At 41.0% G+C, this 135,826-nt stretch overlaps 13 protein-coding genes and 2 pseudogenes across 13 annotated transcripts; 12 read left to right on the top strand and 3 right to left on the bottom strand.

Annotated features, from left to right (window-relative positions):
• Positions 1-3,713: 3,713 nt before the first annotated feature.
• LOC129429931 (trace amine-associated receptor 13c-like) lies at positions 3,714-4,923 on the bottom strand. Its single transcript, XM_055186933.2, has one exon. The coding sequence runs from the start codon at positions 4,883-4,885 to the stop codon at positions 3,860-3,862; it is 1,026 nt and encodes a 341-aa protein (XP_055042908.2). The 5' UTR covers positions 4,886-4,923; the 3' UTR covers positions 3,714-3,859.
• Positions 4,924-14,299: 9,376 nt separating this feature from the next.
• Positions 14,300-15,328, bottom strand: LOC129428907 (trace amine-associated receptor 13c-like). The gene has a single exon (XM_055185277.2). It carries the CDS (start codon positions 15,323-15,325, stop codon positions 14,300-14,302), a length of 1,026 nt encoding a protein of 341 aa, XP_055041252.2. The 5' UTR covers positions 15,326-15,328.
• A 4,937-nt stretch (positions 15,329-20,265) lies between these two features.
• On the top strand, positions 20,266-21,582 carry LOC129429978 (trace amine-associated receptor 1-like; annotated as a pseudogene).
• A 7,620-nt stretch (positions 21,583-29,202) lies between these two features.
• On the top strand, positions 29,203-30,259 carry LOC129429843 (trace amine-associated receptor 1-like). The gene is given in 2 exon segments (XM_073856379.1): positions 29,203-29,431; positions 29,434-30,259. Coding segments are annotated over 2 exon segments (1,008 nt in total). The 3' UTR covers positions 30,213-30,259.
• Positions 30,260-45,088: 14,829 nt separating this feature from the next.
• LOC129429828 (trace amine-associated receptor 1-like) lies at positions 45,089-46,349 on the top strand (annotated as a pseudogene).
• Positions 46,350-52,165: 5,816 nt separating this feature from the next.
• Positions 52,166-53,241, top strand: LOC129430007 (trace amine-associated receptor 1-like). The gene has a single exon (XM_073855434.1). The coding sequence runs from the start codon at positions 52,177-52,179 to the stop codon at positions 53,185-53,187; it is 1,011 nt and encodes a 336-aa protein (XP_073711535.1). The 5' UTR covers positions 52,166-52,176; the 3' UTR covers positions 53,188-53,241.
• Positions 53,242-55,530: 2,289 nt separating this feature from the next.
• On the top strand, positions 55,531-56,523 carry LOC129429770 (trace amine-associated receptor 1-like). The gene has a single exon (XM_055186674.2). It carries the CDS (start codon positions 55,531-55,533, stop codon positions 56,521-56,523), a length of 993 nt encoding a protein of 330 aa, XP_055042649.2.
• Positions 56,524-61,278: 4,755 nt separating this feature from the next.
• LOC141350359 (trace amine-associated receptor 1-like) lies at positions 61,279-62,309 on the top strand. The gene has a single exon (XM_073855433.1). It carries the CDS (start codon positions 61,282-61,284, stop codon positions 62,281-62,283), a length of 1,002 nt encoding a protein of 333 aa, XP_073711534.1. The 5' UTR covers positions 61,279-61,281; the 3' UTR covers positions 62,284-62,309.
• Positions 62,310-64,110: 1,801 nt separating this feature from the next.
• On the top strand, positions 64,111-65,122 carry taar10b (trace amine-associated receptor 10b). The gene has a single exon (XM_073855432.1). The coding sequence runs from the start codon at positions 64,112-64,114 to the stop codon at positions 65,120-65,122; it is 1,011 nt and encodes a 336-aa protein (XP_073711533.1). The 5' UTR covers position 64,111.
• Positions 65,123-69,447: 4,325 nt separating this feature from the next.
• Positions 69,448-70,443, bottom strand: taar11 (trace amine-associated receptor 11). Its single transcript, XM_055186567.2, has one exon. The coding sequence runs from the start codon at positions 70,426-70,428 to the stop codon at positions 69,448-69,450; it is 981 nt and encodes a 326-aa protein (XP_055042542.2). The 5' UTR covers positions 70,429-70,443.
• A 6,009-nt stretch (positions 70,444-76,452) lies between these two features.
• taar1b (trace amine associated receptor 1b) lies at positions 76,453-78,879 on the top strand. The gene has a single exon (XM_055186564.2). It carries the CDS (start codon positions 76,657-76,659, stop codon positions 77,686-77,688), a length of 1,032 nt encoding a protein of 343 aa, XP_055042539.2. The 5' UTR covers positions 76,453-76,656; the 3' UTR covers positions 77,689-78,879.
• Positions 78,880-82,598: 3,719 nt separating this feature from the next.
• On the top strand, positions 82,599-83,612 carry LOC141350358 (trace amine-associated receptor 4-like). The gene has a single exon (XM_073855431.1). It carries the CDS (start codon positions 82,599-82,601, stop codon positions 83,610-83,612), a length of 1,014 nt encoding a protein of 337 aa, XP_073711532.1.
• A 5,325-nt stretch (positions 83,613-88,937) lies between these two features.
• Positions 88,938-89,957, top strand: LOC129429982 (trace amine-associated receptor 4-like). The gene has a single exon (XM_055186995.2). It carries the CDS (start codon positions 88,938-88,940, stop codon positions 89,955-89,957), a length of 1,020 nt encoding a protein of 339 aa, XP_055042970.2.
• A 7,356-nt stretch (positions 89,958-97,313) lies between these two features.
• On the top strand, positions 97,314-98,345 carry LOC129428909 (trace amine-associated receptor 4-like). Its single transcript, XM_055185278.2, has one exon. It carries the CDS (start codon positions 97,314-97,316, stop codon positions 98,343-98,345), a length of 1,032 nt encoding a protein of 343 aa, XP_055041253.2.
• Positions 98,346-103,463: 5,118 nt separating this feature from the next.
• LOC129429388 (trace amine-associated receptor 4-like) lies at positions 103,464-104,483 on the top strand. Its single transcript, XM_055186039.2, has one exon. The coding sequence runs from the start codon at positions 103,464-103,466 to the stop codon at positions 104,481-104,483; it is 1,020 nt and encodes a 339-aa protein (XP_055042014.2).
• Positions 104,484-135,826: the final 31,343 nt, after the last annotated feature.

The following is a 135,826-nucleotide window of genomic DNA, read 5'->3' as shown; positions in this document are numbered from 1 at the left end:
GCATATTTTAAGGTATAGTTCACCCCAAATTGAAAATGACACTACTGAAAGGATCAGCCTAAGCTGGTTGGTGGGTTTTAGCTGGTCTCTCAACCTTGTGTAGTAGGCTGGTTTTAGAGGGGTTTTGGCCAAACTGGTCTTAGCTGGAAAACCAGACGACCCTCCAGCTTAAACAGGCTGGAAGAGCAGCTTGACCAACTTTGCCAGGCTGGAGGACCTGCTTAAAGCAGCTATTTCTATCTCAGCAAAAACCAAACCAAGTTTCCAGCCTGATCAAGCTAGTTTAAGCTGTTGGGTCAGCTAAGACCAACTAAAAGTTTTCAAAACCCCTCTTAAACCAGCCAACCAGCTTACAATGGTTTTAGCTAGTTGTTTCAGTAAGGTAGACTATATTTTAGACCATCTTAGGTGTAAGGTGGACTTAGGTATATCTTCTTTCAGCCAAATAGTGTTATATCACATGACTACAAGATCAATATTGTGTTTATACATCAGGTATGATAGCACAGGTGTGTAAATAAATCAAAAACAACAACGGAGTGTGTTTAAAAGCCTTGTTTGTGCGGAACTACTTCTTTCTGCCACAAATTCGAAGCTGGGCCCTATGCTCCGCTTTCTCAGCAATAATATAGCTGATTTGGTATTGTGCACCTGCTGCATATATACACACCTGGCGGGGCGGCACCAGCATTATGCAAATACCTGCATGCCAAGTTCATTGGCGTTTTGTTAGTTTCTCGAAGTAGATAGCACCCTGCGGAGTGGTTCCCAATTCGTAGGTTCCTTTAGGGAATGAGGGTTACATATGTAACCAAGACGTTGCTACTAATAAACCCATATTATACACAAATTCACAGATTACAGGTGAATGTAGTCTAAGAGATGCATTGCATTTTGTGCAATTGTCCCCCCTCTCTACTCCCGCAGAAGCACGCACTCCCACTGTACTTTGACCGATCCAAGCCCAGGCATGCTTTCGTCATTAGGATGCTACTGTTTTGAAGAAAACAGGAAGTAAAGCACTCTCTTAACACTGGAACGCATCGTAATGTTAGGTCTGTTTTTTTCTAAGTCGTTTGGTTCCGCTCTCCTCGGAACTCGGTCGTGAAGCAGTCTTATATGGAGAAGCCCGAGCTGTGTCATAGCTGCTGCTGCTGCCATATTCCCCAGGAGCTTCTGAAATTGTTTCAGCGGGACCACGCTCTTGCTCTTGAATGTATTCAGGCAAGGCTGGGAAGCTGTTTCCATGCCCCCAGATACCATGTGAGAGGGACTAAAGGGGGTCGCACACCGGACGCACAGCTCAGCGTCTCGCAGTGCCGCACAGCGTTGCTGTTCTAAAAAAAATTGAACACATCGTTTTCTATGAGTATATGCACACCGGCGCCGACAGGTTGCGCCTGTCTGCGACGCCCAGCTTTGACTCAGGAAGTTGCTCAAATCCCTGTCGCACCACAGAGCGCCATTCACATCATATTTGTCCCAAATCATTAACGATTAACATTGGCTCCTAACGTATATTTTGCAGTTTGAAGTAGACGCTATCTGATTAAGATCGCGCTATTTAACGTTCACTTCCAGTTTACGATACGTCCGCGGCGCAAAGCTGCGCTTCCGGTGTACGACGCCCACTTAAGGGCACAACTGGAGTACCCGCGGTGAGCGGAGGTGAACGTTTTGGCAACATCGACAACAGTGTAAGGTAACACTCACCTGAGTCCGCTGAGGGGAGGCTGACCAGGTGAGACTTTTTGAGGCTCTAAAGCTGATCAAAGCACTCGCTGGCGATGGAGGAATGGGAGAACGATGGGTTATGAGCCTGTTTGTAGCTCCGCGACACCTGACCACCAAGGTGGACATAACATGACCAACAACCCGGGCGGTGACCTTGGTTGCACGAAGCGCCAGGTCGGTAGCCGCACAGAGTTTGGTGAATGCCGCTCAATCGTGACCTCCCTCATGGAGATCCCTCAGAGCCTTGGCCTGGTGGACCTGCTGCAATGCCAAGGCATGCAAGGCTGAAGCTGCCTCCCCACAAGCTGGTAAGCTGCTCCGGTTAGACCAGAAGACAGCTTACAGCCCAGTGAGGTTTTCAGCCCCGCTCCGATGTTACGGTGGACATTGTCTTTGGTGGAGGCCTGGCAGAGATTGAGGACACTGTAGAACACAGGCTGCTCGTCTCTATCGGAATGTCCGCTGGCAATGGACCAGGGTGCTGAGGGTCGCTGGACGAACCAGCGGACTGGTTCAGCACCGTTATACGGAGATCATCCTTGGCAAGCTTCGCCACTGCGCCCTTAGCAGTGCTTGGCTTGGAAGGAGGGTGCAGTTCCCGGAGAAATTACACCCGTCTCCGCAGATCCACCATAGTCATGCCCTCGCAGTTGGAGCACGATCTATCACGAAACGCTGCCTCATCAGTTTAACTTTATTTTAGTGTGATATTACCTAAATAAATGAATGACCTCAAAATATGAACATTAATTGTGCCCACTGACCTGTATTAATATATTTTCAGAACAAATAGGCTCTACTGAATTTGCCATGTGGTTGATGTCCTTAGGACAAAATTATTTTGACCCTGGGACAACATTTCAATCAACCAATCAAATTTCAGAAATAAGTTTACAGTTTGTTTCAAGTTTAATCTTGTAACCAGGATTATTTGCTTCTAGACCAATGCTTTTCACTTATCATTTCCCTCTGATTTTAGGGTATAGTTATGGTTAGGGTTGGGGTGGGTTTAGGTTGTATTGTACAAAAATGTTGTCTCTTACTTGGCAAAATCAGGTCGAGCATGCCAGTTCAGATGTTTTAGTTAAGTTCTTCAGCATATTCAATCAAATACATGTAAACAAGCCAAAACTATACTAATATCACTCACAGTGCAGTGCAAAACTACCTGCGATCCTTACCTAAAATGCCAGAAAGTAATTCATCTTTTATGAATTGTTAAATAATTGTTATCTGGGACTTCATGAGCTTCACTACCAGTTTATGAAAAATATAGCTTAAATGTGTGATTGTTGAGATGGTAGTTTCATATGAAGCGAGTGGAGGCTTGGACCTGGAAATGGTACTCCTTTCATCACGACTTAACAAGCAGGTAGTATCCAAATACATTACATATAGGCAGTTTTTATTGTATGGTGACATTAATGTTAAGATTAATTAAGCCTGTGTCTTTGCTTCAAAACCAATTGCAAGTTAAGTTAAATTGATGAACACAATCAACTGAAAAGCGCAGCATTTGTTTATTTTGTCCAAGTCTTGTAACCCAGACTTGTGATATACATCACTTGCTGGACTGACAATGCTTTTTATCTTTAAACTGTTTTGTGGATTGTTTAAATAATAACTTTAGGCCAAAGATCACAAAATACAATCTGAATCTGTACAGTTACAAGAGCACAACATTTTCAGTAATCTGTAGAAACTAAATGTAGAAAAATACACTGTTCGCTGTATGCAATATTACATTGTGTGTGGAAACATGTGACCCCACCTGTGAAATAGACGCAGGTTAAAGTCTCATAATCTAATGATGAGATGAGGAGCATAAAAGTTTCAGAAATTTCAATCTTTAACATGACCTTACTCAGTCAATATTAAATATATCAAGGTTATATTTTCACAGACTGTACTTTTTATTACATTAAAATATTAAATCACAAAAATGGGTTTTCACAGATGCTGAAAATGCATTGCAGGATTACAGTTTTACAGTTTTTGTTAATGTGTAATTTGTACATTTTGTTTTATAAAAAATTATTAAGGAATAAGGAAACAACTGTAAGATAATCTGTTCAATTTGTTTAAAAGCCAAAGTGCTGTACAATGAAATCAAATTAAAATTAAATTAAACATTGAAGACACAGATATCAGAGGAGTTAGGTTCAAATATTCGCAGTGTTACAATAAGATAAAGCGTTTTTCTAAACCATGGATAGAAAAGTCCGTATATGATGGGGTTTAGAGTTGAATTCAAGTAACCAAGCCAGAGAAATATTTCAAAGAGAGCAGGTGGAGTAGAAAAGTGAATGTAGGGATCAATAAAAAAATTAACAAAAAATGGCAGCCAGCAAATAATAAAAGCTCCCACGACCACACCGAGAGTTTTTGCTGCTTTACTTTCAGATCGTCGTGAGCTCTTAAACCTGCTCTCGTGTTCCTGCTGGTGTGATTCACTGATTTCTTTTAAATGCTTTTGTGCAACAATAAAAATCCTCACATACAGTCCGATCATGACAGAACAGGGTAAGAAAAAAGTTATTAATGTGTCTAAAGCTGTCCACAAAACATTGAAATAAAGACTACATCCTCCCATACAGTATACAGATGCAAGAAATGTATCCAGTCCTTCTACATTAGCTTTTGAATACAGTAGACCGTAGGAATAAAAAGCAATTACACTCCAGCTGAACACCACCATGACCCATGCAACAGGTACGGTCACTCGTCTATGGTAGTGCAGTGGATGACACACAGCTTGATATCTGTCTATAGCAATACAAACAAGATGAAGAATAGACACAGATGTGAGAAACAGGTCAAAACAGGAGTGAAGCAGACAGACAGAATCTCCGTAGTACCAGCAGCCGTTCACAGAGCGAATGACACTCAACGGCATCACCATCACTCCAAGCTGCAGATCTGCCAGAGCCAGAGACATCACCAGTATGTTGGTGGGTGTTTGGAGCTGTTTGAAGTGAGCGATGGAGATGATGACCACCAAATTTCCTAGAATGGTGACAACCATCGCTGACACCAGTATAAAATACAACACGGTCTGTCTGATTACACTGTCTGTGCCTTTAACACAAGAGTTATTCACTGAAGGATAACAAAACTGTGAGGAGTCATATTCTTGCAGGGATAAATCCATCCAGCTTGTTGTGTTGTCTTTTTCTCTGCTGTTAAATCAAGAGTCTATGAAATCTAACAACAGTGTTAACTGTGAATGAATGAACAGGCTCTTAAATACTTTGCATTGTCTTTTCTGACCCTCCCCACATGGCAAAGCAGCAAATAGCAGTCAAGCCCTCATTAAAAATTAAAAACATGCAGACTGAAATCGCATCATTGTTTAGATTATTTTAATAATGCTTTATCTTGACGCTTTAGGTGAAAACATCAAATGTGCCAAACATCTTTGCATATTTTAATGGACAGTTCACCCCAAAATGAAAATTACTCTATTGACAAGAACAGCCTAAGCTGGTTTTAGCTGGTCTCCCAATCTGGTGTAGTAGGCTGGTTTTAGAGTGGTTTTGGCCACTGGTCAAGCTGGTCTTAGTTGGTCAGGCTGGACGACCAGCTTAAGGGCCAGATTTACTAACAGCTTGCGCCAGGGCAAACCATAATTTTGGCGTTAAATAACGACGGTCAGGATTTACTAAAGACGTGCAGTGGATTAGCGCTGAAAAGGTGTGGTTTAGTTATTTTTGCGACTGATCTTATTGCATATGCATTTGCAGGAGTTTTCTCTTTCAGACCCAAAATTTATGGAAGGAGATTTATTTAAATGATTTGTCACCGGGTGACTTAGGGCGGAACCGAAAATGGAGAGGAGAGGTTCCGCCCGGACAGATTTTTTTTAATGCACCGGTTTACTTCCTGGCTCTCCATAGCAACAAACGAGCCAAATTCGCTACAGGTGCAACGAATTAGAGAAACGAAGTGTGATTGGAGGTTGCGGGAAGATGAAGCATTTAAATAGCTCTGTGGGAACACAAAGAAAACAACGATGGACACGAGAGGCGATTGACACGGGGGAGCTCCTTTGCCAAAGGCATAACAAAGACACGCACCTTTTGAAGAGCCCGAAGGCTCTGTTGATCCGGGGATCGCTGAAGCGAGCGGAAAGAGGACAGAGCCACAGGAGGCGAAAGGAAGGTGAGCCGTGGATCTTATAAAAGGAGCACCCCGAAGGGTTCGTTGTTGGTGTGTATTGAAGTGCTGAGTTGTGCTCGCCTGATATGCTGATCGATCGCTATACTTGTCTCTCTCTCGTCTTGTGTATGGATGTATGTTGATGGAGATATGGAAAACCTTGTAGGTTGAAGAACGAACGAACGCCGACACCTGGAGAAGAGAAACAAAGGAAGAGGACACGTATTGCTGTGAGTAAACACCCGTGGGAAAAGTGTGTTTTTGGCAACTGAAAACCGCCCTGCCAGTGCATCTGAAGTGTTTACGACGTGGATTAACGTAAGGAAGCGTGGGACGAGGAAGTACGGCAGCCGTGAGTAACCAAAATCATTTGTTATTGGAACCAATTGTATATGTCTGACTTGTAAATCTTTCGAGTGCCTCCAAGAGAGGGAGTGCGGCCCTACCCCTGAGTCAGTGTGGTGGGTGAGCCGAAGGATCCTTTTATGAAGCAGCTACAGTGACGAAACGAACACTAGGCCGTGTTATCATCGCCGTATTCCGCCCAGAGCAAAGTGGAGGAAGACGGGCGTCCTATTTGTGTGCACTGAGCGTGGTGGGTGAGTCTTTGGATGTAGAAATTTTCACTTTGAAGTGGTGCCGTGTAATGCTGTGTATTGCAGTGAAATTGCTGTGTCTTGTCGGACGTATCCCCGCCTCCACTCACTCGTCAAGGGAAGACGAAGAGGCAAGCGGTCCTAGAGCAAACTTGTAAACAATTATGCTGTGAGTGTGCTTCGGTTTTGAATAACAGAGTGGCATCCTGGAGTGATTTCGCAGCCGGATGCTGGGCGGACTTTATTGAGTGGCGGTGAAGAACTGTAGAGTTGGCGGTGTGTGAGTATTACCAATAATATTGCTACCTTACCTGTGTAATTTCATCATCGCAGAGCTAGAGGCGAAGGAGATCCGCCGCCCCAAGGTCTCTACAAAAGGGCGCCCCTGTCCAGTGTTCGATCGCCCAACGGGTGCCGAGGAAAAGGGCAGCGCTCGACCCGGTGTGACAGTGTGACGTTCTCGCCCCTCTGTAGACCAACGAGCTCGCCGAGAGGGTTTGTCCCCGGCGTCACATGGGAACTAGTGTCCAGCTGACACACTGTGGACGCCAGCTGTCGTAAGTCCGCCACCCTGTAAAGTGTATACTAACCTGCCAAGTCTGTCGACCAACAGAGACGAAGAGTGTGCCGTGTATATCGACCTGAGAGGAGCCATTTGAGATCGATTCACTGTGTCCTTGTGTCCCAGCTGCCATCTGTGGAGAGAGAGAAAACAAGCGTGAGCGCTAAGGAAACGAACTGTGAAGGAACTTACACTTACCAAGAGCTGTAGCCAGCGAAGAGGTAAGAGCTATCCCGTCAGATTTAGCGTGTCCTCTGTGTCCCAGCCACTGCCTGTGGAGAGAGATGGAAAGGAGAGTGAGACGACGACAAAGGGTGTGCGAGTTCAAGCGGTGGAGTGCCGCGAGAGCAATACAGGTACGCAGACAGGAAACCAATACCAACACTCATTGTATTTTCGTTCTGCCTCCAGGAAGGAAGAGGAGGGCGCCACGGGCAGAAGGAACCAGAGGCGGGAGCCTGTTCCTCAACGTAGTCACGGAATTTTGTGCTCATTTTTCCGTGGCATTCTCACGGATCTCCGCATTTTTCCGTGGCCCTGCTACGGACTGTCTTTTTCCGTGGCATTCTCACGGATTGGTTACTCAACTGTTTTGTCCTATTTTCTTACCATTTTCGCTTCGGTTTAGGGTTAGATTTACATGAAATGACATCCCTACCCAAACCCAACTCTAACCCCAACGCCAGGCAACAATTGTTTAAAGTTTAAAGAAAAAATAGTATAAACCAATATTTAAAGTGACATACTAATGCAAACACCAAATCTAACCCTAAACCGAAGCAAAAATGGTTTGAAAATAGGAAAAAGCAGTTGAGTAATCAATCCGTGAGAATGCCACGGAAAAAGACAGTCCGTAGCAGGGCCACGGAAAAATGCAGAGATCCGTGAGAATGCCACGGAAAAATGAGCACAAAATTCCGTGACTATCCCACGGAACTTTGTGAGATCATGTTGAATCAGCTGTTGCACCTGTGTTATTTAATTTGAATTTTTTTTAGTAAATAACCTGCAGATATTACCACTGCCATCGGCTCTTTTTTAGAATTTGGCAAATCTGGTCCTAAACCAGCAGTTTCCATCTTAGACCAGCTAAGACCAAGCCAAGCTTCCAGCCAGGTCAAGCTAAGGCCAGCTTAAAGTGTCCAAAACCCCTCTAAAACCAGCCTGCTGCCCCACCTTGCCAGCCAAAACTAACAATGGAAAATTATCTGGTCGTTTCAGTAGGGTGGCCCAAATTTTAGTTGGCCTAAAACTATCCTACGTGTACATGACTCATTCAGCCAAATACAGTCATATCACTACGTCATATGACTACGAGATCGATATTGCGTTTATACAACAAGTACGATGGCACAAGTTTTTTAGATAAATTAAAAACAACAACAGAGTGTCTTTAATAGCCTTGTTTGTGCGGAACTACTTCCTTCTTCCATGGATTCGAAGCCCAGGCTGACAGGTAACCCTTTCAGCTGTTTGTTTTGAATATAAGGGCACGCTCACATGATCTCAACCAAACCGTGCCTGAGGGTGTTTGGCACGTAAAGCCTAGTGTGATCGCTCTGTACCATGCCCGGGTGTGCTTTACTTTGCAGAGGTGGGCTTGTGCGTTGTTTACTTGGGGTCATGTGCGGAATGCGCAGTGTGATCGCAAATTGCGCCAGAGCAACGTTCAAAAGAAGAGACGTCAATTGTGTGACCACTCACCATGACACATCAGGATGTTTGAATGACCATAAGAGCCCTATTAAGGCCAGAGTATAGTATCGTTTTTTCCGGGTGTATGTGAACATACGAGCCTTGCAAAGTTTAGTTTATTTGACTCGTACATGTACACAGACATTCAACGCATGGACATTGCAACAAAATGCAATGCGTCTCCTGGACTACATTCTACTATAGGCACATGCGCGACCTACGAGTACAATGTACACAGGGTTTCAAAAATCCGTACAGTACGCGTACTCTTCTAATGATGAAAATTGCGTCAAGCACACTGTACACGGACCCTTGCATACACGTTATATTATATTATCAGTGGTGAATAAAGACCTTAAAAAATTAACTGTATTTCTCTACATACACAGCTGTTCCCCTTACATAGAAGTTGGCATTTCTGCACCCGAGTCTGTACACAAAATGTCCGCCGCACCTCACCACTTCACAAGATGGCTGCCACACCCAACAGTTGATGTCAAGTCTACTGGATACCCAGATGATGTCTGTACGGGTGGCTAGGATTCCAAGTAAAGTTTTGTCCAGTTTAATGGTTCCTATGGCAACGGAGGTATGTTCTTTGAATTCTGTGTTTTGAATTATGTGCTTATATGGCCCTATGGTGTGCATGGTCTACTTTCTGCTCTTCTGTTTCCTGTGATGTTTCTCAAGCCCCTGAAACTGAATAATCCGAGTCATCTGATACACCTCCTGTCATGGCTAAAAGGTCAGAACCTGCACCTCATGCATGTTCTGTCACTAGTGAATTAAATGGTAAATGGTAAATGGACTGCATTTATATAGCGCTTTCATAGACCAATGGCCATCCAAAGCGCTTTACATATTGCCTCACATTCACCCATTCACGCACACATTCATACACCGACGGCGGTGTCAGCCATGCAAGGCGCCATCCAGCTCGTCGGGAGCAGCTGGGGTTAGGTGTCTTGCTCAAGGACACCTCGACACTTGGTCGGGTGGAGCCGGGGATTGAACCACCAACCTTCCGATTTGTAGACAACCTACATGAACCACTCGACCACTGCCGCCCCATTACCTGAATTGCCAGGCTTACCGGAATCGCCTGAATCGCCTGATTCACCTGAGTTGCCTGGTTCACCCGAGTCGCCTGGTTCACCCGAGTTGAGTGGTTTGCCTGGTTCACCAGAGTCACCTGGTTCACCCGAGTCACCTGGTTCGCCTGGTTCTCCTGGTGCACCCGAGTCGCCTGGTTCACCTAGTTCACCCGAGTTGCCTGGTTCGCCCGAGTCGCCTGCACTTCCTGTTTTGGTTAGAAAGTCTGAATCTGAGGCCCCTGAGCTTCTTGTCTCGACCAAGTCTGCTAAGCCTGTTTCCTGAATTTCCTGTCATGACCATGAGGCCTGTTTATAAGTCTTCTGAGTTTCTAGTTGAGGCCGAGATGGTTACCCCTGAGTTCCCTATATCCTGTAGGTCAGCTAATATGGTCACTCCCAAGCTCCATAAACTCTCTGCCTTTGCCAACATCACTCACATTGACTCTTTTCCCTATCTAAAATGTCCAACTCTGAACTCTCCGTCCTGTCCAAGATGGCCAATCCTGAACTCTCTGCCTTTTTCAAAATGGACAATTATAAACACTATGAACTCCCTGCCTGGCCCAAGATGGACATTAACAAACTCATTGAATTTACTGCATTTATATACCTGTTGTCTGCTAACCTGGCTATGCCAGGCTCACTCTCTGCTGTCTCTGTCTGCAGGTCTAGAGTACCACCAACGCCACCCTTGTTTCCAGTAGGGGTGTCAACAATAATTGATTTGGCGATGCATCGCAATGCGCGCATGCACGATTCAGCATTGATGCAGCAAAATGCCATAATCGATTATGTCACTGTTTATTTTCTGGCCTCGAGTGGACAATAAAGTTGTGAAGTTTCAAATACTTCCGGGGGCATAACAACAACAATCAAGATGGCTGAGGCAGAGAGAGATGACCGCGATTGACAGGTAAATAAAAACGCACCATTTTCCATGGAAAGCGGACATATGGGCACATTTCGGATTCTATGAAGTTAAAGGGAAACTAGACAAGACTTACGCTGTGTGTAAAATTCTCATCTCAGGTATATAATTGTCATTGTCTTAAAGCTGCTAAGCTTCTGTTTTGTTAAGAATAGTTGCACTTGACTTTAATACTTGACTGATGAAAAATTTGCCTTGTTGTGTACAGTAGAATTCTGATGCATCGCAATGCATCGTAGAATCGAATTGAATTGTTACCTGGTGAATCGTAATTGAAGCGAATTGTGAGAGCAGTGCCAATGCACACCCCTATTTTCCAGTGTCTCCAGTGGCCCCCTTAAGTATTTTTTTTGGGGGGTAGTACCCAGACGCATGGAGGAGGCAGAGGACACCAAGGACGTGGCCGAGGTGTGTAATCTTTCACATCTGCCCCATGAACATGGTCCACTCCTGCCTCATGATCCTGGTCCACTCGTGCCCCATGTTCCCACAGCTGCCCCATGACCCTGGCCCATGGCTGCCCCATGACCCTGGCCCACTGCTACCCCATGACCTTGGTCCATCCTGGCCCCACAACCCTAGTCCGTCCTGGCCTCATGACCCTTGTCCATCCTGGCCCCACAACCCAGGTCCGTCCTTGCCTCACGACCCAGTTCCGTCTTTGCCTCACAACCCAGTTCCGTCCTTGCCTCACAACCCAGGAACACCTGAGCTTCACGGTCGGGGACTGCCTCTGCCTTCTCTCCAAGTGCTGCCTCTACCTTAAGGTCTTGTTACAGAATCAAAATATGAACACTATTAATTGTGCCCACTGACCTGTATTAATGTATTTTCCAAGTGGTTGAACATTATGTTGACCCTTGGACAATATTTCAATCAACCAGTCAGATTTCAGAAATAAGTTTACAGTTTGTTTCAAGTTTAAGCTTATAACAAGGAGTATCTGCTTCTAGACCATTGCTTTTCACTTATCATTTCCCTCTGATTTTAGGGTTCAGTTATGGTTAGGGTGGGTTTAGGTTGTATTTACAAAAATGTTGTCCTTGGGACAACACAATATGTTGCCATGAGGACATCTCTCACTTGGCAAAATCAGGCTAGTTCAGATGTTTCAGTTCAATTCATCAGAACAAATTCAACCAAATACATGTAAACAGTAGCCTGACGTTGTCATACTCAATTCTAGTCAGAATTTGAGTCTGATACCGCTCCATTGAGCTATAATTATGAGGCGTGTCTCAACCGAAAAATGCCTCTGCACTCAATTGGATAGACCTACGACCAATCAGAGCAACGGAGTGTGTGACGTATGTTGAAATTACGTCTTTGCAGCCTGACCGAACTGCTAGTTATTTCGCTACAATGACACTAACATTGTGATTATACTGAGTTAGCGAATTTACATCAACACCTATTATGTTTACAACATTTAGTTTATATCACAACATGAAGTATTTACTAGGTCATAGAGTAAGACTATCTCTTACCATTTGTACGTTAGGTGAACTTCATCCACGACGATACCCATTACGTTGGCTTGAAAATTTTGGAGCATAGCATGTCCCTCCACTTATTCAGCAACCACGATTCCGGGCTTCCGAAAAGAAGCTGGCAACGACCGCTAATTATATCCATCTCGTCGTGCACGCTGAGTTGCATCGCCGTGATAACGTTAGCCATTTCAGTTGCGACCAACTTTTGCCGAATAGGAAGGACGGCAAAAACATCAACAAATGCCCTGCTCGCGTTTCTCTGTTCCTCTTTTAAAATCAATTCTCTGTCGATATCTTTTAGAACAGACTCAATGTCAGAATCCACACATCTGAACTCTACAGCGGCAGCCATTCAACACACGTGCTCTTTGGTGACGTGGTTCATTACGTTACTGTTGATTGTCTGTCCATCATCGTATAAAGCCCGCCCTGACAATTTGATTGGTTCGACCAGCATTTGTCCTAGCATAGTAGCTCCTCAACGCAGAAACCCCAGACCGATCTTCCCGTTTTCAAAATCTTGTGGGCGGGGCTAAGATCGGCTGGCACCCAGGCTATGTAAACAGGCCAAAACTATACTAATACCACTCACAGTGCAGTGCAAAACTACCTACGATCATTACCTAAAATCCCAGATGGACAGAATGTAGTTAAACTTTTATGAATTGTAAAAGGGACACTCCACTTTTTTTGACAATAGGCTCATTTTCCAGGTCTGGCGGTACCACTATTAGCATAGTTTAGTATAATCCATTGAATCTGATTAGACCATTAGCATCGCGCTAAAAAAAATAACCAAAGAGTTTTGATATTTTTCAAATTTAAAACTGGACTCTTCTGTAGTTACATCGTGTACTAAGATTAAAAGTTGTGATTTTCTAGGCCAATATGGCTAGGAACTATACTCTTATTTGGAGTAATAATCAAGGATTTTTCAAGGAATATTATGCAGCACCTGAAAATGTTCGCCTTGGTAACTTTCAATAGCAAGGGACTATTTTCGGGGACTGCGTAATATCATTACACAGTAACAGTTGCAAAGTCCTTGATTATTACACCAGAATGAGAGTATAGTTTATTTTTTTAAAAAGTAGACTGTCCCTTTAAAGTATTGTTATCTGGGACGTCATGAGCCTTGAGAATGTACTGTACACCCCAAGTTTATAAAAAATATAGCTTAAATGTGTGATTGTTGAGATGGTAGTTTCATATGAGACGAGTGAAGGCTTGGACCCGGAAATGGTACTCCTTTTATCACGACTTAACAAGCAGGTACTATCCAAATACATTACATATGGCCAGTTGTATTGGTGACATATAATAATATTAAGATTAATTAAGTTTGTTTGCTTTAAACCAAGTTGCAGGTCTTTCTTAAATTCATGAACACAATCAACTGAAAAGCACAGAATTTGATTATTTTGTCCAAGTCTTGTAACCCAGACTTGTGATATACATCACTTGCTGGACTGACAATGCTTTTTATCTTAAAGCTGTTTTGTGGATACATATTTTTTTACCTTTTAATATTGAATGGATTAAATAAACACTTTAGACCAAAGATCGCAAAATACCATCTGAATCTGTACAGTTACACAACATTTTCTGTAGAAACTAAATCTAGAAAAAATACACTGTTCGCTGTGTGCAATATTTTATTGTGTGTGGGAAACATGTGACCCCCACCCAAGTACATGCAGGTTAAAGTCTCATAATCTAATGATGAGATGAGGAGAATCAAAGTTTGATTTAACATTGAGGTCAATCTTTGACATGACCTTACTCAGTCAATATTAAAGATGTTAGGGTTTTATTTTTCACAGAATTTACATTACATTAAAACAGTAAATCGCAAAAAAAAAAGGATTTTCACAGACGGGGTCACATCATTTATGTAAATGCATTACAGTTTTACAGTTTTGTTCATTTTGTTTTATAAAAAATTATTTCAATAAGGAATTAACTGTAAGACGTGTAAAAATAATCTCTTCATTGTGTTCAAGTGCTGCACAATGAAATCATATTAAAATTAAATTAAATTAAACCGTGAAGACACAGATATCAGAGGAGTTAGGTTCAAATATTCGCAGTGTTACAATAAGATAAAGTGTTTTTCTAAACCATGGATAGAAAAGTCCATATATAATGGGGTTTAGAGTTGAATTCAAGTAACCAAGCCAGAGAAATGTTTCAAAAAGCGCAGGTGGAGTGGAAAAATTAATGTAGGGATCAATTAAAGAGTTAACAAAAAATGGCAGCCAGCAAATAATAAAAGCTCCCACGACCACACCGAGAGTTTTTGCTGCTTTACGTTCAGATCGTCGTGAGCTCTTAAACCTGCTCTCGTGTTCCTGCTGGTGTGATTCACCAATTTCTTTTAAATGCTTTTGTGCAACTATAAAAATCCTCACATACAGTCCAATCATGACAGAAGAGGGTAAGAAAAAAGTTATTAATGTGTCTAAAGCTGACCATAATGCATTGAAATACAGACTACAACCTCCCATACAGTATACAGATGCAAGAAAGTCATCCAGTCCTTCCACATTAGCTTTTGAATACAGTAGACCGTATGAATACAAAGCAATTACACTCCAGCTTAACAGCACCATGACCCATGCAACAGGTACGGTCACTCGTCTATGGTAGTGAAGTGGATGACACACAGCTTGATATCGGTCTATAGCAATACAAACGAGATGAAGAATAGACACAGATGTGAGAAACAGGTCAAAACAGGAGTGAAGCAGACAGACGGCATCTCCGTAGTACCAGCAGCCGTTCACAGAGCGAATGACACTCAACGGCATCACCATCACTCCCAGCAGCAGATCTGCCAGAGCCAGAGACATCACCAGTATGTTGGTGGGTGTTTGGAGCTGTTTGAAGTGAGCGATGGAAATGATGACCACCGAATTTCCTAGAATGGTGACAACCATCGCTGACAGCAGTGTAAGATACAACATGGTCTGAGTGATTACACTGTGTGTGCCTTTAACACAAGAGTTATTCAATGACGGATAACAAAACTGTGAGGAGTCATATTCTTGTAGTGATAAATCCATCCTGCTTGTTTTCTTATTCCCACAAAAACACAAAATTAGACTAACATGACACTAAGATCAACAATGACTGAACAAGACCTTAAATTATCTTGATTGTCTTCGCTGAACCTCCCACATGGCAAAGCAGCCAATAACAATTAGGATCTCATTATTATTAATTTAAATTATATAGAACCTCAACTATAGTTTAGCCATCCTAAAAGTTTTTAGTTTTTAGCAATCCTATCATAGCTAAGCTGAAATACTCATCCATTTCGTACATGTTTACAGTGTTCCTATTGCTCAATTGGTAGAGCATTGCATCTGCAGGGGAAAGGTCACAGGTTCCATCCCCATGCAAGGAATACACATACAAAATGAAGGCTATACCTTAAACACTGTTTGTTTCAGATTAAACTAAATCATCTACCAAATGCTTCAATGTAATGCACATTTTTCCTGTCACCCCAGATATATCTCAGCTTCACACTGTTCAACAATTGGTGAAAACATGTACCCAAGCTGTCACTGTGGCAGTAACCATTAAAAATGTCATAATACATACCAGTAGGTCCAGGGCTCCTTGGTGGTCTGTGGTTTAAATGCACTATATATACAGTATTATATATATATATAAATTTAATTATGCCTAATTACATTTTGTAACGCTTGACACTATTATCCAAAGAGACTTACAGTGCATTTCAAGGTATACTAAGTCTCTTTGGATAATAGCGTCAAGCTTTAAAAATGTAATTATGCATAAAACAAAAATTCATCAATTGGATGAAAATACAACTAAAAGGCCTGACAAAGGTTGAAGACCTCTGCTTTAGGTGCGAAGCTGTAATTTTTTAAAGGGTACCGCCCTAGTGACAGCTTGGCCAAAGTTTCACTTATATGCATATTTAGGCCTTGTGTAAAAACTTATCTTCTGTTCTGTTTTGGTTGCAGCTTTGTAAGTCAGCTGTCTATGTAGACAGAAATAGCAAGCCAGATCACTTGATTCAGAAACAGAGCAAAACTTTGTGACCTGTTATATAAATCTTAAGTAGGTTAAGTTTCTTATTGTGAACTCAATTTGCCATGACCATTTTGGATCTTTCTTTTAAATTATACCCACAAACATCACTTTTTATAGAAAATATACTCATGTATATTTTAAAGTAATAAAACTATAATACAATAAAACACTTTTTGAATATACAATATACAGTACAAAAAAACTTATTTTATGTTTTAAATGAAATAAATATTTAATGTAATGGTTTAAACACTGCAGGTGAAATCTTGACACTGTCAATTAACTTTTCAAAATCACACATTTGTTGTTTGTAAAGTCTAATGCTTTATTAGCACAATCGTATGATGCAACTTCAGATTTGCTTTGAGATGCTGGCAGGTAACACCTGTAGGGATCCATCAGTGATAAGTGTGATAGTTTAATGAGGACAGGTGTGAATGCATCCATAAAAACATTTCACACATGTAATTAATCCCTCTGCTTACAAAAAGGACATAAGCCCCACTGGGTGTACTGAAGTGTCCATGTCATAAACAGAAGTGAAAAGTATTATGTCTATATTAAGTATTATTTGGATAGGAGATAATAATTAAAAATATTAATTCACTCACTCTTCAGATTACTTTTCAGATTTGTTTTTATAAACATGGAAATTAAAAAGAATATGAAGTTTTGTAAAATCAGACCATACAATAACATTGCTACAAAGTCAAATGAATTCAATCTATAACCTCACAGATTTACAGTCGATATTTTACAATATTTAACTATTTGTGTGAACATACTAAAAGCATGACAACGTTTAAATGCATTTCAGTTTCAGTGTCAGATTTCATGTATCATTGAATATTATTTCCAGTTTTATATAACAGTTTTTTATATGTTGTCTTAAAGTATAAACATGTAAGCAATATTTTAAAAAAGGTCTTTTGAGAGTTAATAAGAGAATGCATTTTTAGAAATAATGGTGTTTCTTCACATCGATGTTAGAAGAATCATTTTTGGTTCCACAAAGAACCGCTTGAGTCAAAGGATTACGCCACTTTCATAAAAAAAGAAACCACGATAATTTACTCACCCCCATGTCATCTGTTGATGTTTTTCTTTGTTCAGTCGAGAAAAAATTTTGTTTTTTTGAGGAAAACATTCCAGGATTTTTCTCAATGGACTTTATTGGACCTCAAGAGTTTACAGTTTCAATGCAGTTTAAAATGGCAGTTATGCAGCTTCAGATGTCTCTAAACGACCCCAAACGAGGCATAAGGGCATAAGCAAAACAATAAAAAAAAGCAAAAAAAAAAACATTTTTAAACCACAACTTTTTGTCTTGCATCAGCCGTGTGACGCACCAGTGTGACCTTACGTAATTGCGTAAGCGTCAAAAGGTCATGCATGACATATGCGAAACTACGACCCCAGTGTTTACAAGTGTGGAGAAAGTTGACCGTTTTAACATTGTTTTATGTGGAATGTTACTAATTAATGTCTTTGTGTCAGTTTATTGTTTAAATTGTTCTGCAAAGGTGCATTTCACATATGTAACGCGTGACCTTTCGAGTGGGAAACAGTGCAGAACGCTGGCCAATTGTTGCTGACCTATGAAAATTTGAATTTTCTGTGCGGGGCCTCTGGAGCAGCCGGACTCCCACAAGCACAGCGTGGTCTGTCTGTAGTTGGCGCACACCGAGGTGGTCGAGCCCCTTGAGGGGCCCCCACCAACTTCTGATGGTCTTTGTCTAGTCTTATAGTCTTCACCTCTGTCATTTTCCTTTCAGATACCTTCTGCCCCCTTCCTGTGGCTGATGTTTCTGTCTCTTTCGGAGTGTCCAAGCACCCTGGATCTTTACAGAGAGCTAATGCCGGCGGCAAAGGAGCTCGACCTAAGCTGGACCTCACCTTACGAACCGAAAGTGCAAGCTATATTCCTGGTTTCTTCAATTGTGCTGGCAGCAGGTTGCTCTGAGAAGGAGGACCCCTTTATTTCTGGACGTATTTGACCAGGCGTCCAAGGTGTGGTTTGCGCCCCAATTTGTGTGCGGTTATATTTCAAACCTGTTCTCCCATGTTGGGGGGTGAAGCCCATGGCTACGTGTGCATTCCTCCTGTCGAGTTGACGTTACAACACATCTCTGTCCATCCTCTGGGGTGCTCTGAGCCAATCACAGCCTGCTGTCGAAGGCATGTCGGATGACTGCTTACCTGGCAGACAAGGCCTACGCATCATCTGGAGAGGCGTTCCATGCTATGGTTATCTTACAAGTGTTCCAGGCTGGGCTCCTGCAGTCACAGCAGAACTGTCGACAAAGAAAACAGTAAGCAACCTCTGCGCTGTCACAGACTTCACCCTCATGGCTACAAAGTTTTCTGCCCAGGCTATTGGCAGATCTATGGGCTTAATGGTTTTCCTTCACGAGGGCAATGAAAACTAACGCAAAGCCCTCCTTAACGCTCCAATCACTCCCGCTGGCCTCTTCGGTGTCACCGTAGAGTCAGCCATAGAGCGCTTGTCGGAAGCACTGAAACTCTCAGCTCCTGCCCACATGTATGTCTCAACAGCAGGCCAGGCCATGCTCTTTGTCATCCCCTCGTTCAGCGTAATGTCCAGCCAACCAGTCCCCGGCCAGGTACACAGAGTCAGACGATTTCATATCTCGGTGTTCTTTTAAATCCTACATCGATGTGCACTCACCTCTCACAACAACGTGTGGAAACATTAACACTGTACTTATGCCACTTTATAATGGCGAGAGACAGGAATGAGACATTGGGTTAAGTGCCAAGCCTGTTGCTCTCAATCCGTGCTTTTGTTTAGTTGAGATTCTGAGGTATGTCGCTCATGCACCGCATTTTATACACTTTCAGTGGTCATGCGATTCTACACTGGGGTTATTCAATAATATTTCAGGTGATTTGGGAGGAGTTAACCCATAGCATTAGTGGACACAATGTTACAATAGTAACATTTTCTCCAGTGTCCCGCCTCTGGAATAAGATCAGACCAGGGGAACCAGAACACGATCAGACCGGGGGAACACGATCAGATCTGGGAAACCAGGACACGATCATGTTTTGGAGGCGGCACACTGGGAAAACCTACCAGTGCTTCAGATGGCCAGTCTACTTACAGATACTTTTTTACATTTAACATGGTATGCTAGCGATTTTTTTTTGCAAAAGTTTCTTTAAATTACATAACTGTAAATAGGAACACAAGATTGAATGTAAAATAAAACCAATAATTATTTGTCATTAAAAACTTTATTAATTATACTCGCATGAGCAGCCATGGTGGAAAATTTCTTACCCCTTTGTTTGAAGCGAGGTCCTGAAAAATCGTGGTATGAAGGGCTATCTGGCCCTTTATCATTCCCCTACTGTTTGCATTTTCGTTTACGCAAACGTACAATGTATGCCACATTTCAAATGGAAAAGCAAAGTCCATTTGCAATTGAATTTTTATGTCTTTCTAGTTATGACCCTGCCATATTTTAATCTCAGTTGCAAATCCCCATTTGTCAAAGTTTTTACAGCCACAAGTAGAAAACACAATTGCAAATACAGTTTGCACTTTCTTTTAAATATAATAAAATATATATAATAAATGGTATTTCTGAATGGCCTGAGGTCAGGATTAAGCAGATTTAAAGTGAAAGTATTTGATGACCATATAATTATATGCCAAGAGGTTGGTCAATTTGTTTAATATCATTATCTCATTTTTGACAGAGGTGGCGTTTAGCAGCTTTTGCATCTGAGCTCCTAATATATTTTTATTTCAATGATGAGTCAGTGATAAAAAAAGAACATTAACAAAATTCAATATATAATGTCTAAACCTTTTTATTTTATATCACAACTGGACTTTATTATTAAGGATGTTTTACCTGATAAACAAGAACACACAATACAGATTATGAAACTTTTTTTCTTGCAGTGTACTCAGAGAGTCAGATCTCATGGGAAAAGTTACTGCAGTGTTTTCTATTCTTGTTGACTTATGATGGAGTACAAGACTGATGTAATGCCAAATGGTGAAACATAAACCTGTGCGTTCTTCTCCTCTGACCTCAGTGTGGACAGGTGAGGACTCTGCCATGAATGTGCAATGGTAAAATTATTTCTTAGTTTGAGTGAATAATGTTTTTATTAGACATGAAATATATAATAGCAATAAATGGTATATTGTTTGTGACAATAAATTTGTTTTTAATTTTTTTATTTTAGATGGAGACAAATATTTCAAGTGAACACGGGCCTGCGCTCTGCTTTGAATCTTTCAACAACTCATGTGAGAAGTTTGTCTACGCGTCTGAGACTCAGATTTTGCTTTATCTGTTCTTCAGTGCCATAGCGCTCATCACAGTATGTGGAAACCTCCTGGTCATCATTGCCATCATTCATTTCAAACAGCTACACACTCCAACCAACTATTTAATTTTGTCTCTGGCCGTAGCCGATTTGTTAATGGGGGGGTTTGTGATGCCACCCAGCATGCTGCGATCTGTTGAGACCTGCTGGTATCTGGGAGATCTGTTTTGTAAAATTCACAGCAGTGCTGATGTTATGTTATGTATCACATCTCTGCTACACATATCCTTTATCTCTATAGATCGATATTATGCTGTGTGTCAGCCACTTCAGTACCATAATAAAATCACACCTCCTATTTCCATGATAATGATTTTCTTATGCTGGAGTTTGGCAGCATTTGTAGGATTTGGTATGATATTTCTAGAACTGAACATTCTTGGTGCCGAAGAATTTTATTCAGAACATTTTGCTTGTAAGGGAGCGTGTATAATATTTCAAACGGCCGCTGCCAGCATTGTATCCTCATTTATTGCTTTTGGTCTTCCTGCTATGATTGCTGTCTGCATTTATCTAAAAATTCTCTTTGTTGCAAGAAAACAATCAAAATCTATACAGTATTCAGCGAAGATGAACCAGAAAAACAGCACATCTATAAGCAAAAGCGAAATGAAGGCCACAAAAACACTGGCTATCATCATGGGGGTATTTTTTGTATGTGTTTCACCCTTTTTTTCTCTGCAATCTAATAGATCCGTTTATTAATTACACAATACCACCGGCCTTATTTGATATTTTTTTGTGGATCGGATATATGAATTGCATGTGTAATCCCTTTGTGTATGCCTTCTTTTATAGATGGTTTAGGAAAGCTTTGAGAATCATTCTGCTGGCAAAAATATTTCAAGTTAATTCTTCAGAATTTGATTTAATGGTAAAAGAATGATGTCATAGATGAATGTAACCCTGTACATAATATGTATTGTACTGTGTATTGTATTGTAATTTGAAATCAAGGCACGGTTTAAATAATGTGATCGCTTAATATTTTTACATGCTCACATATTTTACTCATGAGATGATGTGTAACAATCCCAAAACTGTTAAATAAAAAAAATGTGACCACCTAATTGTGACAACATCTCCAAGGGGCCTAAAACAACCTACCTGAAAACATCTCCTTACATAATAGATTTGAGTTTAGTTTTTAGTCAAGTCAATATTTTGTTTTGAAAACAGCTTTGTCTTTGGTACACTATAGTTTTTAAACTTTTGCAGACAGCATGCTCCAAACATCTTGAGAGATGTTACCACAGTTCTTATGGATGTGAAAGAATTTAATCTCAGATGTTAAGAGATTAACAAACTAAAGCAAAACACATATCTAAAATCTTAAAAACTAAAATTTTAACAGTTAACGTTTGTTAATGAACTAATATGAACAATTGTATTGTAATTAACTAACATTAAAGGTGCAGTGTGTATTTTTTAGAAGGATCTCTTAACAGAAATGCAAAATAATATACAAAACTATATTATCAGGGGTGTATAAAGACATTTCACAATGAACCGTTATGTGTTTATTGCCTTAGAATTAAACGTTTTATCTACATACACAGAGGGTCCCCTTACATGGATGCCACCATTTTGTGCAGTCATGTTTCTACAGAAGCCCTTGACAGACAAACTTTTTTACTAAGATGTCTCTAACGATGACATGTTTGTCCAGTGGGGGCTACCGTAGCTTCTCTATGTGTTTCAAAAGCGAGAGGTGAGCAGTGGACTGAGCCATTGGTTGCAATTCACAACCTCACAACTAGATGCCGCTAAAATTTACACACTGCACCTTTAACAAAAGTAAATAAATGCTGAAAGCTATACTGTTAGTGCATGTTAAAGGTCACATTCTTTCTGATCCTATTTTTAAACCCTGGTTAGTGTGTAATGTTGCTATAATAGTAGAAATAATACCTGTAAAATGATCAATCTCAAAGTTCCCTGGCAGGCAAAATATTTAACAGAATTTGCATTTCAAAGCTTACAGTGAACGGTTGGTTTGAACTACAGCCTTCTACTTCCTGCTTTAATGACGTCAGTAAAACAGTTTTTTGACTAACCTCCGCCTACAGGAATACGTCAGTCACCAGCTAAGCTAACTGTCACAGGTGACGGTTTATGAGGGCGGAACCAAAAGTGTGGAAGACGGGTTCCGCCCGACGATGGTTCCGCCCGGACGTTTTACTCTGAACACCGGAATTTCCGGGGTTTCCCCGAAGACGAAATCAAGCTTGATTTCGCCCAGGTGAGGATAATTTACACAGCGGTTGCTGATAGGCTGATGAGGAGAAGAGGCTGAGGATATAAAGACCTTTGAAGACATCAAACTGTGTGCTTGTTGTGTACTTTGTGTACGCTGTGTGCTGCTCTGCAGACGGATTACGCTGGTCTGATCGTTCCCTTGGGGAAGAAAGAAAAGGAAAGTCAGCTGGGCGAAGGAATACTGGGTGATTTCACTCGTGAATGAGCGGATACAGAGCTATTGAGTTTGCAAATACAGGAAACTATTGACAACGAAGAGTGAGTAACAGCCGTAGTATTTTTCTGTGTAATATTTAGAAGAGGAGTTGCTTGGTGCCTGTCTTTTGTGTTTGAGGTCCCTGGCCCCACTGGAGAGGGAAGCGTGGGCGAGCCGCGGGTTGACCGGAAACACGGATGAGACATTTGGTAAGAAGCGCAGTTTACTAATAGAGCAGTGGCCCTGCGGGAAAAGGAAGCGTGGGTGAGCCAGAGGAGTGATAAACAACACGCCGGGGCTGTGAATAACATACATCTTACTCTCATCGGTGGCCTAACCATCGCCCAACTATCCTCTCGAGGGAGTCGAAGCCAGGTGGCTAGGTCGATTGAGAATCACGTGAAGTGTGTACAAGAGTGCTGTGGGTGAGTTTCACTTATTAATGGTGTTAACGCTATGCTTGCTGTGTGTATGCTGTGCTTGTAGCGACCAAACTGTCCAGCCTCGGACGAGTCGCGAGATGACGACATCTGTTGTGGCCTGAGTCCTACGGAGAGGGAGAAAACTAAGTCCTGGGCCCCGGGTGTGTCAACGAGAGCTTCACTCCTCTAAAGAGCAGACAGTGGTGAAACCCAGTGGTGAATAGGAGTGAGTATTGTAGAAAGTGCACCGTGCGGATTGAGGGTCATAGCTGTGTGTACTGACCTTTCCAACAGAAGCTCGTGGTGTGCGGAGCCTCGACGAAAGTTCGCCCCAACTCGTGACCCCGGTCGTGGAAACAGGAGGGGGAGTTCGGGAAGCGTTCGGCTCCGTGCCACTGGACCCATCAGTCCCTACGACGCCCGGAAGCTTGAGTGGACGGGTGAAGGAATACGGTGCACCAACGCTGTAGCGAAAGTCCACTGTCTCGAATGCTCTGAGTGAACGAAGATCCCCAGTGCTGTGAGTAATCTATCCTGTGTAGGGATATTTGACTTGTGCTTATAGCAATCACTTACCTGTGTCCCAGCGAATGCTCTGTGTGAACGAAGATCCCCAGTGCTGTGAGTAACTCATCCTGTGTAGTGATATTGACCTGTGCTTATAGCAATCACTTACCTGTGTCCCAGCGAATGCTCTGTGTGAACGAAGATCCCCAGTGCTGTGAGTAACTAATCCTGTGTAGTGATATTGACCTGTTCTTAAAAGCAATCACTTACCTGTGTACCAGCGAATGATCTGTGAGAACCAAGATCCCCAGTGCTGTGAGTAACTTATCCTGTGTAGTGACGTTGACCTGTGCTTAAAGAAATCACTTACCTGTGTTCCAGCGAATGCTCTGTGTGAGCGAAGATCCCCAGTGCTGTGAGTAACTCATCCTGTGTAGTGATATTGACCTGTGCTTAAAAGCTATCACTTACCTGTGTTCCAGCGAATGCTCTGTGTGAACTAAGATCCCCAGTGCTGTGAGTAACTTATCCTATGGAGTGAAATTGACCTGTGCTTAAAGAAATCACTTACCTGTGTTCCAGTGGATGCTCTGTGTGAACGAAGATCCCCAGTGCTGTGAGTAACTTATCCTGTGTAGTGACGTTGACCTGTGCTTAAAGAAATCACTTACCTGTGTTCCAGCGAATGCTCTGTGTGAGCGAAGATCCCCAGTGCTGTGAGTAACTCATCCTGTGTAGTGATATTGACCTGTGCTTAAAAGCTATCACTTACCTGTGTTCCAGCGAATGCTCTGTGTGAACTAAGATCCCCAGTGCTGTGAGTAACTTATCCTATGGAGTGATATTGACCTGTGCTCAAAGCAGTCACTTACATGTGTTCCAGCGAATGCTCTGTGTGAACCAAGATCCCCAGTACTGGAATGCCCTGTGAGAACCAAGACCCCCAGCGCTGTGAGTAACTTACCTTTGTGTGGTGACACTTACCTGTGTTCGCAGCAACCCCTATCTGTATTTCAGTGCACGCTCGGTGGGAACGAAGACCCCCAGTGCTGCGAGTAACTTACCTTGGCGTGGTGACATCTACCCGTGGTTGTGGAAATTGTCTACCTGGTGCCAGCGAGTGCTCTGTGGTGTACGAAGCCCCCAGTACTGTGAGTTGTCTCCCTGAACGTCTCGCTAACGATTCTCTGCTTCCAGGATCCGAAGAGCAACGTACCTAAGGCACAGGAGAGAGAGAGAGAAAACAGAGAGTTTGAGAAGTAGTGACCCGTAGCAAAGTACAGCTGGATAATTCTTGTTTGATTCTGCCTCCAGGAAGAAGCGGAGCGCGCCACGGGTTTTAGGATCGGAGCCCCAAAGAAGCCCCTGTCCCCCGTCCTTGTCATAAGTGGCCCTGGAGGCGAGAAGAAGCCACATTAGTTTTAATTTGCCTTTTTCCCTTTCCCCTTTTTCCTTTTTAAATATTTAAATAAAGTTTATTTTAACCGTAGTTTACTCGTCTGTCTGGTCATTGGGGTGGTCTTGGGAAACTCCTCGAGGTGGAAGAGTTGAGAGGGGCGTGACCTTTAGTATATTCGGGTCCGCCCCCGGCCGTGACAGATTGGCAAGCTAAGCTGCTGTCGAATCACAACACACTACACAATCAGAACTCGTTACATATTTCTGAAGGAGGGACTTCATAGAACAAGGACGACATCAGACCGTTTTGAGGACAGTGAAAACAGCGGTATACAGATAAGTAAATTGTGTGAAAAATACAGCGTTTTTTTACACGTGAAACATGAACGCATTATATTGTGCACTGTAAACACAACCAAAGCTTCAAAAACACAGAAAGAACGGGACCTTTAACAAATACAGCCTTATTGTAAAATGTTATCAATGTGCCCAAGAACTTTTATAAACACAATAAAGACACAGTATTGGTCAGAGGCATACATTTTTTTAGGACTTTTTAAAGCACAGATTGCTATAACTGACTGATATGTATAACTTATGAGATACATGATCCAGCTTGTCTGCATTGCTTCAATAAAGGACATTGTAATCTTGGATGACATCAATAATATGGACCACAGAGCACTGGTGATATAATGTGGACATGTCCTGCAACTTAACAAAGTTGAGAAAAGCTATATTGGTTCACTGCTGGATAGCAAAATGCATTGAATCATATTGGCATAATATCAAACTGCTATAACATGTGACATTCATGTCAACAGTAAAGAAACAGTTCTCATAATTGTCCTCTCTGACCCTCCCATATGACAAAGCAACCAATAACAATCAAGAACTCATTATTATTAATTAAAAAGATACAGAATCTCAATGATCTAGACTAGCCATGGCGTAATACATAAAGAAAAGGCATTTTTTAATCGCAAATTCCGAACAACTCGTCCATTCTTTACTATTGCTAGAAAAAAGATTTATGCATGAAATCCTTGTGTTGTTTTTGGTAATGTGTGTTACACTTAACATTACATCCTAGCAATGAGCTATAGCAAGCATACAGCTAGATGGCCTATAGCTACATATCAGAGAAACAGGCCGGCCTTTGGGGCATACTAAGGCCTTGTGTAAACATCACAACAACAACAAAAAATTCTCACACAACAGTCACTTTGGATAAAAGCATCTGGTAAATGCTTAAATGAATGGATTAGTTTCTGTCATGATACAGCCTTAAAATAAGCCAGTCTATTTAGACAGCGGCAGAAGGATAGGTCAGTTGATATTGAAACCAGACAAATGAGGAATTTAACCCAAAATTCTGAAACCTTACTTTTGTCCTGACCATCAGGGATCTTTCTTTTTTTCAATTCATCCACACCTAATAATTTAGGCTACATATAAAATAAATATACAAACACTGATTTCAGATGTCTTCACCAAGGCCCAATGATAATGAGAAGGTGGTTGGGTCAAATATGGACATTTTTGGGTTAATGTAATCCAGTGGTCGGGTTTATCCAACTATGGGTTACAAAATAACGCAACAGTTTTGTGTTTGGATATTTTACTCTGTTTACTTTATTAAGACCCTTGAGGTCAATTCTACCCCCACGCCACTTTTCTTTAGTTTAAAAACATGGTTCCCTTAATCTCAGTGGAATAAGATTTTGTGATTTTTCCAGATTATCTGTCAAGATTCATATAAAAAACTGGGCTTGATTCGGTCGTTCTAAAGAGGTGTGCATTTTTTTACTTAAATAGTCCCTTTGGGGGTAAAAATTGAAAACCCCAATTGAAAATGAATGGAAAATGCAAAATCAATGCATCCAGAATAAATCGGAAAATTTCAAGACAAAAAAGTAGGCCTGGTACTAGAGCACAAATGCAACTTAGAAAAGACATGCTCACACACGCACGCACGCACGCGCACACACGCACACACACACACACACACACACACACACACACACACACACACACACACACACACACACACACACACACACACACACACACACACACACACACACACACACACACAAACAAACATTTAAAAACAAATAAAGAAAATACAAACATTCATAAAAAAAGTTGCACATGTGAATCAACCCTTATACAGTATTTCTGGAAGTTGCACGCATTTAACTGTGTCTGACGACGACGAAGTCGCGCGTATATATTGTGGCGGATACACGTGTCAAGTTTTGCTTTTTAGTAAGTAAATAGATTCATAATATCCACGTCATACAGCACTGTTTATGTTCTGCCCTTTAGCATACATTATCCCCGTACATCCATTACAAGTTAAACGTGTGTTTAAACTAAACATGGGGAAACTCACTTGACTTGGTCGCTCCAGCCGAGAGTTGCAGGGCCACCGCCGCACCACACCAGACTCGCTGTGTTTGTGAGCTAGACTAGACTTGATGCGAACGCCGCTCGCATGTTTGAATCAGGGGCGTGGCTAAGTATTTGAAGGGAGGGGGGCTAAAATGTAATTGTTAACTTTTGGTAAATATATTGTTTAGTTCAATGTTTTGAGAAGCTTCTGGACATAGTGGCGGTTTGTTTGTTTTTACAAGTACAGTTTTTGGATCACCCAAGTTAGGGGGGCGGGTGGGGGGGCAAAGCTCTAGAGTGGGATGACACCTGCCCCCCGTGCCCCCCTGTAGATCCGCCCCTGCACCACATGTGGCTAACTTCTAACAAGATTTACTTTTAAGTTATTAACATTTACCAGATAAACATTATTTTGCTTAAAACATCTAAATAAATGTCTGTGGATGTTAATTTATGATTTATTTCCTCCACGAGCTGTCGCAGTTTGTTACAGTTAATGCGTGAGTAAAAAGCATAGATAAATAGCGCTTTGTCAACAGCCATTTCAGAAGCTATAACAACAAAATATGAATTATTCTGACATAAAATAAGAAATTCAATGACATATAAGCTGATTTGTTTTTTACTTTTCTGACAATGTATTAATCCAGTTATAACATTTATTAAATTAATATTATTCTTCACACTTTCAGACCCCTAACATTGTATGCAAAGAAGAAGTGATTGTTATTATTATAAGGGTTTGTTCAGTTCAGCGATGTAGTAATTGTGTCAAAAACAGTAGTATAACAGTAAATAAAAATAGATTCAGCATTATTGGTTATCAGGCACATAACGTCCAAATATTTGGTATCGGTGAAAATCAGTATTGGTCGATCTCTAGTCTAAAAAAGAAAATCAACTAAATTCAATATATATTGTCTAAAACCTCTTATTTTCTTAGACAATCTGACTTTATTCTTATTTAAGGATGTTTATATTTTTTATCTAAACAAGAACACACAATACAGATTATGAAACTTTTTTTCTTGCAGTGTACTCAGAGAGTCAGATCTCATGGGAAAAGTTACTGCAGTGTTTTCTATTCTTGTTGACTTATGATGGAGTACAAGACTGATGTAATGCCAAATGGTGAAACATAAACCTGTGCGTTCTTCTCCTCTGACCTCAGTGTGGACAGGTGAGGACTCTGCCATGAATGTGCAATGGTAAAATTATTATTTTTTAGTTTGAGTGAATAATGTTTTTATTAGACATGAAATATATAATAGCAATAAATGGTATATTGTTAGTGACAATAAATTTGTTTTTAATTTTTTTATTTTAGATGGAGACAAATATTTCAAGTGAACATGGGCCTGCGCTCTGCTTTGAATCGTTCAACAACTCCTGTGAGAAGTTTGTCTACGCGTCTGAGACTCAGATTTTGCTTTATTTGGTTTTGAGTGCCATATCGCTCATCACAGTATGTGGAAACCTCCTGGTCATCATTGCCATCATTCATTTCAAACAGCTACACACTCCAACCAACTATTTAATTTTGTCTCTGGCCGTAGCAGTTTGTTAATGGGGGGGTTTGTGATGCCACCCAGCATGATGCGATCTGTTGAGACCTGCTGGTATCTGGGAGATCTGTTTTGTAAAATTCACAGCAGTGCTGATGTTATGTTATGTATCACATCTCTCCTACACATATCCTTTATCTCTATAGATCGATATTATGCTGTATGTCAGCCACTTCAGTACCATAATAAAATCACACCTCCTGTTTCCACGATAATGATTTTCTTATGCTGGAGTTTGGCAGCATTCGTAGGATTTGGTATGATATTTCTAGAACTGAACATTCTTGGTGCTGAGAAATTGTATTCAGATTATTTTGCTTGTAAGGGAGCGTGTATAATCTTTCAATCAGCCGCTGCCGGCACTGTAATCTCATTTATTGCTTTTGGTCTTCCTGCTATGATTGCTGTCTGCATTTATCTAAAAATTCTCTTTGTTGCAAAAAAACATTCAGCACAGGTGAGCCAGAAAAACAGCACATCTATAAGCAAAAGCGAAATGAAGGCCACAAAAACACTGGCTATCATCATGGGGGTATTTTTTGTATGTGTTTCACCCTTTTTTCTCTGCAATCTAATAGATCCGTATATTAATTACACAATACCACCGGCCTTATTTGATATTTTTTTGTGGATCGGATATATGAATTGCATGTGTAATCCCTTTGTGTACGCCTTCTTTTATAGATGGTTTAGAAAAGCTTTGAGAATCATTCTGCTGGCCAAAATATTTCAAGCTAATTCTTCAGAATTTGATTTGATGGTAAAAGAATGATGTCATAAATCAATGAAACCCTGTACATAATATGTATTGTACTGTATGCCAAAACAAAATAAAGATGTACTGTTTCGTATCCTAAAATGACAAATAATTGGATTTGAAATGAAGGCCCTGTGTATATTTTAATTATGAGATGGTCTAATGCTCTGTAGCAATTCCAAAACCATTAATGAATATATCTGGTTTTATGGTCTTAGGAACAGATGCTTTACAAAAAAATGTGACCACCTAACTGTGACAACATCTCTAAGAGGCATGAAACAACCTACCTGAAAACATCTCCTTACATAATACATTTGAGTTTAGTTTTTAGTCAAGTCAATATTTTGTTTTGAAAACAGCTTTGTCTTTGGTTAACTATACAGTTTTTAAACTACTTTTTCAGACAGCCTGTTCCAAACATCTTGACAGATGTTAGGTCATGGTTGGGCCAAATATGGATATTTTTTGGGTTAACTTAATCCAGTGGTTGGGATTATCCTTTTTAAACACATTAACTTGAATATGTTTTATTAACCTATATTGTATTTTTATATATATATATATATACAGTAATTGAAAGACCCCTGCGTTGCCACCAGACCCCTGCTGTAAATTAATATTCTTAATTTTATAAGAAGTCATGTAAATGTTATGGTTTAGACACTGCAGGTCAATTACTTTTTAAAAAGCACACATCTATTTGTTGATTGCATATAATAATAAACAAAAATGATGTAACTCCAGGCTTGCCTCGAGATGTTGGCAGGTGACGCCTGTAGGGATCAATAAATGTGAAGTGTGAGTCCTTCACAGTTTAATGAGGACAGGTGTGAATGATTCCATAAACAACAGGACATCTTGCAAACACAGTTTACACGTTTAATTAATCCCTCTGCTTGCCATAACATTAACCATAACTCTAATCACTGGGTATTATTTTCTATATTACAAAAAAATTAACAGGTATTACGTTGTATCTCCACTGGAAAGGCCCAAATTATTTTATTCTTAGGATTTTGATAATATTGCAATTCATTCAGACTCAATCAGATTGATGTTCTCATAAACAGAACAACAGGCCAAGCAACAATATCCTTTAAAAGGAAAATGCCTGTTCCAATTTCAGCTATGACCTATAACTTACTATCTGAGTTTATTAGAAAACAGTGGCGGCCAGTGACTTCCTTTTTGAGGGGACACGATGCAAAGCTCGTCACAACATATATTTAGCCCTGCCTGATCTCACAAATTTTTCCGTGGCCCTGCTACGGACTGCCTTTTTCCGTGGCATTCTCACGCATTGGTTACTAAACTGTTTTGTCCTATTTTCTTACCATTTTCGCTTCAGTTAAGGGTTAGATTTACATGAAATTACACCCTTACCCAAACTCAACTCTAACCCCAACGCCAGGCGACAATTGTTTAAAGTTTAGAAAATATAAAAGAATAAATCAGAAAAAAATAGTATAAACCAATAGTTAAAGTGACATACTAACGCAAACACCAAATCTAACCCTAAACCGAAGCAAAGCGAAAATGGTTTGAAAATAGGAAAAAGCAGTTGAGTAACCAATCCGTGAGAATGCCACGGAAAATGAGCAAAAGATTATGTGACTATCCCACGGAAATTCGTGAGATCAGGTTGATTTAGCCTGTCATGTGTGTGGTTCGTGAACGTGAGCGTCTAAAACCCTTTCGCAGCGGGCACATATTTTGACAAGACTCATGATGCAAATGGTTTACAAGACGCAAGGAACACATACTTTGATATGACGAGCAACACACATGACACTCCGAACACATATTTTGAATTTGTGCCCCTCGGAAGAGAAGTCACCGGCCGGCGGCCGCCCTGTTAGAAAATATATCTTGAGTTTCATATATATATTGATCAACAATATATCAATTGATCAACAATATATCATAAGTTAATATGATGGTCTAACACCTTGACGAAAGCCTGTTTGGGCTGAAACGTGTTGTTGTTTAATATGTAGCCCTGTCTTATAATAAAGGCTTTTTACCTTTTGAACTATATGGGTACCAGGATGTGGAATTACTTGCCTCACATTAGGATCCACTTACCATTTTTGATATTTTGTTCCCCTTTTGGAGCATCCATAGTTATGATTTTGAATACCAGATGCTATTTGAGTTGTATTTATTTTATTTTATAATACATTTCATTTTCCTGCCCATATACAGTACGCATCTACTGAAAAACTGGGGAATTGGTTTTAGCTGGTCTTCCATCCTCGTTTTAGCTGTTTAGCAAGCTGGTCTGTGTTTTGTGACCTTTTTGTCAAGCTGGTTTTAGCTGTTTTTTTTCAGTACAGGGTTTAATCTTATGTTGGGTGATGGATTGTTGTCACAAGTCTTCAGTAGTCTAAATCTTAAGGTTTTAAATAGGTCACCATTATTGTGAGGCAGTCTTTCACTCTTAAAAATAAAGGTTCTTTACAGCGATGCCATATATGAACCATTTTGGTTCACTAAAGTATCAAAGTTTCTTAAAAAAATAATTTGTTATAAACTTTTTTTTTGTAGAATTCCTTTTTATAGTAAATAGAACCTTCTGCAATACATAACCATAAAACTTTATGCAACCGTAGAGCCAAAATGCTTTGTGTGGCCCTTTCATTTTTAGGAGTGTTGCTTGGTAATAAGAACACCTCAGATGAAGCGTTGAGGATGCAACAAAAGGGCACTGTGCTTAACCCGGGGTTATAATCCCGCATTTAACTTGCCTGGCTAACACCAGACCAGCCTCATTGAGAATGCTAATTTTCTCGTATTTGAGGCGTGGTTTACGAATCCCCAGAGACGTTTATTGGGGCGCTACGAATGTCTATCAAATGCGTCTGTACATAGCTCAAAGCCAAGCGTTTCAATTATACCAGATGACGTATGTAGAGCGACATCAGTTCAAACGTAAACAACTTTTTTCAGGTACGTGTGCAAACAGCTGAAAGCTATGCAACTAAACCTGTAGATGTAAATTAATATTGAAAAGCAACACAATTTAGTGGCACTGTGACAACCACAGTACAGGCATAATGACAATATGATATTAATAAATACCACTTACCATTTATAAGTTAATTGTACTTTGTCGATGACGATGCCTAGCAGGTTGGTGCTATAAAACTCCGTGGCTATCATGTCTTGCCATATCCAAACATCCTAAATTGTTTAACGCCAAAAGTTGCTCTTTTTTTATATAAACTTGCGTTCAAAACTACTTAGAACATTATCTAAGGTTGCATTGAAAAGTAACTTCGCATCTGCTCCCGCGTTGGATAAACAAAACTGCTTCGGTGTGTCACATAGACGTCGTCATCGTCTTGCTGCCCCCTGCCCTTTCTGTGATTGGTTCCCTGTTTCAGGGGCAAAATTGGTCCATAGTTTCCATGCTACTTGCAGCGTGGATAAATTTGCGCGCAAGGCAGCATGGGGAAACCCAGGTAGGCCTGTCACGATAACATATTTTGCTAGACGATAAATTTTCCCAGCCTTTACCGCGATAGACGATAATATTGGGGTTTACGGGACCATTATAATAATGCAGGTACACCTTTTCAAAGATCTATAAACTTTTATTTCTAAACAATATGTAATACTTGAACTGGAAGACATTTTAAATATCCACAAGAAATGAACAAAATAACCGGATGATTGCGTATTAGGTGCATATGCATGTTTGTCGTGTTGCCGCTTTTAAGTCCTACGGTTTTACCACAAATGCGACATACCGACTCATTCAGGTTTAGTGGTTCACCTCGGTTATTAGGTTTAAATCCGAAGTACTCCGACATTGCAGCTGTAGCGTTTGGTTTTGAAACTTGGCTGTTTACACTTGGTATTTAGATGTGTTTTTGTCACAGGGTGACTTTTATAGAGCGGAACCGAAATTGGCGAAACTTGGTTCCGCTCAAAGATGGTTTCCGCCAAGGCTACATTTAACGACGCACTCTCTCACTTCCTGGTTTTCAGGGCAACGTAATCAGGGCTTTACGAGCCACAGGTGAAAGACATTATGAAGCGGATGGTGATTGGAGGCTGTGGGAGGATGAAGCACTTAAATAGCTCTGCAGGAACACAAAGAAAGGGCGACTGACACGGGGAAAGCTCCTTTGCCAAGGGCAGATTAAAGACACGCACCTTTTGAAGAGCCCGAAGGCTCTGTTGATCCGGGGATCGCTGGAAGCGAGCGGAAAGAGGACAGAGCCATAGGAAGCGAAAAAAAGGAAAGCTGTGGATCTTTTAAAGGAGCACCATGAGGAAGCTTTTTGTGGAGAGTTGTTTCGGGCACGCGCTCCTTTACTGCCTAGGGCAGACCCAAACACATGCTCCATCCTTGGAGGAGCCGGAGGGCGCCGTTGATCCACGGAGCGCTTATAGCAAGAGGAAAGAGTGCGGCAGCCAAGAGAGGCGAAAAGGACGGAGCTGTGATATTTAAAGGGGCACTGCACCGGAGTGTGCTTCTCAAGGAAAGCTTTTTGGCTGGAGTTGCATGGTGGTGAAGACATCGTGAACCTTAAAGGTTGGAAAACGGAACACATTGTAAACTGAGACAAAGCGAAGAGGAGTTGAAAACGGCATTGATGTGAGTACCAAGAATAAATTGGAAACGTATTGTATACTGACCTGCCTTTATGTTAGATACCTCCAGGAGAAGGAGGGCGGCCCTACCCCTAAGATAGCGTGGTGGGTGAGCTGAAGGAGTACATACTGAAGCAGTCACAACGACGACACTACCAACTAGGCCGTAGTTTTCATCGCCCGGTCCGATCAAAACGAAGTGGAGGAAGACGGGCGTCCTTGGTGTACACTTGAGTGTGATGGGTGAGTCCTTGTGCTGTGGAAACTTTTATTTTTGACGTGGTGCTGTATATTGCTGTGTAGTGCTGTGTGTCTTGTCAGATAAACCCCCGCCTTCACACACTTCGTCGAGGGAGGACGAAGTGGCTGCCGGCCTTAGAATAATTCAGTACAGCATATGTTGTGAGTGTGCTTCAGGTCTAGAGCAACGGTACGGTGCCCCGGAACGATTTTCCCCCGTCCAGACATTGGGCGGATTGGAGAGTGGCGGTGAAGAGCAGAAGAAGTAGCAGATGTGTGAGTACGATCAGGGGCCATCATTGTTGATGTTTTCAACTGTATAATCATTGCTGTTGCAGAGAGAGAGGTGCAGGAATTCCACTGTCCCGAGGCCTCTACAAAGGGGCGCCCCTGTCCAGTGTTCCATCGCCTAACGGTAGTGAGGAGAGGGCAGCGCTCGGCCCGGTGAGACGGTGTGACGTTTCACCCCTCTGTAACCATCGAACTAGTCGAGAGGGTTCGCCCCCGACGCCACGTAGGAACTGCTTACCCCATCTGACACATCCCAAATTGTCGTAAGTCCGCCACCCTTGCTAAATTCAAATACCAACCTTTTCAAGCTGTTGATTGACAGAGACGGAGAACGCACTGTACCCGATCGATACGTGAGGAGCACCACGAGAAGGAACCGAGTGAAACCTGTACTTACGGTACGCTGTGTCCAGCAGAGAGGTGAGAGCCATACGAATCGAATTAACTGCGCCTTTGTGTCCCAGTCACTACCTGTGGAGAGAGAAAGAGAGAGAGTGAATAACACGAGAAGGAACTGAGTGAAACCTGTACTTACGGTACGCTGTGTCCAGCAGAGAGGTGAGAGCCATACGAATCGAATTAACTGTGCCTTTGTGTCCCAGTCACTACCTGTGGAGAGAGAAAGAGAGAGAGTGAATAACACGAGAAGGAACCGAGTGAAACCTGTACTTACGGTACGCTGTGTCCAGCAGAGAGGTGAGAGCCATACGAATCGAATTAACTGCGCCTTTGTGTCCCAGTCACCACCTGTGGAGAGAGAAAGAGAGAGAGTGAATAACACGAGAAGGAACCGAGTGAAACCTGTACTTACGGTACGCTGTGTCCAGCAGAGAGGGGAGAGCAAAACCAAGTTGGACTAACTGCGCCTTCGTGTCCCAGCTGTTGTCTGTGAAGAAAGAGAGAGATAAAGAGTGACACGAAAAGGAACTGTGTGAAATCCAGCCGGTGAAAATAACGAGAGCCTGAAGAGGCCGTTATTTTAAGTTCCCCTTCCTCCCTCCCCTATTTATTATTTTAAGTAATTTAAATAAAGTACATTTTAATTTTATGCTTACCTTGTGTGTCTGGTCATTGGGGTGGCTTTGGGAACCTCCTCGAGGTGGAAAAAGGGGCATGACCTTATTAACATCTGGGTCCACCCCTACCTGTGACATTTTCATTGATCGGATCACAAGTGGACGAGATATCACGTTTACACCTGGTATTTAAATCCGTCTCTTTTGTCAACTTTTGACCGCTTCTGTCCTGAATACTGTGAGGGTGTGGTCTGTCGAGAATGTCATTTAAACGCCAGCGGGAATAGTGATGAGTTTATATGGACTCCACTGGAGTCCACTGCTGGTTTTGTAAGTAAACATGCTGCACAGAGTTTTGTACGTGTATATCTTAGAGCTTTCTCTGAATATTCAGCGCAATTGATGAAATAGGATTGCGCAACTTTCACACACTTGCACAATGAAACTGCGGAGATCAGCAGCTTTAGTATTATCAATGAAAGGCTAAAAATAGCGCTTTACAATGTGTGTTCGCACCAGAAGTCAGAAAAGACATAAAACATTGTGTTCAGTACCTCAGATTAGATAAATGGGCGGAAAGAAGGTGGTCCCGTGTGGCTGTTCAAATACATTCAACCACATGTGTGTTTACACTACAAAAGCAACCGATCGAAACGGGTTTCAACTCTCTGAATGTGGTTGAAAGTGGACGAACGTTTTGAACACAGTTTACATCTGGCAATAACGTCGTCCAGTTGTGATCCGATCGATGAAAGCGCATGTTAATGCCAAGTGTAAACAGACTCTTAATAATAAATCCATCTTTTTCTCCAACTCTCGTCTCAACTAGTGTTTTCTCCTGGTACACTCCTACTCTGTGATAGGCTTCCCCGGAGGCCCCCCTCCCCACACAGACCATACGACTGACAAATGACTGACGAGGGTTCACTCCTCGTCACTCGGTGCACCAGAGTGGTCATCCAGTCTCTATGGTAGACAGAGAGAGACGAGGAAAACAAACAAGCATGCAAATGTTAATTATCGCAGCCCAAAAAATTATCGAGCTCATTTTATTTACCGTGCGATTTATTGATTTATCGTATATCGCGACAGGCCTAAACCCAGGCTAGCATTTAACACTTGTAATTAAGGGTAATCCCCAAAATTAACCTAGGGTTAAACCTGCATTGTACAGTGTACACAAAACTCACTGTTGGATCACATTATGGTTTTTGAGGCACGGATCATTTATCGGATCATTTTTCGGATCAGCAAAAAAAGGGTGGGAAAATCTAATAACAAATAAAGAAATTACAAACATTTATACAAAGGAACAAAGTTGCAAATTAAGTAAAGTCTAAAATACTTTCATTAGGTACAGAAAACTAATCAAATGAATAATAACACTGTCTTTATTTTATGAATTAAATATAATATTTTTTTTTTAGAGCAACAGAAGTGATTTTCTCTTTTTCTTGGGTTGTTTGAATAACGTCTCGGTTACGGATGTAACCCTCGTTCCCTGAAGGAGGGAACGGAGACGTCACGTCGTGACCGACGAATTGGGAACTCGCTTAGAGAGACCAATCTGCTTCGTATACTACTAAAACGCCAATGAACTTGGCATTGAGATATTTGCATAATGCTGGCGCCGCCCCGCCAGGTGCGTATATAAGGCGCACGTGCAAATAGGGAAATCAGCTTCTGTTCGCTGAGAAAGCCGGAAGGTGACCGGCCTAAACAGCAGGTGGCAGCACCTGTGGCGACGGGACGTGACGTCTCCGTTCCCTCCTTCAGGGAACGAGGGTTACATCCGTAACCGAGACGTTCCCTTTCAGTCGGTCACTACGACGTCACGTCGTGACCGACGAATTGGGAATCCCTACCAAAACGCCACTGAGGGCTGACCTCTTCCAGTGTCTGCGTAAAGCCCTCCGGTTCCACTTAAGGATAAGGAGAATTAGGTTTTAAGGCAGAAGGCCGGGCACTAGATGTTCCTTTAACCCACAGTAGTGCCAGCGACTGGGAAGCGCCCTATCTGAGCGGTATAGGGACGCTGCGGAAGCCACCGCCCCGTTAAGGGCTAATGGTGGGCGAAAGTCAACCGTAGTTGAGGTCTAAATGACAGCCGTGGCTGTGTAAGCAAAGCAGTGCTCTGCTAAGGGAAACGTGGGCTAGTAGGATTAACCCCACGGAATAATACTCACAAAGGAACCCGTTGGGACGCAATGTGGGGCCCAAGCCAAACACGTAGGTTCGTAAGAATACAGCTAGTGAAAGGCTGACAGCCAATGCTCCGCAACAAAGGCTGTCAAGGCAGTGGAGAGAGCAAATCAAACAATTACGCATTTTTGCTCTGTTAGCCTTCCATACTGAAAACTCAATTTGGAGCCTCAGTCGGAGGCTGCAAGCCGACTTGCGAGTCTGCTCTCCGTGCCCTCCCTGGTGAGGAAAAGAACACGAGAGGATACAGGCTCGATACGAACATTGTAAAATCTAATGAACGTATTAGGTGTCGCCCAACCAGCAGCTCTACAGATGTCTGTTAGCGAGGAACCACGAGCTAAAGCCCAAGATGAGGCAACACTCCGAGTGGAGTGCGCTCTCAAATTAAAGGGCAAGGAATGCCCTGCAAATTATAAACCAGGGCGATAGTATCAACTATCCAATGAGACATCCTCTGCTTAGTGACAGCTTTCCCTTTCTGCTGGCCACCATAACAAACAAAGAGCTGGTCTGAGGTCCTGAGGCTTTGCGTGCGGACCACGTAGAATCGCAGTGCGCGTACGGGGCACAACAAAGCCTCGGTTGGGTTTGCCTGCTCCAAAGGCAATGCTTGCAAGCTCACCACCTTATCTCTGAAGGGAGTGGTGGGAACTTTGGGCACGTAGCCTGGTCTGGGTCTCAATGTTACACTCGAGACAGCAGGGCCAAACTAAAAGCACGAATCGTCAACAGAGAATGCATGTAAATCCCCTACTCTCTTCATGGAGGCCAATGCTAGCAGGGTCAGATTTTCATTGATAAAAACTTCAGACTCGCAGACTGCAAAGGCTAAAACATGAGACCAGAAGGCTTCAGCACCATGGACAGGTCTCAGGAGGAAAGAGGGAGGGCGCGAGGGGTTTTGCCTGCGAGCGCCTCTTAAAATGTAATAATTAAATCATGCTGGCCAACTGATCTGCCGTAGATAAGTGAGTGATGAGCAGAAATAGCGGCGATATCAACTTTAATGGCGGAGGGACAGCCTACCATCTAATCCATGTTAAAGATATAAAGCATAATGTTAAAGGGCATTCTCTGGGTCCTCGCGTTGCGAAGAGCACCGGGTGACGAAAAGGTTTCATTCAGCGCGTAAGCCCGTCCTGTGGACGGTGCTCGAACCGCGTCGATGGTGTTAGATACCGCTTGCGATAAATCACCTAAACCTTGCGCGCGCTCAACGACCATACATGGATGGACAGGTCGGGGCGTGAGTGCCAAATGTGCCCCTTCCTAAGAAAGAAAGCCCTTCCTCAGGGGAATCCGCCAGGGAGGGCTGTCGCGAGGAGCATTAACTATGAAACCAATTCTTGGTCGTCCAGTACGGACGATTAATAAAAGGCTCTCCTCGTCCTGCCTGACTTTGCACAGTGTCTGCGCAATAAAGCTCACTGGAAGGAATGCGTATTTACGCACCCCCCGCGGCCAGCTGTGTGCCAACGCATCCACGCCGAGGCTGCCCTCGGTTGGTGAATAAAATAGGCGACAGTGGGTATCGTCCGGCGAGGCAAACAGATCTATCTACGCACAACCGAACTTCTTCCAAATTAGCTGGACCGTCTGGGGGTGGAGTCGCCATTCGCCGGGGGCGCAGCTCGGAAGCGCGTACCGCTGTATTGAGCGATCCCGGGATGAAAATGGCACGAAGGGACCTCAGATGCTTCTGACTCCAAAGGAGGAGATGACGAGCGAGATGCGACAGGTGACGAGAGCGCAAAACCGCCTTAACGGTAAATAACGCAACAGTCGCAATGTTATCGGTGTCGACAAATACATCCTTCCCTCGCATCTCCATAGCGGAGCGTACAAGTCCCAGATATACAGCGCACCGCTCGCGGCAGTTGGGGTGCTATGCACACCCCAGACTGCAGGCCCGTCATACGTGGCTGAACATCCCGTGCTTAGGGCATCGCATGCTACAGAATGCCAGGAGACCCCTCAGAGGCATATCTTGCTATCAGAAATGCTGGGTCTACTACGGGGAAATTTAAATGACACGCAGGTGTAGTGTTTACACAATGTATGCCGGTGCGCCACGCTCTCCTCGAGACTCGATCGTAAAGCCAACACTGAAGCGGTCTCATATGACGCAGCTCGAGCAGTGTCACGGCTGCAGCATGCTGTCATATGTCCAGGAGCTTCTGAAATTGTATCAGAGGGACCGCGTACTTCCCTCGAATTAAACCGAGGCAAGTCAGAACTGACTAGTTGCGCGCTCTTGTAAAACACGCCAATTAGTTGATCGAGTCTAATTCCATACTGAGAAAAAGGATCCTCTGCACGGGGCAAAGTTGCTCTTTCCCAGTCGACCTGATGACTTAAACGAGCGAGATGCCGAAGCATTAACTCTCTGTGTTCGCGCACGTCTGCCAAGAACGGGCTATTATAGGTCAATGTAAATAAAGCAGAATGCGAACAACGCTCTCTCTCTGATATTTTAATGCTGTGACTAGCACTTTCATGGAGACACGGAGAGAGAGAGACAGCTCGAATGGTGTACTTAATATTAATATGCCCACCCCACGACGCAGAGCGAAAAAAAAACGGTCTAAGGCGAGGGGAGATGGACACAAAAGTACACGTCTTACAGGTCTAAAGCTGCAACCGATCTGAATATTGAAATACGAGCCTCGGCGTTATCATCCAAAAAAAGACCACCTCCGTAGAGCCGGGCGTAAATCAAATCGATCGTAACCCACCGCATATTTTGGGTACTATGAGATAAAGGCTGGAAAACCCTATCATCATATCATCATCTCGGTAAGAGGGACCGGCTCGATAATCCTTCGCCAGCAGGACATCGACTTATGCACGCAGTACATGTGCATCGGATACTTTCACTATAGTGAAACGAAAGCCCGAGAATTTTGGGGTTGTGCCGGTAATTGTATTTCGTAACCGAGGCGGATCGTGCGTAAAACCCAACGAAACGGGGTGGGAACTGAAGCCAAGCACCCAAGCACCGTACGAGGAGTATTAACGACACTACCGGTGTACCCGCGGCGGGGCAGCGAGGCGGGACAGGCGGGACTGCCGGTGCGTCTGCCGTGACAGCATAAGCATCTACAGTATGTGTGTGTGTGACACTGACCTGAGCCCGCTGAGGGAAACGGTCGTCCGGTCTCCTCAGCTGAGGACGCAGACTCCGAAGGGGTTGCTGGTGGTCCGGTCTCCTGAGTGGAGGGCTCGGACTCCTCAGAACACCCGCTGGCGATAGAGGAGAGGTAGGGTGAGCTGGTGTGTGCCCGCTCACGGCTCTCTCGATCCTCTGGAGACCTGGAGAGGGAAGAGGAATGCACTCTGTGTGTGGTTAGTGGGCACCGGCTAAACAGCCGGTGGAACATATGCAAACCAAGAATTTTCCACCCGACCCTCTATCGGGGGAAGGAGCGAATCACCGTCTCCTGAAGAGTGATCCTCTGCCAATCCAGGTCGCCCGCTTACTGGCCACTTAAACTCCCGATTTCACGGGAAGCTGCTGACGACCGGTTCGCCTGCGCTGCCGAGGAGGGAAACGGAGGTGGTCGCCGCAGGACGCCGACGGCGAGAGGCAGACTGAGGAACCGCCGTGGTGGTTTTTACCAAGGGCAGCTCTCCTTCGCCGGGGCATGACCACAGAGATCGCCTCAGTCTGCGCAGCGGAGCTGTACGACTCCACGGCCTCGCCGAAGAGGCCGGTCTGTGAGACAGGAGCATTCAAGAAGTTGTTCTCGCCTGCGTCCGTCAGCCAGACACAGCCAAAGGTGGCGATCTTGAACCACTGTCGTGAACATCGCACGACTGAAGGTCGCGGCCTCCCTCGTAAATCCTTGGTGAACCCGTAGCAACGTTATTGCGTGCCTGGCTGAAGCCGCCTCTCCGCATGCCTGACGGACAGCGCCCGTAACCGGACGACTGTCTACAAACACGGGAGGGAAGGGTTGGGTGGTCCCTCCAGGAACGCAGCTGCATCGCAACCCCCCGCTCCACTGAAGGGTCCCTGCCCTTAGCGGCTCCGTTGGTGAGGGAGGTGAGGGGTGAAAGCTGAAGCTGAACGGCCTGATGGCCGCAAACCACGTCAGCTCTTCGTGCCGTCGGGAAGAAAGGCACAGGAGTAGAGGACCGAGAGGCCCGAGCAGCTCCGAAATACCAATCACGTGGGCGGTACGGTTCGGGCGGAGAGGGGTTAACCCCTCCAACTCTACCGTTACCGCCGCTCGAGCGGGCACGGCCGCCAACTCCGGAACGACTCCACTTCGGAGGAAAATTGGACACCCCTCTGATGCTGCAGAAGTGAACGGGACCAGAAGGAGGTCCAATGGATTCGGCAGACATCGTAGAACACGACTCTGCCGTCTCCACCGGAACCTCAACCGGCTGAGGATGAAAGGCCGGTAGGTGGAGGACGCATCCTCCGTCCTCCTCAGCGTAGTGATGCGAAGAGCGTCATGCGAGCGCTTGACAGTCGCACCATGGCGGTGTCAGCACTGCAAAGACGCGGACAGCATTCCCGTAGAAACGTCAGTCGTCTCCGCAATCCAAGAGGGTTATGCTCTCACAGAGAGAACAAAAACTCTCCACGAGCGCAACCTCAGAGTGCTTGATGCCCAAGCATGAAGACAGCGCTCGTGACCGTAACTGGAACCCTTATACCTCTCGCATCCAAGATCGCACGGACGAAAAGCAATCCTGAAAAGGATGCCGATCTCCGAATATACGAGAGAGTGGCTGTCTTTAAAAAGACACAGAGCTCTCACGTATCACTCTTTTAGGGAAATCACTCTTTAGGTGCTCAGCTGATGCGCACAGGGAAAGGCAACACACACACTAAACTCAAAACAAAAAATATGCAGAGCAGTGGAATACTGCGAGCGTCCGCTGTGTTAGTACTGCTTGTCAATCAACTTCAGCAACCGTTCCCAGAAGAGCAGATAGTAGCTTCTCAGTCAGATAAAGCCGGCTTTCGAAGCGAAAAAGCTGATTTCCCTATTTGCACGTGCGCCTTATATACGCACCTGGCGGGGCGGCGCCAGCATTATGCAAATATCTCAATGCCAAGTTCATTGGCGTTTTAGTAGTATACGAAGCAGATTGGTCTCTCTAAGCGAGTTCCCAATTTGTCGGTCACGACGTGACGTCGTAGTGACCGACTGAAAGGGAACAATAATGACATAGACTTAAGTAGGTTAATTAAGGTTACTGTCTCTTTAAGACCAAATAAGCACAGATTGGTAAATAAATAAATATTTTTATTGGAAAAAAATGTGGAGATCATTTTGTTTGTATGTGCCCTGTCAAGAATGTACGCTTGCTTTTTGAAACGCGTCTCTCCGTGTATGCACTTTTAAGTGCACTTAAACACAGATGGAGTTAACTTGAATGTTAACATTTGCAACCCTTTGAAACATGTGCAAATGATAAACTTTCCCTATTTAAATTTGCAAATTAATCCGCAAATCGCATGCGAGCCAAACCATGGGTCGAGATCCATACGGATAATGGATCAACTGCGATCCGTCACAGCACTAGTGGTAACCTTTTTTAGGGACTGGAAAGATTAATCACGATTATTACTATTAAAGAAATTGGTTCTGAATCGCAAAGGTAATGTTTGCACAGCTCTTTCATGTATTCTGGCTTTTTGATCAGTAGAAGTCCTTATCAATCCAAAATCAGTGAGTTTGATCCATTTAAAACATGCATTTCAAAAAGCAACACTCGTCAAATAAAATCAATATACATATTCTTTATTATCATGAAAATACCTGAAAAGGATTGATAAACAGCAATATAAATATGCTTATATGCATTTCGTGGAGCTGCATGTGAAATGGTTCTTTGTCTGCAGTGCATATTGAGTTTCTGCACGAGAGTGCCCTCTGGATTTTGGATGTAGCGGCATTTCACCATAATTCATCGAAGCATAGCAAGCAGAATCATAAGATTTATCGTCCCATGCAAATTAGAAGGTTAATCAAGGGGTTTGCAATGTACAGTGTGAAACGTTAAAGTATGAATACCCAGAGTTAACTATTTCAAGTGTGGAAAGCCTTAAAATTTATTTAATAAACGCTGCTCATTTTATTCTACATCACTTACACATACTTGCTTTTCTTCCCATTCACACGTTTAAAAATAAAGGTGGTAAATAATGCCATTTAAAGCACCTTTTACAGAATTTTGTTTTATTTCAGAGAGGGTCAGATATCGTGGGAAAAGCTAGTCCAGTAATCTCTGTAGGTTCTTCTTGACAGAAGATGAATAGATACAGTACTGACGTAATCCTGAAGAGGAGACGCTTATAAATCTGTGCGTTCTGCTTCTCTGATCTCAATGTTAACAGGTAAGGACTCTGCCATGAATTTGTAATGGTACAATTCTTGTTTAAGTTTGAAAGTGAATGGTTTTTATGTGTTACGGCTACTATGAAATATAACAACAATTACCTGTATATTTTTTATATGTGATGATAATAACTGTAAACCTGTTCTGTGTTCATAAAACCATTTTTAATTTCAGATGGACCCATTCAGTTCAACTCAGACTAGAAGTGAACACGGGCCTGTGCTGTGCTATGAATCATTCAACAACTCCTGTGAGAAGTTTGTCTACGCGTCTGAAACTCAGATTTTGCTTTATTTGTTCTTCAGTGCCATAGCGCTCATCACAGTATGTGGAAACCTCTTGGTCATCATTGCCATCATTCATTTCAAACAGCTACACACGCCAACCAACTATTTAATTTTGTCTCTGGCCGTAGCCGATCTCTTAATCGGGGGGTTTGTGATGCCACCCAGCATGATGCGATCTGTTGAGACCTGCTGGTATCTGGGAGATCTGTTTTGTAAAATTCACAGCAGTGCTGATGTTATGTTATGTATCACATCTCTGCTACACATATCCTTTATTTCTATAGATCGATATTATGCTGTATGTCACCCCCTTCAGTACCATAATAAAATCACACCTCCTGTTTCCATGATAATGATTTTCTTATGCTGGGGTTTGGCAGCATTCGTAGGATTTGGTATGATATTTCTAGAACTGAACATTCTTGGTGATAAGGACTTTTATTCAGATCAAATTGCTTGTAAGGGAGCGTGTATAATCTTTCAATCAGCCGCTGCCAGCACTGTATCCTCATTTATTGCTTTTGGTCTTCCTGCTATGATTACTGTCTGCATTTATCTAAAAATTCTCCTCGTTGCACGAAAACAATCAAAATCTATACAGCATTCAGTGCAGGTGAGCCAGAAAAACAGCACATCTATAAACAAAAGTGAAAGGAAGGCCACAAAAACACTGGCTATTATCATGGGGGTATTTTTTTGTGAGTATTTCACCCTTTTTTTTCTGCAATTTAATAGATCCGTTTATTAATTACACAACACCACCGGCATTGTTTGATATTTTTTTGTGGATCGGATATGTGAATTCTTTGTGTAATCCCTTCGTGTACGCCTTCTTTTATAGATGGTTTAGAAAAGCTTTGAGAATCATTCTGCTGGCCAAAATATTTCAAGCTAATTCTTCAGAATTTGACTTGATGATAAACGACCCTTAAGAAGGATGTCATAAATCCATGTAACTCTGTACATGTTAAAACCATATGTAACTGGGATGCCAAACCATGTATTGTTTCTGATCCTAAGCTGCCAAATAACTAAAATGAATGCACTATTTCTGTTAAATGGTAATGTGATAGCAGAGTTTGTTTTTGTTTTATAACTATACATTTACATCCTTTTGTTAAGCTATTTTATTATAGTTGACTGCTAGACTGTCACACACTTCAACATTAATCTAATTTATTATTCATATTCTGAATATATGTCTAAAAGTTTTTCATGTGTATTAATGTGCGGACTAATAAAACAAGAACAACACAAGATGATCTCATCTGTTTCAATGCATCACACAACTAATAACTCAATAAACTGTATGTATATATATATACAGTACTGTGGAAAAGACACATCAGAGACCCTACCAAAAAATCGAACTCTTGTGAATGCTTGGAAAAACCTGGAAACTATTGTACTGTAAAATTGTATGCACATGTGAACATATTTGTAAATTGAGGATGCTTATATACATAAGAGCCATGAACAGATTTAAATTGTCAATTAACTTCTATTAACTTAAAGTGTATGTTGCAGGTTAACCACCACTGTCGATTAATGGGTACATAAATCACTCAAGATATGTGTATAATTTTTAAAATGTCTCAAAAATGGTCTTAAAGACCACTTTTTTTACGTTATTGGTATTAACGGTTTTTTTAACGCAATTCTGCGATGACGTCACGTTGGGGAGAAGTGGAGAAAGACTCAGCCAGAGCCATAGAGATAGATGAGACATTTATTGCTGTTTAATACTTACGTATATAATTTGGAAATCATATATACATCGTAGGAAATATATCATGTGTTATACTGCAAAGTTACCTTGCTAATTATTATTTATGATATATGTGGAGATAAATAAAACTTCGCAAATCTGCTGATTTGATCCATTCATGTCCTGACCACCAGGCTAGAGATTTTTAAACATCCTTAATCCACACTTACTAGTCTATCAAATAATATCTCAAATATATTGTTTTGTGAAATAAAAGGATGCTTTGTTATATTGTTTATGCGATTATAACGAATCACACGATCATTTTATACGCAGCAGCAGTCAGCAGCTGCAGCACACTCGGATCCGACCGCATACATACTGTAATAAACAGGCGTTCGGCTGCTTTTTACATCACGACAGGCTAAGCCATTTGAGGAGGAACCGCTCATTGATCACCGTATTTTTATAAATCCTGTACATGTTTGGACCTGCCGAACAGGTTGAGCACTTTTATATACTTTATTGAGCAGAGAGGCTGCCTGCACAGTTTGACCAGCGGGCTGCGGGAACCGGCGCACATCACGCCGCCAGACGGTGTTGCTAATATAACTCGAAATGTATAACTATTATCAGATCGGCCCGGGAAAGTCCCGACTCTCTCGATTGCCATTCCGCTACTGGCTGTAAGAAAGTGAGTGCGTTTGGGTCGCTGGTCCCCGCGTACAGACGTGACGTGCTTCACTCACCTTCCAGGATTAGAGACATGCTTCCAAAACCGTTTGTGCTGAAGATCGCATAAAGTTACACCCATTTCAGGCAGGATCATGGACCCCCTCAAGCCAGCATGCACGAGTATGTTAATTGTTTGTTTACTTTCTACACGAAGATATGCTAACCTTATGCTATCTGGCTGTCTGCCTATCTCTCTATACTAGCCTATCCATCTGTCTGTCTGTCTATCTATCTGTCTATCTATCTTATCTATCTATGTATCTATCTATGTATCTATCTATCTATCTATGTATCTATCTATGTATCTATCTATGTATCTATGTATCTATCTATGTATGTATGTATGTATGTATGTATGTATGTATTTATCTATTATCTGCGCTATCAGAACTGTACTTTACTCGTCTTTCTATAGTCATTCTCAATGCTCTCAAGGCGGCTTTGGTCAATTCTCTCCCCAGCGTGACGTCATACAGTGCGTTGTGAGGGAAAGGAGAATCATTGCAAATTGCTGTACTTTTTCATACTTTTTCGGGTTTTGTGATACCCAACAACATAAAATACAATGGATAACAGTTTAAATGTTTATTATCAACAAGCAAATTGCACAAATTCGTTGAAAAATTTTACCTGCAAAACGCCCTTTAAACATATCAGTGTGTGTTGTCTTTTTGTCTTTGGTACCATACTATACCATACAGTTTTTAAAATAGACATGCAGGTTGTTTCAAGCATCTTGGAGATGTGGCAACAGTTTTTATGGATTTAGTCTCTCTCTCACTCGCATATTGCACTATAACGTTATTGCACATTGCATTTTTAAAATCATGCAGCCCTACTTGCCAACATTCCAGTGTACATTTGGGCTAAATTGGACACAGAAAAGAAACCGTCCAGTTGTGCAGTTTTTCAATAACATTACAGACACTTTCTGATGACCAAATAGTATAAAGGCCTGGCAATCCCAACAAATAAACACCTCAGGACTACATAAACAGGCATTATCATGGGGTCCAGTTTTGTATAGTTTTAGCTTTAAGAGCTGTTAACATCGTGAACAATAAAGATAACTACAACTGTAGTTGTAAAAATCATTCTAAATTTATAAGAATAACTGCGTTCACACCACAAATAACAAGACAAGGAACAATATTGTAGAGATTAGTTTCAGAGTGAATTTTCTTTCACATGATAAATGATGAAACATACCAAATATAATCTCTTTGGGGGGGGGGGGGGTCCTGAATGTTGTTTGACTATTGTTGATTGTGGTGCAGGTTTAAATGCATGAATTAAAGACCTAGCAGTAGGGAAGTGGAATACAATACGTACAGTATTGATGTAATACTTATATATTATATATTAAGTTTCAACAAACTGGCAAGATATATGCTTTGCATGCCAATAACGAGCAGACTTCAGCCATCAGAGAGATGCATCTAGCTTTTGCAGTCAAATTTTGGAGGAAAGATGTTCAGCATTGAAAATGCAACATTACAGCTCGTGATTTAGAATTAACTCATTCCCCGCATGCATTTTCGTGTGATTTTCACAAAAGTTTCACAAAATGCCTTCCAGGAAAATTTTCTTCTATAAATATATAAACATATAAATATATTAAATGAAAGAACAGACCCTCTGCTTTCAAACAAACAAACAAAACTGGAAAAAACGTAAAACCGTAAAACTTGTCAGGAAAGGATCATTGGCAGGGAAATGTTTTCTCTTAATTGACGAGATAACTCGTCAATGGCGGGGAACGAGTAAACATAAAGTTATTGTTCGTGTGATGATGCTAATATAGTTATTATCATAATATGAATGCCACACTAACCCTATAACACACATTAAGGCTGAAGTATGGTCCATTTTTTAATGCATATCGTCGCTGCCCGATGAAACTCACGTATATGTCCAAAACGGTTACTTTTCAGGAAGTGAAAAAAATACCTTATTTCAAAAGCAGTTGAATGTAGCGTTGTCATACTTGGTACGACATCTTTACATGTAACCATATTCTTGCCAGTGTAATGATATAATCCACATTTGACCAAAATTGAGTTTAAATGGACATAGGTGCATATTTTACAGTAACGGTGGTCTATACGTGTTCTTCCGATCATTAATTAGAATGGCCAAGTCGCGTTTTATATTGACAGATGAATATGCTCAGTTTATTAAATAGCCTACGTTTAGTTTATTAATTACGCTTAGTTTATTTAATATTAATTATAAATGTATTAAATGTCTCTTGCAAACTATGAAGGGACAATGAATCAATACACTGACATGGTAATGCTAGACAGATACTTTGTTTGCACAGTGCTACCATAATTTTGTCACTCCTAGATGTATGTCTGGCGTCAGGGGGGAAACGTTTACCTCGATGAAGGAAAGTCAGTAGGTACGTTACATGCAACCAAATAATCAGTTTGTGATCGTATTGATGGCTCAATCGTATTGAAAAGCCTTCATGTAAACACCTTAATCAATACGATTGAGGACGATCGGATGCAAATTTGGATAGTATTGAAGGGGGTGGTGTACTCCGATCTGTGATCCGATCAGCAGGAGAAAAGTACACATGTAAACGCGTGAATCGTCTCACCAGGCTATCCAGTGCTGAGCTTCGATGAAACTTCACAAGACCGGCGAGATGCTTCCAGAGGGCGGGAAATATGCGGTGTGATTGACAGCTTTGACACCAAATGGATATACGTGAAAATCAGATGACATGATTTCACAAACGTTTGTATGCGTAGCTTGCGTATGTGCGTACAGGAGTATGTAGCATGTAGGACAGATGACGTATTGCAAATTGATGCAACGTCAGTGCATGTGTATAAAGGGCTCGTTATAGTCGTGTGTAGGTCCTACGGCCTAGCCGCGATGGCGTAGGTTCCACGTTGGTTTTCATTTATACTTTTGCGTGTTCGTCCGCGTCAGCGTGCAAACACACGTGCAGACCGCTGGTAGGCAGTAACAACGCGTGTAACCACAGTAGCAGCACGAACGTCAAAGAAAAAGAAGCTTAGCAAGTTAACCTACAAACGAAGAAGAAACAGTAACTTGTTGTGTATAATTTGAGAAGACCAGTAATGATGGAAGTAAATCAACAGCGACTTTTGATGCAGTTTGAGTTAAATCACTCCTCAACTTGGCTCATCTTTGTTTTCACCGTCACAAACGGAAATACCTATGATGCAGTTTTTTACCTGACGGGAGGGGTTCTGGTGGACCAATCACAGCGCTTGCGGTTCGCGTAGATCTGATGCGCTGTTAAAATTTTTGTGAGGTGCGCGTCAGGCTACGCAGAGCTACGCACAGGCTACGGATAGCCTAGGCCGTAGCTACGGCGTAGAACCTACGCACGACTATAAATTGGGCTTAAGTCAGACTGTGTAAGACTGTGCGCGCTTTGCGTATACGTAATAGACATACTATACCCAGGTCATTAGACGTCACACTCACAGACCGATAGCTGAACATCTGATGCATATGGCCAATACATTCTCACTCCCAACTCATCACATATTGAAGTTTGGTCAGCGCGCATCAGCGTCACTTTTTAACGCACAGGGTACTTCATTGAATTAGTTCGTCTTAGGCATCAGATCAACACAAAGTTAATTATTTTGTAAAAGTACAAACCCTAATACCAACGCTATCTCAGGAAAATTCTTACATATTTTACGAGTTCGCTAATTTGTATTAATTCATACGACCACATTCGTAAATTTTTGTACGATGTGACGTTGGGGTTAGGTGCGGTGTTAGGGGTTCGGTTTCATTGTTGTTTTTTCATGAGAATCGTACGATTTTGCACAATTAATGAACTTCATATGAATTCCTATGCATTAGCCAACTCGTAAAATATGTACGAGTTCTCGTGAGATCAGGCTGGATGCACGCACGTTGTGGTTATGCTTTTGACCCGAAGTTACTTTCCAGTCTCTGTTTGTTTAATGATCTGGCTAGTAAAGAGCTCAGGCTTCAACTTTGGTAAGTAAAAAAAGGCAACCACCAATTTAACAAATCCTGTATTTTGAAAATTTTATTAATAAAGACATTTTAAATAAATGTTACGCTATATAGTTTCAAAAGAACAAAAACAAACCAAAGTTCACCTGAATTTTTACGATATTCAATGAAGGTAAATGAGGCAAAAACAATGTTTTTCAGCCATTCTCCATCAGGCGAAAAAGGTCACCTGACTGTGAAAGAAATTAAAAAGGGAGGTTGTACTGGGGATTCGCTATCTATAAAAATGAGCTCTCAGCTCCATAGGATGACTTCACCACTTTGAGAAAAAGAGGTAAGTACCTGAGTAGTAAAATCGTTTTACATTTCAGCTTAAAATAATTGTAAAAAAATAAAAAATAAATTTACAGATACTGCATTATTTTAATACTTACATTATGGTCAACTACAATAATATTAGCAATTTATAGATTAAATAAAACCTGACCTTGTTTGTAAATGTCAACAATAAACCCATTTTATCTTTTGCGTTACAGAGTGACGAATTATAAATGGACATCAAAATCAACATCAGCCAAAATGTCAAGTTGGAAAAGTCTATTCTTTGTTTTGAGTTCAGTAACAACTCTTGCCAGAAGCTTTTTTACCCGTTGGAAACCCGAATATTACTCTACATACTTTTCAGCGTCTCCTCAATCATCACTATTATAGGAAACCTATTGGTGATTATCACTGTTATTCATTTTAAGCAGCTTCACACACCAACCAACTACCTCATCTTATCTCTGGCCGTATCGGATCTGCTGGTAGGGGGAGTCGTGATGCCTCCCAGTATGCTGCGCTCGGTTGAGACCTGCTGGTATCTGGGAGATTTATTCTGTAAAATACACAGCAGTCTGGATGTGACCCTGTGCACCGCTTCAATTCTGAATCTCTGTATTATCGCTTTAGACAGATATTATGCCATATGTCATCCCTTACAATATCACAGTAAAATGTCCTCACTCACTACTCTAGTTATGATTATAATTTGCTGGACTCTTTCGGTGGCTTTGGGTTTCGGGATGATATTCCTGGAGCTTAACATTCTTGGCATTGAAGATTTTTACTATGAGAACATTGACTGTGATGGGGCTTGTATGGTATTTCAAAGTAAAGCTGGAGCGAGTGTATTCTCATTGTTTTGTTTTTACATCCCTGCTTTTGTCATGCTCTGTGTGTACTTGAAAATCTTACATGCAGCACAAAAACAAGTGCTGGCAATCCAGACCGTTAACAGTCAATTAAAAACAGAAAGAAAAGCCACAAAGACTTTAGCCATCATTATGGGTGTGTTTTTGACTTTTTGGATTCCCTTTTTTCTTTGCAATATTATTGATCCCTTCATTGGATACTCTGTACCACCACTGTTGTTTGATTTGTTCCTTTGGGTTGGGTACTATAACTCCACCTGTAATCCTATAGTATACGCTTTCTTTTACAGCTGGTTCAGACATGCTTTCAAAATTATTTTATCCAAAGGAGTATTTCAAACTGATTCATCAAGAATAATACTGCTGTGATACAGTTTTTTAATTTAATGATTGCCTCGGGTGCAGCATTGACTTTATACTTGACAACTATTAAACTGTTTATGTGCTTTCTTAGGTCTCTTATACAATAGAGCAAAATAAAACTGTGTGTAAATAATCTTGTACTGTATGTGATTTTGTGCATGTATAAATAAGTGCTGTGCGTTTTTTTATTCAGTGCCCCTTGAACTCAGTGTTGATCGTTTTGTCTACCACTAATATTCGTATGAATTCAGTTTGACTTTATGATCCATGCAAAATATTTCTACCCTTCAAAATCAGCCATATTTACACTTTTTAAAAGAAAACCTGAAATGACAAACCAAAACACAACACTTCTGTCATATTATGTTACTGTACCCATAAAACATGCACTTAAACTGATAAAACTCCAAGGAATGGTTTCACATACATGGCACTTAAACCAGGACTAGGCTTTCGTTACCCTGCAAAAAATGACTTTCTTACTTAGTATTTTTGTCTTGTTTTCAGTAGAAATATCTAAAAATTCTTAAATTAAGATGCTTTTTCTTGATGAGCAAAATGACCTAAGTAAATAAGTCTAGTTTTAAGACAGATAATACACAATTTAAGTGAAATTGTCCTTAAACCAAGCTAAATTATCTGCCAATGGGGTGAGAAAAAAAATTGTGAAATAAGATTTCTTTTTTCTTAAACACTTAATTAAAGTAAAATTTTCTCACTCCATTGGCAGATATTTTTGCTTGTTTTAAGCACAAATTCACTTAAATTGAATATTTTTTGTCTAAAAACTAGTATTATTTTCTTAGGTCATTTTGCTCATCAAGAAAATACATCTTGATTTAAGAATTTTTTGATATTTCTACTGAAAACATGACAAAAATACTAAGTAAGAAAGTCATTTTTTGCAGTGTAAATTAAGATGTTTAAGCATTTTTTATAAACATATCTCAGAAAAAGACGATACTGGTGTGTATCTTGAGACAAGCCAATCATACAAGCTTCAAAAGACACGTGACTAATCACTCTAAAGTCCCAAAAAAATTACATCATGAATTATCTGATTGGCTGATGGCATCAGAAGAATGTGTGGAACATTTAGCTGATTCAAAACTGTGACCCAAGACCATATTTTGCTTTATTTGCTCTTTAAAAATGAAACGATTAAAAAACCAATACATCTACTGTAATGTAATACTTGTGATCTATATGCTGATTGCAAAATAAATGCATTTTGTCAGAATAGCTAGTTTTGAATCATCACTAATAGAGGAACTTATTTAACATTTACACATTTGTCAGAAACCTTTATCCAAATCAACTTACTGTGCATTAAAGCTATACATTATTATCAGTATCAGTGTATCCATATGGGATCAAACCCATGACCTTTGCATTGCTAACACAATACACCACCAGGTGAGCTACACAATCCCTATATTTGGTCCCAGAATGATATAATGCCATCTACTGTACCAAGTAAGGCTAACCTGCTCATGCTAACCAGCCAAACCCTGACCCCTTTTCTGAACCATAGCTCTGTGTATGCCTGATTATCTAAAAAAATGAATTGTCAAATAAATACATTGTCATAAATCTAAATGCCATTTCTAGTATTTATCAGAATACAAAACCTATTTTAGTTGAAGTTAAAGTATCATAGTTCTTCCTTTTTTCTGGTATACGTACATAGATGTTAAGTCGGTTACCATGGTTGCTATAAACCTTTGGGGCTATAAATGTGACCGCTCTACTCCATAAAGTAACTTTGCTTCTTTGTGGAAGGAAAGGTAAGAGGTAGGTGAGAGAGATGGTAAATGCATCAATACGGCAGAAATGTTCATGTTGATAAATATATAAACTCCATTTGGTTATTATAACAAATTACATTTTGGTAACACTTTACAATAATGTTGTATTTGTTAACATTAGTTAATGAACTATAAATGTGCAATACTTCTACAGCATTTATTCATCTTAGTTCATGTCAATTCCAGCACTTACAAATACATTGAAACGGTTAACATGAGTTAATGCACAATGAACTAACATGAATAACTGTATTGACATTAAAAAAGATTAATAAATGCTGAAACAATATTGTTCATTGTTTGTTCATGTTAGTTCCTAATGTTAACTAATGCAACCTACCTTGTTTTAAAGTGTTACCTACATTTTAAGGTAGATTTCATTTCCTAATTGGCCACATAATTAAAATAAAGTTTGTACATTTGTTTAAAGATAAACTGTATGGAGTGCAATTAAAATTTATACTTGCTATTTAAATTGTTAAATGTTGACTGCATTTAACTTTGTGACTTTGTCCAAACAGGATATCTCTGAAACCTTTAAATGGAAATCCGAATCAACATCAGCCAAAATGAAAAGAGTTTTCTTTGTTTTGAGTTCAGTAACAACTCTTGCCAGAAGCTTTTCTACCCTTTGGAAACCCGAATATTACTCTACATACTTTTCAGCGTCTCCTCAATTATCACTATTATAGGAAACCTATTGGTGATCATAACAGTCATTCATTTTAAGCAGCTCCAAACACCAACCAACTACCTCATCTTATCTCTGGCCGTAGCCGATCTGCTGGTAGGGGGAGTTGTGATGCCTCCCAGTATGCTGCGCTCGGTTGAGACCTGCTGGTATCTGGGAGATTTATTCTGTAAAATACACAGCAGTCTGGATGTGACCCTGTGCACCGCTTCAATTCTGAATCTCTGTATTATTGCTTTAGACAGATATTACGCCATATGTCATCCCTTACAATATCACAGTAAAATGACCTCACTCACTACTCTAGTACTGATTATAATTTGCTGGACTCTTTCAGTGACTTTCGGTTTCTGCATGATATTCCTGAATCCAAACATTCCTGGCACTAAAGATTTTTACTTGGACTGTGATGGAAGATGCATGATATTTCAAAGTAAAGAAATAATCACAGTAATGTCATTGATCTGTTTTTACATCCCTGCTTTTGTAATGCTCTGTGTGTACCTGAAAATATTACATGTAGCACAAAGACAAGCGCAGGCCATTCAGAGCATTAACAGTCAATTAAAAACAGAAAGAAAAGCTACGAAGACTTTAGCCATCATCATGGGTGTGTTTCTGACTTTCTGGATTCCCTTTTTTCTTTGTAATATTATTGATCCATTTATTGGATACTCTGTACCACCAATGTTGTTTGATTTGTTCATGTGGATTGCGTACTATAACTCCACCTGTAATCCTATGATATATGCTTTCTTTTACAGCTGGTTCAGACATGCTTTCAAAATAATTTTATCTGGAAGAATATTTCAGACTAATTCTTCAAGAACAATACTGCTGTAAAAGTAAAAATAAAAGCACGGAAGCCAAGCACTTTGTTTAATGTGATGCTTGACAGCACTAATCTCATGTTTACCCACAGAAATAAAGTCCTGCCATGGTCACATTCTATTTTTATTATGCTGACTTAAAGAGAGACTTACAATGCATTCAGGCAGGGGCCCCGTATTCTTTTAGGGGGCACAATACCCTTTATTTTCAAGATTATTTATTTTTTCATGTTAATTTATTTGACAACAAATTATATAGTCAAAATTACAATTATAACAATTTTGCATATATGCACATGGGCCTCTTTTTCATATGTAAACTAATGCATATATGAATGTAAAACAACCCACAAATAACATAATAACTCTCAAAAAAGTTAATTTATGAGCTAGGGTTGTGCCGATAGAGGATATACACTGAAAAAAATGATTCATTGAATTTAATCAATTTTTTTAAGGTAAGTGGTTGCAATCAATTTATTTAAGCTACATTTAAACAAAAAAGATTAGTAACGTAAAATAAAATATAAAACTTTTGTTTAAATGTAGCTTAAATAAATTGATTGCAACCACTTACCTTTAAAAAATTGATTAAATTCAATGAATCATTTTTTTCAGTGTAGTGTATTGACGATCATCAGACATATCGCCAATAGCATGCTTTCATGACAATAGTTGGCGATGGTTATTATTATTATCATCATAGGTTCAGATTAACACAGATTAACATGTGCCTTGCGTGCTTTCCTAGCACGAGAGGGTTTGTGGGTTTCACTTTGCGCACGGATTCCTTCTTGCGCACGTCTTGGACTCTTCCTCGAACCTGACTGCACGCGCATTGGACTCCTCCTAACTGTGCATTCACACCACAACGGGCGAGAGCGTCAATAAAAGCTCTGGCTGCCCTGCCAACGGCGCTATAGAAAAGGTGTAGTGGACGTTCTGACGCTCAAATGCATTCTCTTAACTCCTCTCAATTGGAGGTTTCCGCCTTCCGATAATGTTGACATTTGAAATCACCTAAACAAACACACCCCTACCCCAATAAAGCCTGAACCTTCTTTTGATAGACCTGCCCCACATATATGCAACCCAGTCAACGATTAGGTTAGTAGACATGCCCCTTACTGCTGATTGGATATAAGTGTGTTTGGTACTCAGCCTGACTCCCTTTTCCAAAGCTTTTTTCAAAAATCATGCACCCCGCCTTTAAAAAAATCCAAATAAATGCCATATTAGCATTTTAAAAGCAAAAAATCTGCTTATAGGCTATAGGTGAAGCACTTCTGCCAGCTGATATCAACTTTACTCCTTCTAAAGTCCTGTAAACTGTCCTCATTTATGTCCAAGAGACTCAATTATAATCATTCACATTTTAATGTCGTCCCGTTTATAGGCACATATTACTAACACGCTCTTTAACTGCCAGCTCAACCAAACGGTTGACCACATTTTGAGTCCCTATATTTTATTGAGAGGAGTACCTAACTTAACTCAAGCTGATTGAGCCATCTCTACTATTTGTGTAAGATATGTTTTGCCAAAAAAATCCACTAGATATCAATGTGTCAATCAACAGCACTTGTCACAACACATCTTGTTATGTAGATTTTAGAAAGAAAAAAAATCACTTCTGTTGTATGAACTGTTCTTTTTGAAATTTTGCAAGGAAAACATATTTTTTTGACATATTACACTGTAAGAGCCCTAACTTTACAAAATTATGTTACTTGGTGCCATGAAAAAACTTTCGTATGTTTTGAATAATTTTTCAAAAACATGCTCAACCAAACGGTTGATTTGTCACTTAATGGTAAAAGTAAAAAAGCTAGGGTAATGTTTTCAGATCATCCATTTCTGCAGTCAGAGTGAACTATTTGCTATGAAATATACATTTCTGATCATTCACAGCTATGAATATGACACAGCTATTGTTATTTCTTATTTAATATATTGAGATCATTTCTTAAGTATGTATTTTTGCCACTTCTGGATATTTTTTTGAAATAACTATAATGAATTCATATAATTAATGTATGGAAATCATAATTACTCATTAATTAATCAATAATTACTTCTTAAATGATGTTTTAAATTGTTTGAAGGATTGTTTGCAACATTGGCTTACTCTACACAGCATTGCTGGTTTACAAAGAAATGTTAAAGGGGCCATGTCACCAGACTTTTTTAAGATGTCAAATAAATCTTTGGTTTCCCCAAAGCACATATGTGATGTTTTAGCTCAAAATATCATATAAATAATTTATTATAGCATGTTAAAATTGCCACTTTGTAGGTGTGAGCAAAAATGTGCAGTTTTGGGTGTGTCCTTTAAAATGCAATTGAGGGGATGAAGTGCAAACACCCATCACAATGATGGTGGTTTGTTGAAATTGAAACTTAGTAGTGCTGTGAATTATTTTCTCTGTCTCTCCCCCTCTGGATTAAAACACTGGAAATGGCAATGATGTGGATGGAAAGTGCAAATTACGGGGTGGTATTATTATAATAAGGGCTCCTTCTGACATCACAAGGGGAGCCAAATTTCAATTACCTATTTTTTCACATGCTTCCAGAGAATGGTTTACCAAAACTAAGTTACTGGGTTGATCTTTCTCACATTTTCTTGGTTGATAGAAGCACTGGGGACCCAATCATAGCACGTAAACATGGAAAATCTCAGATTTTCATGCCATGACCCCTTTAATTTATCTAAAAAAAGACAAAAAAAAAATGATGTTGCACTACCAAACTTGACAGTGTGTTTCTTAAATCATAAAATACCAAAAAAAAACCATTGTATTACTATATTTGGCCTTCTTTTATTTTAGGTTTTAAATGCAGAAAGTCCTTATTTTTGTTACTTTTGGTAATTTGTTACTTTTGGTAACCGTAACACATTTCATGTCCTGCGTTAAAATGAAAACCTGAAATATTTTAATATGTTATACTTCAATAAATAAAGAAGATTTAATATACAAAACCATTTTATTTTGATTATGTTTGTAAAAAATTAGAATTATAGTTCATATTTTCCATAGTATGTGTTTGAATTCCTTTAAGTGACATATCAACCGTTTGGTAGAGGCCGATTTTTCAAAAATGATGGGATGTGTTGAAAAAAAATACATTGATTGTGTTAAGTGGGGACATAAGGAGATAAGAAATGCAAACAATTTTTTTTTCAAATGCCTTTTTCTTGGTGTGGCAGTTAAAGGGTTAACAAAAACAATATTGTGCCATTAACTTTAGACCAGGTTTAAGTTGGTCAATGGCGTAGGCGATTTCAGTTGCCTCAAAATAGCCAAGCGCCAACAATGCGCCTAAACACACCTCGTTTTCAAGTCAGCATGCCTATGGGCGCACAAATGGGTGCAAATGCATTTCATATTTAAACAACTTGACACTGAACGGGAAAATGATAACTGCGTTGGCCTGAAACTAGCAAAGAACACTTGCGGCGCACAATGCTATGATAGTGCCCAATGTGTTTATAATTAACACATTGTTTATGAAAGTGTAAATGAAAAGGGGTTCATGTAAACACAACACAAATACTTAATATATAGTATAGAATAAGTTGCATTGATTACTTTAATTGTCCTTAATTACATCCTTGAATATGACATACCATTTACTTTAACTATAAGGCAAAATTAGTATATATTATCAGTATGTGATCCTTTGGGATCAAACCCATGACCTTTGCCTTGCTAATGCAATACTCTACCAGGTGAGCTACAGGATCCCCATTTTTGCAAACAGAATGATTAAATGTCATCTACTGTACAAGCAGAGACTTATGGCTCATGCTAACCAGCCAAATCTTGACCCCTTTTCTGAGCCATAGCTCTTTGAATGCCTGTTTGTCTGAAACTTCTCAATTGTCAAATAAATACATAATAAAAATCTAAATGCCCTTTCTAGTATTTATCAGAAAATAAAACCTATTTTAGGTGAAGTTAAATGATCATAGTTGTTCCTTTTTTTCTGGTCTACGTTCGAGATGTTGAATTGGTTACCATGGTTGCTGTAAACCTTTGGGGCTATAAGTGTGAGTGCTTTACTCCATAAAGTAACTTTGCTTCTTTGTGGAAGGAAAGGTAAGAACGTAGGTAAGAAAGATGGTAAAATGCATAAGGCAGAAATGTCCATGTTGATACATAAATAAACTCCATTTGGTTATTATAACAATAAAAATTTTGCTTACACTTTACAATAAGTTTGTATTTGTTTACATTAGTTAATAATACTTCTACAGCATTTATTAATCTTGATTTATATTAATTTCAGCATTTACTAATAGATTTTTAAACTTAAACATTGAAACTGTTAACATGAGTTAATGCACAATGAACTAACACGAATAACTGTATTGACATTAACAAAGATTAATAAATGCTGACAACAATATTGTTCATTGTTCGTTCATGTTAGTTAATGCATTTAATGTTAACTAATGCAACCTTATTGTAAAGTGTTACCTACATTTTAATGTAGATTTAATTTCCTATTTGGCCACACAAAAAAAGTTTGTACAGTTGTTTAAAGATGTTTTGTGTTGCTTTACAAAAATATAGACATTATTGATATTCTGAAAGTGTATGGAGTGCAAATACTAAAATTTATACTTTCTATTTAATATCATTACACCTTACACATGCAGTTCTGTAATTTGCTGACATTTACTAAATCAGATAATGTTTGTTAAAGACTGCATTTAACATTGTGTGCAACTTTGTTCCAAACAGGACATCTCTGAATTATTTAAATGGAATTCCAAATCAACATCAGCCAAAATGACAAGTTGGAAAAGACTTTTCTTTGTTTTGAGTTCAGTAACAACTCTTGCCAGAAGCTTTTCTACCCTTTGGAAACTCGGATATTACTCTACATACTTTTCAGCATCTCCTCAATCATCACTATTATAGGAAACCTATTGGTGATTATCACTGTTATTCATTTTAAGCAGCTCCAAACCCCAACCAACTACCTCATCTTATCTCTGGCCGTAGCCGATCTGCTGGTAGGGGGAGTCGTGATGCCTCCCAGTATGCTGCGCTCGGTTGAGACCTGCTGGTATCTGGGAGATTTATTCTGTAAAATACACAGCAGTCTGGATGTGACCCTGTGCACCGCTTCAATTCTGAATCTCTGTATTATTGCTTTAGACAGATATTACGCCATATGTCATCCCTTACAATATCACAGTAAAATGACCTCACTCACTACTCTAGTACTGATTATAATTTGCTGGACTCTTTCAGTGACTTTCGGTTTTGGCATGATATTCCTGAATCCAAACATTCCTGGCACTAAAGATTTTTACTTGGACTGTGATGGAGGATGCATGATATTTCAAAGTAAAGAAATAATCACAGTAATGGCACTGATCTGTTTTTATATCCCTGCTTTTGTCATGCTCTGTGTGTACCTGAAAATCTTACATGTTGCACAAAGACAAGTGCAGGCCATTCAGAGCATTAACATTCAATTAAAAACAGAAAGAAAAGCTACGAAGACTTTAGTCATCATCATGGGTGTGTTTCTGACTTTCTGGATTCCCTATTTTATTTGTACTACAATTGATCCTTTTATTGGATACTCTGTACCACCAATGTTGTATGATTTGTTCATTTGGGTTGCGTACTATAACTCCACCTGTAATCCTATGATATATGCTTTCTTTTACAGCTGGTTCAGACATGCGTTCAAAATTATTTTATCTGGAAGAATATTTCAGACGAATTCTTCAAGAACAATACTGCTGTAAAAGCAAAAATAAAAGCATGGAAGCCAAGCCAAGTACTTCAATGTTTAATGTGATGCTTAACAGATCCCAGGTTTACCCACAGATATAAAGCCCTGCCATGGTCACGTCCTATTTTTATTATTACTCTGAATTAAAGAGAGACTTACAATGCATTTAGGCATGTGTCACTTATGCTTTTAGGGGCACACTATCCTTTTTTTTCAGGATTATTTATTCTATTTTATTTTTCATGTTCATTTATTTGAAAAAAAAATTCGGCATCTGTAAACTGAATAATGCATATGTAAAACAACCCCAAATAACATACACTCTCAAAAAAGTTTATTTATTGTGTTATGCTATTTAACACAACAGTATGCTTCATTTTTTGTTAAATAAATAAAACGGATGACACAAGTCGTGTTCAGTGTAACACAAACTGTGTTGTTTCAATAATAAATTAACACATTTTGTTAATTTTAACACAAAATGACACAATGGGGCGGTTTCCCGGAGAGGGATCAGACTAGTCCTAGACTAAAATAAATGTAAGAGCAGTCCAAACTGAAAACAACTTGCACTGACATATTTTAAAATACATGAGTGCCCTTTGTTTTTCCTCAAAATACACACAGGTAATGTTTTTAGTAAGGCATGTTTGTAAAAACTAGTTATATTTCCTAATTAAACTATGGCCTAGTTCTGGCTTAAGCTAAACCCTGTCCGGGAAGCCACCCCATAATGTGTTAAATATGATAACACAAACAATGTGTTAAAAAGGAGCACATCGTTTTTGAGAGTGTGAACAAAAAGGGGTTCACTAAAACAGAACACAAATAAAAATAAGTTGTATTGATTCTTGTTTGCATCCTTGAGCATGACACCATATACTTTAATTATAAGGCAAAAATCTCTATCCGTATGTGATTCTCGGATCAAACCCATGAACTTTGTCTTGCTAATGCAACGCTCTACCAGGCGAGCTACAGGATCCCATGTGTATGCCTGTTTTTCTGAAACTTCTTAATAGTCAAAGAAATAAATAATACAAATCTATTATGCCTCTATCTAATATACATTATGCAATAACAACACAGCCACCTACACTATTAGTGGGTACAATTCTGAGTAAATGCCCTTTCTAGTATTTATCAGAATACAAAACCTATTTTAGTAGAAGTTAAAGGATCATAGCTGTTACTTTTTTCTGGTATACGTACATAGATGTTGAGTCGGTTACCATGGTTGCTATAAACCTTTGGAGCTATAAATGTGACCGCTCTACTCCATAAACTAACTTTGCTTCTTTGTGGAAGGAAAGGTAAGAGCGCAGGTGAGAGAGATGGTAAAATACATCAATAGGGCAGAAGTTTTCATGTAGATAAAAATATAAACTCCATTTGGTTATTATAACAAATACAAATTTTGCTAACACTTTACAATAAGGTTGTATTTGTTAACATTAGTTAATCTATTAATGTGCAATACTTCTACAGCATTTTTTAATCTTCATGTTAATTTCAGCATTTATAAATACATTTTTTAAAATCAAACATTGAAACTGTTAATATGAGTTTATGCACAATCAACTAACATGAATTACTGTTTTGACATTGACAAAGATATACTTTTATTGTTTGTTCATGTTAGTTACTAATTAACTAATACAATATTATTGTAAAGTGTTACCTACATTTTAGTGTAAATCAAATTTTCTATTCCCAAATATTATAATGTATACTTGCTATTTAAATCCATTACACCTTAACACATTCAGTTGACATTGACTAAACTGGAAACTGTTTTGTGTGAAACTTTGTTCCAAACAGGACATCTCTGAAGTCTTTAAATGGAAATCCAAATCAACATCAGCCAAAATGACAAGTTGGAAAAGACTTTTCTTTGTTTTGAGTTCAGTAACAACTCTTGCCAGAAGCTTCTATATCCTTTGGAAACTCGAATATTACTCTACATACTTTTCACGTTGTGCTCAATCATCACTATTATAGGAAACATATTGGTGATCATAACAGTCATTCATTTTAAGCAGCTCCACACACCAACCAACTACCTCATCTTATCTCTGGCCGTATCGGATCTGCTGGTAGGGGGAGTCGTGATGCCTCCCAGTATGCTGCGCTCGGTTGAGACCTGCTGGTATCTGGGAGATTTATTCTGTAAAATACACAGCAGTCTGGATGTGACCCTGTGCACCGCTTCAATTCTGAATCTCTGTATTATTGCTTTAGACAGATATTATGCCATATGTCATCCCTTACAATATCACAGTAAAATGACCTCACTCACTACTCTAGTTATGATTATAATTTGCTGGACTCTTTCAGTGGCTTTGGGTTTCGGGATAATATTCCTGGAGCTTAACATTCTTGGCATTGAAGATTTTTACTATGAGCACATTGACTGTGATGGAAGATGCATGGTGTTTCAAAGTAAAGTAATAGCTACAGTAATGTCATTAATCTGTTTTTACATCCCTGCTTTTGTAATGCTCTGTGTGTACCTGAAAATATTACATGTAGCACAAAGACAAGTGCAGGCCATTCAGACCCTTAACAGTCAATTAAAAACAGAAAGAAAAGCTACGAAGACTTTAGCCATCATCATGGGTGTGTTTCTGACTTTCTGGATTCCCTTTTTTCTTTGTAATCTTATTGATCCTTTTATTGGATACTCTGTACCACCACTGTTGTTTGATTTGTTCCTTTGGGTTGGGTACTATAACTCCACCTGTAATCCTATAGTATACGCTTTCTTTTACAGCTGGTTCAGACATGCATTCAGAATTATTTTATCTGGAAGAATATTTCAGATGAATTCTTCAAAAACAATACTGTTGTAAAAGCAAAAATAAAAGCATGGAAGCCAAGCCAAGTACTTTATTTAATGTGATGCTTGACAGCTCTGAACCTGAGTTTGCCCTTCATTGTATTGTCTCCAAAACACAGAAATAAAGTCTTGCCATGGTCACATCCTATTTTTAAGATAATGTCTAACTGACTTACAATGCAAGGTAGGCTATGGCTATTTTTGACTTACAGGGACGTATTTGAAACGGTGATGTTTGAGAGATCAACGTCATTATCATTATGAAAGGTAACGTTACATCACGAGTTCCCTTTATATGGTAACTTACCTAACACAGTTAGATATCTTCAAATGAAACATTTGCTGTCCATGCATTCATTACTAAAAAATATTTCGGAATTGATATATAAATCTATAAATGTCATTAACCTGCTTTGTTCAATTGGTTACGTCTAAAAAATTAGGACGCTTACTTTGAGAAATGTCTTTTTTCTGCATAAACGCGCTAATCTACAGGGGATCATGGATTATGAAGTGTTTAAAGTGCAGCGCTGCGCAGACAGTCTGGCCTATGACATCAAAGTACCGCGAGGGCGATTCGAGAGCATGCTCCTTCTTATGCTCTTGAATAAAATCTCGCGATACTTTAATGCCAATCCGTTAGCGCAGATGTGGGTTAAATTGTTGACGCATATAAATAAAAAAACGGTTGCTTACCTTCGCGATAAAGTTGAGACGAGTATGTCGAAGTTCATTAACAGACGTCACAACCTCCTCAGGCGAATTTCAGTCGGAAATAAGCATCTGTATGTCCTGCATTACGAAGAGCAGAACCGTTGATGTACAAACTCTGGAGAAATTAGCACCAAGTGTCCGTTTGTAATAAACTTGGCGAAGGGAACAATGAAAACCGAGCCATCTTCACCCTCGCTCGCTGGGGCGACTGTCCTGTAAGCGTGCATTTTCACGCACTCCGACCGTTATCAATCCCAAAATCCACCTCGAGTGAAAATGCTCAGTCAGAAAATGTCAGAACATACGAGAATGCGTTTACGGTTATTTTTCTCTAACATTAAATGTGAACACGCATGGACTCGAAGCCCTGGACCATTTAGTTTGAAAGAAGCACACCGATGAAGTTTACTGGAGTGGATACGTTTGAGGTATGATGGATATAACGTTAATATTTTAATTATGTGAATTATGCAACTGGTATTGTGACACAACTTGGGATATTACTTTTGATGAAAGATTTATATCAAATAAATAAGAAAATAACGAGTTTGCCTTTAGAAAATAGCTGAAATATAGCTTTATAATAAAAACAGTTTGTAAATAATTAAGTTACTATTTATTGGGAGTCCATATCGTATACAGTAAATCAAATGTAAACAAACAGACCTCAGAGCAGTGCATAGTTAATATGCTTCAGGTGTGTAAGTTACAACTTTTTAAAAAACAACCTTGTGTGCCGTTCACTACTAGAAGGCAAGATAAATATGGATAACATTACATAAGGGTCTGGCTAGGCTCCAGTGAGCAAACAAAGGTTGTGTCTCAATCAACTCCCTAGCATGTGTGGATCAGTAAATCGTGGATGCAGGTTCGGGCACTGGTAAGGACCCTAGCTCATTTCATACCATAGGGACAGTTCACTTATTTTCCTGTGACATGACTGAGGCGCAACCTTATGCTGCATTCCAGAGCCCATCCAAACCAGTGGGATGTAGGACTTATCCTACCTCCAACTAGGAAAAGTGCACTGGAATGCCTGTCGAAGTGGAACCTCCTACCGGCGAACTCGGGGGAAATCGACCTACCCCGACTTCAGAAAAATAAGTCGGAGGACAATGGCGGCGCCCATAGATTGTGTCGTGGTGAGAGGAAATCTTCAAGGAATAGACTATAAATTGTACTTCTCTGCTTGTAGGGTGGTTTTAGACACTGTAATTTTAACACAACTTGTTTTTTTATATTATGTCGTGAAATTATGTCAATATCTGTTAGCATGAAGATACGGTAAAAGTATACCAAGTTACTTAGCGACATGCAGCGCTTTTATATAATGGCTCGAGAACACTTTGTAAAGATGTTTAACTTGATGTTTTAGTGTAGTGTGAACTGCACAGTTCGGACCGACGTTTAAAAGTAATGTAGACTGTACGAGCCTTAAGAAGACCGGTCGGTCGTCCATGTTTTCTGTTTACGTTCCATTTCAAATGCCTGGAACGCTTTGAAGTAGGAGCTAGGACACTTCAAGAAGGATATGTCTCACGTCCCACTGGTTTGGATAGGCTCTGGAACGCAGCATTGATCTCTCTGGCTGCGTTCCACTCCAGTTTTAGACACGCACTTGCAAACTTCCCTAAACACTTCCCCTCAGGGGAATCCCTGTCGCCAATTTTGAAGTGCGTTCCACTTAGTCAAGTGGAAGAGGGAAGTTTATATTGACCGACCCTCGCTCCCTTGATTTTGACCATTTGACCAGGCTTATTTGCATATTTTCTGTTCATTTAACATTGCTTGTTTTTACACTTTTATTCCACACATTCTTTTCATTTCATATTGCTTTTCTTTTACAGTTTTTCTTTTCATTTCACATTACTTTTTCTTAACTCTTTTGTTATTGTTCAAATTTGTCAGTTTGAACTGCCTCTGCTGTAACTAGAATCGAGCTAGGCGGGTGTGGTTTCAGCAACCAACCAGCTTCACCCATGTCACGCCTCTTTACCGATTTTCGGTTATCTGCGAGTGATGCGCGGTAACGCGCGGCCAAGATGGCGACGACAGGCACCACCTAGTTTAAGCATCAAACAAAAACAATTCACAAACCTGTGGGCGATGTCACGTACACCATGTTCATATTTTTAGGAAAAGAATGTTCACGTTCACTGGAGGGTTTTTGCGATTAAGACAGCCCTTAAAATGGCTTGACTGACTACTGAACAAGGGAGTTGATTGAAACACAGCCAAAGGCCTTCAGAAATCAGAGCCCTTTAGATTACAGACAGGTGTTTTGGATCAGGCATGAAACTAAATGGTTTTTGTACCAGGATAATAATGCCCCTATTCACACAGCCAGATCTGTCAGATGATATATTGGTGTGAAAAAACTGGCTTGCCTAGCAATGTAAGTTATTGTTGTTAGGCATGAGCTATGTGGCAAAAAGTGACACATTAATGACACGTTAAAAGTGAAACATACACAAGACATTACAGCTAGTCTAGTGTATTTTTATTGGATGTATGAAGTCAGATCATGCAGTTCTTGAGGCAGTGCAGTCGCCCTTATACTTTTGTGCATTCTGGGAAATGCAGCTTTGGAAACAGACAGTAGCCAGAAAGGTCGCGAAACAGTTTCATATACTGTAAGTTTTAATACAGTTGCATACAGTATGTGGTCTTATATCTTAGACTTAAAGAATAGTGAGAGGATTCTTTTAGGGGGAGAAAGCAAAATTTCATGTTTTCATGTGCCATTATGATGGGAGCATAGAAGCATATGCAGTGTAAACAGGATGTTGTCTTTGTTTATAAATATCTTTTTATTTGTTTTTGTTTGACATGAGGGCAATGATTGTTGTTGTGATGCTGTTATGATCAAATTTTAAGAAATAATTTGAAGTATGTAGTTAACAACATTAAAATACAAAAAGGATGTAATAAAACAACATTAAAAAGCTTTAGGTGTTATTACATGTTGTATATACACATAATAGAAAGTAATCTTATGGTGAAAATACATTATGTATAACTAGTAGAAGGCTGACATGCAATAAATATGGCGTAGTCCTTTTTTCCTTACAGTGTTTCCTTTTCATTTTTTTACTTAAAGCGTAACTAAACCCCTGGTCAGAGCCTGACTCCACCCACTGGCAATATTTGAAAAATGCAAGAAAAGTGGGCAGATCCCAACAGAGAGAGAGGGGACGACCTAAGCTCGTACCAAGTGTGTGATGAGATCGTAACAAGGGCGTGGTAAGCTTGAACCTGCTTACGTCACCAGTCATTTTTTGGACCCAACATCCAATAGGAAAATTCAACTGCAGTAGCCACCGTTCAACCTGAAGAGGGCAGCACTCAGACGTTTTTACACCATATATTGTAGTATTGAAACACTTTATATCCAAATGTCAAAAAACTTACTAAAATCAATGAACAGCACTAATAAACCATCATTCTTACAGATCAGTAACTAAAAAAAGTTGGATTAGGGTTTAGTTACTCTTTAAACATATAACAGCTTGACTAAGATTGTTTTTTTTTTTTTACAAAAAACATGCAGAGTAAATGAAATAATCAAAGACTATTTAGACTCAAATCATAAAAAACACCCCTATTTAGTAGTTAATCGACCTTTTAACAAAGCTTGTATAGTTTTTCATACAGAAGTTTAGATTTTTCTCTGAACCAGCTGTAAAACAAAGCATAAATCATGGGGTTAAACACTGCATTTAAATAAGCCAACCACATTAACACCTCATATAATAGCGGTGGTATCGAATGGCCTACCATAGGATCTATTATGTTACACATGAAATAAGGCGTCCAACAGCACATAAAAACTCCAATGACAATAGCCAGCGTCTTAGTGGCCTTCAGATCCATCTTATTAACCGATGAGCTTGTGGGGTAGTTATGAATGGCGCGGGCATGTTTCTGTGCTATAAAGAAAATCTTGCTATAAATGCTGACAATTATAAACATGGGAATGAAGTAGAAAACGATTGAATATGTGAAGCCAATTTCTCTGCCGTGCATCGCTAAACATCCTCCCTTGCAATTAACATGCAGCTCCTTTGTTCTTTCGCGTTCAACTTTCAGCTCTGAGAAAGTGATACCGAAGCCAACAAAAGCAGAAAAGCCCCAGCTGGCCAGGATCATGGCTACGCTCACACGCGTGGTTATTCTGCGGTGATATTGGAGCGGCTGACACACTGCGTAGTAGCGATCGATCGAAATGAAAGTGAGGTGCATCACAGAGGCATTACACAGAGTAAAATCAGTGCTAGAGTGAAATTTGCAGAGGAAGTCTCCGAAGTACCAGCACGTCTCCAAAGATCGCACCATGCTGGGTGGCATGACAAGGACGCCCAGGAGAAGGTCGGCTACGGCCATTGAGACAATCAGGTAGTTGGTGGGTGTGTGCAGCTGCTGGAAACTTGAAATGGTGCAGATGACCAGCAGGTTGCCGTACACGATCAGTATGATGGTTATAGCAAAGAGCAGGTAGAGAGGAGCTCTCAAAACAGGAGAGTACACAATCTTTACACAGGAGCCATTCAGTGATTCGAAACAGAGACCAACAGACTCTACTGTCCATGGATGACTTAGGTTCATTGTGCAGGCCTGGTAATACCTAGGATGTAAAAAAACCAATTTTTGTTAATTTACGTCAATTTGTCCATAAGCGTGCAATAATCATTATCTCAAAAAACCCTTGTACAGTATAAGCCCCACAATGCTTATATAATATATCTGAAAATTGCCATATTAATTTTGTTTAAGCATAAATCTAACACAATTTTATAAGGTTTTGAACAATGAAAAAACATATTAGGTCCTACTGTGCACAAATATATAAAATATGCAGTTTATATAGAACATTGAAGTTTACTGAGGCATTTTATCAGAAAAATATGTGTCATTTAAAATAAATAATATCTTATATATCATCTTACCACAGTAGAATGTCCAGAGCACTGTGCTGAACTGTTCAAACATCAGTATTTTCTTTGAGTTTAAATACTTTCACAAGGAAAGTATGGTTCTGCTAACCAATCAAACTTGGCTTCTTGTTGTCATGTGTCACCACAAGAATTTCTTGATTGGTTTTAATCTCTTAAGATGTTCATGAACTGCATGTGTATCAAGGTTTGGCTGGTTATCCCCTGCAGGTCAATCTTGTGATTACACAGTGTTTAGTTTATTATTTATCATTTATTTTCAGGTTTTGGCTTTAAAATTGTATAAAATTTTCACTGACAGAGTCTGTGTTTGGACTGCTATATAGTCTGTTTAAACGCATTTGCTTACTGGGGAGGAATTCTAATGAAATCAGTGGTGTGAATCTTCACTGGTTCCTCGATTCGATTCCGATTATTAAGTTAACAATTCGATCCAATTCGATGTTACGATGCATCATGATGCATCACGATGCATTGCATCCTTTTTTTTATTACTGCACATTGCTACATTTATATTGATGAATGTAAGAAGTCAGATACAGTATGTGAACTCCATTTTATTTTGTTTTCTTCATGCAGTATACTAAAGTATACTACTTAATAGGAAACAAGACAAACTTGGTCTGACAAACAACAGCAGCATTTAAAACTAAAACATTAGGAAAAACTAAAAGTGCATAAAACTGTCAATTAAAGCATTATCAACACTTGCATCCTTTAGCAGCTCGGGGTGAAAACGGTTAACGTGGTTTCTTAATTAGTTGTATTGCCTAAATTTTTTATTTGTGCATGGCAGGCTTTACACACAGCGTGTGTCTTGTCCAGTTCGTGCTTACCAGCATGTTCATAGAAGCCGAAATGAGCCCAGACATTGGCTTTTAAGATACCTAGTGCATTTTTTATCACTAGTGTCTCACAACCCTCCGCCATTTTTTCTACCGCCACATACCTGTACGTGACGAATGACGTCAGCAGGCTGTAATCGATTATGGGTTATTACTGCATCGATGCAGAATCGTCCACCCCTGCATCGCGATGCATCGCACAATCGATTAATTGTGACACCTGTCACACCACGGGGGCGGACCCAACTATGCTAAGGGTCACACCCCTCTCAACTCTTCCACCTCGAGGAGTTTCCCAAGACCACCCCAATGACCAGACAGACGAGTAAACTACAGTTAAAATAAACTTTATTAAATATTTAAAAGGAAGGGGAAAAGGGGAAGGGGGTAATTTAAAACTAATGGGTCTTTTCTTCGCCTTCAGGGCCACTTGGGATAAGGACTGGGGACAGGGGCTCCTTTGGGGCTCTAGTCCAACAATCCGTGGCGCGCTCCGCTTCTCCTGGAGGCAGAATCAAATAAAAGTTAGACGATGGTAAGGTACTTTGTTATAGATCGCTGTTCTTCTCACCCTTCTTCCTGTCCCTCTCTTTCTCCCGTGTCGCGGGGCTCTTCGGACCAACACTGGGGTTCCTCACTCCCCAGGGGTCTTCAAATACTGGTAAGTAATCGCTATAAGCACCAGTTGATTTCGACTTCACAGAATACGTTACTCACAGCACTGGGGGCCTTCGTTCACACGGGACCTTCGTTGGAACACAGGTAAGTGATGGTTAAGTTTACTCCACAGGTTACGTTACTCACAGTACTGGGGATCTTCGTTCACACGGAGCTTCATTCGAACACAGGTAAGTAATTGCTATAAGCACAGAACAGTTTCACTTCACAGGTTATGTTACTCACAGCACTGGGGATCTTCGTTCACACAGAGCTTCATTCGAACACAGGTAAGTAATTGCTATAAGCACAGAACAGTTTCACTTCACAGGTTATGTTACTCACAGCACCGGGGATCTTCGTTCGCACAGAGCTTCACTTGCACAGGTAAGTAATTGCTATAAGCACAGAACAGTTTCACTTCACAGGTTATGTTACTCACAGCACTGGGGATCTTCGTTCACACAGAGCTTCACTTGCACAGGTAAGTAATTGCTATAAGCACAGAACAGTTTCACTTCACAGGTTATGTTACTCACAGCACCGGGGATCTTCGTTCGCACAGAGCTTCACTTGCACAGGTAAGTAATTGCTATAAGCACAGAACAGTTTCACTTCACAGGTTATGTTACTCACAGCACTGGGGATCTTCGTTCACACAGAGCTTCACTTGCACAGGTAAGTAATTGCTATAAGCACAGAACAGTTTCACTTCACAGGTTATGTTACTCACAGCACTGGGGATCTTCGTTCACACAGAGCTTCACTTGCAGACAGTGGATTTTCGCTACAGTGTTGGTGCACCGTATTCCTTCGCCCATCCACTCGAGCTGTCCGGGCGTCGTAGGGACTGGTGGGTCCGATGGCGCGGAGCCGAACGCTTCCCGAACTCCCCCTCCTACTTCCACGACTGGGGCCACGAGTTGGGGCGAACTTTCGTCGGGGCTCCGCTCACCACGAGCTTCTGTTGGAGAGGTCAGTACACACACAGCTACAACCCTCAGTCCGCACGGTACACTCTTTGTAATACTCACTGGGTTTCACCACTGTCTGCTCTATGGAAGAACGAAGCTCTCGTTGACACACCCCGGCCACAGGGCTCAATTTTCTCGCTCTCCTTAGGACCCAGGCCACAACGGATGTCGTCGTCTCGCGACTCGTCTGAGGCTAGGCGGTTTGAACGCTACAAGCACAGCATACACACAGCAAGTAAAGCGTAAACACCATCAATCAGTGAAACTCACCCACAGCACTCTTATACAACTTCACGTGGTTTTTAGACCGCCCTTGGCACCTGGCTACGACTACCTCGAGAGGATAGTTGGGCGATAGCTGGACCACCGATGAGAGTAAGATGTGTGTTATTCACAGGCCCGGCGTGTTGTTTATCACTCCCCTGGCTCACCTGCGCTTCCTTTTTTCCACAGGGCCACGGTTCTATTGGTGAACGGTGCTTCCTACCAATTGCTTCGTCCGTGCTTCCGGTCAACCCGCGGCTCACCCACGCTTTCCTCTCCAGTGGGGCCAGGGACCTCAAAAACACAAAGGAACACACCAAACCACTCTTCGTACAAGTATTGCACAGATAAGTACCACAGCTGTTACTCACGCTTGGTTGTCAACAACTGCTATTGGCTGCACTCTTGATGGCTCTGTGTCCGCTCTTTCTCTACTGAACCCCTCAATATTCCTTCGTCAGCTGACTATCCCTTTTTCTCTTCCCCAGGAGAACGATCCAGCCAGCGTAGTCCGTCTGCAAAGCAGCAACACAACGTATACAAAGTACACCACAAGCACCCCGTTTGATGTCTTCAAAGGTCTTTTTATGCACTGACTCTTCTCCTTGTCAGCATATTAGCAACCGCTGTGTAAATCATTCCCACCTGAGCGTGATCAGGCTTAATTTTGGTTTCGGGGAAACCCCGGAAATTCCGGTGTTCTAAGTGAAGCGTCCGGGCGGAACCATCGTCGGGCGGAACCCGTCTTCCACACTTTTGGTTCCGCCCTCACAAAACGTCACCTGTGACACACCCCTAAATGAAATGTTTGCAAGCAACACATATTTTTATTTATTTTTATAGTGCATATTTGGCCTTGTTTTTATTGAGGGTTCTTTAAAGCATGAAAGTGACAGATTTTTCCCATCTGCTGTATTTCAGGTCATAGGTCTTAACAGTCACCAATGAAGGCTTGAGCTCTCAGCTTTGTCATAACATACAGCCAAGTGATTTTCTGATGTAAATCTGGTAAGTCATACTGTACTTCTGCTGTTGAAGCATTTAAAGAACTATCACTGTCTTTAACCTATGCAGTTTATGGTCATATTTATGCATTTCGGGCTACAATAAAGGAAAACTAGTTCAGAGCTTATGTTTTATAATTAAAAGGGCAGGTGTTCACCAAAAAATGAATATTCTGTCATCGCTTGCTCCAGCTTGTGGGTCACAGAGTGAGATAAAATGGGTTGCGAAAAGTCACTTGCCTGTTGCGATGAATGACACAAAAACATTTCAGTCCAATTAATGAATAGCAATAACAAAGATTTTGATATGATTTACCGTTGTTTTGGTATTGCAATTACTTGTATTTCATTTATAAAATGACATATTATAAAAGAAGAAACAACTCTTTTCAAAAGGAGAATAAATGTGCGTTTTCTCTATTATTGCATTTAGAGATGTTGTAGTGGGTCTGTGGGTGGTGTGTGTTTAAATATTAATGGCATTTAGTGGTGAGATTGCGAATTGCAACCAACAGCTCACCCCTCAATTTCGAAATGCATATGGTAGCCGCCACTGGTCAACGTCATCGTCTAAGACAACGTAGTGACAAAACACGCTCTATAAAACAATGTGTCCATTAAGGGCTACTGTGGAAACATGACAGCGACTTCCATGTAATTGGGTGTACACATCAAACGCGAATTCAATGATTTGCGCTAGTAGATTACATACAAAGTCATTGCAAAGACTTGAATAGATGTGAACTCGCACAGGGGCAATGCGATTAACGCGAACTCGCTCGGGGGGCGATGCAAACTCGGTTGGGGGCAATGTAAATGACGCAAACTCGTTTGGGGGGCGATGCGGATGACGCGAACTTGCTCGGGGGCGATGCCAATGACGCGAACTCGCTCGAGGGCGATGCCAATGACGCAAACTCACTCGGGGGCGATGCTGTAATCTAGCCCTGACATCAAAGTAAATATCTGGTTGTAAGTGGGTCATAAACTGAAAAGTTTGGGAACCCCTGGTTTACTCAACCTTAAGTTGTTACAGACCTGTATAAATGTCTTTGTTCTGATGTACAGAAAGGAAAAAATATTTTGAATACTGTTTCTACCCAAACAGTTTTTGAGCTTCATTGACTTTCATAGTATTTTTTCCTACAATGAAAGTCAATGGTGCTCCAGCTTCCTTCTTGATTACAAATATCTTCCCTCGTGTTATTCAGAACAAAGAAATCTAAGGGTAAGGGTAAATAAATTGACTATCCCTTTAACTGTGTAGATTTCTTTGGGTGCCCCATAAAAACAAGACTATCTGTGCTTGTTATTAGGATGGATTTCCGACTTTGAGTGGAGCACTTTTCCAGGTAGGTGTTTGGAAATTCAAACTTTCTGAGTTAAATAGAGATAACCACAATGCCAATGATGGTCTCTGTAAAATAATTTTCTCTTATTTCTTCTTCCTGCAAATCAAAATCACATAATAGGCCTAAGTGGTGTTCACTAAGACACAGACATTAGCCTTCCATCTATTGTTCTCATGCTGTGGGATTTCTTATCTTTTGAAATTGTCAATATTGGGCATGTATTGATAATATTGTCTTTTCATTGAAACTTGGAATGCAAGACCCTTTTTTAATGAATCATTAATATTGTGGGACTATTTGCTGTGGTTCACCATATGATGTACACACAAACTATTCATTAAAATCACACAAACTTCGATTTGCTTTGTTAACTTTGACACATAGATAAAGACAGATATATTCTATACAGTTGGTGGCACTTTGTCTTTTTGGTTTGTTTAAAGCTGGTGAAATGAATCAGCATCTGTTTTCAGTTGGTCAGAAATTATAGAGGCTCGGTGGTGTGGTCTGCAGAATTAGCATGTTTTTATGAGAAAGGGACTTACAGTAGCTTCTCACATACAAATTCCTTAAAAGGCCAGTTCTAGACAGAGGATGACACCCTTGGGAAAAAATTCCAACATCTTTGTTTATAGCTGTTTTACAGTGCAGAGATTATACAAATGTCTTCTTCAGAAAGATATACATTTAATTGACTTTAACCGGGTATGTCCAACACTCTGCTAAACTATTTTGTTATGAGTACTGGATTTTCTGTCTTTGGGGTGATCATCAGCAGTGACTAAATGGATTATCAAGATCTTCTCAACGACACCGAAGTGGATCTCTGTTATGAGACTTTAAATGGATCCTGTAAGAAGTACGCGCGCCCCTCTGCCGTCTACATTCCAATGTTTATCACCATGATGTTGACTACCTTCATGACTGTCATGGGAAATCTGCTGGTCATCATCTCCATAGGACACTTTAAGCAGCTCCAGACGCCAACAAACCAGCTCATCCTGTCTCTAGCCGTGTGCGACTTTCTGCTCGGGCTGTTTGTCATGCCGTTGAGCGCCGTCCGGTCTACGCAGGGTTGTTGGTATTTTGGTGACATCATGTGTAAGATACACACCTGCTTTGACATCACTCTCAGCACAACTTCCATTTTCCACCTAGTGTGCGTGTCTGCAGAGCGTTACTGCGCCGTGTGCAGCCCGTTGACGTATCGTAACCGTGTCAGGTTTTCATCTGTACTCTTTATGATAGCCGTCAGCTGGCTGGTTCCTGTCATATTTGCGACCACGATGGTCTTCGGCGAGCTCAACCTCCAGGGCAGCAGGGGCTTCTACGAAACTCACGTGGAGTGCACGGGAGGGTGCCACGTTTTCTTTGGCCATGGTTCAGCTGTGTTCTCCTCTATGGTTTCTTTCTACATTCCTGGCCTGATCCTAATTGGGATATATTATAGAATCTACACGGTTGCTTTATACCAGGCAAGATCCATTAGTCTACTATTAAGTCAGATAAAGAGAGATTATCCGTTGGGTGAACCACGACTTCGAATGCAAAAGGCTACGATAACCACCACTATCGTGGTTGGAGTTTTCCTTTTTTGCTGGACTCCATTTTTTGTCTGTAACATAATGAATCCTTTTGTTGGCTACACCATTCATCCAGTCCTGATCGATGCACTTGTTTGGTTTGGCTATGTCAATTCCACCTTAAATCCATTCATTTATGCATTCATGTATTCTTGGTTTAGAAAGGCTGTGAGAATCATAGCGACTGGAAAAATATTTCAAAATAACAGTAGTAGAAAACAGCTGAACACGTAACTGAGTTTCGGCTCTAAAAATCTTATGGACATTTCAGTCTAAGACATTTTAAAATAGACAATAAATGTACGCATCCATTTGCAATGATTTTCTTTTACTCTAAAAAGTGAAGGTGCCATAGAAGAACCATTTTTGGCCAAATGGTTACACAAAGGAACAGTGCGAGCCTGAGGTCATCCTTCACCTGGACACAACTTTGATACATTTTTTCAATTTTGGAATATGAAAGACATCTTTTTATGGCTATCTTACAGGATATTCAGTCATCACACTTTTTAGGGGTTGGCACATGTGATGACTTATTAATTTCTTGTCACTGATGTCCTGCGCCTCACTGTTTGAGAACCACTGTACTAGAGACATCCTCTGCCCCCTTTTTTCAAATTAATGCAATAAAATCATATAGAGGTATGTGGGCCGAAATCGACTAGTTTGCATGGTGGGATTCAAAGTATACATTGTTTATAATTATGTGTGTTCCTTGGGAATGAACCCATGACTTTTGCTGTTGGCGCAAAGCTCTTCTAGTTGCTTTTCCCCACTTGATAAACTCAAGTGAATGGCATTCTTATTTATCTTTAGTAAACAATTTCTGTGATGGTTTAATTCTTTGGTACACATTCACCTTAAAATGATGTCCAGCATCATTATAATGCTTAGAATTTACTTTCAAACTCACTGAAGTGCATTTATAGTAATGTTGAGTGCATGCTCTGTTGTACTGTATTAAGGTGCTTTTTGACTTACAAGGGCCAAAGGTTTGAATCAAAGCTGTGTGCTGTGCACCTCTTGACATGCATTTCATCATATTGTATGTCTGTAACTAATGTCTGGAGGCATGTTATGGGTAAACAGGCTGATGTCACGATGCACCTGATGGATTATTAGTATTGAAGGAACTTTTTGTTTTCATTTTAATGACTGATAGTGTTAAAAGTGGGAATTCTGATTTTCACACATATGATAACCACTTCATTAAAACTGAGATACTGTAAGAGGACTCAAGGGGCTTTTTTGTTCATGACAAAAATATTGCATCATTATGTTTGTATGCATACTTGTTATTTAGGGGTCATATCATTTAAATGTTAAATTGTATTCATTTAATTATACATCAATTTAATCATATGCAAATTTGGTTCTCAGGATAGTGAATTATTTTGTGTTTATATTATGTCTCCATAAGGCAGTGAAACTCATCTCTCTGATGAGTTTTTATTTGAGATCCATATGGATGTTTGGGTGCAAAATGATTAATGGCTTATACGTTACTTATAATTCAATGGCAGCCATACCTTTAAAGGGATACCCCAGCCAAATATCAAAATTATACATAAAATATAAAAAAATACACAAAATATTAAAACAATACATATATACTGGGAGGGAAAATAAAGGCCTGAGACTGAGGTTAAAGCAATACTCCAGACAAACATTAAAATAACCCCATAATTTACTCACCCTTAAGCAACTCAAGAGACACATGACCACAATCTATCAGATGAACACATTTGGAGTTATTTCAGTAAATGTCCTTGAACAATAGCATCTCTTGCATATCCTGGAAGTTATTTAAATATTATTTAATGTCCTAAAAGATCCAGCAAAACATATATAAAAAACACATGTAGAGTGAATTTATAGTAGGGTTGTCAAAAGAACCGGGTCTTCGGTACCAAGCTGGTACTAAAAAATAAAAAAGTCATCTGTACCAGTTTTATTAAGTACTGGAATCACTGCGGAACCGGGTCCACCCGGAACTAATGCGCCGTTTGACAGGTTATCAGTCAGAAACTTTTCATAGATGCAACAAGAAGAGCTAATGCAGGGTCACTGAACTACACAAGATCATTTAAAGATGCATAGTCGCGTTACTCGCGTTCAGAACTACTTCAGATTTAAAGCAGATCACAGAGAGAACAAGCAAAGTGTCGGGATGAAAGGAGGAAAAACACTTAAGGCGTCAGCTGATTTTTTACTTAAAAGTAAGTACAGTACTAGCGGGGCCAATGCTCATTCTGTCAGGTGTTCTTATTAACCTTTTAAAGGTCCCATATTTCAAGGCTTTTTAGGGTTCTATGTTAGGTTATGATGTCCTTAAGGGGCTGGACAAACCAAAACTTTTAAATGCGGCTGAAAACGCCTTGAAGACGCCGAATGCCAGCTGTTTTTCAGCTCAGTGCCAGCTTTCTTCAGCTGAGCGCTTTGGTAGCTGTGATACTTCAGCTGCAAGCCGGTTGGTTGCTGTGGTAATGTCCCGCCCCTCCTCCACTGTGATTGGGCGGGCGTGTGAGAACTGACATTGACGAGCGGAGCTTTTTACCCAAAGTTGAATCTCTTTCAACTCTCGACGCTCAGCGCCGGGCGCGGAAAAACTGCCGAGCGCCGTTTTTCAGCGCAGAAAAAAGCCGCTAGCTGCTGGCTTATTTGAAAAACGCAGAGCTTCCATTGGAAACAATTGAAAACATGCGCCGGCCGCGGGCGTAAAAGCGTTGGTGTGCACGCCCCCTAAGAATATATATCTGCAGTTTAAGTGCCAAAAACATTCTCTATATTTTTTACAGCTCCTCTTTTAGGAGCTCTGCTAAAAACAAGTCGTTTTGCCTGTAATAAGTTATATTCATGAGCCTCTCTTCTGATAGGCCTGTTGTTTTATGAGTAAAATACGCAGTTGAAATAACATTACCCAATGAAGTACAGTAAGTGTTAGTTTCTGTACACTAAATGTTAGGTTAGTAAACCACAGAGACTAAGAGATTTTAACCTCACCATGTTTAACTTAATATACAAATAGAGGGCCGGTGTCTGTAACTTAAGAAAACAAACAAGGTCTGATTTCCTACAGATATACTATCAAAACCGGTGGGTACCAAAGCCTTTAACGTTACAAAACAACACGTACGCATCTAGTTAGCAACACGTTAGCATCATGTTAGCGTGCATAACTGTTTACAATATATAATTTCAGTTTTCTCTGGCTCCATAATATAGGTATGTGAGTAAAATTTTAAACATGGTTAATTGCTAAAACTAGTTGTTCAGATAAAAAAGTTCCAGAAAAATCCTTTAAAATAACATCAAGACCATGTTTATGGTTTTAAGAATAACAAAATACTAAATACTGGCCATTTGAAACTCGAAGGTCACCACTTTATTTTGTCTCTTGTTTTCCATTAAAATTGAACAAAAGCTGTGACCGAATCATATTTTTTTTTGCTGTAACTTTTTACATTTTAAGATATTGACCTGAATTTATCAGGATAAGCTGTTTCCATATTCTACGTCTACTACAGTATCTGCGATGAGAATAGCTTCATCTAACAATAGCTTTACTATTTGAGATGAGATAAATTTCTCACACATTCTGCTAACGTTACATGGCTAGTATGACTGCTTCACATTCTTTGTCTATTCAAGCAGATTTTGTGGTGGTAAAACTCCTGTGGGCAAATTCATTGAAATTTCGTTCACTTGTAGTAGCAATTAAACTAAATGTCTTATAACATTTTCGAGAATGTTTTTACTCACCTTGAGAAAAATGACGATTTTACGAGCAACACACTTTGATGAGCTCACATGGCCAGTATTTAAACAGGAAAGAAGGTGACTGAAAACGAGAAGGTATCTATAGTTCATCCAGTGGTGTTATCAATAAAAAAACAGAAATTCCGCCATCAACAAACCAACAGAAGCATTTTTCCCGTAACACCAGTATAGGGGTTTCTTCGGTAAAGACTGCACATAAAGCAACACATCACACCAATACCTGACTTTCACGAGTTCACACTTACAAATAAGTTAAAAGAATTAAATTAGTAAACGTATTTGGCGTGCTGTCCGGGGAGAGGGCTCTGAGCAGGGAATGAGCCTGAAACACAGAGTACCCCCCCCCCAAGGAAATAACTTAGTAAGTGAGAGGAGACGGGGTGGAGGAGGGATTCTGAAAGATGCGAAGGATTTTCAGTGAGTTCAACTGTGATTTATATGTGGCTTGCTTTCGAGCTGATTGGGTGTATTGTTGATTACCGATTGAAAGCGGCTGGTGCCATTGACTACTGATTGAAAACAGCTGAAGTCACTTAGGTATTTTATTTGACATGTTCCTCCCGAACTTTGTTAATAAAACATCATTTAAAACATGTAATCATCAATTTATAGATGCATGCTTTTACTGGTAACTTGACTGACATGCTCCCTTCTTGTCGAATATTTCTGATTTTGCAGCATATCGCTGCGCCTGTAACCAGGGGTCTTCTTTTATTTCCTCGCTTTCTCTCTCTGCTTCTCCTTTGCGTTTGCGGTACATATTTGTCAGATTGAGCCAAAGAGGCAGTCATGTGGTGGCATTTTCGCATTGCAATTGTCTGATTCGTAGACTTTTATAGGTTCGTCATTCATTCATATCAGCCTATTACATGTCAACCTGAGCTGACTGCACGGCAGGCCAGCACGAATGATCCGCAGGCCACCGGAAAATCTCACGGTGCTCCAGATGGCCAGTCTGCCCCTGAGGGGAACCATGGTGATGATCGTGACACATACCTTACAAAAAACATTACTGGTGTGCATCTTGAGACAAAACATTGGCACTAGTATGTTATCTATATCCCCTCCATTGACCTTTAATTCAGGACACACATTCAGTTTTTTATTGTAATCTCATGAGCCACAATGTTTGTGTATCAGTTAGTTACGTATACAGCTGGGGAGGTTGAGACATGACCTTATCTGTATATATGAACACATCTAAGCTATATCACATTCATTTAGGAAATTAGATTGAATAAGCATGTACTGTATTTATGTTCATGATTCTTTAGATATTTCTCTAAAATGATTTTGTTTAAACTTTGTGTTATAATTGTCTGTCTGTTTAGAATTACAGTACAAAGTAAGTCCTCTCAGACGCTATGTCTTCTAATGAGACTATTCTCCTCTGTTATCGTTTACATTCAGACTCTTGTCCTCGAGCTCATCGTTTCACTGTTGTTAAAGTGGCAATGTACGCTTTCATTTCACTCATGATCCTCATGACAGTTTTGGGGAATCTGCTGATCATCATCTCCATCTCTCACTTCAAACAGCTTCAGTCTCCAACTCATCTGATTGTTCAGTCATTGGCTGTGTGTGACTGTCTGCTGGGTTTACTGGTGATGCCCTACAGTATGGTGCGATCTGTCGAGGGCTGCTGGTTTTTGGGAGATGTTATTTGTAAAGTGCATTCTAGCTTGGACATCACCCTCTGTATCTGTTCTTTAATACATCTTAGTTTAATATCTATTGATAGATACTGGGCCATCTGTGACCCTCTGAAGTACAAAATGAGGATCACAAACAACACTGTGACTGTATTAATCACCCTTACATGGATCTTTTCATTTGTGTACTGCTTTAGCATTGTGTTTTCAGGGGTGAATGCTGTTGGTATGGAAGCTCTAATATTACAGATGTATTGTTTTGGTGGCTGTGTTGTGTTTTTTAACAAAGAATGGAGACTAACTTGTGTAATCTTGTTATTTATTATTCCAGGAACTATAATGAGCTCTCTGTATATCATCATATTCAATGTTGTGAAAAAACACGCAAAGGTTTTGTCAGTGAAAGTGTCTGTGATCACCACAGGTGTAAACAGTCAAAGCTCTGCACACAGAGAAAGAAAAGCAGCTAAAACTCTGGCTCTTGTTATGGGCGTTTTCTTTCTCTGCTGGCTGCCTTTATCTATTACTGCTGCTATTGATCCTTTCCTTAATTTTGTGACACCAGCTGATGTTTTTGAGGCTTTACTTTGGCTTTCATATTTTAACTCAACTTGTAATCCTTTGATCTATGGATTTTTCTATCCTTGCTTTCAGAAGGCCTTTAAGACTCTCATATCCACTTATATTTGTGGATTCAATCATTCACATACTCTGAGATTTGAATAAATACAGTTTCTGAAGATTAATAATAACCAATGACTAAATAAATGTTGTGTAGCTGGTAGTTTTGAATTCAGAGATTTTTAATACCTTCATCATTCCCTTAATGTAGTTCACATGCTATAGTTTGCGTGTGTGTTTGTGTGTGTGTGTGTGTTGTTAACATACAATAAAATTTTGAGTCCTAAAAACTCCAGGCCTATAATGATCTCAATGGGAACATCATACATATTAGGGTATTCATTATAATAAACAGCAAAGGGTCTAACAACCCATTCAACAAAAAGTGCCAGACATTTTTAGATCTGAGATGTATATTGCAAATGCTTTTAACTTGTCTTTTAATGTCTTAATCTCAACGCTTAAAGTATTGAAGGATGTAAAGCACTCATCCTGAATGCGGACGCGACTAAGGCCCAATCCCAATTCTACCCCTTCCCCTTACCCTTTGTTTTGCATGTTCACGTGAAGTGGTAGGGGTGTCTCAATTCTCTATTGGCTAGAGGGGAAGGAGTAGGGAGAATTAAGATTTTTCGGGACCACACTTCAGACGAAGGGGTATGATAAATTTCCAATATGGCCCATAAATTTAAGTATATTTTTGACATTAAAAAGTATTTTAATAACAAATAATCACTTGTTTTATGTTGCCTTTAATCTTGTTTTCATGTATACGGTAGTGTTCTCTGAAAAAAAGATTTGTAAAAATCCCTATGAAAAAATTTCGCTAATGTTATTGACTTTGTGATAGTTCCACAACATATTTTTTCATATTTTATTGTATTATTACATTTTATTTGTATTATTACATCGACGCATCTATGAGGTGGGATCTAGCAACGACTTATGATGACGTGTAAAAGTCTAGTAGTGCTGTCCCATTCCTTAGGGGAATATATTCAGCCCTACCCCTTGACACTCTGTTTCAAGGGGCAAGGGGAAGGGGTAGGCATAGGGGTAAGGGCAATGGGGAGGGGTATAAAATAGAATTGGGATTGGGCTTAAGATGGCGGCGCTACCGGAAGGTAGTTATTTACGTTAATAAAGTTTTAAATATAGATATTTCGACAACAACACCGCACGGATTACCCTCAGAAGATTTCTGTTTATCATCCTGGAGCCGTTTGGATTTATTTTGTGAAGGATGGACGCACTTTTTTTGGACTTGAGGGTCGTGGACCCCGTAACTTCACATTTAATCAACTTGAAGATCTAAAACATTTTCTAAAATATCCGAAAATGTGTTTGTCTGAAAAACAAGGGATATATGCAACTCGGACAGCTTGGGGGTGAGTAAATCATGGGTTTAATATCATTTTTGTCAGAACTATCCCTTTAACACAGCTTCATCTAAGTCTTTAGAGAGGGACTTAGTAAGGGCCATACCCATAGTTGTGCCATACACATGTCCCCGGCCCTCTCCACTTGGGAGAGGAGATCGTCTCTCTTCGGTAACTGCCAAGGGAGACCTTGGATCAGACATACAAGGGTCAGAAACCAATGTTTCTTTGGCCACCACGGAGCCACAAGTAAAATTTTGTGATGGCCCAATGCTATCCTCCTGTGAACCAGTGAAATCAACAGTACAACAAGGAAAGCGTACAACAACCCTTCCGGTCATTCTTGATATAGAGCATCTATCCTCAAGGGATCCCTCTGGTTGTTCAAGGAGTACCACAGCTTGCAATGAGTTGTCTCGGTAGTCGCAAACAGGTCGACCTTCGGCACACCGAACTGACCCCATATGAGTCTCACCACTTCGGGATGGAGACACCATTCCCCCGGGAGAGGTCCGGTTCGAGACAACAAGTCTGCAGCTTTGTTTGGTACTCCCAGAATGTATACTGCCGTGAGTGATAAGAGTTTCAAAAAAGCAAAGGAAAACATGTTCCTTTGCCAACTGGAGGCACTGTGCTCATCTTGTGCCGTCTTGGTGATTGATGTGGTCCATTGCAGGCATGTTGTCTGTTTTTATCAAGACATGTTTGTTCTGCAACAACTGGAAAAAGGCTTTCAGGGAGAGATACACTGCCCTGAGTTCCAACACATTGATGTGCTCTAGGGTCCAAGGAGATTCCCAGAGACCGCTGATGGACCTGCCTTCCCACTAGTGCTGCACAATTAATCGCATTGCGATGTCAGCCTGTGCGATTATGACAGCAAAATGTTGCAATTATATTAAATAAATAAATGTGTGGACTTGTTAACACAAACTTTCTGATAACAGTTTGATGATTTCCTTGCCGTTTAAAAAAAGAAAGAAAAACGAACAAAAAAGGCAGTGCACGTGTGGCATGCACGTGTGTGGTGTGCGTCGTCATTTATACCAGAGCGAAGATGGATGCAGAGGAGGTTGAAAGTGATCTGGTAGCTAAAAAAAACTCTATGTCGGTTGTATGGCGGTATTTTGGATTTAGGATTACTGACACTGAGCAGTTGCTACATCTAAACTGTGTGTGGATTTTCCTTAAAACCCATCAAGTTGACTCATGATACCATTTAGTATAATCGCAACCGCACATCCCAATATTAGCATCAATAACCGCAATGGGAAAAATTACCCAAATCGTGCAGCCCTACTTCCCACACTGCTCCACACCGCTTTAAAGAGTCGTCTGGCGTTATCACAGGCCGCCTTGCTGGGATGTTGCCTAAGGGAACCACTTGTGATAGCAACGTATTGCTGTTCCAAGGGCGTAACATTTGGATACAACTTTGTGTAACCTTAATCCTTATGTGTCTGTGTAATTTGGGTAGTAATTGAATTTGTGGTCTTTATCTGTACAATAGTTTTCTTCTGCAGCAAGACCGTGATCTCATTAGTCAGAATTTGTGCCTGGACTGGGTCTCTGACTATAGTCATATGAACCCCTGAAAAAGTAGGAGGATTTCACTGGAACTGTATCCTTTCTTGATGGTATCTAGAACCCAAGGATCTGATGTTACTTTTCCCAACTGTACAGGCATAGTTGGGAGCATTCTCCAGCGACTACGGGACCACTATACATGGCCTCCTCTGGGTTTAAAACTCTTGGTAGGGCGCCTTTTAAGAGGTCCTCCCCTACCTGGAGTGTGGGACTGGTCCGTTTTGATAAAAATGTCTGGTGCCCCGGTCATGGGATTGGTAACCCCTAGTAAGGACTGGGAATCAGTGTGAAATACCCATCCTGGAATCACTGGCATACTAGTCAGTTCTCTCCTAATAGTCTCAGGCAAAGATGTTTGAGCTAACCAAATTTGTCTTCTGGCTAAAACTGCTGACGAGACTATTTAGCTTGGTTAAATAGTCTGGATAATTAGCAAACAGGAAACAGGTGTGGTGCTGATCAGACTAGTGCAAGGGATTCTGGGTGATGGAGTCCAGAGGGAGATGTGAGGAAGAAGCCTCTAAAGGCTAGCAGAGGGAGCCATGATGGCTCTCATTACAGTAGGCTATTCATATAAAGACAATGAACATCTCATGGCAATAAATATCCACACATAACTTAACAGCATAATGAAATGAATAAACAGACAAGGAAGCAGGATTGACATGTAAATTGTATTATTATTACCGGAAAAACAGCAATATTAATGGAATGAACTCTGAGGTAAATGCGGCAAACAAGCTTTTAAGTCTAAAAAAGCCAAACAGTGGAAAAACATTATTAACTCTCAAAACGTTATATGACAAAAATTATATTTAAAAGAAATATTCTTACACAGATGCACAGATTATTCCATTTATTAAAATAAAGCCTTTAAAGCTTACATCATAAAGCTTAAAACTTTAACATTGCAGTTCTTGCAGTTGCTAGTTATTCTCTGTGGTTGGCGACAGCCCTTAATCATGTGGCTAAAAACTAAGTTGCCATCTGTAGGAATGATTGACAGCTGTTCATACTCAGTCACATATCCAGATGCGTGATCGAATCACGGAGGTGATATGTTAATGCAAAGTGTAAATCCAGCTGAGCAGAGCAAGGGATTACGGGCTGATGTGTAGTAAAGCCTCTGGTGGCCAGTGAGGGAACTAGGGGCGGACTGGGACAATAATTCAGGCGGGAAGTTTGACTCCATCCCAGGCTACCTTCATTGCTGCCGTCACCATGTTCATGTAATTCACCAAACTTGCTAATTTTATAGGTTAATATTATTAGTTGATATAACAGGTAGACTACCAGATGAATTATAAACTCAGCCCCTGTATTCATCTGACTGGTAACAAATATATGCAGATTTAAAATATAGAAAAGTGGACTGACCAACAAGTGATCTACCTTAATAATGAGTTGTCAAGATGCAGTATGTCTATACTGCAGGTGAACCCTCAAAAACTTACTAGGAATACACAATGTATACTACCACACCAAGGACAAATACAGTTGGCTTACACTTTTTAAAAGTGATGAGACACAGTTCAAATATTTATATTTTAACCTCCTAAGACCCAAGCTTTGACTTGTCTTTTTTCAGATTTCTGCCAGCTATTTTGGAGTTAGGAAGAACCAACAAATATAAAAACCAAACATGAAGCAGTGTAATTATCCATGTTTGTGTACAACAGTCCAGTTACACAGAATTAAATATTATGGAGCAAACAAAAAATGGTTGTCCAAGTATGTGAAACATATTTAATAATCTATACTTATAATATATTTTTTAAATACATTTTTAGGAGCTACAAATTAAAAGGTGAAATGACCGTAAAAAATGATGATTTGCACTTTTGATACAGTTTTTCACAAAAACAAAGCTTTCTAAAATGATAAACTTCAAATATTACCTTTGGTGTTTTGCTGTGGTTGCATCAAAACAGCAGGACTTTGTTGTGCCATTTTCGAATAGCTCCAGATGGCCAGTCCGCCCCTGGGGGAACCATGGTGATGATCGTAACACATACCTTACATCTTGTAATCGTGTGCATCTTGAGACAAAACATTGGCACTAGTATATTTTTTGCCCGCACACCCCTTGCCCTACACTTTTATGTACTTCCTAATATGTAATTAGCCACCATTATTATCTATAATCCCTCCATTGACCTTTAATTCAGAACACAGAGTTTAGTTTTTTTTTATTCTAATCTCAAGAGTCACAATGTTTGTGTATCAGTTAGTTACGTATACAGCTGGGGGGTTGAGACCTGACCTGATCTTTATATATGAACACATCCAAGCTTTATCACATTCATTTAGGAAGTTGGATTGAATAGACATGTACTGTATTTATGTTTATGTTTCTTTAGATGTTTGCCTTAACTATGTTGTAATTTCTAAAATGATTTTGTTTAAACTTTGTGTTACAATTGTCTCTCTGCTTACAATTCCTAAGGAAGTCCTCTCAGACGCGATGTCTTTCAATGAGACTGAGAATATTCTCCTGTGTTATCCTTTACATCCAGACTCTTGTCCTAGAACTTCTCGTCTCACTGTAATTAAAGTGGCAATGTACGCTTTCATTTCACTCATGATCCTCATGACAGTTTTTGGGAATCTGCTGATCATCATCTCCATCTCTCACTTCAAACAGCTTCAGTCTCCAACTCATCTGCTCGTTCAGTCATTGGCTGTATGTGACTGTCTGCTGGGTTTACTGGTGATGCCCTACAGTATGATGCGATCTGTCGAGGGCTGCTGGTTTTTGGGAGATGTTATTTGTAAAGTTCATTCTAGTTTGGACATCACCCTCTGTATCTCTTCTTTAATACATCTTAGTTTAATATCTATTGATAGATACTGGGCCATCTGTGACCCTCTGAAGTACAAAATGAGGATCACAAACAACACAGTGACTGTATGTATCACCTTTACATGGATCTGTTCATTTGTGTACAGCTTTTCTGTTGTGTTTTCAGGGGTGAATGTTGTTGGTCTGGAAGCTCTTATATTACAGATGTCTTGTTTTGGTGGCTGTGGTATGTTTATTAACAAAGAATGGGGACTAACTTGTTTAATTTTATTATTTATTATTCCAGGAACTATAATGAGCTCTCTGTATATCATCATATTCAATGTTGTGAAAAAACACGCAAAGGTTTTGTCAGAGAAAGTGTCTGTGACCACCACAGGTGTTAACATTCAAAGCTCTGCACACAGAGAAAGAAAAGCAGCTAAAACTCTGGCTCTTGTTATGGGTGTTTTCTTTCTCTGCTGGCTGCCTTTATCAATTGCTGCTGCTGTCGACCCTTTTCTTAATTTTGTGACCCCAGCTGATGTTTTTGAGGCTTTAGTTTGGCTTTCATATTTTAACTCAACTTTTAATCCTTTGATCTATGGATTTTTCTATCCTTGCTTTCAGAAGGCCTTTAAGACTCTTATATCCACTTATATCTGTGGATTCAATCATTTAGATACTCTGACATTTAAATAAATACAGTTTTTGAAAATAAATAATAACCAGTGACCAGTTTTGATTTCAGAGATATTTAATTCCTTCATCATTCTCTTTATGTAGTTTGACATGCTATAGTATATAAGTATGATAAATATTATGCACATTTGACGTTATTGTTAACATACAGTAAAATTGAGTCCTAAAAACTCCAGGCCTATAATAATCTCAATGGGAACATATGATCTCAATGGGAATATTAGGTCATTATAGTAAACAGCAGAGGTTAAACAACACATTGAACAAAAGAGATCTGAGATGTATATTGCAAATGCTTTAAACTTGTCTTTTAATGTACTAATCTCAATAGTCTTTGTGTTTTGTGATATGAGACATTTAATCCCAAGATGATGTTTAATACAAAATTATTTAGAGAAAATGACAACTGTTTAATCATACATGAATTCATGATTCAAATAACATATGTGTAGTAAAGGTAAGAAAGTTTTTCTAGACTGTTAAAGGGTAAACAATACAGAATAAGACCAGATGAAGCTTAACGTAAATGAGGAAGTAAATCATCCTGTATAGTTCAGTGGTAGAGCATTGTGTTTGCGGTGCAAAATGTCATGGGTTCGAACAAGTGTTGGGGTAATGAGTAATAAGGTAAGGATTACAGTAACTATATTGCTTTTTTGGGTAACAAAGTTAAGTAACGCATAACACTAATAATATTAATAACTACACTACTTTAATAGACTATGGACCCCTTCACGGTTCACGTCACAGGCGGTTCCCACTGCGCATGTCGGGGTCAGAAAAGTCATTACAGCAGATTGAGTTGCGTATTATTCGTTATCGTCAAAAATGCCTACTTGCGTCGTGGGCTGTGAAAATCGCACCAGGTCTTCCGTTAAGTTTTCGCGATTCATGCAGAATCTCAAAAACAAAAAAATACAACATCTGTGGCTGCAAGCAATTAACGTGCAGACTGGGACAATGCAAATATCAAAGAGGCTTGTGTTTGTAGTGCTCATTTCATTTGAGGTAAGTCTTCATTTTTCAGCCCTGTTAGATTAAATAATAAAGCCTTAATGGTATGAACAGTTTGACCCCATGCTGCACGCGCACCCAATAGTCATTCAATGTTTACAAACCTTGAAGGGGTCTATAGGAACTCAATTTTCTGCGTTACCCAAGCCATCTTCGTCTGTGTGTAAAGTTCTGTCTAAGTGGTGCTTGAATGCGTGTGCCTGTACGTTTGCCGTTTCCATAGAGATCGATTTGACGTAGCTGCTGGTGTGAAGAGGAGCGGGAAAATGGGGACCGAAGCTGTGTCCGACACAGCTCCCTATCCACTATATAGTGCCCAACTTCATTCCCTACATTCGTTCACTACTTTTCACCCATAATGCACTCTGATTTTGAGGGTACATTCGATGTACACTCGCTCACTCATATTTTCCATGATACAACGGGAGATGAACGCATAAGTGGAATCAGCTAAAGGATACTGACAGTAAACACCACAAATTTACGTTCATACACAATTTCTTAAGTGTTTGTTGTTAGTTTTTTTTCTAAATTTTTAAAATAAACAAATTAAAAATTTTAAACAATAAAAAACTACAGTAAATAAATATGCCAAGCAGTTGTTTTGTTTTCTTTATTATTAACTAATACTATAAACATGACAAATGTGACAAACAGTAAGAACTCTACTGTGGCTTAAGACCAGTGCTAAAAAGAAAGCTCATCATACCCTCTGCTACACCCTCTTTAAGATAATGTTTTAAAACGTGGTTAAACTAACATTTAATGCAGCAATATAAAAACACACAATTTCGATGCTGCTGTGCCTAAAAAAACATAGAATATACATTTTTATTTAGAGAAATAACACTGACCGCGTAGGCTTTCAATGTCATAAAACTTCAGAAGTAACGATTCATTTCATACACATATCCTAAAAATTAATATTGTGTGACTGATACACTGTAAATGGGGTGAATTTAGATCCTGATTTTGAAAAAAAGTCAATGACGCCCTCTGCCATTTGGGCTTACCAAGATGGCAGCTCGAACTCTGTGACAGCTTCACCTATTGCTGATACGTTGATCATTAATATAGATCAGTGACTGTAGCCCAAATTTACGAGGCTGTAAAACCTGTTAATTGGTATACTAGGGAGCTGCAGCTACAGAAGAGAATAGGACGTGTCCTGGAATGGCATTTCAAGGACTTAGGGCTTTGTGGTCAAAAGCTAGCCTTCCGGGAACACCAGAAGGCCTACAGCAATTCACTCAGTGAAACATGGTCCCGTTTCTATTCTTACATTATTAACAATAGCCCTGGAAACTCCAAGCAACTGTTCTCAACAATAAATCATCTCCTCAAACCTCAAACCTCACTACACTTAGATAACACGCAGGAGCGGTGCAAAATTTTTTCACCAGGGGTCTCATTTATAAAACTGTGCATAGGATCCTTACTAAAAGTCTATGTACGCACAAAAGCCGAAAATGGCACACCCCCCAAAATATTAGGATTTATACAAAGCAATGTTCCCTTTATAAATCACAGATCACCTGCAAGTGTGCATACATGAATTATCCTCAGATTCCACCCTGCAAACCCATTCTCCCGTCAAATTCGTTTTTTATGGATCACAACCTTTGCATGGGAACTGGCGTACGCATGTTTCCAGCCCCGTTTGTGCGTATGCAAGCTTTATAAATAAGGCCCCAGGTGTTTTCAACTTTAAGAATGAACCTCTGGTTGTCCATTTCCGGCCTCCTGCCAAAGATACAGTGATGAAGAAAGAGTCCAATATTTACCCAGCCTTGGGTTAAAACTACCCAGCATTTTTTAGAGTGATGGTTCGTTTAGGAACCAAGAAGGCTCTAAATGGTTTTTCTATGGCATCGCTGTAAGAAACCAGTCCTAGCATCTCTTGCAGAAACAACCTTGCTGTGGATGTGTGCCAACCATGCAAAGATATTTGTCTGCAAAATAAACATGAACTATTTCAGGAGATATTTTTATTGGTGACATTTCTACAGCTGTTTGATAAAACCTAATCCAGTTCAACACACCGATTTCATTTTTAAAATGTATTGTTAAAAGCTCATCCGGTATTCTGTTAATGTTGGTTAAGCTTTAGCCAAAGTTTGTTAGGGCTTTGTTAGAAACTTTGCTTGGTCTCCCTAATGATGTAAACTGTTGAGACCTGTATGTGACAGAAAACAACTAAAGAGATGTAATTAAGCACTTGAGCGCAATAATACAAAGAATGTGACTGTTGATATTAACACCTTTGATTGGTCAGACTCCTTTGAGAGTCACTGCAATAAAACGGAGAAATAAGAAGTCTCATGGGTGAATAATATTTACTTGTGCGCCTTTGTGATTGACACCTGTGGTTAAAATATATCGGGTTTTGTTTGTTTAATTACTGAATGTGTCTGTCAGAGATATTGACTGACACAAGTTCAAACTTTGAATGTTGTTGTTTTAATATATTAATGACAGGAGATTATTTATATTATGTAGCTTAATCTTTTCACAGTAATTTGCTGAACAGTTTAGGGAGAGTGGGACTACTTTTTTAAGTGGAGGTATGCCTAGAACGTCCAGTTAATTTTTCTCAGTAAGCTTTGATACAAAACAAACTAAAGTGGATTTAGTCCAGAGACATTGTCCCAGGCCCTTTAAATGTCTTTTTACACTCCTGGGTGTATTAAAGTGATAGTTCACCCAAAAATGAAAATTGTCTCATTTCTCACTCTCATGTTGTTACAAACCTCTATAAATTTCTTTGTTCAGATAAACACAGATGAAGATATTTTGAGGAATGTTTGTAATCAAACCGTTCAAGAGCCCTATTCACTTCAATAGTATTCTTTTTTTCTACTATAGAAGTAATAGGGCTCATGATCGGTTTGGTTACAAACATTACTCAAAATATCTTCCTTCATGTTAATGAAATTTATAAAGCTTTGTAACAACATGAGGGTGAGAAAATGATGAGAGAATTTCATTTTTGGGTGAACTATCCCTTTAACTCTTTCCGCGCCATTGACGAGATATCTCGCGATATCTCGTCAATCAAGAGAAAACGCTTCCCCGCCAATGACGAGTATTGAAGTATTGCCATATGGCAAGCTGCTGCATGTCCGTGTCTGTTTTAAAGATCGCTCTGAATGGGATCTCTATGAAAAGTCCGTCACAAAAATGGAATTATCTCTGCTTTTTGCTCAAAATGTGGTGTTTTTGCTTCAGCCCCCCTAAAATTCAGCCCAGCCCCCCTAAAAATTATTTGATTCATTAATTTGTGATCGCGTCAGTCACCTATAAAAACTATTTAGAAAAGGCAGCTTGCTGCGTCAAGTTTCGGCTCCTCCCCTGATCTGAGTCAGCATGGATTTAGCGCGTTTTTCAATCCGCAGGGGGGCCGAGCAGAGCGAACACATCAGTAGTACAAGGTGTGTGCAAGGCGGACTGGCGGCTGTTCTGGCCCGCCGTGTAGTCAGCGTAGGTTGACATGTGAAAATAATATGACATGAATGAATGACGGACCTCTTAGATTATGGAGATGTTTTTTATAGAAACACCACTAAGGCTCTTTTGCATTCACTGGACTCTGTTTATCACTCTGTTTTAAGATTTATAACTCGTAGCAATAATTACACTCATCATTGTGCACTTTATGAAATGGTAGGTTGGCCTTCGCTTCATTTAAGAAGATACAAGCACTGGCTTATATTTGTGTATAAGGCCATACTTGGACAGCTTCCTTTTTATATGAATAGTATACTAACTGTCAGTAGTCAAGGGCATAATCTGCGTTCAAGTAGATATATTCTTTTAAATGTTCCTTTAATGAAGACAGAGTTTGGGAAAACTGCTTTTACCTATAGTGCATCAACTGCTTGGAATGAGATTCAAAGATCATTGAAATTGAGTGTATTTATGTCAATGACTGAGTTTAAACTGTACCTCAACCAAACATTCCAAACTGTCTGCACTTGTTCTTAATTTTATTTTATTGTTGAGATTATTGTTCGATGTATTTAAGTTGTTTTTATGTTGTCTATTGTGTGCTGCTACCTTGGCCAGGGCTCACTTGTAAATGAGATATCTATCTCAATGTGATTTTCTTCCCTGGTTAAATAAAGGTATAATAAAAAAATAAAAATAAAATCTACGAATCAGGCAATCGCGGTGCGAAAATGCCAGCACATGAACTAACGGCGGCAACCCACTGCCTGTTTGGCTTTATCTAACAAATATGCAGCGCAAAGGAGAAGCAGAGAGAGACAGACGCAGCGAGATGCTGCAAAATCACAGAAATATTCGCCAAGAAGGGAGCAGGTCAGTCAAGTTACCAGTAAACGCACGCATCTATATATTATTATTGCTGATTAACGTTACATGTTTTAAAGTCAGGTGCTGGCGTGATGCATTGCTTTATGTACAGTTGCTCTTAACGCATCAAGCAGATAATTTCATGCAGCAAAACAAACACCAGGTGATTGTGAAGTTTATCATTTTATAAAACTTGTTTTTTTGTGGAAAAACTGGATCAAAAGTGCAAATCAAGCTATTTATGGCAATTTCACCTTATATTTGCAGTTCTTTAAAATAACTTTTTTAAATCTAATAATATAAGTAAAGTATAGATTATTAAATATGATATGAATTTTTGATATGAATTTTATTGAGAGGATAGCCCCTTGAGATGTGGCATCTCATTTTCAAGGGGGTCCCAAAAACATAAACAAATAATACAACACAAAACACAACATATATAACACAAATTTGCTTGTTTCATTTAAAATATTAATATTTCAACATTTGAACTCCTTCCTTTTAAAAAGTGTATGCCACATGTGTATTTGTCTGTGGTATGGTAGACTACATTGTGTATTACTAGTAAGTTTTTGAGGGTTCACCTACTAGACATAGGGGGTATTTCCCAGACAGGGCTTAAGTCTAGTTCAAGACTAAAATGCCTGTTTAAGTTTTAGTTCTTAACTAAAAGTAACTTGCACTAACATATCTTAAAATACATCAGTCACATTGTTTTGTCTCAAGATGCACACCTGTAATATTTTTGTAAGATATGCTTGTAAAAACTACATAAACATCATAATATAACTAAGGCCTAGTCCTGGCTTAATCTAAACCCTGTCCTGAAAACCACATCATACTGCATCTTGACAACTCAGTATTAAGGTAGATCACTTGTTGGTCAGTCCCCTTTTCTATATTTTAGATCTGTATAAATTTGTTCCCAGATTAACACAGTGTCTATATCAACAATTAATATTAACCTTTAAGATAAATTACAATAAAACAGTAAAAACAGTAAAATGATGTGTTTGTACTGGAAACGTGTGTTGTGTATTTGCACAGTGAATAATGAATCAGGAAGTCATTGTAAAAAATTCACCATTCCCAACTGAAAATGTTCTTGTCCCATTTATGAAAAAGGGAATACAATGGAATAGTGGATTGCAATAAGGTTGGTAGTATACAACCCTACCATAATAGTAAAATAATATTTTTTTAAATAATACCCTTACTGGGGGCTGAGCCCCCCTAAAAGGAAAATCCTAGAATCGCCCCTGCCTACCCATATTCAAAAGCTGATTACAAAAGAACTACTGAAGGTAGGATGAAACAGATTTTTTTTGTTTGAAAGCAGAGGGTCTGTTCTTTCATTTGGTATATTGTATGTTTATATATTTGAAGAAGAACATTTTCTGGAAGGCATTTAACTTTTGTGAAAATCATGAAAAACGCTGGCGCTAGCTGGCAACTTTTTTAAAAAACGCTGGCGGTGAAAGAGTTAAAGCTGATATAGTACTCATAACAATTGTGTAAGATATTAGTTACACCACAAACATTGTAACAGTTCACAAATATTCAAATAAAATAATAATAATAATGTAAATATTTTTCACTGTGTTTTACATTTGTCACACGGACAATATTTTTATGTGTAATTGTTTTTTCTTGTTTTTACGAATGCAATAAACATAAATGACTTTTACGTATGTTATTTATCCGATTGCTGTTTCAAGGCAAATTAGAATGACAGTGTTCAGTTTGTGTCATGAAAATTAGACCTTATACTTCAAACTTGAAACCATGGGTTACAGACGAGCAATTGTGGGAGGGAAGGGCATGAATCTAAGAGTATATATGGTCAAAACGTAGGAACGATGACTTCATTTATGGCATTAAATTGGATAGTGGTGAACTATATGCTTGCTCATCTTTCTTCGAGTATTGATCTGTACCAAACTTTAATTTGTGAAATTATTTTGGTTATGCTTTGGATTCTAATTGTCTGCAAAGGAAGTCCTTCCAGCGACTCGGACAGACGCAATGATTTGGAATGAGACTGATATTTACTCTGAGAATATTCTCCTGTGTTATCCTTTACATCCAGACTCTTGTCCTAGAGCTCATCGTCTTACTGTTGTTAAAGTGGCAATGTACGCTGTAATGTTAGTTATGATCTTCACAACAGTTTTTGGGAATCTGCTGATCATCATCTCCATCTCTCACTTCAAACAGCTTCAGTCTCCAACTCATCTGATCGTTCGGTCTCTTGCTGCCAGTGACTGTCTGCTGGGTTCACTGGTGATGCCCTACAGTATGGTGCGATCTGTCGAGGGCTGCTGGTTTTTGGGAGATGTTATTTGTAAAGTGCATTCTAGTTTGGACATGACCTTCTGTATCTCCTCAATACTGCATCTTAGTTTAATATCTATTGATAGGTACTTGGCTATTTGTGACCCTCTGAGGTACAGAATGAAGGTCACAAACAGCACTGTGACTGTATTTACCACTTTCACGTGGATCTTTTCATTTGCGTACAGTTTTAGCATTGTGTTTTCAGGGGTGAATGCTGTTGGATTGGAAACACTCATGCAACTTTATTGTGTGGGAAGTTGTGCTCTGCTTTTTAACAAACAATGGGGTCTTACTTGTCCAATTCTCACATTCTTTCTTCCCGGGACTATCATGAGCTGTCTGTATATGAAGATTTTTCATGTTGCAAGAAAACATGCAAGAGTTATGTCAGAAAGAGTGACTGTGGGGACTACAGGGGGACTGAAAAATCAAAGCGCTGCTCATAGAGAAGGAAAAGCAGCTAAAACTTTGGCCATTGTCATGGGAGTGTTTTTGCTCTGCTGGTTGCCTATTTTTATGGCTTCTATTGTCGATTCTGTTCTCAATTTTGTGACCCCAGTTGAAGTTTTTGATGCTTTGATTTGGTTTGGCTATTTTAATTCAACATGTAATCCTTTGATTTATGGTTTCTTCTACTCTCACTTTCAGAAAGCCTTTAAGATTCTTGTTTTCACTTATATCTGCAAAGTAAGTGATTTAAGCAATTTGGCATTTGAATGAATATGACAATCAATTGCTGTATAGCACAGTATCATTTTGGTTTAACAAATATTTTCTTCATATAATTAAGAATAAATGGCCTTTTTTGCCACTTTATTATTTTTTTGTTTCTTTTTAGTGTTATTATATAAATGAGGAGGGATTTGATTGTGTTTAAATGCATATCCTAGAAGTTATTTTAATATTATCTAATGTCCTTAAATGGTAACGAAAAAGAGCTGGCAAAGCATTGTGTATATAAAAACAGTTCACATATGTAGAGTGAATTCAGAGATTGCTTTTGAGAGAATTAGCTGATTCATTGTATTTGAACCATGTTTAGGCAAGGATAGATAAATAAATGCATGTGTGTGTTAAAGATGCAGACATAATGATCTGATTTGCATGGTTTTAAAGTTCCATTGGATTAAGAACTCTGTGATTCCAAGGAAATAAGACATTCAAAAATAATGTCAGGTAACAAAACATCTGTTGATGCCAAAGCATATCGCAGAGAATGAAAATAAATTTTGTTATGTCTGTTGTCCAGTTTAAGCCATATTCACACCAGATTAGTACTTGATTTGTAATAATTGCAGGGGTTGTATGTCATCTTAATCTCATGCGAATAGGGTTTACACTGTGCACTAAAAGTATGCACTTTGACACATAAGCAAATGTTGTCACCTTAATACACATTGTAATTGTTAACAATCACATACATCAAAACACAATTACTTGCATTTCATCTTTTCTTTACTCTTTATTTCTTGTGAAATTGTACTATATAAGAACATTTTAATTGGTGTAGCATCAATGTGGCGTGGGGTAGAGTGGCTGGAAAGGAGCCCCTAAGAGCCCTTCCAGTGTGTTCACCAGTGTGTTCACCTCAACCTGTGAGCGCCAAGAAGAAAACGAACCATCAGTTTCTACTCACTAGCTACGTTTACATGGACACATTTTGCCTCCATTGTATTAAAATCCTTCCGATTAATAAATCCTATCATAGGGTTTACATGAACACTTAATAATGTGATCGGATTGATGTGCATGTTTATATGACACAAGATTTACATCAGATTTGATCATTTGATATGCGCACATTGCACAAATATAGTGTCACGCTGTTTCAAGATTTGCTTTGTGCCTCACTGATTATAAAGCAGCAGCAAAAACACCCATTCACGTGTGCCCAAAAAGCGTATTTTACTTCACGCGGTGCTGCAGAGACCGTTCGCGAGAGCGAGTCCAAACACACGCGTTTGTGGATCAAAGAATAAATCATGGACTGACCGGACAACGCTGTCTTGTATCACTTTATGGGGAATTGGAAGGATAATAGGAACAAGATTAACAAGACAATCACTTCTTGTGACTTCCTTCAACAAAACAAACTCGAGTTATTTGCGTCACATGTCATTACGGCAATTCTACGTCATTGCACGTGTGAATATGCTCCACACTCCCGTCCTGTAGGTGGCGGAAATGCACCTTTCAGTGGGTTTGCCAACCGCCATTAAAAAAAGAAAAGATGGCAGATGCGCAGAGCATCCCAGTTTCAGTTATCCATCCGATCAAGTGTATACATGTCATTTTGAGCGGATTACAAACGGTATAAACCACCCCTAACAAGCGGATTAGATTTTTAATCAGACTGGCACTTTTTAGTCCGATTGAGGTGTTTACATGGAGCATTTTTATTCCGATTGATCATTTAAACGGATTACAAATGTCCATGTAAACGCAGCTACTGATGATCCTTCCAAAGGAGTATGATAGGCAGAAACTGCTGCCACATAAACCTTAAGGGAGGAAAGAGTTAAGCCAGCAAAGAATTGCTAATGCAGAAACCTCAGCACCACATCAACAGGGTAGTTGACTGGGTCTGTCAGTTATGCTGAACACCAAGAGATGAAGATTCTCCACTTAAGGGCATAAAGCTCTCAGAGGCCAGACCCACAGCTTTCATATCTCTGTTAAGGGGTGAATGACTGCACCTCCTGTCTGAGAATATTCCACAAGAAGATACATGAGGGCTGGTAGTATTAACTCCACAGAAAATACTCACAAAGGAACCCCTAGGGGATGCAATTTGCAGGCCTGGGCCTAGCACAGGTTTACAGATAATGCATTTAGTGAGAAGCTGACAGCCGATGCTCTGCAAAATTTGGTAAGCCAAGGCGATGGTGTCCACAATCCAATGGTACATCCTCTGCTTGGTGAGAGCTTTCCCTTTCTGCTGACCACCGTATTAGACAAAGAACTGGTCTGAGGTCCTGAAGATTTGCGATCTGTCCACGTACAACCTCAGTGCGTATATGGGACATGCCACAACAAAGCCATAGCTGGGTGTGTCTCTTCCAGCGGCAGCGCTTTCAAGTTCACCACCTGACCTCTGAAAGGAGTGGTGGGAACCTTGGGCACATAGCCTGCCCTGGGTCTTAGCAATACACTAGAGACAGCAGGTCCAAACTGAAGGCACGATTCATCGACCGAAAATGCATGGAGGTCCCCTATCCTCTTCACGGAGGCCAATGCAACGAGAATCAGAGTCTTCCTATTAGAGAGAAACTTGACACTTACAGACTGCAGAGGCTCAAAGGGACCCTCCTGAAGGGCTTTCAGCACCATGTACAGGTACCAATAAGGGGGGCACGAGGGATTTTGCGCACCCCTTTAAAAACTTAATAAACAAGTAATAACGGTGGAGGGTGACAGCCTACCATCCAACATATGCCGAAGGTACTAAAGCACAATGCTAATGGGGCATTCTCAGTGGGTCTTCTGATTGAGAAGAGCACCAAATGAAGAAGGTTCCACTTAAACGAATAAGTGTCTCATAGATGGGACTCACGCTGCAGTGATGATGTTAGATACCGCTTGCGGTAAATCACTCAGAACCTCCGCGTCCTGTCCAGAGACCACACGTGGAGGTTCCACAGGTCGGGACGTGGGTGCCATAACATGCCCCCTCCATGAGAAAGATAGTCCTTCCTTTAGGGAAATCAGCCAGGAAGGGGCTGTCGCGAGGGGATGCGTTTGGGGAACCTGTTCCTGGTGGAAGAGGAGGATGCAGAAACAAACAGAAACAAAATATAACAAAATATTCTCCAGGGGAGGATCTCCCAAAGAGCGACCCCCTCCATCTCCAGGTCAACCCTTCTCAGGGCAGCTTTGAATTTATTTTTCTTCCACGAGAAGCAGGTTGAGCGGGCAAGGTGGGCTGCTGACGACCGGTTCCCTTGCGCTGCCGAGATGTGGAATGAGGTTGGGGAACAGAGGCGGCCAATGTAGGATGCCCTCGGCGAGGAGAAGACTGAGGAGCTGGCGTAGATGGACCCGGGGCAGCTTTCTTTTGCTTCTGGGCGGCCGAGAACTGTTGGGTAAAGTTCTCTACCGACTCCCCGAAGAGGAGGAGCATTCAGGAAATAGTTATTGTCAGTGTCCTTCATGTCGGTCAGGCACAGGCAGATATGGCGTTCTTGGACCACCATGGTGGATATCACACGACCACTGAGCAGAGCACCATGTCGGTAGCCGCACTGAAGTCTGAAAGGCAGCCGAGTCATGCTCTCCCTCGCTCAGAGCCTTAGCCTGATGGACCTGCAGCAGCGCCATGGTGTGCAGGGCAGAATCCGCCTCCTCACAAGCTTGACATGCAGTCACCATGAGACCGGATGACTGCTTACAAGCTTGTTATGGGCTGATATATGTGGTTTTATCAACCAGATGTATTTGCACTTGTCCAGTTTCATCTGAAATGCATCCCAGACCAGCTCCTGAAGTGGTTTGAGTAATCGGATTTAAATCCGTTTTGAAAACGTTTCGGAGGGCATTTACACCTGGTCTTTTTACGATCGAAATCTGATCAGAGAAAACACATGAAGTGTGTAAAAGTCCCCCCAGAGCAGCGCAAATTAGTTCAGGCTCGCAAATAAGCAGAGCTGATCTTAAGTTCAGCACCACAGACCTCGCAGCGGAAAATTCGGGGTGTGTAATCCCAGATAACAAAGCCATAGGACACTGAAAACAACTGGAGTGCAAAAATGTAAGGTTAACAAGAATTTTTTAAACATCTGGTATTGTGTGACTTCTAGCAAATAAAAAATAACATCGGTTGACAAATAATACTTTTAAATAATAATATGTTCCTCTAGCATTCCAAATGAACTGTTAAGTTTTAAAACAATCGTCTGCACTGTATCACGCATTCTCTGCTCTCTGTGATGCCTTTTTTTAGCAATAATTGCAGCCATTTCAAGCACAAAGTAATTTAAAGCAACACTATGTAGTTTTTTACATTTAAATAATGTCTCTAAAATTATTTCAGTGATAAAACAACTTTTAACTGGACAAATCGTACTGTTGCTGCAACCTGAGCAGCCTCCTAGCTGCTACAAGCACACTCTGAAAGTGGCGGTGGAGGGTAGGAAACACAGCCCCACCCCTCCGCCTGCCTGCAGAAGAGTGTCTGATACCAGGCACTGTTGCGCTTTTCAACCACATGGGGGAGCTGTAAGTCATTTTTACATGAAAACTACATAGTGTTGCTTTAAGACATGCTTTTTTCTGCGTTAAATAATGGCGCAAATACCAGTCATAACACACGCACAAACATTAGTAAATTGGGTTGCGTGAATCATTTAAATAATCTCCATCCCAAAAAAATTGTCTGAAAGGAAAACTCCTAGAATTGCAAACTCAAAAAGGTCATTCGCAAAAAAAACTAGATCACACATTTTCAGCGCTAATGATCCACTGTGCATCCTTGGTAAATCCTGACAGTCATTATTTAATGCCAAAATTATGCTTTCTCTGGCGCAAATCTGAAAATCTGGCTTATAGTTTAGTTTAGCTTTTTTTAATTGTAATCTCATGAGTCACAATGTTTGTGTATCAGTTAGTTACGTATACAGCTGGGGAGGTTGAGACCTGACCTGAACTGTATATATGAACACATCTGAGCTATATCACGTTGATTTAGGAAGTTAGATTGAATAGACATGTACTGTATTCATGTTCATTTTCTTTAGATATTAGTCTTAACCATGTTGTATTTTCTAAAATGATTTTTTGTTGAAACTCTGGTTATTAATTGTCTCTCTGCTTATAATTACAAAGGAAGTCCTCTAAGACATGATGTCTTTCAATGAGACTGAGAATATTCTCCTGTGTTATCCTTTACATCCAGACTCTTGTCATGGGGTTCATCGTCTCACTGGAGTTAAATTGGCAATGTATGCTTGTATTTCACTCATAATCCTCATGACAGTTTTTGGGAATCTGCTGATCATCATCTCCATCTCTCACTTCAAACAGCTTCAGTCTCCAACTCATCTGCTCGTTCAGTCATTGGCTGTGTGTGACTGTCTGCAGGGTTCTCTGGTGATGCCCTCCTGTATGGTGCGATCTGTCGAGGGCTGCTGGTTTTTGGGAGATGTTATTTGTAAAGTGCATGCTAGTTTGGACATGACCTTCTGTAATTCCTCTATACTGCATCTTAGTTTAATATCTATTGATAGATACTTGGCCATATGTGACCCTCTGAGGTACAAAATGAGGATCACAAACAACACTGTGACTGTATTAATCACCCTTACATGGATCTTTTCATTTGTGTACAGCTTTTCTGTTTTTTTTTCAGGGGTGAGTGCTGTTGGTCTTGAAGCTTTAATATTACAGATGTCTTGTTTTGGTGGCTGTGTTGTGTTTTTAAACAAAGAATGGGGAATAACTAGTGTAATCTTGACATTTATTGTTTCAGGAACTATAATGAGCTCTCTGTATATCATCATATTTAATGTTGTGAGAAAACACGCAAAGGTTTTGTCAGAGAAAGTGTCTGTGACTACCACAGGTGTAAACAGTCAAAGCTCTGCACACAGAGAAAGAAAAGCAGCTAAAACTCTAGCTCTTGTTATGGGCGTTTTCTTTATCTGCTGGCTGCCTTTAGCTATTGCCACTGCTATCGACCCTTTCCTTAATTTTGTGGTCCCAGCTGATGTTTATGAGGCTTTAGTTTGGTTTGCATATTTTAACTCAGCTTGTGATCCTTTGATCTATGGATTTTTCTATCCTTGCTTTCAAAAGGCCTTTAAGACTCTCATATTCACTTATATCTGTGGAATCAATCATTCAGATACTCTGACATTTGAATGAATAGTTTCTGTAGATGAATAATAACCAGTGACTGAATAAATGTTGTGAAGCTGGTAGTGTTGATTTCAGATATATTTAATTCCTTTAACATTGTTTATAATAATGTTTATTATTCTCTTAATGTAGCTTCACATGCTATAGTTTATGTATTATTAAATCTTTAGCTTATTTGACGTTAGAGAAAACACAGTACATTTTTGAATCCTAAAAACTCTAGGCCTATAATAATCATCATCATACATATTAGATCAGTCATTATAATAAACATCAGAAGTTAAACAACACAAACAGACAGTTTTAAATCTGAGATGTATATGGCAGATCTTTTTAACTTGTCTTTTAATGTCCTGACCTCAATAGTCTGTATGTTTTGTGATATGAGACAAAGACGATGTTTAAAACAAAAGTATTCAGAGGAAATGACAACTGTTTAATCATACATTAATAAAATCATGATTTAAATATTATATGTTTCTGAATTATAAACGGAGTGAAGGTAACTTACTGGTAGAAAGTTTTTCAAGATATTTTTTCAAGTATTTCTATTACTGACTGTTAAAGGGCAAATAACCTAGATTAAGACCAGATGAAAGTTAAGCTATGATTATAGTCTATTCAATGTACATATCAGGTCATAAATACCGGCTATGATTCTATGGTCTGCTGACTGAACCATATTAAAGGCACTGTAACACCAGTTTACAAGGAAAAAACAGTCAAATGTGCATTTAAAGTGATTAAAGATCCATCCAATGCAAAGTCAGAGGAGTAGTAAATAAGAATTTACTTAATATGAGATATGACAGCAAATTTATGACACCTGGATAAGTGACTGTCAACTGTGAGAGATTAAAGTTGTTAAAAGTAAAAAATGTATAAGACTGCTGTGTGTTTTTGTGATAAACACAGACATTATATCATAACTAAGTGTGTTTGTGTGTGTTTGCCTGCGTGTACCTGGTAATTATCATGTGGAAACTAGCTTATAAATCAAACAGAATGATGTTTATTAAGGTAGCTGAAAGTTTTCTGTGATGGTTTCATTTGTACAGGCCTATGAGCAGATGATATATGACACAATTATGGGGTGGTTTCCAGGATAGGGTTTAGATTAAGACAGGACCAGGCATTAATTATTTTAAGGGGTGGTTTCCCAGATAGAGATTAACTTAAACCAAGATTAGGCCTTAGTTTAATTATGAAATGTAACTAGTTAACAAACATGCCTTACTAAAAACATTACTTGTGTGCATTTTGAGGCAAAACACTGATGTATTTTAAGATATGTCATGGAGAGTTGTTTTCAGTTTGGACAGCTCTTACATTTATTTTAGTCTAGGACTAGTCTAATCCCTGCCTGGGAAACCCCCCCCAAGACGTTTTGTGTAGTTTTTACAAACATCCTTTACAAATAAACAACACTGGTGTGCATCTTGAGACAAAACAACTCAGCACTGATATATTTTAAGATATGTCAGTTTAATCTGCTATCAGTTAAGACAGCTCAAACAAGCATTTTAGTCTTGGACTAAACTTAAACCCTGTCCGGGAAACCTCCCCTTTATGTTTAACAGTCTGTGTAACTTAAAATTGGTTTAATCAGCTGGATCAACTGAGACTAACTTAAAAAAAGTGAAGAAAAAAATTCTAGTCTAAGGTCATGAGAGATTTTAGAAATGAAAGGGGCTGTGGCATGAAAATCTGACTTTTCCATGTTTAAGTGCTATAATTGGGTACCCAGTGCTTCTATCAACCTAGACAATTTGAAAATGATCAACCCAGTAACTTAGTTTTGGTAAACCATTCTCTGCAAGCACGTGAAAAATTAGGTAATTGAAATTTCCCTTATGATGTCAGAAGGGGATAATACCGCCCCTTAATCTGCACTATACAACCACAGCACTGCCATTTAGTGCAGAGAGAAAGAGCACTAAACTCCCTCACGCAGAACTCCCTCCAATCTCCTGACTAATCCTGGATCCTCTCTTGTAGATTTGATTTCACGTGGCGCCCTTCGCTTCTCCTGAAGGCAACAGAGAACACACGATGAGTGAAAGGTGAGACGGAGAGGGATACCTTATTCCTGTATGTGTCGTTTCCGCAAATTTTGCTGCACAGGGCACCTGGACAGTTCCTCCACTCCAATGGGCTTCCAGATGGGTACGGTGCGACACACACTAGTTCCTGAGGGCACAGGTAAGTAACAAAGGTAAGTGAAGGTTTAACTGGGTTCACAGAGGGATGAGTCGTCGTGGGTAGCAGGCAAAGCGCGTCCAGAACGGGTGGCTGCAGCCAGGCCGTATTCGAGGTAAGTAGCCCTTACGACGTGCTAACAGGTAGGTATTAGCCAGGCATCTGGATCTTCACTCTGGGCGTACGATGGCATGTTAGAGGTAAGTAGTGTTCGGCTCGTACAGTCAGGTAAGTATTTAGCAAGGTAACTGGGTCTTCACACTGGCGTATACTGGCGAATTCGGGGTAAGGAACTTTTAGTTTGTGTAAACAGGAAGGTATTTAGCGAGGTGACTAGATCTTGACACTAGGCATACACTGGCGTATTCGAGGCGAATAGCTTTTAGCTTGTGCAAACAGGTAGGTATTCAACGGAAGGCTGGAACTTCACACTGGGCTTACAGGACTTATTCGAGGTAATTAGCTTTTAGCTCGTGCATACAGGTAGGTATTTAAACAGAAGGCTGGAACTTCACACTGGGCTTACAGGGCTTATTCGAGGTAACTAGCTTTTAGCTCGTGCATAAAGGTAGGTATTTAAACAGGGTAATTGAGTCCTTAGGTGGGACGACAGAGGATAACACGCTCTAATTACTCCTTGGCAAAAGTGCAGACTCTAGCAGATAAATGGAGAAAACCGTACATCACCTCTTGGCTTCGTTCAAGGGGGAAATGGGGCTGCAACTCCAAGTGGTTGCTCGTTGGACCTGGTACAGCCGATGGTGTCACGTTGGACGGGGCAGGTGAGTTGGCTACACCCGATATGTACTGCTGGGCCGACTCGCCTGCTTCCCTTTCCTCTCTTCCAGCCAACAGGACAGAGATCTAGATAGGGGCAGACAGCTGGAATCGCTCCACAATACAGTAAATATACACAACAGGCCAGGCACGTGCACACATAGACATCAAAGGGGGCTTGAGCACCTGCCCTTTTTATTCCTGGAGGAAAAGTGCCCTTTTTTTCTGGGGTGCTTTTTTTTTAATAATATGATCTTTATTCATATAACAACTGATGTCTGTCTGTTTCTTGTGTTTTTTACTTGTTACTTATTTAATTTAACATGAACTTATTCAGTAATCATTTAAATGAGATTTAAACTCTTATAAAAAGAAAAATAGCGCTATTTGTGGTACATAAAAGGTTAACAGATGAGTCCCGCCTCCAAAACTCACATCGCTAATATGATTGGCTTTACCTTTCCTAAGTCCCGCCTCTCTAACGTACTTCGCTTTATGATTGGTCTTGTCTTTACTCGTGCTGCATTCGCGCTTGTAGAAGCGTCAAAGCTCAGCCGAACGAGACGCGATATGCATGATTATGCAGGCAGGCGACCGGTAAGGGCGCACTCACATTATCCAAACCAAACCATGCCCCAGCGTGATTGTAACCCCTCCCTACTCCCCCAGATGCACGCACTCACACTGTACTTTTTATCGATCCGAGTCCGGGTGTGCTTCGTCATTAAGATGCGATTGTTTTGAAAAAAGCAGGAAGTAAAGCTCTCACTGAACACTGGAACCCACTGTAATGATAAGTCTGTGTTTTTTATTCAGAGTCGTTTGGTGCGCGATTACAGACAGCCCTCTCACATGTCATCATATTGCTTAGTTGATCTGTCATGTGGGCAGCTCGGACATTCACGTAACCCCGCTGCGCGCATCAAAAGGTTTTTACGGAAACAGATGAAGGTGAGTGGTCGCGCAACTGACGTCTTCACCTTTTGAATCGCGCTCAGGCGCGATTGCGCTCACACCACAGCCTTCCGCGCCTGAGCCCAAGTGAACCGCGCTCCGGCCCACCTCTGCAACCCGGCCGCGGCGCGATTAACCAATCCACGCCCGGGCGCGGAACAGAGCGATCACACTAGTCAAACAAACCAGGCTTTGGGGGTCAAACGCGCCCGAGCGCGGTTTGGTTTGGATAGTGTAAGAGTGAAGTGTGTGAGGAAGCAAGCATTCTTATATTAACAGTTTTACGCACAAAATATGGGACACGTTGTTACACATAATGATTCAGGGACATTGTTTTCCACGACAATCCCATATTAACCTGAAGAGTTGCAAACTTGCAACAGTATAGTGTATGTAGTTTAAACAGACTGCTCATAAAATAATAAAGCACAAACAATAATATAATTGCTAACTTGTCATGACTGCTGGGTGATCGATGGCTGTGTGTGGGATATATGTGTGTGTGTGTTTGTTTACCTGTGGTGCCGGTTCCTCGTGTGTTCACTAACTCCGCCCCCTTGTTTCGATGATTGTTCACCGGTGGTGTCTCGTTTACCTTTTCCTTTATATTGCACGTAGTCCTGTCTTTCGTTGCGCGCTCATTTGTTTGGTCACAGTCTTGCTACTCTGCCTTGTCTTGTCGGACGTTTCCCTGTTTCCTCTTCTAGTAACCCAGGTTTGGATTACGGCATCCAGAGGCGCGTCTTCGCCTGGACCGCTCGCTTGTGGATTACACTTCACTCTATTGACTGTTTGTTTCTCGGATCAACTGGTTCGCCTCGTCATTAGGCGGTACACCAGCTGTCTCTGTTTCCCACAGGCTGACTTCATCACCCGTGAGTGGATTATACATTTCACGATTGTGGATTACATTGACTCTAATGACTGTCTGTCTCTCGGATCTACACTTTCGCTTCGTCATTAGGCCGTATACCAGTTACTTCCGGGTGGCTACATGTGCATCAGGATTCTTCAGTGGATTACTCCGTCGGTGAACTTGGATTTATCATCTTCCATCTCCGCCTGTCATCCGCCGTCAGGGCGGCGTGTTTCATCCCTCTGTCGTGTGGGTGACAGTGCTGGTGTTCTCGACGGAGAGCGTGGGTGGCTCTCTCTCTCTCAGATCTGTACTGGACTTTTGTAGTGCCGGCTCACTCTTCCTGCTGTGGGCGTACTTCATTCCCACAGTAGTGATTTCATCCAGAGTGAGTCGAGGGTGTATGCCGTGTGTGGATTACCTGTGACTTGCTCTCCATCTCTCTCTTTTTTCTAAATAAACTCTGTTAACTTGCATTTGTCTCCGAAGTATTTCCTGACATAACTAGTAGTAAGCTTTTTTTGTTTGCGTTTTTTTGTAATGGCTGTTAAATAAGTAGCCTATAATGTGTTATACTGGAGTGATGTAGTAGATTGGGGAGAAATCTGATGGTTCAGTATTTTACTTGCCCAGTCTGAATTTTTACTGACATCACAAAAAAGTAAAATATAAAATACAAATAATAATATATATACATGTGTAACCCTAATAAATATGAAACCTCAAATTAAAGGTGCCAAAGGATGTGTTGCAATAATATGTTAAATTGTTCTTTGACAAAGAAGGCACTTTATTAAGTGCAAAAATTATCCAGAAACGTTTTTACATGTCCATTTACAAGCCTAGAATTTGTCATTTGAATGAAATGGTCTATTTTTGCCCTATTTGAAAGGGTCATGAATAATAATATTGAGCTCTGCTCTGATTGGCGCTGTCCTCAGGCTCATGCCAAAAGCTCACATTAGTATACAGACCTTATATTTTGAGCCCTTATCAGACAAAAATACAGATTTTGATTAACAACTAATTGCAAACTAATAGAACTTCAGCTAAACGCTAGCATATAGCATTTATCGGCATGTAGCACTACTCAGCAGTCACAATTTTGTTATTAGCATTTTAACAAATTTGTCATTAATGTGTAATTTAATGTTTTCAAAACATGCACATTGTGTAATGGTTTCCTTTGCTGCTCTATAAACCTAGAATACTAAGGAGACCATGGTGTCTGTGTGAACTGATTATTTTGTAGACATCTTTTAAAAATGAAACAACTGCGTGAGTTTGAGGAAGATCAAATAATTAACTTTTTAAATAAATTTGTAAAAAGGAAGTCAGAATTGCGTTAATATATATACTTTTTTGTTTAAAAAAAAGAAATAAAATACATAATTATTAGAAGTGCCCTTTATTTCACTTGAGCCCCTGCCCCTCAAAATGTCTGTGCACGTCCCTGCAACAGGCTGTTTTCTCCTATGATGGTCGAAATGCTTCTCTCCAATAAATCGTTTTCTGCACAGTATCCACACAGTACCTTAACTGGCGTGCACACTTCGCCTCCTTCAGTCTGGAACACGGGGGGCAGAGTTATACACGGGCAGTTATAGAATAGATGGTCACCACCAAGGCAGCACACGTTCTCTCCAACAGGAACTTTTCTCGGCCTGGAGGGCGAGTACAGACAACAGGGACACGGCACAGCACTGCAAAAACTTCAGGTGTACACACGTCAAAGACAGACTCACCCACTGCACTACACACACTTCAGTGAATTTTAGGGCCGATACTCCACACCTGGTCGGGACTCGTCCTGGAGGAGATTAAAGTCGCTAGCACGGTGAGTGAACCAAACTGAACGTCGTAGCCACAACAAAATAACATCCGTTTACCCCACTGGACTTCGGATCACCCACTCGTCTCATCCTCCACGGTGGGGCCACTAAACACGCTGCTACACACTCCAGCAAAGATTTAGTCATCCATCTCAAGATATAAACAATGAAACGTAAAGCAATCCGATGTACTCACAGTTTTCGTGATACTAATCTTCTCTCCTCTCCGTCTCTCTCCAGCTACTCACAGATACCCGGAAGTGTTGTCGTTATTCCGCCCTGGTGTCGTTCTCCCACAGAGCCTTCATACAACAAACAACTGGTAAGTATACTTTCTCCCAAAACGTCTGTTCAAACCTGCTCTGGTAGATGGATCTCAATTATCCAGTTCGCTTAGCGAATTCACAAGGTGCATCTATCCGCTTCGCCCTGTTCCAGCGCCCAAACACTCCGTCTCACTCGTGGCGTTTCTTGAAAAGCAACAACAAACCACTTCCTGTATCCTCAATGCCCTCTTTATACTCCTCTCAGCGTCTGAACTGCCCAATCTGCGATCGCCACGTTATTCGACACACCTGTTGTTGATATCTCTTGATTTAGGATGCCCGGAGTTTCCGGAAGTGATGGGTGTTTGCACATTTCGGTCCGGGCGTAACTTCTCTCACCTTTGTCTCACATATGTACTCTGGGGACACCAACGATTTATTTTAGATCTTAAAAAAGTCTTGTGACATGGCCCCTTTAAGGGAATAATTCAGTATTTCAAAATGTATGTGTTCCTTTCCACATATATATTTTGCATAGGTGACGCTATGACAATGACTCGATTTCCTGATTAAAGGAGTCATATGACCCGATTTCATGTTTTCCTTCGGTAACAGATGTCTGTGCCAAGGTTATTTTTGTAAACGAAAACTGAAACTAAGACTAAAACTATTAGCAAATTTTTTTTGTTAACTGAAATAAAATTTAAAATTCAGAATAAATGAAAACTAAAACTAAACGAAACTAGCAACAGTTATTGCAACAAGGCTTTAACCCGGTTCACGGAATGAAAACGAAAACCAGAAACTTTTGATGTTTTGCAAGGAACAGAGACAAAACCGAAACTTTAAAAAAATAAATCTTCCAGAACAGAAACGTGTATTTAAAATAATGGTAACCGGTTAATAACGTTATTTTTTTTCGTTCTTTGACAAGATTTCTATGCAATACTCGATGAAGTTCACTTCCGGTCATCATTGACTCAATTCAATTCAATTTTATTTATATAGCGCTTTTCACAAGTGTTAATTGTTGCAAAGCAGCTTTACATGAGAAGATGTAGAGGAGAACACAGAAAATCAATAGATAATATAAGAAGTAGAGATTAAGCTAAGCTAAGGTTAAACAGTACAAGCGAGCATATTAATAATGTAACTTATACAGTAAAGTGCTAAGTTAAGCCAAAGTTGGCTGACTCTCCCTGGGACGAAAAAACCCCCTAGGAAAAAACCCAATGGGAAAAACTCCTAGAAGGACAAAAACCCTTGGGAGGAATTAATATATATTTATATATATATAGATACGGTAGGGATAAGAGGCGGGTAAGCGGATTAAACTGGTTTAGCCGGTGGTCGTTGGTCGGGCATCGGCTAGGCATCACGTTGAAGGACAGCCAGTAGATCAGTGGTGCGATGACCTTCACAGCAACATGAGAAACATGAGAAGCTTGCCACCAGCAAGTAGCCTACTCAAGCCCAAGTCTCTAATGCTCGATCATAAGAGGTAAATATTGTAGGCTATCAAGTATCTCAAGATGTTTGTTTTTTAATACTAATTAGTGGTGTAACGGATCACAGTTGATCCTTGATCCGTACAGATCACGACCCACGGTTCGGCTCATATGCAATTCGCGGATTAATACGCAAATTTAAATAGGGTGAAAGTTGATCATTTGCATGTGTTTCAAAGGCTTGCAAATGTCAACACTTAAGAGATTTTAAACAATTTAACCACAAAAAGACGCTAAAGTGAGCAATTTTCTATACGCACATGTGGTTGAATGTGTCCGGTCCAACCACGCCCTTCAAAGATCAGAACTCTTGATGTGTAAACTTGAGAGAGAGTTGCGCTACTGTGTCTCATACTGTAGTCCATTAAAATACATTTGGTGAATTAAGCACTGAAAAACAACATCATTTTAACTTTATATGGAGAGACCTCCACCTGTGTGTGTGCACGCGTTTAAGTGCCCTCAGTAATGCATATACAGAGAGACGCGTTTCAAAAAGTAAGCCAACATAAAATCGTTTTGTTCTTGACAGGGTACGTGCACACAAAATGATCTCACAGTATTCTTTTTCTAATAAAAACATTTGTTTGTCTTAAGTGAATTATTGAGTTAGAAACCAGTCTGTGCGTATTTGTTCTTAAGGAGACCTCAATTAACCTACTGAAGTCTGTGTCATTAATGTTAAACAAACAACCCAAGACAAAGAGAAAATCACTTTTATGGCTAAAAAATCATATTTATGTTGTTATTCATTTATAAAATTAGATTTTTGTACCTAATGCTAATTTTAGACCTTACTTAGTGTGCAACTTTGTTCTTTTTTTATAAATGTTTCTAATTTCTTTATTTGTTATTAGATTTTCCCCACCCTTTTTTTGCTAATCCGAAAAATGATCCGATCCGTGCCTCAAAAACAGTAATGTGATCCGGACTGTGAGTTTTGTGATCCGTCACAGCCCTAGGTTTGGGTTTAAAAACTTCCAAAAAGGTGGCCCAAACAAAAGAAGTGCTCAATGCAAAATATGCAGTCTCAAGATATAAAAGATTCTATCTCAACCACAGCTAATTTTATTAGGCATCTGAAAACGCATCCTGACAGGTCAGTAAACATGTTTAACGTTAGCACAACATTGACTATCTACCTTTAACTTGCTTCTTGATTTAGCTACGAGCTAACGTTTCTGGAGGTTAACTCTGACTGTCTTGCTTATGAAATATAAATGTGCGTTTGTTTAACCCTTGTATGGTGTTTTCAAAAAGTGGGGAAAAAGTTTTTTGAAATTTGGAAATTTTAGGTTCTGTACCTTTACTTTGTCCTCATCCTGTCAGGGCCTGCTGTTATTGTGTGTGTGTGTGTCACAGGAGTGACGATCTTTTGGGCGGAACCAAAGATTGGGAAAGTTTGGTTCCGCCCGGATGTTTCCACCCGGACCGGTAAGAGAAGACACCGGACATCCGGTAGCGTCGCGAACGCTGAAATCAGCCAAATCATACACAGCTGGCAGTTATTAAGAGGAGCGCCGGGTGATTGGACGAAAGGGACACCAGGAGAGTATTTTAGAACAACGTAAATCACAGTCTTGGTTGTTGTTGCGGTGTGTTGTTGTGTATCGTAGCCGGATATGCTGTTGTTACTTTACCTGTTTGGATCGCTGTATTGCTCTCTCTCTCTCTTGCTTGGATTACAGATCTATGCAAAGGAAGATATCGACGACCTTATAGGTGGAATATTAGACGAATACTAACGTTGGATGAGAGAAACGGAGGAAGAGGAAAACTTACTGTTGTGAGTACGCACCTGTGGAAGAGTGGTGTTGGTGGCTGGAAAACACCTCGTTGATGCATCTGTTTTTCAAGAGAGAACGAGTGGCCCTACCCCTGTACCAGCGTGGTGGGTGAGCCGAAGGGTCTTTGTGTAAGCAGCTACAGTGACGACAATAAACAAACGCTAGGCCGTCTACCATCTCCCTATTCTCGCCCAGAGCAAAGTGGAAGAAGGCGGGTGTCATTGTGTGCACTGAGCGTGGTGGGTGAGTCTTTTGGATGTAGAACTTTTCACTTGAAGTGGTGCTGTGTAATGCTGTGTATTGCAGTGAGAGTGCTGTGTCTTGTCTGACGTAACCCTGCCTTCAGTCACTCGTCCCGGGACGACGAAGAGGAAAAACGGCGCTAGAGAACATCTGCACGATTATGCTGTAGTGTGCTTCAGTCTGACGGTATTATAGAGTGGCGGTGAAGAACTGTGCGAGTGGCGGTGTGTGTGAGTACTACATTTGCTGTTGTTACTTTACCTGTGTCTTTTTCATCATTACAGAGTGGAGGCGAATGAGATCCGCCGGCCCGAGGTCTCGACGAAAGGGCGCCCCGGTACGGTTTTCGATTGACCAACGGGTCTCGAGGAAAGGGCAGCGCTCGACCCGGTGTGCCGGCGTGACGTCCTCGCCCCTCTGTCAACCAACAAGTTCGCCGAGTGGGTCTTGGTCCCCGGCGTCCCATTGCAAACTACTGTCCAATCGACGCATTGCATAGCCAGCCAGCGTTAAGCCTGCCATCCGTAGCCGTTTGTGAGAGATTGAGCTGTGGAGAGAGCCATACCTACCTAGAAGCTGTAACCAGCACAGAGGTGAGAGAAAACCTAGAAATCGATTCACTGTGTCCTTGCATGCCAGCAGTCGTCTGTGGAGAGAAAGAGAGCCAGTGCGAGCACTGAGATATTGAGCTGTGGAGAGAGCCATACCTACCTAGAAGCTGTAATCAGCGCAGAGGTGAGAGAAAACCTAGAACTCGATTCACTGTGTCCTTGTATCCCAGCAGTCGTCTGTGGAGAGAAAGAGAGCCAGCGTGAGCACTGAGATATTGAGCTGTGGAAAGAGCCATACCTACCTAGAAGCTGTAATCAGCGCAGAGGTGAGAGAAAACCTAGAACTCGATTCACTGTGTCCTTGTATCCCAGCAGAGCCTGTGAAGAGAGAGAGAATAAAGAAGAAGAGTGAGTCAACGAGCAAGGAACTGTGGGAGATAGGCGGCGAAACGCCGTGCGCTGCAAAGGTACACTGATCAGAAAAGTCCATACCCACACTCATTGTGATTTTATTCTGCCTCCAGGAAGGAAGAGGAGCGCGCCACGGGTAGAGGGAACCAGAGGCGGGAGACAGTACCCCGACGCAAAATCCCCTCCCCGAACCCGCTGTCTTCCATTCAGCCTTGGCCCCCTGGAGGACAGATTCTGATTTTAGTTTTAATTCCCCTTTCCCCAAGTCCCCGTATATTTTAACTATTTAAATAAATAAAGAATATTTTTATACTTACCTGTACTCGTTGTTGTCTGGTCATTGGTTTGGTTTTGGGGACCTCCTCGAGGTGGAAGTTTAGAAGGGGCGTGGCTTAACCATTAGTGGCCAGCCCCTGGCTTGTGACAGATTTTGGCGTAGTCAGCAGGGTTCCACCTCGAGTTGAGTAACCAGACTAGCCCACTGACCGACAACGCGGGACCCGCAGCCCAACCCCGTGCGGTGCCTGTCTTTCTGGGCAGCCCTTGGGTCCAAACGTATGGAGGGACAGAGTCGGGAGTACGACTTACGGAATGGAAGGCCCAGTTGGAGTATCTAGCCGATCTGCAAGGCCTTAGTGTAGCCCAGCGGCTCCAGTTCGTGCTGAACTCCCTAGAGGGAGAAGCGCGGCGAGAAGTACAGGCCGCCCCTGAAGCTGTCCGAACCAGCGCCCAAACTATATTCCAGTTTCTCACCGAGCAATATGGTGATCACACCCCTGTAGCCGTCCTCCGTTCCCAATTTTTTAATAGTAAACAAGGCCCCCGACAACCCATTAGAGCTTTTGCCCTGAGACTGCGAGAGCAGTTCACCCGGTTACAGACCCGCCGCGATCATGGATTGGGAGATGGAGAGACTTTGCTGCGCGACCAATTCCTTTTGGGGATGAAAGAGGGCCCCGTGAGACAGAGTCTGAGGGTCCAGTTTCGGAGAGACCCTGACCTCACATTTGAAGATCTAAGGAAGGAGGCGCTAGCGTTGGAGGGCGACGAGGTTGAGGTGAGTGAGACCCCAGTGTGTGCGGCTGTGAACGAAAGCGTGCCACCACCACCTGAGCGCACGGATTGGAAACAGGCTCTGAAGGCAGAACTCTTGAAAGACGTCCGGGAACAGATGTCAGAAATATCTAAGACCCTCCTGGGAGAGCTACGCCAAGGAAGGGCGCGGGAGGAACCAAGGCCGGCACCCCGAGAGCGAGTGTACTCGGAGAGGAGCCGAGAGCCACCTGGACGCCCAAGCCGCTACAATCGGCCCCGTTTCGAATGGGATGACCAGGGGCGGCCGATTTGCAACCGCTGTGGTGAGCCATGACATTATAGCCGTCAGTGTGGGCCCCGCAGGGCATCGGAAGGGGGTTTTTAGGACGACCGGCCACAGTGGGTCGTGTGGCCGGGGCCCCTCGAGGAGACCCGGGAAGAAGGGACAGCTCAAGGCAACAGATGATCGGGCATAGCCCGGTGGCAGAAGTAAAAGTGTGTGGCAAGTGGATTCAGTGCCTGGTAGATACGGGCTCACAGGTAACGATGTTTGCAGAAAGCCTCTCCAAGGAGATATTCGGACAAGGGGAACACAAGGAGCGGAGGCCCCCTGGCTGACGTTGAAGGGCGCTAATGGCCCTGTTGGGCATGAATGTCCTCTCTGAGTGTTGGGAGGAGATATTCCGGGCTAGGCCTGGTCCAAGGATCTCACCTACCGAGAGGTCCAAGTGGGAGCGCGTAGTGGCCGACTGCCGCCGGGTCCAGATGAACCAGGTTCGTAGAGATCGGGAGGAAGTGGGAAGAGTAATGTGTCGTTTTGCTTTGTCTATTCCCCCTAGGAGTGAGGCTATCGTATGGGCAAGAGTGCCCCTTCGGGAAGCGAGCCCTGAGGAGTGGGTGTTGGTAGAGCCACACACAGATTGTCCACAAGTGGAGGTAGCACGAGGATTAGCTGCGGTCCACCGGGGGTGGATCCCTGTGAGGGTACGAAACGAGCACCCCTATGCAGTACAATTGTACCGACATCAACGACTGGCCCGGCTGACGATGGTCACGCCCCACCAGGTGAGAGAAGAGAGGGACGTCAGTTTCCGTCAGTTGTGCCCCACTGTGATCGAGGTGGCCCTGACTCAGATGGATGCCCCGGCGAGTAGCCAGGGGAGAGGTGTGCCAAGACATCTGGCGGGTGAGTCACTGCAAGGGGATGACCTGGGAAAGGTACAGACACAAAAACTACAGACACTCCTTCGGAAGTGGCAACATGTGTTTGCGAGGCACGATGAGGACTATGGGTGCACCCGGGTGGTGGAACATCACATCCCTACTGGGGATGCAGGGCCCAGCAGGGAGAGGTACCGACCGATTCCACCTACCTTGTATGCAGAAGTGCGTACACTTCTGCAGGGCCTGTTGGGCCGGGGCATCGTCAGAGAGAGTAGTAGCCCCTGGGCAGCCCCCATCGTGCTCGTACAAAAGAAGACGGGAGCCTGGAGGTTCTGTGTGGACTATCGCAAGTTGAACCTGGTAACCAAGAAAGATGCTTTCCCTTTACCACAAATTGAAGACTCCCTTGCTGGCCTCACGCAGTCGGCCTGGTACTCCACCCTGGATCTGGCCAGTGGATATTGGCAGGTGCAAGTAGCCGAGGTAGACCGGGAGAAGACTGCCTTTACGACCCCGTTCGGACTATTTGAATGGGACCGGATGCCTTTCGGGCTTTGCAACGCTCCGGCCACCTTCCAACGCCTAATGCAACGCTGCCTTGGAGGTCAGTTGATGGAGTCAGTACTGGTATACTTGGATGATGTGATTGTGTATTCCCCAGATTTCGACTCTCACCTCCGGCACCTAGAGGAAGTCTTTCGAGCCATGGAGAGATACGGGCTGAAGCTGCAGCCAGACAAATGCCACCTACTGCGGCGAGAGGTGAAATTTCTGGGCCATGTTGTCAGCGCAGCAGGGGTGGCCGTGGACCCCGAGAAAGTCTCTGCAGTGAAGAATTGGAATGCGCCTAAGACTGTGAGGCAAGTACGATCCTTTCTGGGGTTCGTGGGATATTACAGACGTTTTATTAAGGATTTCTCGAAGATTGCCAAGCCCCTTAACCAGTTGCTGGTTGGCACGGGACGAAGCCGGGGCCGTGGATCGCCCTCTATTAACTGGGGTAGTGAGTGCGAGATGGCTTTTCAGAGGCTGAAGCAGGAGTTGTTACAGGCCCCCATCTTGGCGTATGCTGATTTTTCTAAACCTTTTGTCTTATATACAGACGCGAGCAACCTGGGATTGGGGGCAGTATTGGCCCAACGACAAGAGGGAACAGAGCGGGTAATCGCTTATGCGAGCCGGAGCCTTCATCCGGCAGAGAGGAACGACGCAAATTACAGCTCCTTCAAGCTGGAACTGCTGGCCCTGAAGTGGGCCCTGAGCGAAAAGTTCAAGGACTACCTGTGGGGAGCTGAGGTAACAGTCATCACAGATAACAACCCTTTAGTACATTTACAGACGGCGAAGCTGGGGGCCGTGGAGCAGCGATGGGTGGCTCAGCTGGCCAACTTTGATTACAAGTTGCAGTATCGGCCCGGACGAGAGCATACGAACGCGGACGTCCTCTCAAGACTGCCAGAGGTAAAGAGCCCCAGATAGCAGGAGTATCGAAGGGAGGATAGCCAAGAGGAGGGCTACATGATAGGGGCTGTAGAGGCGCCAGGAGGCCAGCAGGAAGCCGCACCAGGGAACTGGGGGTGGGACCCCCGCCGTTGGATGGAAAGGCAGGCCCAGGACCGGGACGTGCGTCAGGTGAAGACGTGGGTGGAGCAGGGCCAACGGCCCACGCCGGCGGAAAGGCTAGCCCAGACAGAGACTGGGAAGAAGTTGCTGGGACAGTGGGAGAAGCTGGAGCTACAGGAGGGGGTACTTTGCAGGAAGACCCGTGATCCGAAAGTGGGCGAAGAGGTGTGCCAGATCGTAGTGCCCGCCGACCAGGTAAACGCATTGGTCTCAGCCTTTCATGACCAGTTGGGACATCAGGGACAGGAGAGGACTGTATCTCTACTGCGTAGATTCTTCTACTGGCCGGGACTGGAGGCGTCTGTGCACAACCTAATTCAAGCTTGCCCCCGGTGCATGTTGTTTAAATCTAGACGAGAGGCCCGAGCACCGATGGTACCCATTCACGCGAAAGCCCCCCTCCATATAATGGCAATGGACTTCCTGACGCTGGGTCGCCCTCGGGACCGTTATCAAAACATTCTGGTAATTACTGACCTATTTACCAAATACGCCTGGGCAGTCCCGACGCTCGATCAGACAGCCAACACCACCGCCACAGCTCTATGGCGAAATGTGTTCCAGACATTTGGATGCCCCGAGTTTCTGCACTCTGACCAAGGGGCAAATTTTGAATCCAAGGTAATCCGTGAGTTATGCCAGCTGTATGGTTGTACCAAGACCCACACGACGTCGTATCATCCCAAGGGGGAACGGAAGCTGTGAGAGGTTAAATCAGACCCTATTGGGACTACTGGGGACTTTAGACCAACGACAGCAGAGCGATTGGGTGAGTGCTTTACCAAACCTTTTGCAAGCCTATAACAACAGTGTTCATAGCACAACGGGGTATGCCCCTACTTACCTGATGTTCGGCAGGCACGTACGGATGCCCACTGACCTGGTCTTGGGAGTAGCAGCAGACCGGGAAGAAGTGAGCGTGACAGAGTGGGTGGGGCGCCATCACCAGCGCTTACACTTTGCGTACGAACAGGTTTCAAGGAGAATACAGGCGGCAGGAGAAAGGAACAAACGGTTGTATGACCGGACTGCCCGAGAGGCCCCCCTGTTACCAGGTGAGAGGGTCCTGGCGAGAGATAACCGGCGGCAAGGAAAAGGCAAGTTAAGCGACCGCTGGGAGGCTATCCCGTATGTCATCTGCAAGCAGCAGAGGCCGGGACAGCCGGTGTACACCATCCGACCGGAGGGAAAACCCGGCCCCGAACGTGTGGTGCATCGAAACATGCTTCGCCCCTGTCCGAACTACCCTGAGGCCGTGATGGAGGGGCCCACCGAGCCAATACCGGAGGCCCCCTGGATGGAGGGATGGGCTATGGTACCAGGTCGACCCGTGATAGCGCCACCCCCGGCCGCCCCGAGACAGCCAGAGATAGCACCCGAGCCAGCTGAACCCCCTGTGGCCCAGATACAGCCTGAGCTGGCACCTGAGCCGGTTGAACCCCCGGCGGCCCAGATGCAACTAGAGGTAGTACCCGAGCCAGCCGAGCCCGATTCACCCGTGAGACGCTCCCAACGGGAGAGCCGAGGACCCCCCCTGCCCGGTACGGTGAGTGGACAACGCCGAGGCATTCCAGGGACTAGAATGCATTGGCGGGGGAGGATGTCACAGGAGTGACGATCTTTTGGGCGGAACCAAAGATTGGGAAAGTTTGGTTCCGCCCGGATGTTTCCACCCGGACCGGTAAGAGAAGACACCGGACATCCGGTAGCGTCGCGAACGCTGAAATCAGCCAAATCATACACAGCTGGCAGTTATTAAGAGGAGCGCCGGGTGATTGGACGAAAGGGACACCAGGAGAGTATTTTAGAACAACGTAAATCACAGTCTTGGGTGTTGTTGCGGTGTGTTGTTGTGTATCGTAGCGCCGAGTTGGGCTCGCCGGATACGCTGTTTGGATCGCTGTATTGCTCTCTCTCTCTCTTGCTTGGATTACAGATCTATGCAAAGGAAGATATCGACGACCTTATAGGTGGAATATTAGACGAATACTAACGTTGGATGAGAGAAACGGAGGAAGAGGAAAACTTACTGTTGTGAGTACGCACCTGTGGAAGAGTGGTGTTGGTGGCTGGAAAACACCTCGTTGATGCATCTGGAGTTATTACAGCATGAAGTCAACCTAGGACGAAGGGAGACAGAAGTCGTGAGTAACTACATCTCTTGAAGTAGGTGTTTTACATGCAGTTGATTTATGCAATCGGTTGGAGTGTTTTTCAAGAGAGAACGAGTGGCCCTACCCCTGTACCCGCGTGGTGGGTGAGCCGAAGGGTCTTTGTGTAAGCAGCTACAGTGACGACAATAAACAAACGCTAGGCCGTCTACCATCTCCCTATTCTCGCCCAGAGCAAAGTGGAAGAAGGCGGGTGTCATTGTGTGCACTGAGCGTGGTGGGTGAGTCTTTTGGATGTAGAACTTTTCACTTGAAGTGGTGCTGTGTAATGCTGTGTGTTGCAGTGAGAGTGCTGTGTCTTGTCTGACGTAACCCTGCCTTCAGTCACTCGTCCCGGGACGACGAAGAGGAAAAATGGCGCTAGAGAACATCTGCACGATTATGCTGTAGTGTGCTTCAGTCTGACGGTATTATAGAGTGGCGGTGAAGAACTGTGCGAGTGGCGGTGTGTGTGAGTACTACATTTGCTGTTGTTACTTTACCTGTGTCTTTTTCATCATTACAGAGTGGAGGCGAACGAGATCCGCCGGCCCGAGGTCTCGACGAAAGGGCGCCCCGGTCCGGTTTTCGATTGACCAACGGGTCTCGAGGAAAGGGCAGCGCTCGACCCGGTGTGCCGGCGTGACGTCCTCGCCCCTCTGTCAACCAACAAGTTCGCCGAGTGGGTCTTGGTCCCCGGCGTCCCATTGCAAACTACTGTCCAATCGACGCATTGCATAGCCAGCCAGCGTTAAGCCTGCCACCCGTAGCCGTTTGTGAGAGATTGAGCTGTGGAGAGAGCCATACCTACCTAGAAGCTGTAACCAGCACAGAGGTGAGAGAAAACCTAGAAATCGATTCACTGTGTCCTTGTATCCCAGCAGTCGTCTGTGGAGAGAAAGAGAGCCAGTGCGAGCACTGAGATATTGAGCTGTGGAGAGAGCCATACCTACCTAGAAGCTGTAATCAGCGCAGAGGTGAGAGAAAACCTAGAACTCGATTCACTGTGTCCTTGCATCCCAGCAGTCGTCTGTGAAGGGAAAGAGAGCCAGCGTGAGCACGGAGATATTGAGCTGTGGAGAGAGCCATACCTACCTAGAAGCTGTAACCAGCACAGAGGTGAGAGAAAACCTAGAACTCGATTCACTGTGTCCTTGTATCCCAGCAGTCGTCTGTGGAGAGAAAAGAGAGCCAGTGCGAGCACTGAGATATTGAGCTGCGGAGAGAGCCATACCTACCTAGAAGCTGTAATCAGCGCAGAGGTGAGAGAAAACCTAGAACTCGATTCACTGTGTCCTTGTATCCCAGCAGTCGTCTGTGGAGAGAAAGAGAGCCAGCGCGAGCACTGAGATATTGAGCTGTGGAAAGAGCCATACCTACCTAGAAGCTGTAATCAGCGCAGAGGTGAGAGAAAACCTAGAACTCGATTCACTGTGTCCTTGTATCCCAGCAGAGCCTGTGAAGAGAGAGAGAATAAAGAAGAAGAGTGAGTCAACGAGCAAGGAACTGTGGGAGATAGGCGGCGAAACGCCGTGCGCTGCAAAGGTACACTGATCAGAAAAGTCCATACCCCCACTCATTGTGATTTTATTCTGCCTCCAGGAAGGAAGAGGAGCGCGCCACGGGTAGAGGGAACCAGAGGCGGGAGCCAGTTCCCCGACGCAAAATCCCCTCCCCTTACCCTCCGTCTTCCATTCAGCCGTGGCCCCCTGGAGGACAGATTCTGATTTTAGTTTTAATTCCCCTTTCCCCAAGTCCCCGTATATTTTAACTATTTAAATAAATAAAGAATATTTTTATACTTACCTGTACTCGTTGTTGTCTGGTCATTGGTTTGGTTTTGGGGACCTCCTCGAGGTGGAAGTTTAGAAGGGGCGTGGCCTAACCATTAGTGGCCAGCCCCTGGCTTGTGACATGTGTGTGTGTGTGTGTGTGTGTTCTTGCATATGGTTTATGAGACACAAATGTGTATGACATGGGTACTTGAAACTTGACTTGGACTCTTGCCCAGAGACTTGAGACTTGACTTGGACTCAAGCTCAAAGACTTGAAACTTGACTTGTGCTAGAGCTCAGAGACTTGTGAGCATCTCTGCCACAATCCAATGGGACATCCTCTGCTTGGTGACAGCTTTCCCTTTCTGGTGACCATCATAACAGACAAATAGGTTGTCTGAGGTTTTAAAGCTCGAAATACGATACACATGAACGTACAGGACATGACATAAAGCTATGGCTGGGTCTGCCTCCTCCAAAGGCAGTGCTTGCGAGGTCACCACCTGGTCTCTGAAAGGAGTGGTGGGAACTTTTGGCACGTAGCCGAGCCGGGGTCTCAGTGTTATGGTAGATACAGTGGGCCCGAACTGAAGGCACGAATCGTCGACAGAAAATGCATGAAGATCCCTTTTCCACCTAACAGAAGCCAATGCGAGGAGAGTTACTTGTGAGATACTTGATACAGTCTGCAGAGGCTCAAAGGGGGCGTCCTGGAGAGCTTTCAGCACCAAGGACAGATCCCAATAAGGAATAGAGGGAGGGCGCAAAGGATTAAACCTGCGAGCGCCTCTAAGAAATCTAATGGTCATGCTGGCCCACTGATCTACTGTTTACGGGTGAGTGGTGGGTGGATATCGCAGTGATATCGACTTTAATAGTAGATGGTGACAGCCTATTCTCCAAACGACACTGGATATATAAAAAGCAGGATGCTGATCGGGCATTCTCTTGAAAAAAAGAATAAAAGAGAAATTAAATGAGATTCATGAGGGTTTTCTCATTGAGAAGAACACCTAACGATGAAGAGGTTCCATTAAAGCATGTAAGCCTGTCTCGTAGACGGCGCCCGCGCTGCAGAAATAGTGTTAGAGACCTCTTAGGATAAATCACTTAGAACCTCCACGCCCCATCCAAAGATTATACGTGGAGATCCACAAGTCGGCCGCGGATGCCATAATGTGCTCCCTTATTGAAAAAGAAGGTCCTTTCTCAGGGGAATCTTCCAGGGAGGGGCTGTTGTGAGGAGCGAGAGTTCTGGAAACCAACTCCTGGTGGTCCAATACGGTGCAACTAAGAGCACGCTCTCCTCGTCCTCCCTGATTTTGCACAGTGTCTGTGCGATAAGGCTCACTGGGGGAAATGCATATTTGTGCAGACCCCACAGCCAGCTGTGTGCCAGTGCATCCACCCCCAGTGATTTGTTGGCTAGTAAATAAAACAGGTGCCAATGAGTCGTCTCTTGAAAAGCAAACAGGTCTACTTTCGCTTCGCTAAAACATTTCCAAATCAGCTGTACCAACAGGGGATGAAGTTGCCACTTGCCGAGACCTGCAGCTCGAGAGAGCGCATCTGCCGCTGTGTTAAGCGAGCCCCGAATGTGAATGGCACGAAGAGACCTTAAATTCTTCTGACTCCAAAGGAGGAGATGATGGGCGAGATGCATAAACCCCCTTGGCAATTGATGTACGCAACAGTCACAGTGTAACCCCGTAACTCTTTGCTGAAACGGACAAGTGCAATATATACTGGAGGGACCGGCTCGATCAAGTCCTTCGCCAATAGAACACTGATCTTTTGTTATGAGCCTTTTTGATGCTCCGGTACTCTTCTGAAGACCTGGGGATGAAGGTGGAATTTGCTGTTTTTGTGTCTGAGTGGGTGCCGTCTGAAAAGCCAGCAGAACAGAAATTAACTGTAACAAAAGATTCGTGGTGCGTTCACCGTCTCCTGAAGAGCGATCCTCTCTATCTCTAGGTCGCCTGTCTCAGGGCCGTTTAGACTTACGTTTTCCACCTCTGGAAGCTGGGTGAGCGGGCGGGGCGAGGTGCTGGCAATCGGTTCCTTGCTTCTTTTTAGAAGAGCCCCAGAGAGGAATGGAGGAGGCCGCTACAGGACGCCCTTGGTGAGGGGCAGACTGAGGTGTCGACGTCAATTGGGCAGCAGCGGAGTGCTTCCAACACGGCATGATGTGGGCGATGGCCTCAGTCTGCTTCTGGGCCGAGGAGAACTGCTGGGCAAACTCCTCAACTGTCTTGCCGAACAGGCCGGCCTGGAAAACCAGAGCATTCAGGATCTAGGATTTATAGGCGTCCTTCAGGTTGGTAGCCGCACAGAGTTTGGTAAAGTCCGCCGAATCATGACCTCCCTCATATAGATCCCTCAGAGCCTTGGCCTGGTGGACCTGCAGCAATGCCATAGCATACAGGGCTGAAGCTGCCTCCCCCACATGCCCGGTCAGACTGGATGACTGCTTACAGGCCCGTGAGGGGAGAGTAGGCTGGTCCGCCAGGAGGAATCAACAACGGGCGGATACAACTGCATCGCAACCGTCCGCTCCATTGACGGGATTCCAGTATACCCCCTGGCAGCTTCCCGGAGAAACTACACCCGTCTCAGCAGATCCACCATAGTCATCCCCTCACATATGGGGCACGAGCTATCACGAAACGCCGCCTCTGCGTGCTGGAGCCCTAGACACCAAAGACAGTGATCATGGCCATCCCGGGAAGTAGAGCTGCACGATACTGTATAAAATGTGAATCACTATTAATTTGCTTAAAATAAAGATCACGATTCTCTCACGATTCTCAAAAACTTATTTTAAAGACTTACAACCCCTGAATATTAGGTTAACATTACAGGTGCAAAGAATTCTGCTTCTGAAATATATAAAATATATATCTATATATCTTCCAAGGGTTTTTCCCTCCTAGGACTTTTTTTACTTCCCAGGCTAAAAAGTCTGGGTTTTTTCTCCTAGGGGTTTTTCAACCGGGGAGGCAGCCTTCTTGGGCTTAACTTAGCACCCTCTTCTTTACGTTACATTAGTAATACGCACACTTATAATGTTGATTCATAGCCGGAGGTGGAAAGTAACAAATTACATTTACTCACGTAACTGTAATTGAGTGTTTTTTTTCTGACTTTTACTTTTTTGAGTAGTTTTTAAATCTGTACTTTTACTTTTACTTAAGTATGTTTTGTTTAAAGTATTGTACTTCGCTACATTTTAAATCATATCCGTTACTGAGTAAAAAAATATTTAAAAAAACAAGGTGATAAGACGCGCCATGGATGATTGATTGATGGGCGGGCTGGGCGAACGCACAAAAAGAACCATGGAGACGGACGAGACAGGCGCGTGCTAATGCAGACCCGCCTCAATTAAATTCTTATTAAAGAAACCCCTGACCATATTTAAGCGACCACTTTCCACTGACGCGAAGCGAGTGTTTCTTTTACATGAAAGGTAGGATTCATGCTCTTGAGTACGTAATAAATTGCCGACCGGGTTTTTACCACTCATTTGCACAACGCTTTTTTAATACCATGCGCATTATCTTCCGAGGTCTAGCAGCTTCGCGTCAAGTCAAACACAACTTCAGAACGTCCTCGACAGAGAGAGAGAGAGAATGAAAGAAGAATAAAGGTCTTAGACATCAGGTACCCAGGTCAGGAAAGCAAGAAGACAATAAATGTGTAAAGGATAAAAGTATAGCCATGGCACTCATCTCATTATATGCTCATTTAAACTATAGTTTAATGAAATAATGTATGTTACCAGCAATATATCAATTACAACCTTACTATAGTGATTGTATTTGCTTCTGACCTCATATTATTTTTGCTTCAAAAGTGCATAACCCACCTGTAAAGATCATTAAACAATTCCATAAATGTTTCTTAGTTTAAAAAAAGCTTTTTATTTTTTTACTTTTTTATTTATTTTACTTTAATTGTAAAAATGTTCCTAATTAAAAACAACTTGTTTGAGATTTATATTCCCTTGTCGTTTTTGAACTATACTAGAATTCTCCACCTCTCCCCACTGCAAAAAAAGTAACTTTTACTCTGAGTAAAGTTAAAATGACTTACTTTTTACTTTTACTTGAGTAGATTTTTAGACCAGTAACTTTACTTTTACTTAAGTAAAATATTATTAAAGTAACTTTACTTTTACTTTTACTTTTTGCTATCGTGTATAATGTAGTGCTATCTGTCGATTTTCTGTGCTTTTCACTGCTTCTGTTAATGTAAAGCTGCTTTGAAACAATCACCAATTGTGAAAAGCTCTATATAAATAAAATTGAATTGAAAGTTTCAGATAAGTGTAGATAATCTTATAAGTCAGTTAATGTTAACTGTAGAGTGATTATGTATTCATTTTATTTCAAGAAAAACTTAAAAATGTACATTAATAAAAGTAGTAGCCTTAATAAAAAAAAAAAAAAAAACGTTTTGGTACAAATTGCTGCCACATGGATTGACATTAACTTTATGGTAATGAGCTATGACGTGGTTTGGCGGCAACCAATCGGAAGGCGGAAACCTCCGCTTGAGAGGATTCAGATAATGCATTTGAGAGTCAGAGCATCTACTACACTTTGTCTATAGCCGTCGTTGGCAGGGCAGCCAGAGCATTTTTTGACGTTTTCCTGGCGGCGTGATTAAATCTACATGCCCGCTTAATCTTCTCACACACTAGAACACTTGGGCCAAATACTGGAAAACGTCATGTAAGTAGTCAAGTGGTCAAGTAAAGAGACAGCAAGTGTGGTTATTTGGACACAGCCAATGTTTCCCCCTGTGATAAAAACCCTTTTGGAAGGGATAAGATCCGGAAAAATATCCTCTTTTTGGTACTTAAACAACGTCAAGGTTCTTGTCAGACGTACCTGGCATTGTTCTGCCTCAATCATTCTCTTTAGTTTCTGTTTATTTTTGTTTAACTTCTCGGCAAAAGCATCCACTGTACTGGTGGTGGAGCAAACACGAGCGTGAGCACATCTGGCTTGCGCCATAATAAATGAGACGTCAAGACATCATCGCGGCCGCTGTTTGTGATTACGTGTTGCCGTGAAAACTGATTAGACTGCATCTTTCCTCCTTGAAATCCCCTTGGGGGGTTGAATCGAGATTTTTCAACGATTAATCGTGCAGCTCTACTGGGAAGCAATGAAGACACCGCATCCAGGAACCAAGCATGGACGGAATGACATCTTTAAAAAGACGCAAAATTTTGAAGTAAATAAAGCTGATTTGTTAATGCACCTGCTCTGCATTAAAATTCCCTGCGGCTGGGGTGGCGCCAGCAGATGCAAATACCTGCATGCCAAGTTCATTGCCGTTTTGTTAGTTTCTCTAAGTAGATTGGTTTCCGCGAAGCGGTTCCCAATTTGTCTGTCACGACGTGACGTCATAGTGACCGACTGAACGGGAACTAATAAGTTATATGAAATAGATAGGAGCAGTATAGTAAGAAAGAGAGGATCTAGACTACGAACTAGACGGAGCTCAGAGCTTCATGCAGCAGCGTTAGAGACAAAACAAGGTCACTGATATATTTTAAGAGATGTAAATTCCAGGTGTTTTTAGTTAATACCGCTCAAACAAGCATTTTAGTGTTGGACTACACTTAAGCCCTCTTTTGGGAAACTACCCCTAAATGTTTAGCAGTCTTGGACCTCCTATAACCCCTTGATTATACATCCACTGACTTTTAATTCTGGACACACAGTTCAGTTTTTTATTGTAATCTCATGAGTCACAATGTTTGTGTATCAGTTAGTTACGTATACAGCTGGGGAGGTTGAGACCTGACCTGAACTGTATATATGAACACATCTTAGCTATATCACGTTTATTTAGGAAGTTAGATTGAATATACATATACTGCATTTACGTTCATGTTTCTTTAGATATTTGTCTTAACCATGTTGTATTTCTAAAATGATTTTGTTTAATCTTTGCATTATAATTGACTGTCTGTTTATAATTACTGTACAAAGGAAGTCCTCTCAGATGCGATGTCTTTCAATGAGACTGAGAATATTTTCCTTTGTTATCCTTTACATCCAGACTCTTGTTCTAGAGCTGATCGTCTCACTGGAGTTAAAGTGGCAATGTACGCTTTCATTTCAATCATAATCCTCGTGACAGTTTTTGGGAATCTGCTGATCATCATCTCCATCTCTCACTTCAAACAGCTTCAATCTCCAACTCATCTGATCGTTCAGTCATTGGCTGTGTGTGACTGTCTGATGGGTTTACTGGTGATGCCCTACAGTATGGTGCGATTTGTCGAGGGCTGCTGGTTTTTGGGAGATGTTGTTTGTAAAGTTCACTCTAGTTTGGACTTGACCTTCTGTTTTTCTTCTTTAATACATCTTAGTTTAATATCTAGTGATAGATACTGGGCCATCTGTGACCCTCTGAGGTACAAAATGAGGATCACAAACAAAAATGTGACTGTATTTATCACCTTTACATGGATCTTTTCATTTGTGTACAGCTTTTCAGTTTTTTTTTCAGGGGTGACTGCTGTTGGTCTGGAAGCTTATATATTACAGGTGTCTTGTTTTGGTGGCTGTGCTGTGTTTTTAAACAAAGAATGGGGACTAACTTGTGTAATATTGGTATTTATTATTCCAGGAACTATAATGAGCGCTCTGTATATCATCATATTCAATGTTGTGAAAAAACACGCAAAGGTTTTGTCAGTGAAAGTGTCTGTGACCACCACAGGTGTTAACAGTCAAAGCTCTGCACACAGAGAAAGAAAAGCAGCTAAAACTCTGGCTCTTGTTATGGGCGTTTTCTTTCTCTGCTGGCTGCCTTTATCTCTTGCCACTGCTGTCGACCCTTTCCTTAATTTTGTGATCCCAGCTGATGTTTATGAGGCTTTAATTTGGTTTGCATATTTTAACACTGCTTGTGATCCTTTGATCTATGGATTTTTCTATCCTCGCTTTCAGAAGGCCTTTAAGACTCTCATATTCACTTATATCTGTGGATTCAATCATTCAGATACTCTGATATTTGAATGAATAGTTTTTTTAGATAAATAATAACCATTGGCTGAATAAATGTTGTGAAGCTGGTAGTGTTGATTTCAGAGATATTTAATTCCTTTAACATTGTTTATAATAATGTTTATTATTTTCTTAATTTAGCTTCACACGTTGGAGTGCATGTATTATTAAATCTTTTGCTTATTTGAGGTTATAAATAACATACAGTAAATTTTTGAGTCCTAAAAACTCTAGGCCTGTAATGATCATCACCATACATCATACATATTATATCAGTCATTATAATAAACAGCAGAAGTTAAACAATACAAACAGTTTTAAATCTGAGATGTATATGGCAAATGTTTTTAAGTTATCTTTTAACGTCCTGACCTTAATACTCAATGTTTTGTGATATGAGACAAAGATGATGTTTAATACAAAAGTATTCAGAGGAAATGGCAACTGTTTAATCATACATGAATAGGGGTGTCACGATTCTCCAAATCCTCGATTCGATTATATTTTCGATTCTAAGGCCACGGTTTGATTCGATTCTCAGGTTTTTTTTGAAAGCACAAAATATGCTGTGCCATTTTTAGACTAGACTTTTATGAAATATAATATCTGGCCTTGAATCTGGAGATGCCCTGCCATGTTAGTCGTGCTCTAGTGGACAAATATGGTACATGCACATACCTGCACTGTAAAAAACAATTTGTTGAGTTAACTTAAAAAACTTTGTTACCCCGCTGCCTTAAAATTTTTTGTTAAGTTGACAATATTTTTTTCGTTAAAATAACTTGCTCTCAAAGTGGAGTCAACCTTTAAAAATAAGTCAATTTGATGGACTTTCCCAAGTTGGCTTAAGTATTATTTTCTAGTCCAGTCAACAAATGTTTTGTTGTTGTAACAAATGAAAATGTGTGTTATTTTAACTAAACAATTTGTGTTGATTAAACTAAAAAAACATTTGTAACCCCACTGCCTTACAATTTCTAGTTAAGATAAACGTTTTTGTGTTGTGTTAACTTGATTAAGATGTTTTCTGCAAATTAGCTTTATATACAAATTCAAATAAGTTTACAACACATACCAAAACTAGTTTATTGTATCATTTAATATGAATTAAACAAAGTGTTTCAATATCATGAAGTGCATAAATTCATTTTTTAAAGGTGCAATGTGTAATTTTTAGAAGGATGTCTTGACAGAAATGCAATATAATATACAAAACCACATTAGTATGGGGGTATAAAGACCTTTTTATAATGAATCGTTATTTTTTATTACCTTAGAATGAGATGTTTTATCTACATGCACGAGGGTCCCCTTACATGGAAGTTGCCATTTTGTGCCACCATGTTTCTACAGAAGCCCTTAACAGAAAAACATTTTTGTCTCCGATGATGACGTGTTTTTCCGGTGGCGGCTACTGTAGCTTCTCTATGCGTTTCGAAAGCAAGGGGTGAGCAGTGGCTGAGCCGTTGGTTGCAATTCGTAACCTCACCACTAGAACATTTACACATTGCACCTTTAAATATCACAACTTGACACAGAGAATTTGCACAAAAAGCAACTTGTTGCAAAGACCATAAATACTGAAAAGCTGCTTCCACCAATTTCATTAGTTTTTGTAAATCCTTAAAGGTTTACTACTATTTAAAATAAACAGATTAAACTACATCTATTAGGAGTCCGAATTCCTTGGGTACATTTAACATTGTTCATATTCATGTCTGGTATTTACTGACAGTGTATGAAGTGCGTAAAGACTATTTTAAAGTCACAACTTGACACAAACATTACAAAATTAGCAAAAAGGCACACAACAGCCTAGAGGTACTCCAAAAAAGCTACTTTTTACATAGCAAATTGTTGCGAAAACAATAAACACAAGAAGAACAGCTGCTTCCATAAGGGGCAGTCAATGTTAACAGTGTAAAGAAGACCCGTTAGCAGTCCATATACCTTGGGGACATCCGAGATATCAGTAAATACAAGATGTAAAGATGAACATTAAAGGACAAGTTCGGCACCCGACACCCAAAGCCCTGCTCTCAGACCGTCCACGATGAAACAGAACGGCCCCGACTGAAATTTGGACATATGCGGCTGCCCCGAGAATTTTCGGGTGTTTGTTGTTTCACCTCCCACCTCTACAATGGGTGTATAGGTGCACTGGAACAATCCTTTCTAAAATGCATTAAACTTTCGTTTACAAAGACGTGAAACTCACCAAGTGGTCAGGGGTGTTCACTGATATGCTCACACACAAATCGCTTCAAAATATGCTTTCCAACAGGTTTTATCGTAGTTTTTGTCCAACTCCATTGACTTTTATTAGATGTGCTGTGAGGTACAGTATTACTCCGCGTTGAGAACTTTGTTTGTATTCTTGCAATTGGCAAAGGCGGATTATCGCCACCACCTGGGCTGGAGTGTCTATTATTCAAGCTCTCAATGGAAGAATGTACGGGTGTGAGGCGTTTGGAAAAATAGGTCCACCAGTTTACAACGAATGCTAAAACACCTGTTGGAAAGCATCCCCTGCAGCGATTTCCGTGTGAGCACATCAGTGAACACCCCTGACCACTTGGTGAGTTTCACGTCTTTGTAAACGAAAGTTTAATGCATTTTAGGAAGGACTGTTCCTGTGCACCTATACACCCATTGTAGAGGTGTGAGGTGAAACACAAACACCCGAAAATTCTCGGGGCAGCCGCATGTGTCGAAATTTCAGTTAAAACCGTTTTATTTAATCATAAACTATCTGAAAACAGGGCTTTAAGTGTAAAATACCCAACTTGTCCTCACATAAGAGCTTAGAGGTGCTTCAAAAAAGCTACTTTTTGCATAGCAACTTGTTGTTAAGACCATGAACACGTGAAGAACAGCGGCTTCCACCAATGTTCATTAGAAGTTTTTGTAGGGCCTCTACCCCAAACACTACTTCATGTGTTTGGGGTAGTCAATGTTAACGACGTAAAGCAAAACCATTAGCAGTCCATACGCCTTGGGGACATCCGAAATTTCAGTAACCACCAGACGTTCTTCTAAAATGAGCGATGTGTCAATTATTTCCTTTGGAAGCACGTCTCCACATGGCTTCTCACTTACGATTAAAATGCCCCGTATGAGTGCATTTTAGGATGTCTTCAATTTCATCTGATGGCTGAAATTACAAAGATAAAAATAACAAATTAGTAAATTCAGTTTCCAGTATGTATTCAGAAAAACATTAAAGAATTCTATCACTGACTGCAATTCAGTTTGTAATTATTAAATACTGGTTACATTTCTCATATCGCTACAAGATGGAGTAAATACAATTTTTGAAAACAGTTTCTATCCATTTGTAGTGAATTGTAAGGGCATTTGGATAATGTTGGAGTATTACCTTAAAGAAAGTTTATATGTCGTTTCATTATTAATATAATGTCTAACATGATTGATGAACTATATGAGCAGAGCTTGCATGTCCACTTCATTAAACTGTCAGAATCCTGGGAAATTAGTCCTTTTTCTGTAACAAAAAACAACAACAATAAGATTATTTAAATGGTTATTTTATGCAAGTCTAAAATCTGATGCATTTGATCAGGGCCATATACTATGGAGCGTTTCAGAATTACAGAGGTCCCACAACAAATCTGCTTAAGGATTAATACATGGCTAAAAGTTAATTCATAGTTATATGAAAATAAATGAACTACTCTTCATAATAAATAGAATTGGTTTAAATGACACAAGTAGAATTGTCATTCTAACTGTACTCGCTTGACGCTTTATAAAAAAGTTGAGGTAAAAGTTTGTAAACAAACACTGTGCGTTTGTGTGTGTGTGTGTGTGTGAGAGAGAGAGAGAGATAGAGAGAACACGCGCGTGCATGACAGAAATATCTGCACGACGGCGTTGCAAACATGACTGCCGAGTGCCACAACTTCCATTGGTTCGTCAACACCATTACAAACGTTTTAAATGTTGCACGTCGCTTCGTTTCTGATGTGGACATTGTGTAATGGCATGGCTCTGTTATTGTTTATTGTCTCGTCACACTGATACCTCCATACGCGACGCGCAACATTCAAAACGTAGCAATTGTAACGTATTGTCGTTGAGGACAAAAACTCTAAATAACACGGAAAATATACATTTTCTTTTATCTTGCGACGTCACGTCGAATCTGGTCTGGACAATTAACTTACAAAGCACATTACATTAACCGCGTCAATAAACTCTAAATTCAAAACAGCGTTTTGTAGTTTCCATCGCGAGATAACACTGTATGTTATTTAAGATTTCTGACAAAAAAAGAGTCAATTATTAAAATCTTAAACGTTAGCTACTTACATAGTATGTTGCACTCTTTCAAAAGGGAATTTACCTCAGCTTCTGTAAACCGTAACTCCCGCCTTCTTTGATATGATTGGCCAGTAACACCCGCGTTCTTTGATTCGATTGGCCACCAACACTGGCTGACCGCAACATTAAACAGGTTTTCCTTAATAAATCCTTAAGTTAATTTCCTTAATATTCGGTGGTCATATACTCGTATATAGATTCGGTTTGCGTACAAAAGCTGCAAACACTTCATTAATTTGGATATTTATTCAGCCAGATCAGTATACAGTTATAGTTTAAACCAATATGAAACAATATAACTTAAAAAACGTACCTTACATGTCGCCTGACGCCTGCAGAACGTCCGTCAGTCACCAAGGCGGGAAGAGATGTGGAAGAAGTCCGTGGTGGCTTCAGTCTCGCGATTTTTTAAGTAAAGCCCGCGAAAATGTGAATCAGTTCTTTCAACAAACATTTTTTAGTTTAAATAACAATTATCCTAGTTTATTCAACTTTTACCCTAGTTTAAATTTTCTTGTTGTTTCAACAATTTATAAAAGCGTAGTTATGTCTACAAAAAAAGTAAGTTGAAATAACTAATTCACACAATTATTTTTTACAGTGTGATAAAACAAAACTACCTGTCAGATGAACATTTCTGTTAGTGCTTTCCCTGACAGCACACATACATCTCAGAGACGTCTATTTGATGTCTGTGTTTACATCTGTAAGATGTATTATTTTGATTGTTTGCTCATCTGCCGTACGTCTCTGACACGTTTCCTAAAATATGTCATATTGAAGTCGTCTGCAAGACATTTTTGATTTAGAATGTATTTAAAGCAGCTCTTTCTAAGACCTTTA

The sequence above is a fragment of the Misgurnus anguillicaudatus genome, chromosome 18, assembly GCF_027580225.2.
Source record: "Misgurnus anguillicaudatus chromosome 18, ASM2758022v2, whole genome shotgun sequence".
Classification (NCBI taxonomy): Eukaryota; Metazoa; Chordata; class Actinopteri; order Cypriniformes; family Cobitidae; genus Misgurnus; species Misgurnus anguillicaudatus.
Note: the sequence above shows the minus strand (reverse complement) of the source record. Positions and strands in the feature narration are given on the sequence as shown.

What these genes read in the sequence shown, in the direction of transcription:
- LOC129429931 (XM_055186933.2), bottom strand. Translation starts at nt 4,885, where the DNA reads ATGGATTTATCCCTGCAAGAATATGACTCCTCACAGTTTTGTTATCCT.
- LOC129428907 (XM_055185277.2), bottom strand. Translation starts at nt 15,325, where the DNA reads ATGGATTTATCACTACAAGAATATGACTCCTCACAGTTTTGTTATCCG.
- LOC129430007 (XM_073855434.1), top strand. Translation starts at nt 52,177, where the DNA reads ATGGACATCAAAATCAACATCAGCCAAAATGTCAAGTTGGAAAAGTCT.
- LOC129429770 (XM_055186674.2), top strand. Translation starts at nt 55,531, where the DNA reads ATGGAAATCCGAATCAACATCAGCCAAAATGAAAAGAGTTTTCTTTGT.
- LOC141350359 (XM_073855433.1), top strand. Translation starts at nt 61,282, where the DNA reads ATGGAATTCCAAATCAACATCAGCCAAAATGACAAGTTGGAAAAGACT.
- taar10b (XM_073855432.1), top strand. Translation starts at nt 64,112, where the DNA reads ATGGAAATCCAAATCAACATCAGCCAAAATGACAAGTTGGAAAAGACT.
- taar11 (XM_055186567.2), bottom strand. Translation starts at nt 70,428, where the DNA reads ATGAACCTAAGTCATCCATGGACAGTAGAGTCTGTTGGTCTCTGTTTC.
- taar1b (XM_055186564.2), top strand. Translation starts at nt 76,657, where the DNA reads ATGGATTATCAAGATCTTCTCAACGACACCGAAGTGGATCTCTGTTAT.
- LOC141350358 (XM_073855431.1), top strand. Translation starts at nt 82,599, where the DNA reads ATGTCTTCTAATGAGACTATTCTCCTCTGTTATCGTTTACATTCAGAC.
- LOC129429982 (XM_055186995.2), top strand. Translation starts at nt 88,938, where the DNA reads ATGTCTTTCAATGAGACTGAGAATATTCTCCTGTGTTATCCTTTACAT.
- LOC129428909 (XM_055185278.2), top strand. Translation starts at nt 97,314, where the DNA reads ATGATTTGGAATGAGACTGATATTTACTCTGAGAATATTCTCCTGTGT.
- LOC129429388 (XM_055186039.2), top strand. Translation starts at nt 103,464, where the DNA reads ATGTCTTTCAATGAGACTGAGAATATTCTCCTGTGTTATCCTTTACAT.